This window comes from Tachypleus tridentatus, chromosome 6, assembly GCF_004210375.1.
Source record: "Tachypleus tridentatus isolate NWPU-2018 chromosome 6, ASM421037v1, whole genome shotgun sequence".
Taxonomy (NCBI): domain Eukaryota; kingdom Metazoa; phylum Arthropoda; class Merostomata; order Xiphosura; family Limulidae; genus Tachypleus; species Tachypleus tridentatus.
Genome location: NC_134830.1, coordinates 19675936 through 19820114, shown reverse-complemented (window position 1 = coordinate 19820114; position 144179 = coordinate 19675936). Strand labels below are relative to the sequence as shown.

The window sequence follows — 144179 nt, the reverse complement described above, 5'->3', positions numbered from 1 at the left end:
CGCCTTAACATGCTTGGCCATGCCGGATCTTTTTTTAGGATAAAAAGTCTGGAAATGTCTTGTTTTATGTGCCACATTTCAAAGTTCTATCTGTTCATAGGTAGAAAAGTCTTTGTTCTGGATAACATATACTGTCGGTCTCATTTCTTTATAAGAATATCGTTATTAATTTAAATAATCCCTCCAAATTTGGAATTTAAAACATACGTATTTAGATAGTAAATTATTATATGTTGATAACTAAAACAAAATATTAATTTTCTTCCCGATTTTTAGAAAGAAGATTTTCTGTTAATTTAGTTCTGAACTGACTAAAAACTGGAATAGATTGTTTACACGAAATTGTTTTGCAGCCCAATTCTAAGATGTTTCAATCATATAATATAGAAGACTGCAGTTGGAATCATCTCAACTTGGAAAAGTATATGGCAAAGAGAAAGCTTTGTAAAAATTATAGAAATTAATGATATAGTACAACAAAATGCCAATAGATGGCAAGATATTCAATGTCAAAATGCTATTATTATTAGAGTATAGTGAAGTTCAAATACTTGTTTATAAAAATGGATAAGCTTTTAAATCTTCATTGTTCTGAAACGTATGAAAATAAAATGATATATTTAAAACAACAAAATGATTTTTGTAGTTAAATAATCATTTTCCCGTTTGGAAGGAAAAATATAACGCACGAACTAGGTACTTTATCGTGGCGGAGTTCTGTTTTAAAATGTGCGTTGCTTAGTGGTGAAGAAAGATGACATTTTTTTCTGGAAATTCACGAATGTTAGATGAGAGAAAACAGAAGTAAATATAATGACTTAATTACATAACCTGGTTCATAGTTTTACCAGATTGGATAGTTTGCTAATGTTCAGCTTCTGTTAGTATAGTTTAAACTATCTATATCGTACATAACTGTAGTATTTTAAAACTTTGTGTAACTAGTATATTATTTTGTCACTGTTTATCTTGGCACCTTTCCCATAATTGTCGATTCACTTTCCAGCGTTTCTAAACGTGTGTCGTTCTATAAAACGTTCTTTTTTATCAGACTTATCTTGTAGTTTTACGATGAGCGCGGAAAATCTACACGAATACACCCCTGAAATGACTATCATACTCGTTTTTTTCCCCTTTTAACGTTTCTCTTAGATGACAAATGTATACATTTAGTATTACTTAGGTAACACTAGATAACATGTACAAAATCTGAATGGCATTAACCCTTATTCGAATTTACTTTCTCAATTTTGTGAATAATACTACTGTTTGAGTTTCACATAACAATGTTCCTATGAATTTTATATTTATTTAAAATCTAAATTTTGAAAATCATACTTTTAAAATGAAACATAAAACTAAAGTTAGACAGGCAGCCAACCTCACAGTATGTACAATTAAACACAATTCTTCGTCTGAATATCGGCCCGGCATGGTCAGGTGGTTAAGGCAGTCAACTCGAAATATGAGGTTCGCGTCACACTAAACGTGCTTCCATTTCAACCGTGGGGGCGTTATAACGTGACGTTCAATCCCACTATTCGTTGGTAAAAAAGTACCCAAAGAGTTGGAGGTGGGTGGTGATGACTAGCTGCCTTTCCTCTAGTGTTACACTGCTAAATTAGGGACGGCTAGCGCGGATAGCCCTGGCGTACCTTTGCGCCAAATTTAAAACAAACCAAATCGTCTGAATCATATTTCTCGATACTAATATTTAACGTAGAAACTCCAAACAATTAAATATAAACTAGTTTCTTTTGTTGAACTAGACTGCTGTGACATGTTAAAGTGGTCAGATGCAGCAGTGGCTAGAAGTTCATTTGAATACTAAAATGTGATAAGTAGATATAGTAATAGGTACAAGCCTAGTAGAATTCTAAGAATTTATGAATATGTTATAATGTTAAAAACTGGCAGCTACAGTAACCATGAACAAGTCTTGTAGAATGACAAAATCAGGGAGTTAGATGTAATAAAGCCGTACAAATCTTGTAAAATTATAAGAACTTATGAATATGTTATACTGAAAAAATGTAATAAATACAGTGAGAACATATTACTCTGCAAGATTGGTATAACGTGGTAGATGCAGTAATAACGTATTAGTCTGGAAGAACGAAAAATTGTAGCTACAGTAACAGAGCAGAAACCATTTTAAGGGACACCAGAAGCTACGTCAGTTTGATGGACAGCCATATTGCAATGTTAAGAGGTTTGTATCAACACTCTTTGTACTTGTTTATGCAATGCGTTTTTTTTCTTATGTTTTTTGTTACCGTCATTGAAACGTGTTTGTTATTTTACTCTGGAATTTCTCTGCTTCTTGTTTTTAAACATCATTTTATTATTACAAGTGCTTCTTAATATTATATTATTAATGAATAAAAACAAACACTTCTTTCTGTAGCTTGTTCTATCTTTTAACGTCAGCCGAACTCGCTCTTTAAAATATTGAAAAGTAATTTTTAAAAGTGCTTGGTTAAATATTAAATTATTTCTGTTTGTATGAAGCGCGATACGTAATATCCTATGAACAACTCAGCTAATTATGATCACGTTTCCCGATAGTTCAGTAGTAAGTTTAAAGAATCATAATGCTGAGATTCAGGTTTGTTACTCGTGGTAGATGCAGCGCAGTTTTACGCAAAAAACAAACGTGTTTATGATAAATAACACAAAATATGGTAAAAGGTTAATGTAAATAAATATTATAAATCAGTATACAGTACAGTTCTGCAAAACAGAGAGGACTATGGTGTTTGCACTGACGGATTGCGAACCTGGAGGTTCGAGGCTCGAGCAACTATATTTCGTCAAACACACATTACACTTTCAGCTATGGGCGTGTTATAAGCGTAACAATCAATGCTACGAGTAGATTCAGAGTAGATGTATAAGAAGCTGGTGGAACTGATTTGACTTGAAAGTTTAACTTATGTGTCGTATAATGTGCAGCTCAAGTTGTACCACAATGCACGTCTAATAACAATGTCGTATAATGTGCAGCTCAAGTTGTACCACAATGCACGTCTATTAACAATACATCATACATCAAGTATTAATGTTGGGAGATTTTAGTATTTTATATCACTTCAGTTTATTTGGTTTTCATGGGAGAATTTCTGTTAATGTAAGTTCTTACAGAACATGGATTTTGAAACTTTAAAATCTTATAATATATTTACATGTATTATTTGGCGTTTTAATGTTAAATGCTAGCGGTCATGTTCGACATTAATGTATATCCAAAACAACATAATGCATCAAGCATTTCTAAAAGTTCAGTGTTATTTTGTTGTCGTTTTATGGATTGAAGAACGAAGTGGGGGAGTTATAGAAACAAATAAGCTGGAAGACGCATAACTGAAAAGATTTGCTTCCACGTGATTTGCCCCCCTCCACTGACACAGTGGTATGCTTATGGAGTTACAACGCAGATAGCCCATTATGCAGCTTTGTGCTTGACTTCAAAACAAACAAACATATCCCAATGATTTATTGCTAAAAATACAGTTGAAGTCTACAAAATTTTGATTCATCAAGATATACTATCAATTATAATTCGTTTTCGTTTCGTTTAAAATATAATCTGTGTTGGAAAAAAACAAAGTCTTATTTCACGTCTGAATTCTATGGTTATGCAATTCAAAACCAAAAATACCTTTTCATTGTAGGTATCGTAAGGAGCTGCCAAAATCCGGTACCTTTACCATTGGAGGAACCGTAATAAGTTGCTAAAATCTGGTGTTTTTTTCACTGTAAATATCATACAAAGCTGTTGATACATACTGTTAATTTTTAACACTTCGTACAACAGTATCATTAAGTTTAACATACAAAACTCTGAGTAATTACGTAGCTACAAGTCAGTAAGTTTGAGCTTACAGCTTTTTAACGTTCTCTTGAGAAAGTAGGTTTATTAAAATTCAGTCTTAACACATAATCTTAACAAGTTTAGTTATTTTAACTAATTTTATTGAAGTTAGTCTGCTCGAGACGTTAAGAAAATGATAAATTGCTTATTACACCTCTCGACCTTAAGGAAAACTAATGCTCTTTATACTTATAAAGCGAAACTTACGGATCATATAAAGGGCCCTTACAAATGTCCATCACTACTAGTAAAGTTAACAGTCTATCTCTCAAAGCCCTTCTTAGTGTATCACACAGCTTCTGAGGATTTTCAGTATCATCAACCAGCTTATCTATATTTTATTAGGTTTTTCCAGATGTGTAGGACGGTTGTTTGAGCTCGTGCCAGTACAACAACACGCTCGAGCAGTGTAATGGAAACATTTTAATAGAAGTTAAGCTCTGTTACTCTCGAGTAATGAACAGTTGAAAAGAAATCGTTTTATTGTGAATAATTTCTGTTTCTACAAGTGTTTCAATACAGCAGCGAAAATTACGCTTATACTTCTTTCGCGATATAAAATCCAAACAGAAAAATATTTCTTTAAAATCATTACAACGTCATATGACACCATGAACAAGTAATCATAACATTGCTTTCAATAATTTCAAACCATCAATTCAGCACTGCTTCCATGAAGACAAAAACTATCACTTTCTTGACCAGTTGAAACATTTTGGTAAAATATTCCCATTGGAAACCTGTACGTTATTGGTTAAAGCTACAATGTTTTGGATATGAATTTTACCGTAACTTGTACCACACTGTTGGTAATAACACTAAAGCTTGGATACCATATAGTGGTTATTTTATAAAGTACGGTTTGAGTATTATATGACGGTCGTTTTGTAAAGTACTGGTACTGTATTGGTGGTAATGACACTACATCTTGGGTATCATATAGTGGTAATTTTATAAATTACTAGTACTTCACCAGTAGTAATGACACTACAGGTTGGGTATCACATAGTGGTCATTTTGTATATTACTGGTACTCTACCAGTAGTAATGACACTACAGGTTGGGTATCACATATTGGTCATTTTGTAAATTACTAGTACTTTACCAGTAGTAATGACACTACAGGTTGGGTATCACATAGTGGTCATTTTATAGATTACTAGTACTTCACCAGTAGTAATGACACTACATCTTGGGTATCATATAGTGGTCATTTTGTAAATTACTAGTACTTCACCAGTAGTAATGACACTACAGGTTGGGTATCATGTGGTAATCATTTTGTAAATTACTTGTAACTCACCAGTAGTAATGACACTACATCTTTGGTATCACATAGTGGTCATTTTATAAATTACTAGTACTTCACCAGTAGTAATGACACTACATCTTGGGTATCATATAGTGGTCAGTTTTAACGCAGAACTTTAAAATCCAGCCTTAAGTATTAAAACAATGATATTTTAAGTAATAAAATCACAACATTAGAAAAAGATGTTTCAAAGTCGCAAAGCTTTCTGTATTACATGTGTTCTAACACGATTCTTACCTTCTGACTAGTAAACCATCTGGATAGAAAGAGCTAATATTAGTCCAGTAATTAATATTACTCATTTAACATTGATTAATATGATAAGATTTTACTGGGTTATCAGTTGGGTAAATTTCGATTCGGATGGAGTTGGACATGGCCCATGGTACTAAGCTTCGCCTCGAAGAGTCTAAGGTTCGAGAAACAGCGTCAGAAAACAAGATCCGAATATTCATCCGTGAGTGCGTGATGCTTATTGGCTGTCCGCTCTGTAGTCAGTAGTTTCAATCATGGGCAGGTATTCTTGAATACAAGAGGTTAATGACCTGGCATTGGTTCTTCCATCACGTAATCTGGCACGCTAACCCTAAGCTACACCCAGTCCATAAACGATATATGGCTTGCAACTCAGTAGAACATTGTGTTACTTGTGTCAGAGTAACTACAAGAAAACAACAATTAATAAATTATTATTCATATGTATCATATGTATTATAGAAATTAATTTCCATTTTTAAAAGAGTTTGAGCAGCTGGCAACAATTATGGAGAAAAAGATATAAAAGTGACTAGTTCACTGACTAATTAAAAAGTAGGTCAAAATATACGAGTTTAACCAACGCGTGTTTTTTTGGGAGTTCATAGTATGATCATTAATAATTAAGACACTGTTGTAGACGATTATTATTTTATATAAAAATCGTTTCCTATTTGTTTCCTTGTGTCATCAAAATAACTTGTCGTTTAACATTTGTCGAACAAATGTTCATGTTATTGTATACTTAAGTTCTTGTTCATTTCCGTCATGGGAATGAAAGTTTTGTCATGACCCGGCATGTCCAGGTGGGTTAAGACGTTCGACTTTTAATCTGAGGGTCGCGAGTTTGAATCCCGGCCGCACCAAACATGCTCGCCCTTTCATTCGTTATAATGTGACCGTCAATCCCACTATTCGTTGATAAAAGAGTAGCCCAAGAGTTGGCGGTGGGTGGTGATGGCTAGCTGCCTTCCCTCTAGTCTTACAGTGCTAAATTAGGGACGGCTAGCGCACATAGCCCTCGTGTAGCTTTGTGCGAAATTAAAAAAAACAACTTAAGTTAGAATAACGTGCACACAAACAACGGACACACAAATATGTATGATCATGTAATCTGAATATTCGTTACTTCTTCTTCGCCTGATTCAGGATGGTTTTAATTTGTTCAATATACAAAGTAAATCAAAATAAATATTTGCAGTTAGTTTGATTTGTGAACGTATTGCGGAGCGCTTCACCTAATTCAACTCCAGCCACATTGTCATCACAGGTCTGTAGGCTTAAGATTTATTTTTATTCGTTAGTCTATGATGCCCACATAAAACGTGACGAGGAATAGGAGAAAAACAAAAGATTTAAGAAATGATTTTTATCTTTAAAAGTAAGATATTTGTATATTGTTTTTACGGTGGTTGAAGATTATCCTGTTCCACACTTTGTGAAGGAAGAGCTCTCCTTTTGCGATGTTGTTTTCCCTCAGGTACTTCCCAGTCACGAGTCCCTCGGGGATTTGTTTTTAACTCGGAATTATTCTTCTCAAAGAGTAAACGATAACGTGGAGATTGACGAGCGATTCTGAAAGTGAGAACGTGCTTCGTTATGGGAATAAAGATTGTTTGTTTTGAATTTCGCGCACAGCTACACGAGGGTTATATGCAATAGCCGTCCCTAATTTAGCAATGTATGACTAGAGGGAAGAGCCACCTTTTGGGCTGCTCTTTTAACAAGAATAGTAGGATTGACAGTCATCTTATAACGCTCCCACAGCTGAAAGAGAGAATATGTTTGGTAGGGCGGAGATCCAAACCCACGACCCTTAGATTGCGAGTCGAGCGTTCTAACCACCTCGACATGTCGTGGTGTGAAATATAAGATTTAACACTATGATATCTACATGTTTCTTTGAAATTATTCTTTCGGGGATAATGGAGTAAGCGTAATATGAACAAAACACGCATTTTGTATTAAAATAACCTCATAATAGCATTAATGTGTTTAGAGCCTTTTCGAAATAATTACGTAACAGAAAAACAAAGTACACCGTATCCAATAGATCTGTGCGCAGTCGCATCTCTGCAGTACAATAGATGAGGTTTCGTCTGGTATTTATATTTATACATTTACAGGGCCGGTATTGTGGTTAGTTTTATACATTTACAGGGCCTCTACAATACAAACTTTATGCTTGAACTGTTATCATTTTGCACTTTTTCAGTTTAATGATCATTGTTACTCTAATGTGGGTTTAATTTTTTTTTTAACCAAGTTACGAAGGATAATTAGTAAGCCTGTTTATTTATGTTTTCTAATGTAAATCATTACCAGATTTGTGGTCCTCTTTCAAAGAATTCTCGTAAAAGTGTTTTCCCAAACTACCCGGGTTCACTTAGGGGTTGAGTGAAAAGTTTTATCCCTGTGCCAACCTTGGGACATAGTAGATTTGTTTGACACCATTTTAAAGTTGGTAAGTCCAGCAGTTTAGGAGAAAAGGTTCTCAGGTTCTCCAGGGGGTGGTGTAAAAATGTTTCCTTTGTGCAAACCTCGGGATTGAGACGATTCGTTTGAACCATTTATAAGTCGTTGTTACCAGAAGGAGTTACGTGACACACAGAAGACACTGAACTTATTGACATAGAAGCTACGACATACTGCAGTTATAGTATGACTCTTTATAGTCTATTATAAATATTACATCAAGTGAGTTCAAATATACATTCGATTCTTGGATTGTACTAACTTTAGCATTACAGTTATTTTACTGTGATCTATCACAGTTTTACTTCATTACCAATACTCTCTCACTTATTTCGATAAAACACTTATTTTATCAATGAAGTAAAAACTGATAAGCTTGAGTAATTACTGAAGTATTTTATATTATAGTTAAACAGTACACGGTGACATTTCCAACTGATCTGTTTTACATCTAAAGAAAGTGTAATATTTTGCCATCGTATAAATACTTTGTTTGTTTCCTTTTGAATTTTGCTTAAAGCTATCTGCACTAGCCGTCCCTAATTCAGCAATGTAAGACAAGAGGGAAGGCAGCTAGTCATCACCACCCACCGCCAACTCTTAGGCTACTCTTTTGCCGACGAATAGTGGGATTGACCGTCACAATATAACGCCCCCAAGAGCGAGCATGTTTGGTGTAACGGGTATTCGAACCCGCAGCCCTCAGATTACGAAATTATTCACGTAACTCCCAACATTACGATATAGCTATCTGTCATCAAATGACTACAATTCTCTCTAACTTACATGTAAAAATCATTTGAGAATTCAGTTTATTTATACCTTATGAAGCTAAAACACGAAAATGTATTGCCTGAAAACGCATGGTTTTATTTGTCAATTATTATACAGTTATAGATATATTTTGCGACATAAATATTTCAAGTTAAATTTGGATTAGTTTCGACTTGTTTAAGTAAAACAAATGACCATAAAACAAATGACCATAAAAACTATCATGATTTGTTTTTGGAAACAGATTTTTTGTTCTTGTCGGTATCGTACTGTCGTTAAATCATGAAATACAAGATCCTGACTGCTATACCAGAACAACAGGCAAACATGATAATACCAACACGATAAACATGTCACTTGAGTGTAAAGTGATCCACTTTTCACACTTAGACTGATGACTCTTGTGTGTTTTGGACTTGGTACGTTGCAGAGTTATATCTATTTAGCCATCAGTTCTGGTAGATTGAGTACCTTGTGGGATATCTTGGATTTGTCTTTCTGCGTGACAGTTCTCAATACGGGAAAAACCACATACCACCTTAAATGTGGTTTTGATTATTGTCTCTCTCTTCAAAGTAACATTCAAAAACTAAAAAGATTAGTTTGATATGATACACTTCCATCACCCTCCAGACACAGTAAAGTACGATGCATTTGCATGAAAGACGAATATGACGCTTACATTCGAAATTAATATGAAACATTTCAAAACAAAGGTCAGGTTTCGTTACGAATAACTTGTTTGTCAAACACCCTAAAACTGTGTAATATCATATTGTTTTCTAAAGATTACGATTCCGAAGTGCCAAATATCATATTCTTTGGTATGACATAATTTTAATTTTTCATCAGTGGAGTTAGTTTAAATATTTCATTCACTTCGTCAAAATAATGTTTTCTTTGATCGAAAGAAACTGATCAAAATTGAATAAGTCCGTTGTACGCTAAATGTTTCGTTTGTTAAGCTGTTATGGACAAAGACAGTTGCCATTGTTACTAGTCCCCCGCTGGTACAGCGATAAGTCTACGGATTTACAACGCTAAAATAAGAGCTTCGATTCCCCTCGGATGACTGAGCAGATAGCTCTATGTGGCTTTGCTATAAGAAAACACACACACACTCGACTGTCACTAAGTGATAAGTTCCTGTAACAGAAAATCCCGTACCCTGGATTAAATGAAATAAGGAGAAACGTATAAAACGAGATCAAAGTGTACGTAAATGATTTGTTGCCCTGCTACTACCTCGAAATTATAAAACCAAAGGTAATGAAAACTAAAGGTATTTCTTAAAAAATAAATATACCATTTTCCTTTATTTTACGTAACTGTCGATAGGAGGAAGTTGTTTTGCGTAGGCCACGCATTGGTCACAGTTTATCAGCCCATTGTTTCTTTTTATATGGTATTGATCCAACAATATGTGGCATTTGCGACATTCAGTTATCCACGTTTTACTTTCACACTGTCGTCAGGACTGTGAGAGGCGCCACCGTTTTAGACGTTGTTTTTTTTTTTTAACACCCCTGACATTGACGGTGTTACTGGCGATTGTAACATTCACCAACTTAGTTAAGTTTTAGTTTTGTTTTGCGGATCTTTGGCTTTTCAAATTCTTTTTAATTTTCTGGCGTTATTTAATATTAACTTTTCTTTTTTTTTAAACTTTACTGTATTTTTTCTGGTTGTTTAGTGCAGGTATCCTAGTTGTTATGCACCAAAAAAATATAAACAAATCAAACTTTATTTCGAAGTATTAACGTCTATCAAAAACAAGTCTAGACAAAACTATTTTGTTTGATTGTATCTACTAGTGGAATCAGTTGTGTATTAAACAAGGATGAAACTTTATTTTAACTCATCAGAAACAAAAATTAAGTACAAGAACCACTATTTATCCTAAAAAAATTAAAATAACGTTCAGAAGTATTGAAAGTGTTCTGAAGGTTTTGGGTTTCTACGAGAACTTGATTCTTGGTTACCATCATGTTTTGAAGACTTTGCAAAAAATTAAAAAAGAAAGAAAATTGGTTATTACTATTGAAAACCTATATGGACCAACAGAGAGTATAGAATGTTCCTTGGAGAGAGTTGTATGTCACCTGACGACAGACGTTGATAAATTTATGTCATCCATTAGTCACGTGAGACTGGCTGTGACACACACTTTAAAACCTGTCTTTCTCTAATATCCCTGTGATGACAGAGGTAGAACAGAAATGTACATATCATCTTGGTATTTAAATACGTCAGACTAAGACATAATTTTAGACTTGAAATGTTCATTTAAGACTAATAGAAACAAACATGCAGGAAAGCTTCTGGTTCAGTTTAAAGCATTTTTGCTTGTTTCTCATATTCTAAAATTTCTTTCCCAACGTCTAAGTGAGGTAACATTTTTAAAAAAAAAAAGAAAACAGTGAACGCTTGTGAAACGCGACTTCATTTGACAAGCGAGGTAAATTAACCGTCACATCCTACTTATCATGTTAAGCGTAGAAAGATCACATGTTCTGTGTATTTTGATTATGAAATTTTAAGAATTTTCCGCTTTCATACTTTGCACATTTACACATGAATATTGCATATTCATTACATTCGCTTGAAATATAAAAATTGGACTTGTAGTGAGATTACGCCTCTCCTCGTGAAGCTAGAGTATCTCTCACAAAAAAATAACAAAAAACACGCTTATAAGTAGTGTTAGAAGCTAAGGGGTTGAGAATTGGAATATCCCATTACACGTGTATTCCACCTTATCAAGAGTTGCAATCATCATGGGTTCTGTTATTAAGAACTATTAAGCATTTTGAGGAAGCCGTCTCAGTAGTCATTTAAGATAGGTTTTTAATTATAATGATTTAAAGTATACAAATTTGATATTAGAAATAATTAATGAAATCACATTTTCTCATTGCGATACAACGTTATAACAACACGTTATATCCTTTTTAAAACAGATTTTCTATGTGAAGTTTTAATCTTGCTGATAGTTTATTACTTTTAGTTTCCAAAGTTTTCTAAAAAATTATAAGGCTGTTCTTATTGGACAACTTTGCTTTCTAATTAGGGAGTTTAGTCTTTCAACGTCATGCATAGTAAATCAATATTGCAAATTCGAGTTTATGATGAGTTTTTATCGTCTTAACGAGTGTAACGTGATACCATTGTTCGGAGGTTCACGTTATCTTTTTCATGTGATCAATTGTCCATATAAAGTCGGCCCGGCATAGCCAAATGTGTTAAGACGTTCGACTCGTAATCCGAAGGTCATAGGTTCGAATCCCGGTCGCACCAAACATGCTCGCCCTCTCAGCAGTGAGGGCGTTATAATGTTATAGTCAATTCCACTATTCGTTGGTAAAAGGTAGCCCCAGAGTTGACGGTGGGTGATGATAACTAGCTGCCTTCCCTCTAATCTTACACTGCTAAATTAGGGACGGCAAGCGCAGATAGCCCTCGAATAGCTTTGCGCGAAATTCAAAACAAACAAACATATAAAGTCAAATTGGCAGCTAACATTTGAACAGGAAAGAGTTATCTTACTTTCAGCCCTACTATTTTCTCTAAAATGGATCGAGCGTAGGTCAAGGATTATCTAATTATACTACAGACTATTATAATGTACACTCAACCACATTGTGTTCTGCGCAATGAGGCTGAGTATACATTATAATATTTGTGTATTGAAGCTAAGCATATATTATAAGGTTCACATTCAAACCTCGCTATTGGATCAGACGAGACTGTCCAGAGAGCTGCTGGTGAGTCCAGTTAACTAGCTGTTTTCCTTCTAAAGTTTATCAGTACAAAATTAGGAACATCTAGTGCAGATAGCCCCTGTATAGATGGATCAATAGGTCTCATGTCGACCCAAAACATCATGTTTTCTATTTAGTAAATGTTGACTTACTTTGGACTTGATCAGTTTACACGAAATTAAAAAGTGTGTGTGATACATCACGTGTGCCTTGATTGCATCTTTGCTTCATTTTCCCAATTCAGACAAATAAAACTTAGTTCTTTTACTTCAATAATAATAAAGAAATGATTATTTTGTTCTTTTATTGGAAATACTAATTTATATGTATCTTACATTCTCCTGTGGGTCAGTGGTAAGTTTACGGATGTACAATGCTAAAATCCAGATCCAATTTTTTGCGGGTAGAAACAGCGGGATAGCACAGCGTGGCTTTGCTCTAAAATAAAAACAACAACGAAAACCATCTACATATCACACAACTTTGTTTTTTCACTAGTTTTATTTTGCTACTCAGTTGCCCAAAAATATTTTGTCCGTTACGTTAAATAATCACATGTTACGTTTAACGACATTCATAAGTTACCTCTATAAATAATTTTGCAAAAAACAAGGTGACAAAGATTGAAAACCACATGTCATATAATGACTTGCTTCACTGTGTATAACACTCAGATTACCTAATATTAATTCATAAAACATTCTTAAAAAAACATTAGGGATAATTTTATTTAGTAATTAAACAGTCATATTTTACGAAACTTTCTAAGTGTCTGCACTTTTATTTAAATTTCCCTTGCACACATTTGAGCTTTATGGTACAGAGATATATTAATTTCGAATTTAATGACGCTGGAATTTTTTTTTATCACGAAAGGCTGAGGAAATAGTAATCCCCTCACATGATGACAACTACGCTTTCAATTGCTGTGTTGAAACATACTAATAAAACGAAACCATCATCAACACACGTCCATCTGTTAAGGAAATGCCTTAACTACAGAAGAACTAGTGTCATGTGTATTTTATTTATATCTTGCGAATCTTTGAAGACAAAAGTTATTAGATAAAGTGAAAGTAAATAATAAATATTGCTTTAATATTACTAAACCACAGCTTTAAAACATTATAGTGTGCTATATTATGCTTTTGGGGGCAATATTTAGAAGTCCATTTATTTAGATTAACATATCAAGACGTATTGTTCAAAATTATATTAGTTAAATTAAAATATCGTTTGTTTTTTTTTGGTTTTGTATATTTAGTGATGCTTTGTCGATAAAGCTATTAAATATTACCAAAAGGTATTTAATTATGATAAAATATGCATGCATTGAAACTTTACCTCTGTGAAACAGTAGCTCGTCCAGAACTTATTCTAGTCAGAGTTAAAATGACTCCATGTGGATCGAATGGGAAGCGTCCGGAACAAAGGTTAAGTGTTAGTGCTTTGTGTTATATAGAATTGTAGTCTCGAAAAACGTGCTGGTACACTGTTAAGCTCCTACCTAAAGAAAGGTCTCGGTACGGTATTAAGAGAACTGATGATAGGAAAATTCACTTCTTTTGGAAGTCCAGGTGAAGTGATACACGCGCTTCAATACCGTCGCACGTGCCCTTTTGAAATAGCGTGAGGCGGGCACATTTCGGGTCAGGCTTAAATGGACAAGATGCCAGACTCCTACTGCGTTATGGAGAGTGTGGACGATTTCTCCTATTCTTGCTGCAGGGGCTCTTGTCATTATATCGTCCAGAAAACGGTTTTATTTTCAGAAGTAGCATTCATGTCACGTATGATTGTTGGTTTAAAGATAGATGAACGTAAAGTCGAAGTTGCCACAAAAGAGCTTACTAAAGCCTATCTATCTATTTGATGCTATATTTACTTTAGTTGATGGATAATTTGAAATATAGCTCATAACATTGCGGAATAGGTCGCTTAGTGTTTCCTACATGATAGACCTATAAAAATGAGTTTATTACCATCAAACTGGAGCGAACATTAAACGAATGAGGTCCGACATGGCCAAACGTGTTAAGGCGTTCGAGTCGTAATCCGAGGGTCGCGGGTTCGAATTCCAGTTGCACCAAACATGCTCGCCCTTCCAGCTGTGGGGGCGTTATAATGTGATGGTCAATCCCACTATTCGTTGGTAAAAGAGTAGCTTAAGAGTTGGTGGTGGGTGGCGATAGCTAGATGCCTTCCCTCTAGTCTTACACTGCTAAATTAGGGACGGCTAGCACAAATATCCTTTGTGTAGCTTTGCGCGAAATTTAAAACAAACAAATAAACGAGTGAATACAGTTTTTTTTTTTTTTAACTTTTTAACAACTCCTATCAAATGTTTAGAAAGTTAAGAATTCTGAAACACATTCTGATTTACAGTTATCTTGGTTTACATATTTAACTAAAAGTTTCAAAATTTTGGAAATCGTTTCGTTTGCGTTCCTTGGCGTGTCAAACTACGTTGAATTGGAATACATGGACCCACACAAGTTGGTAGCTTTTCACATATTTTTTTGTAAGGCGAACACACGTTAGTCATTCAACTACAGTAAGGTCTGCGCAAATTAAAACGCAAGGAAACAACTGAAGTAAGTGTACTCGAGACATACGGAGCCAACTACAAACTGGCTGTAGTAAGCGATGAAACAGACACGGTTGTGTTTGTTTTCGTGATTTACGAGCCGGATACTTTAAGGGGTTTGTGTTAAGAGTTACGCTGTTGCAACTTAATATAAATCACGAGTTAAGAAAACATATTCATCAGAGTAATATAGAGTATTATCTGTGTAGCTCTCCCCATGCCGCGCTACACCTGGAGATTGAAACACTTAATAAACTGCATAATTATTCTTCAAAGGTGCCAGTTAAGAAAAGTTATTCATAGAAATAAGATTGTTTTAGTTGCCTTGAACGAGGACGTTACAACCAACCCTCTTTGAAAATCATAATAATTATTATTTTCTTAGTGTTTGTTTGTTTATAATTAAGCCCAAAGCTACAAAATGGGCTATCTGTGCTCTGCCCATCACGGGTATCGAAACCCCGATTTTAGTGTGTAAGTCCGCAGACATACCACTGTGCCACTAGGGGGCTTTTCTTAGTGAAAATGTGTACAATGGGCGACCTGCACTTAGTTCACAGGGGTAAATGTAATCTGAACACTAGCGTTGTGCGTCCGTAAACTTACTGTTGTCCTTCGTGGACATTTTTGAAAGGAATTGAATAAATCGAGAAACAAATGATAAGCAGTGGCAGAAAATAATGAAATCCTGACTTTGAAATCATTAGACAAGTGTTAAATATTTGTAGTAAGGTAAACAACTTCCCATCAAGTAAAAATATGTTGACTCATTAACGGTCAAATTACCGACTTATTTATAAACTTCTAGCTACCTGTGAGGCCTAAACATTGAACCATACTGAATAAAGATGAGTGACAAAAAATAACACAAGCTTCAGGACAGTAACAAAATGGCGGAAGTTTGAATTTTTCCTTCTGCGAGTACTGTGAATTATAAAAATATTGTGGGATATTCGGGTAAGATTATTATCAAAAACAAACATTTTAACATCTTTAATAACTCTAATAATTTTATGTAACTTTTAATGATATTTCAATATTTTGATTTTATATAGTATTAAGACGTCAAAGATGTATATATACATCAGAAGAAATATATTTAAGATATTATAAAACACGTCATAAGAAAACTCTATGACCATGTAAGTGGAACCTTTTCTGAATTAGTCTAACTTCAGTTATACAATATTTACACCATTTTGTAGGTTAGCTTCATAATGCTGAGACAGGTTACTTGACCTTTGACTCCAATTTCTAAACTCCTCTCAAGTTATATTGCTTAAACAATTTGATTTGTCAGTCATGAAATACTGTACAAACATCTTTGTTTTTGTTCAAAACTTATTTGAAAAATGAAAACAATGGATTAAGGTACACAGTAAGGAAATTATCGGGTTAGTTTTTAGTTTTATCAGTAATAGATTCTTATGAACTTATCGGGGGGACAATAACAATAAATAAATAACACTAAGGCGTTTTCTTGTAATATCCCTTCCCATTTTCCCAAGAGCTAAGTTTTAATAAAAATGATGAATTCTAAACAAAAGCTATATCTTACAAATTCCAGATAGTCAACAAATTTTTAGAAATACTATAAGCCAGAGGGTTCTCAACTTTGTGAGCTCTGCGAGTCCTTTGAGCATTAGCCTGACTTAGTCTGGCAGCTGTCCCTGCACGTGATGAAAATAACCCAGTGTTAAATCTGGTGCAAACTCTAGAGACTAGACTATATTTTAAATTATATATATATATATATACAGAAAGCATTATGTTCTGTAGGACTCTTCAAAACTTCTTGTGTATCTCAGGACGGGAACCTTTGTTACGTATGTGATGTTTGTACGTGATTCACAGCGTAATTTTAAGATCTTAGTAAAACTGAAGAATTATGCGTTATAAACCGATACTATTCACATTATGTAGCTGAAATGGAAATTGTGATAAAAGTAAACATTTTATGTTGTAGTTCGAGAGCTGAGAAATTTAAGTGTGCCTAGGCACGGCTATCTTACAGATCATTAAACATTATTAAACAATGTAATTCAGTTACTAAGGATAATAATACCAATCAGCGTATCAAATATTAACTGTAAATTTTTTACTGTGCTAAACTTAGCCAAGATGCAGGTGGTTTTATAAGACAGTGAAATGGAAATCAAAATGCATTCACAAGTCCAGCATGGACAGGTGGTTAAGGCACTAGACTTGTAATCCGAGGGTTGCAGGTTCGAATCCCCGTCACACCAAACATGTTTGCTCTTTTAGTCGTAGGGGAGTTATAATGAGACTCTCAATCCTACTATTCTCTGCAAAAGAGTAGCCCAAGAGTTGGTGATTGGTGGTGATGACTAGATGTCTTTCCTCTAATCATACACTGCTAAATTAGGGACGGCTAGCGCAGATAGCCCTCGTGTAGCTTTGCGCGAAATTCAAACCAAGCAAAATGCATTAATTGTCAGGAAAATAAGATAATTTTACTACCGTAAGATAGTATCCACTTTTGAAGTAAGGATTTTTACTGTTTTTTACATTATCAGCTTAAAATGTCAAAATTAACTGTGACTTAGCTTCGGCTGCTAGTTAAAATTATTCGACTAAGGTAAAACTAATTTAAAGAACTCACTTGACCAAGTTTTATATATCTTATATGCATGAAGGACCGTTCGTGAGTGTCCCGTGGACTTGAAAGTTGTAATTGGGTTTAGTTGTTCAACTGCTTGTCAGTTTACAGTTCATGGCAACAAGTGCAATTATTCAATTTTTCTTCCGCAACCAATAGACACAACCAGTTCAGAAATTTGAAATTAACAGGACGGTTGATTTTTCTAGCTGCTCAATACTTTTCACATTTTCGAAACCGTGATAATTCTTAGACAATGGGAGATTATATATGTTTGTTTTTTTAACATTTTCAAAATTGTCGGTTAAGAACTGGCGTTCTTACCTTAATGGTAAGATGTTCTAGCATACTGATTTGGAATACTTACCAGGAATGGTGGATGACACAGAAGACATTCAAAGTCGGCACAATGTCTTATTGGTTCAGACAGTGGCTGTTGATACTGTAGGTTTTAGAAGTCCGACGTTCATTAATTTGACTGCAGATTTATTTAGTGGTTTATACAATATATCCCTGATAGTACTCCGGGCACGTGAGTCCATGTATCTCGAGCGAGGCATTAAATGATTGTTGTTTGTCGTTAAAGATGAAGGGTTTTCTTTAACCTAGATTCTGTTTTAAAAATACATTTCAACTAAACCTGGGTAAACAGCTGTTTAATAACTTTATTAATTTTCTTCTTAACCATGTATGAAATAATGGTTTGCTTTGAATTTCGCGCAAAGCTACTCGAGGACTATACGTGCTAGCCGTCCCTAATTTATCAGTGTAAGACTAGAGGGAAGACTACTAGTCATCACCACCCACCTCCAACTCTTGGGCTACTTTTTTATCAACGAATAGTGGGATTGACCGTCACGTTATAACGCCCCCACGGCTGAAAGGGCGAGTATGTTTGGTGTGAAGGGGATTCAAACCCGCGACCCTCAGATTACTAGTCGAGTTCCTTAAAAAACTTGAAAATTAGTTAAGACTTACATAAAACAACCCTTCCTTACTTATCATATATAGAAATGTATTAAATAACATGATTTAACTTAACCATTATAAAATTCCCTTCGATGGATTCAGCAGGTAGTCTGATGTAACTTTGATATAAGAAAACATACACACACACACAAACCATTATAATTCGTCTTCACACAAATAGAACTTTGATATAGTTATGAATCTCTATAGCAACTGGTAACATCTGTTCGATGTTGACGTAGTAATGAAGACTAAGAGAGAGCTTAGTGAATGTTGGTTATTTAACTTGATAGGTTTGAAAGTGAGCATCTCATGATTGATGATGTAGTAATGAGTACATATATAACAAATTAAACTAAAATAACAATATTTTTATTTTATAACCTTCATTGATGAATGTCTCGGATTCAAACATCTGATATTTGAAAAACTAATTGAAATTGAACAGTGAGAATTAATGTCAGCTTACAACATCAGAAAGTGTCAGAATTATAAACAAAAATATACATTTAACTTTTTCAGTGGAGCTTGAACTGTTCTCGAATTAACATTCTTAACAGAGCTGTTAACATATCAATTTTGTTTGAAAACGAGTAGCTTCTCTCTGACATCAGTAACATCCAATCCACTTAATAGTTAGTTCTTTTTAAGTCTACTGGAAAATTTAAGTGCTGGTAATGTTTTCCTTCAACGCCTCTAGTTTAACCTCACATTAATATGTGTTTGTTTTTTAAACAGTTTATGCGAGTTCAAAGTTATTTCCGCCTCAGTAAACAAGGAACCAGCTGAGGTGTAAGATCAAACAAACAATACAATTACGAGATATCCGGTCATAAACAAACAATTCTGTTAAGCGTATTATATTTAATTATTTTTCTAGTTTCTGTTTACAAAGATATACCCGTTCATTTATTTATTTGAACAAGCGGCATATTTTTACACTTACTTAAAAGAAGCGGAAGAAATGAAACAGAATTCCGAGTTCTTTGGTTGGTCTGTATTTGGTTTTTCTAAACAAATTATTTCTCAGTTATGCTATTTAGTGTTTTACGGTTCAATGTGAATTTAAAAGGTATTTATTAACTGAACTGGTTATACTTTTTAAGGTACTTTTTTAAAATTATTCTGCCTCCCTTCACCGATATATACAGTGGTATATTTACATACTTAGTACGCTAAATAGGCCTGGCATGGTCAGGTAGGTTAAAGCGTTCAACTCGTAATCTGAGGGTCGCGTGCTCAGGTCCCTGTCACACCAACCCAGGCATCAAGTATTCTCTCTCTCTAAGTTGTGGGCATTATACTGTGATGGCCAACCTCATTTTTTTTTATGGTAAAGAAGAGTAGACAAAAAGTTGGTGGTGGATGGTGCTTACTAAACGCCTTCCTTCTAGTCTATCACTTCGAAATTAGGGACTGCTGGCATAGATAACCCTCGAGTAGCCGTGCACGAAATTCAAAAAAAGAAATTATTTTATAAATATCAAAATGCGCTAATCAAATCAGTTGCGATTGTTTTTCTTTTATTATGGATTTTTTGTTCTTCGTTGTGTATGAGTCGTTAATCTCCAATCCACGTTCCTTCACGATGTATTTGAAATATCTGGTTATCGTTTCCTGACAGACTTCTTACTGTGCTCCCTAAATTTAGCTCTGTTTTCTTTCCATTAAAAATATTCGTTATATAAACATGTACGTCTCTCTAAAGCTGCAACCCAAACTAAGCCAGACGTAAAGCTGTCTATCTAACCTAAGTGTATATTAACATCTTTCGCACGATGAAATAAATAATAAAAAAACATTAGTTTTTAGTTCCATATTCTAGTTTATTTGGGAAGAAAACTAAGCCTTTAATGTTTTAAAATACAATTGTGATTTTTTTGCATTTTTTCATCATATGTGGGGGTGTTATAATGTGACGGTCAATCCAACTATTCTTTGGTAAAAGAGTAGCCCAAGAGTTGGTAGTGGGTGGTGATGACTAGCTGCCTTCCCTCTTAATCTTACACTGCTAAATTAGGGACGGCTAGCGCAGATAGCCCTCGTGTAGCTTTGCGCGATATTACAAAAATAAACAAACAAACACATTCGTGAGTGCATTGTTTTAGAAATAATTTGTGTACTTAAATTGTTACAGTTGCACCTGATTATGTGAAGTCCAGTTGATTAGAACTAACATGAAATAACACTTAAATATAACAATGAGCGCAAGTGAAACAAAGACACGTAGTTCATTCTTATTCGTCAGTTTTATAAAGCGTAAATCTCTGTTTTTTGTGTTATTTTTATTCAAATCAAATTTCACAGAAACGGGCAGTTTATTCTTAGGGCTACCTTCTTTCGGGAAATGTTTTATCTGACTCATCACATGTACGTGACTGATTTGATTCGTGCTGAGAAATGTGACACGGACTAGCTCTCCGAAGTGTATATACACTATCACGCATGTCTGTACGAGGATGATAGTTAATATCCTACCTAAATGAACATGATATACTGACTTATTAATTAACGAAGATTGTTTATTATTAACGGTCTGACATAGCCTGCTGGTTAAGTACTTCCTATAAAGTTTAGATTATTTTGGAAATGAAAATAATAATAGCACTGATAGTAAAGTTTATATATTTTTTTCATTTTATGATACAAGAGAAAATTCTCCTCAAGATTCGACTATCACAAGAGCTCAAAATACGTATTTTAACGACAATTGTTTTTAGGTACTTTAACAAGCCAACTAATGTGCATTAACACGTGTTTCCTGTCTTGTACAATTAAAATTATCTTGTGGGTCTGTGGTAAGTTTACGGACTTACAATACTAAAACCCGGGGAATTAGTTCGTTAGGGTTTGGAAAATGCATGTAGCTCACTGAGTAGCTTTGTGTTATCAATAAACTTGATTTATATATAAGTTATACAAGTTAAGCACATCGTTCTTGATAAAATTTGATTATTTCTTTGTAATGTTTAAGTATTTCATCTAATAATTTTATGTATTTTTAAATTCAATAACAACGATTGTTTATTTGTTCGTTTTGAATCTCGCACAAAGCTACACGAGGGCTATCTGCGCTAGCCGCCCCTAATTTAGCAGTGTAAGACTATAAGGGAGGCAGCTAGTCATCACCACCCGCCGCCAACTCTTGGGCTACTCTTTTACCAACGAATAGTGGGACTGACCGTCACATTATAATGCCCCCACGGCTGAAAGGGCAAGCATCTTTGGTACGACCGGAATTCGAACCCGCGACCTTCATATTACGAGTCGAGCGCCTTAACAAATAACACTTGCTGGCCAGTAGGTGAACGGAAAATAAAGCGAAGGTCACAAGCAGAGAAAGAAGACATGTCTTATGAAAAGAGATAAAAGGGATTAGTCCAAGTATCTTAAACCTGTTTACTTGTTGATGTGGATGCGTATTAAGTAAATATTTGAAAAGTTCAGAATAAAAAAGTAATATTTATTTTAGAACGTTTGATTATGTAAATAGTAACAACATACTTGTTTGGCTGTGGGTTAATGTTTTCACATATCGATATGCACATAAAACACATTTGTTTTATTTATTTCTTCTCTAAGAGTGACTTCTCTTTTTTAGATGAATCAAGTTATTGTAACCAGTGGATATAAGCCTGTAAAATATACATGCAAGGTTAAAATAAAAACAACAATAATAAATGAAAACGTCCCAGTTTTCTAGACACTAACGTGTGTACAGCTTCAAAAAGTGTGAACTGTGACGCGACTGGATTTTGTTTGTTTTTTTCGTCGTGTGAAAATAATACGTTTTATTTACACGTGTGTAAATATTTGTTTAGCACATGTGGGTTTCAGAAAGGAAGTTATATTTAGATTGTGATAAACTCAAAACAACTGGAAGATACAACTTTTGCTCTTATGACTTCAAAAAAGATTTGTTTTTGAATACAACTTTATACGTGACAAGCTACTGAACGAGAGATTCTTTTAGTTTGTTTTGAGTATGTTCAACTCTGTGCATAATATTTTAACAATGATAAACTGTGTGCAAAGTGTGCTTAAGTTTCAATAAACCAGAAACTTATCTTGACGTGAAAGATGACTTGAAGTAAATAAAAGATCCAGCAAATAGTCTGAATATATATCATCTAAGTGTTTTAAGATGTCCATCTCTGCGGTCTTATTATTTCTACTTCCCTGTAGTTTTCTTATAGAAAAAATAATATGTTTCTTATATTGCATTAGAATAAATATTTGTTACGAGACACGTTGATTATAACAAGTAGGTTTTCAATATACATCCCTGGAAACTATTATGTTCCAAAAACAAATTTTGAAAATGTTTGCTTAATGTTTCATAAACTAGTTGTTCATTAGTGCTTAAACAGAATAAACATAAAGAAGAGTCGAACTGGTAGTAGTAACATGAGTGTCATTTATAAAACCTCAATAAACCATCAAAACCATAACATCTTCGACGTGCTGGTTTTTAGTGTGATTTTACTTATTTTTTATCCTGTGGTTTTTGTTTTACTGTTATTGAAGTTTTCTTGTTATTTATGTATTTTATTTAAAACACGTGTTACAAACATGTAATAATTTCTTCTTCGGTATACAAAACAAATTATTTTGTTTGTCAGTTGTTTGTCTATGATTCTTTATGCTAACTAAAATCCACCCCCCCCCACCAGTAGATCAGCGGTAGCGACTCGTAATCTGAGGGTCGCGGGTTCGCATCCCCATCGCGCCAAACATGCTCGCCCTTTCAGCCGTGGGGGCGTTATTATGTGACGGTCAATCCCACTATTCGTTGGTAAAAGATTAGCCCAAGAGTTGGCGGTGGGTGGTGATGACTAGCTGCCTTTCCCCTAGTCTTACACTGCTAAATTAGGGACGGCTAGCACAGATAGCCCTCGAGTAGCTTTGTGCGAAATTCCAAAACAAACAAACAAACAGATCAGCGGTAATTTCAGGGACTTACAATTTCAAAGTCCTGAATTCGATTCCACGTACTAAAGAGAGTTAGATAACCTGTTGTGTATCTATCTATGCTCTGGATCAACAACAACAAAGCTAACTGAAATAACTTAAATGTTTACGAAGAACAATCAATGATTATCTGCTCTAGCCGTTCCTAGTTTTTAAATGATAGAATAGGAGGATGGAAACTAGTTAACGTCCTTTACCATCAACTGTTGGGTTATTATTTGACACATCGTCACATTATAATGTTCCCACAGCTGAAGGAATGTGTGTGTCCGGAGCGTTCTAATCATCTGGCCACGCCGGGTTCACACCAAGAAGGTAATATCTCAACAAATAATTTGGCTTGATAACTATAATGAATAGCGAACGTTAATAGTTCAGCAAGTGCTTGGACTGCATCATTATAACATATAGCTGGAGTTAATGGTTTTGCAAATGCTTCGGCTTTACAATATGATATATAACTGATGTAGAAGAGATGTAACGCTAAACTGTATCAGTTACAAAAACTGGTGAAAACAAGTCCGGAATCTGTCACTTCTTCCCCAGTATTTAATATATAAGTTGTTTATTATTTAACTGGAGAGAATGTGTCTTATACTTTATTATATTGTGAAACAAAGGAAAATAAGTCAAGTTGCGACACAAGAACCATTCAGAAAAGGACTTACTACCAGTCGTGTTTGAACTGTAGTAAGAACAGTTCGGCATTTTGTAACGGGTTAACATTCACAAACACAAAGTACAGTGGCAAAAATCTTTTAGCAGCCACCTTCAGGACTGAGACAAACTGGCCTGATTAGAGGGGTTCCATTGTATATATATATATGTGTGTGTGTGTGCGTTGTATCACTAATTAACTAAACACGTATTGGTTTAGAATTTTTGTTTGCCAAGAAATGTGCTTTCATTGAGCTTTGAAATAACTGAAAAACTTTAATTATGAATTATAATAAACATGTATGATATTGAATCCTATTGAATTATCACTAAACTTGGTAGTGGTTCGTACGTAGGGATAGTCCAGGGCAAGAAATGGCAGCCGCAGGTTATGTGTTATACTCATCATAATCTATCAAATCTATCTTACAACAATTTAAGATACTTTTATGAACATTTAACTTAGGCTTTCATAAGCTGATAAGACATTCAGTTCAAACGTAATATATATCGTTAAAGTAGAAAAATATTGAGTAATATAACAGCCAAATGTTCTGTTAGTTATTTTGATTCTGGTTGAATTTGCTCCAATGATTCACATATCAAAATGCTGTGTTTTAACTTGGGTAGTGCAGAAGCAGCATAGGGTTTCACACACTTCAACACACGGTGTCCACTAATTCAACTCACACCACGCCAAACCTGCTGCCTTCAAAACAACTACCAATCATTAATATTGATCGTTTAGATAAAGAGAGAAACAAGTAATAAAATAAATTTAAAAAAGAACGATGTTGTAAGTACATAAAATCATACAACTCAAACTGAGTCAATGTTACAAGTTCATATAAAACAGCTGTTTTAACACTTTATATCATTAGTTAGTTTAAATACTTTTATTCAAACATGAATTGATACAACTGAAAATAATTCAACATTTAGTTGTAAATAAAAGTTTTTCTTGGAAAGATTTGTCTACTCATGTAGTGACTCTTGTATAGTTTTATGTATTCATTCCTACCTCCTTTCAGTAGTTTTTGGCATTGCCGGCCCGGCATGGCCAGGTGGGTTAAGACGTGCAACTCGTAATCTGAGAGCCGTGGGTTCGAATCCCCCGTTGCATCAAACATACTCGCCCTTTTGGCCGTGGGGGCGTTATAATATTACGGTCAATCCCACTATTCGTTGGTCAAAATTTAGCCCAATAACTGGTGGTGGGTGGTGATGACTAGGTGCCTTCTCTCTAGTCTTACAATGATAAATTAAGGACGGCTAACGCAGATAGCCTTTGTGTAGCTTTGTTCGAAATTCAAAAACAAACAAACATTGCCATCTGTATATCTTTCTTATTTTTCAATTATTTTATTTCTTGTTGTATCGTGTAATGATTAGCACGTCGTCAACTGTATCCAATAGTTCCCAACTGTATCCAATAGTTCCCAACTGTATCCAATAGTTCCCAATTGTATCCAATAGTTCCCAACTGTCATTGCAACAAACGTTTATGAGTTAAATTATGTCAAATTAATAAAGATTATATGGTTAGTGAAAATTTTTATTGTAATGTACATGGATTTTATGTACAGTTTTTTATTTTTATGTTATTCCTTATGTATTATTTACAAATAGGTAAAAATGGTATTACAAACATTCTCTTACCACTGACTTTACTCAAATAAGGGTTATGTAATAATAAAAGTGACTTAAAGAAAGCGTCAGTAAATAAATCGAGATGAGAAAATATTATATCCAATGCTTATTTAAAGTTATTTGGTAAAATAATCTGTTCATGTGATGTGATACTGCATTGTGTATTAGTAGCTTCCTCGGACCACGTGTACCCAAAACTGATCTCAATTCTACGTATAAATGTTATTGGTCAGTGGAAAACAAAAATAAGGCCGGTTTACCCGCAGATTTTAAGCTATACGAAATTTCTAATTTTGAAACCTTTCAGATTAATTTGATTAGATGTTTAGTTGCTGGTACATTTACATTTTTATTGGTAACTATGGTTTCTCTAAAGTCTTCCACAAGAGAGAGCTTTGTGTGATTTTGTCTATATTTTAATTTCAAACCAAAATTTGCTTAAGATTTAACTTGCAGCAGACTACATTGATTGATTTTTGTTGTAAGATTCTACCTAGAGAACAAGTGTTTCAAAACAAATTTTATCACCAACACCTGCATTGATGCCTTGAGGATTTCACAGGCTGTCAGCTTAATGTTTAAAAGGCCATTCAACAGTTGGATGACTTGACTTGTTGCATGCTAGTTCTTAAAAATAAGATGGATGACTTGACTTGTTGCATGCTAGTTCTTAAGAATAAGACAGTGATTAGCACTAAAACGTGATAAAAACAGGTTGAAGGTATTGAGTGATTGGAAATCGGATCCTAGGCAATAAACAGATAACAAATAAGGGTAATGTTATCAAATTTCCGAGATAATTGTCTGTTAATCATGTTTAAAATAGAAAGGGAAAGGTGTTGATAAAATGTGTCCTACACAATGTTTTAAAAGCTAACAATTGTAAAACGGTAAAAAGACTACATTAAGTATCTAACGATGTGTGAGTAGATTTACTAATGAAGAAAGTTGGATTTATTATGAACATTCTGTAAAAATGGGTAACAGTGAACTTAATAACGAATAAAATAATAAAAATCTATTATTTAAAGGTTGTCACACAGTATGGGATATATGCTGTTTCCAATAAGAAACACCACTGGAGCGAAATTCTTCACGTTGTTTTGTTTTTCTATTCACTTTTTCTTCTAATGATCAGAACTGTTCTGAAGTAAAACGGATTAAAGAACTTGTTTAATTAACTAGTCAAGTAGAAAAAGATACAAAGTGTTTTAAGCTATTCTCTGTGTTATGACAGTTTTAGTGGCTTAATAATAGAAAAGTCAGTTGTTTTCTATCACAAATAAAACGATGTTTTTAATCGTATTATATTTAGGAAGAATCAAAGTAACGGTGCACATCACAGAAGTTCATACATGAAATCATTAATAGTTATTCCAGAAAAAACGCCAAGTACAAAAGTTTTTACATGAATATATTTAGCTTATTGTAAGCCTCTAGGATTTCAATAATTGTTTATTCTACTGAACGTCTCACTCCAGTAACTTCAGGAATGATTATTTTTGAGATATTTTGACAACAAGTTCTGTCGACTTGCTGCCTTCTCTTTGGTCAAGTAATAACACCTATAACACTATGTAACAACATTTATATTTTTTCTTTGTTCCTGGGCAGAAAGTGTTATTTCCCAATTGCTTATGCCTAAAGTAAATGGAAAAGACCTATTTTTCTCTTCAAACTTTGCTTTTGGGACCTGGGATCGTATGACAAAAACATGATGGGAGACTGTATTTGGGGGCTGATACGTGAAAGTGATTTATATTGCAGTCACAAATCTCGAAAAACTACTCACTTCTAAACATTTTTGTTCATTTTTCTGTAACTTTAGTATAAATACATGTAAATCTTGAGTCATATGTTATTTTATTAAGACCTCACGTATATGAAAATGTGGAAATTTGCCCGTTTTTACGTAGAAAATAGGTTAATTTCTAAATTTCATTATCCAGGTCACAAAAGCTAAGTTTGAAAACAATAATGGACATTTTCTGTATTTTTACAACATAAGCAATTAAGAAATAACACATACTATCCATGAACAAAATTTGCGTTACACAGTGTTATAGTAATTGCTGATTAGCAGTTCAAAATTGATATCAGTTGCACTTCATTTCAATTACTTTCGACCTGACCTTTCAGATCTTTGTACATCAGATGTCATTCATGTCGAAATTTTCAGGTTAATTTCTAAATTAAGTTTCAATATCGGAACATGTCCAACATGACCACCAATTAGAAATAAAGCAACCACAACAGTAACCGTCTTCTACCACAAAATAAATCTTTTCTCTCATCTTGTTCAAGAAAAATCGTCGGGTTTTAGATTTTTTATATGTGACTAGTTGACTACATGTTCTTTCGTCTTACTTGTTTCTAAGATTATTTTAGAATTCTCTCCTAGAACAACATAAGTGTTACCTGCACATTACTGTCCCTATATTTGAAATGAAACTCTAAAGGTAAGACAGGTAAGTTATCAGCACTGGCCGCTAACTCTTGTGTGATTTATGTGTGAGACACCATCTCTCATTTAGCTTGACTACTGTCTCATAGTACGGATTGCATTTTTGCGGTAGCGGATTGCGAATCCTCGGTACGGACACGTTTAATTAACGAGCCACACTTATTACTTTTTTCGTTATCAGTTGTACTGAAAGTTTTTGGGCTGCTATTTGCTCACAACAGTTTATCAAAAAATAAACCCTGTAATGTATAATTGCCATACGGAACACCACCGTTTCAGCTAATGTAGGGAAATTACACCAATATTGTTTTCCATCTTTTGTAGAGTCATAAATAACAGGGTAGATATATAAAATTCCCTATAATAGATACATATTGAAATTCGCTCGTGAAGAATTACGTACTTGACACATGATTTGGCTAGGCATGCGTGAGAAAAAAATAACGCAAGGCTGGTTCTCTGATACTTTGCTGTCGAGTCTCGTGCGTGAACAACTGTGACGGAAATCGTTCACGGTACATTTTCTGATCACGAGCAGCCTCTGAAGCAGTGTCATATCATTGTATAGTGCATATTACGTTGAAAAAACAACATAGGATTAGTTTAATAGTGTATGTCAATAACAGTACATAATTACTTAAACAAACAAAGGTCTGGTATGGTTTAATAGTTAACGTGCCGGGCTGTTTATATCAGAAGACATTCTTTCCCATAACTTGGTTAAGAGCAGTCGTATAGGCGGTAGGTGGGAACTAGTTGGCCAGAGGCTCTAAGTCATAATGGTTCTACCTAAATCTTAGGGTTTTCTGATGTAATCGTTTAACACATGTGTCGCAAGAGGTGCAACATGAACTGAAAATACCAAAAACCAAATCTAGTTTCAACGAACACAAATATATCTGCCACATCCCATAATAAATAATGAAACTGATTTCTAGACTTTGTTTGATTTTGTTTTCAGTTTCTAAATGTTATTGTCCGCACAACTGTTCGGTTTTTTTTTTATTTTATTTAAGTATCTTGTCTATTGAATAAACATAATAGTATTGGTTGTTTGTTTGTTTTCTGAATTTCGTGCAAAGCAACACGATAGCTATCTGTGCTAGCCGTCTCTAATTTGGCAGTGTAAGACTAGAGGGAAGACAGCTAGTCATCACCACCCACCGCTAACACTTTGGCTACTCTTTCACCAACGAATAGTGGGATTGACCATAACTTTATAACGCTCTCACGGCTTAAAGGGCGAACATTTTTGGTGCGACGGGATTTGAACCTGCGACTTTCGGATTACGAGTCGAGTACCTTAACCACCAGGCCATGCCGAGTCGAATGTTAATACGTATGAAATTTATGATATTTACCAAGAAGATTGATACACAATTTTTTTTTTAATACAAATATATTTTAATATACAAAAACAAAATACACACAAACTCATACACAATATAACATAATATCGGCTATTACAAATAATTATTTATATACAAAAATGTTAGAAATTCATAAGCAATATTCAGTCTTATATTTGGTCTGGAACTAAATATTTTATCTACAGTCCAAATCCACGATGAGCGATTTAATTTCATGTTAATACACAGATACACTCCACTTAACGGGAATGCTAGCTAGCTCTATTCTTGTTTGGCCTAACGCGGTTTATAAGTTTTCTTATTATCACAGAGGAAGATAGATATCTAATGTCCTAATAGAAATACTAACGTCCGAAGTTCATTCTCTGAAGTTGAACAGTTCGTGATGTTTGATACCTATAAGCGTTCCTGGTCAAATATTATAGGTTTTCGAATAATAAGCGTTTGTCACAGTTATAGCTTCCGAGACTTATAGTAAACTGACTGCAGACACCAAACATTATTCTATTGTCTCTTCGCTTATTGTGTTAACTAGCTTTTACACTTATTAGTTGAAATTCTCGAAAAACCACTTGGCAACAATATTCGAAGATACGCTAGCACTTTCTTACAACATATATTGTTGATTCTGATACTCGAGAATTTTCTACAAATTTAGAGAACAGGTGGGACTTTTGCAATACGCATTTAACAAGAAACGTTATATGCATTAAGCTGGAAAAATCGTAGATATTAAAACAAATGTATAACAGTAAATCTGTTTCAATACATACAACTTTATTGGATTAAATATTTTCTATTTCATTGAGAGGAATGCGTTTCTGTTGTCATCTTTCACTTTGCTGTAGCCAAATATTTGGTACTGACATTAGTTTAAAACTCATATAGAGTGCAGCAGTTGCAATCAAGAACTTGTTCTTCATCAGTTAAGCCTAAACATGCATCTGATGGTAAAAGATTGTACTCTGAAAGATGTCGTACTCATATCAGGGTTTTATAACCACTCTTGTAGTTACCCACGGTACTTTCTCAGCTCACATTTCAAAATGGGTGGAATTGTTCTTTCTTCGAGATTCAATGTTAGCAACTCGAAAGTTGTAAATTTCAGGATTTCTATGCGTTTCTGCACATTTATTTATTGTAGCTAATGATCATTTTGGGTTTGTACTCAAATAACGTGCAGTATGTTTATCTCACAGTGATGGTTACTACACTTCTGAAATGAGAAGAGAGTCGTCCAACAAGAACCATTACTGTTAAAAACCACTGTCACGCCTCTTGTCCAAATAATAAATTGTAGGAAGATTTTGTGAAAATCAATTTAGCTTATTTTCAGTCACGGGACAGATTCATTTTTTTCTTGCTGTTAACGTACCAGAGGGATAGGTGAAAGTCAGTTGATTTAGACAAGGCAATCAACAAGAGCTAAACTAATATAAAACTTTTCTTTTTAGTTGTATCTAGCTGCAACTCATTAATATAGTGTTTTTATTGCATAAAGAAAGAAACAACTATTACTGATTTTTTTATTTTAAATATGATTATATTTTTATATATTCTCTTATTGTAAAATAACATAAAATTATATCTTTAGTTCACTGAAAGATGAATTTCTGTTTAAAGTATTAAAAGCACTTGAAAAATAAATTGGTTTGGTGGGTTTTGTTATTATTTTAATCATTCTGAGGTATCAAACTATGATTTTCCTTTTTGTTTTTTTACTATATGACGATACTCATCTATAAAGAAGTATCTTTCATATAATGATTTTTATAGATTTCTTCCATACGATAATAGTCTGTTACTGAAAAACATTTTTCTAGGTAACGTTCATCATACGATAATACTTATCTACTGAGAGATATCGTTCTGTGTAATATGTTTTTCTGGTCGAATCTTTATGATACAAGTCACCTATCAATACCTACTTTTATGCATAATACGGCGCTGTATATATTTGTAGGTTCATCCTTCCCGTTTCTTAATAGTTAAAAACTAAAAAAAAAAAAAAAATCTAACAATTATTCGGAACTTCAATTGCACGCGAAATCAAATATACTCGGTAAACATCAGTCAATTACTTCACATGATGACCATGGATAGTTTTATAGAACCATTCTCGGCACGTCACGACAAAGATGCATGACCGCGCAAAGAGTCGCCACGCTGTCGCCGCTTTGTCTTAAGATCCAGAAGAAACCGAATTCCTTGCATCTTTACGTTGTAGAGGTTTCCTCTTAGTGTCCTGGCACACAGAGCCATGTTCTGTGGGAGGTTACAAGTCCCCAGAAAATTTCACCTTACAATTTTGTGTTTGTCAGTTTAACAAGAATGGACCGATGAAACACTACATTTCTCAAAACAGTCGGTAGCATAAATATAAATAAACCCGCTCCTTAACCTGTTCCAGTATTACGTATAAAATATCATGATATAGTAAACAACACAACTCAAATACTATAACATCATATTAAAAATCTTATAAAAGGTATGGCATAAATCTTTTTAACATTATATTCAAGCAAATATATTTTGATGTGCGTTTTGTATGTGTGTGTTTTCTTACAGTAAAGCCACATCGGGCTACCTGCTGAGCTCACCGAAGAGAATCGAACCTCTGATTTTAGCGTTGGTGCATTTTGTAAATAAAAATGGTATATTATTATTAGCTATATAATGATAATTACTGAGTTAATCTTCAGTTCTGAACCCGGTAAGTAACTTGTTTTGACCAGATGTTATTAATAATATGCGTACGTCACCCAAACTGAAAATATAAAAACATTTATAACAGCTTAAAGTTTCATTGTCAATAAGTCAAGATCTACTTAATAAATTCTTTAAAATGTATTACTGCTCTTTTAATCCATGCTTTTAACATTAATGAATGAGTACACTTGGTTTTATTCTGAATTACAATTGAAGTGAGAGATATTTAGGGTTACAAAAACACTAATATTTTGTTAACAGAAACGTCGTGAACTGTAATTCAATCAATTAAGAGGTTTTTAGAGTCAGGTAATACCAATCTATGAATGAAATAGTAAGCTTGTCTTCATTTAAAGTTAATGTTTCTCACTGATATAGAGCAATGTTATAAAAATTATACACCGAAAAAAGTGCACGACACACTAATATACGTGAACATATGTTACTTTTGTAGTAACATGGTTTATTTTTTGACTTTCTAATATTAAGTTAATTTCATGAAGTACTGTCGAAATATACTTTTAAATATTCAAACTTTTAATACAGTTCGATTCGGATACTGATTTAATAAAATAAGCTTAATTCTGTTTCCAATTATTTGGTTAACCACATTTATCCACAAATATCGTCTCTTTGTTTCATGTCAAGAAGGCCCGGCATTGCCAGGTGGGTTAAGGCGTGCGATTCGTAATCAGAGGGTCGCGCGTTCGCATCCCCGTCGCGCCAAACATGCTCGCCCTTTCAACCGTGGTCTTACACTGCAAAATTAGGGACGGCTAGCGCAGATAGCCCTCGAGTAGTGCACCCCGCTAGTACAGCGGTATGTCCACGGATTTACAACGCTAAAATCAGGGGCTCGATTCCCCTCGGTGGGCTCAGCAGATAGCCTGATGTGGCTTTGGTATAAGAAAAATACACACCCTCGAGTAGCTTTGCGCGAATTTTCAAAAACAAACAAACAATCATGTCAAGATAAATATTTATTAAACAGCAATACATTTGTTTATTTTATTTTTTTAATTCGTGTTATATTTTCGTTTCTTTGACTTTATTAGTTATTAGTCAATTTCCGGAGCTTTTATTCTCATTACACGGTTGAGTATTTACCTACAGCTTTCCCATAACAAACTACCAGATCCAACAAGATACATTCAGTCCTTCCATTCATCACGTTTTCTTGTGTTTTTCATGAAGTTGAGAAACTTGTTTCTGTTCCCAATTCTCTTTCCTAGACAGAACTGCTTGTCTCTGTCAGGCTACTTCACTGATTTATGTGATAAATGGGTCACGTAGTTTTAAAGGCAGTATTAACCACCTTGATATAAATCTCCCAATTTTCTATTTAAGAATCTTTGTCGGCCAAGATTAGACCAGCAGCTAGCACTCCATACTAAATATTTGTGGATTCAGAGTACGTGTCCTGTTATCACACAAAAAATATTGATCCCACGGGTGTGTTATAAGAGTAATAGGAAAATCGTTCTATTCGAACAGACAGTAGTAGGCTTAGTATTCATGAAGGGTGCTGTTGATTGGTATATAAGTTCAAAAATAATGAAGGCTAACGTTGACATTATAAATCCAAGCAAACAAAAGTAATTTTATAAGTGGCTGACTATTTAATAATTTGCCCTTATTTCTATTCAATATTTTGTAGAATGCTATGAATGATTATCCTCAAAATTATTTCTGTAGTCTATTCCTGTAAAATTATAATCTAGTAATGTCAACATTCTATTTTTTTATCTATTACATGCATTTGCAAAGGAGCAGAAACCAAATCCTAATAACCCATAAACTTCTATATAAAGCTTTCAGAAAGCAACCAGACTTTCACTTCCACAGTTAGAAGCGCATTAATGACAGTCCGCTGCTAGTGTATCACGTGTCGTGTCTTCACTGCAGATGTGATTTTGTTTGATTCTAAACGAATATGGTTGACCTAGAGAAAACGAAATTTAAAACAGGAATCCATCGAAAAATCGCCCATATTGGACTATACATTCCTTGGGACTCAGCACATGAAGCAAAACTCAACATACTAAGAAACCAAATAAACACAGCCATAAAACTATGCTCACCAGATAAAATTAACGATGAATTAGACAAAATAAAACAATACTTCATCAACATCAATAAGTTTCCTCCATAAACCGCAGAAACAATTATACGCACACGCATAGACGAAAAGCAAAATCAACTAACAAAACTATATATATCTCGCGAATCAAAAAACCACGAAACCATATACTGCTGTGTACCATATATTCCCGACATCAGCAAACAAATAACCAACATTTGGCAAAAACAAGCAACAAAATATGACATTCCAGTTAATACCAAACTTATTCAAAAACCAGGCACAAAACTGAGGTCTATACTATGTAAAAACTACACTGACAAACACCACACCAACATTATTTATAAAATACAATGTGATAACTGCCACGACTTCTATATTGGGGAAACAAGTAGAAAAATGGAAACCAGATTCAAAGAACACAAAAAGTCATCTTTTTAAATAAACACAACATAACCATAGAAAACACCCAAATACTAAATAAAGAAACAAACTTAAAAAAAATGCAAAATTAAAGAAGTCTTACTTATACAACAACTCAAGCCCAAAATAAACTAATACAAAGGAACATTTTTATACCTATATTAATAAATATAATCAAACATCTAAGCACGCCCTTTACATTCCTACACTCAGTAACACAACCCCCTTCAAACATGTGGTCAGCTATCGGTCAGTTACCTATTTCTTTCTTTGTGAACCTGACGATGACCGAAGAAGGTCGAAACGTTGTTCACTCCTCTATTCATTCCAGCTGTTCTTAAATATATACAAAAATATAAATATATACAACGAAATTTCGTTTCTGTCTCACCTTCTTTTCTACATATAATCTTTTCTAAATTGCAATATTTTATAACAATACCTATTATCTAATTTTCTTCGCATGTCTTTTGAGACACATACGTCACATACATCATTAGTTCGTGTTTTAGGATGAGCTTACAAAATATTAACCAAAAACGTAAATCGTAATGAATGAAGTGATTATTAATCTTTACGTGGAGGCCAATAGTAAGGAATATTTGGTTTAATTGTGACGTACCGCACATTTGTATTAACATCCTTGATTTTTGAGATTTTTTACTCAAAATATCTGCATCTTATAGTATCATCATAATTGCATGATTGTTTACTTTTGTTTTATAAATCTAATGACGTTAATCCAGGCATTTGTAACAACAGGGCATTATAAAGTTTTCTTTCACGAAAATTGTTATTGTTGTTTTTTATTTTTATTTTCAGAACATTTATAAAATATCTCCCATTCTCGTAACTCTTCTGAACATTATGTAAGTATAAATTTATTGAATGAAACAGTGCACTTACCATATTTTTGCATGAATTGTCCAGTACTAATGAACTATATATGGAAAGCTCGATCAAAGTTGTATTTTCACTAATCTTTTATTTATACAAATTCATTTTATATAAGAAATCTAAAGAAACTGTTTTAGCTAATTTGTGTTTGAAACGGTTAAAATTCTAAATGTCGGTTGTATGTTTCTTTTCTCTAATAATTATAAAGGGGAGTGTTATTTCTGTAATAACAGTGTCCATATTAGACTTAAAAGATGTCTAATATAATACAAACTGGTAGTGCCAAAAGTAAGTGCACTAAATATATTTTATAATTTTCGAACCCCAAATTGATTTTAAATGGTGTATTTGAATGCAATTGATGTTAACTTATTCTTAATTTTACTTTATGTAGTGGGTATCTTAATAGATCAATAAGTTATTCTCTGTCACCTCGATAAACGTCAGGAACTCGTGTTTTGATATCAAAGTTGCTGGATGATTTAGTTTAATCTCTGTGAAGTTTTATGTCGTCCGTTACTTACATAACCATTTAAAAACAGTCAGGTTGAAAATTAAAGAATATGAAAATTACCACAATGTGCATCATACAGCGTTCTGCAACAAAACGTTTCTTAGATAAATGAAACTGTAATACACTTTAAAAATCACAACTTATCTTTAAGGATGGATTTGTTTGAGTTTTGCAAAGTGCCTTATTAGGAATATCTACCAAGTTGCTCCTCTAACTAATTCATTGGTAGTACACTGCCCTGTCAGGTTTTGGGTTCGATAGTAATTACATACACGAAGAAAAGAGTTACCATAGTAACAAGTATACTTTTAAATATCTATAAAATACTGTCTCGTCATCAAATGGTCAGATGATTAGGGCATTCAACTCTTAATCTGAGGGTTGCGGGTTCGAATCCCTATCCACCAAACATGCTCGTCCTATCAGAAGAGGATACATTATAATGTGATGGTACGTCCCACTAGTAGCTGATAAAAGAGTAGCCCAAGAGTTGGCGGTGAGTGGTGATGATGACTAGCTGCCTTCCCTGTAGTCTTTTACTGCTAAAAAGAACGGTTAGCGCAGAATGCCCTTGTGTGGCTTTGTACAAAATTTAAACCAATCTATCTTCATCTGGAGTCTTATCATTTAAGAAATAAAATATATTATCGAAATGGGTTCTCAGCCACAAAATCAATTGTTTTGATCCTATGATCATTTAAATGTAAGACCTTAAAAACCTGGTACCATTGTATCCTGGATTTTGGTCTTTGTAACATAATTTTATATACAAATTACTGTTTTATATAGGTACAAGATATAGAACACCGATGGAGGATAGAATAGGACATTTGAGAAATGAAGACGGAAAAATGTGAGGATGATATCCAATCCTCATGAAATTGGTCATGCTTACAGACTAACATCATATCATTCTGACTGCTTAGTTTTTGGTTGATTAATGTGTGCTAAGATATTCTTAATAATTTCTTTAATGGAGACTTGAGCGAATTTTGACACTTTGTGCAAACCGTCCCTAATTTAGCAGTGTAAGACTAGAGGGAAGGCAGCTAGTCATCACCACCCATCGCCAACTTTTGGGCTACTCTTTTACCAACGAATACCAACCGTCACATTATAACGCCCCCACGGCTGAAAAGGCGAGCATGTTTGGTGTGAAGTGGATTCGAACCCGCAACCCTCGGATTACGAGTCGAGTGCCTTAACCACCTGGCCCTGCGGGGCCTTACTAAAATACATCCGTTGGTGCTGTAGAAAGTAGGGCAGATACTGAAAGGGGTTAAAAGTAAAAATATATTTACGTACTTCAGTTTCAGGTCAAGCAGTTTTCCTCTGTGTAGACATATTTATTTCATATATACACATTTCATATGTATTATATATTTTTCTTGTTCCTGGGCAGAATGTGTTATTTCCCAATTGTTTATGCTAAAAGTGAATGGAAAATACCTATTTTTCTCCTCAAACTTTGCTTTTATGACCTGGAAGTGTATAACAAAAACATGATAGGTGACTATATTTGGGGGCTTATACGTGAAAGTGATTTACATTACAGTCACAAATCTCTGAAAGACTACTCACTTCTAAACATTTTTGTATAACTTATAAATACATGTAAATCTTGAGTCATATGTTGTTTTATTCAGACCTTACGTAAATGAAAATGAGCAAATTTGCCTGTTTTTACACAGAAAACAGGTTAATTTCTAAATTTCATTATTCAGGTCACAAATGCAAAGTTTGAAGGAAATAATGGCCATTTTGTGTACTTTTACAACATAAGCAATTAAGAAATAACACATACTATCCAGGAGTAAAATTTATGTTACATATTGTTATTGCTGGTATTAAAACACTTTAGTTGTGGATGAAAGAGAGTTAGTGTTTTTGTGTTAGAAAATAAAAATCACTAAACCAGTTTACGAAGAAAAAAGGAATACCTCGACATAATTCTATTGAAATCCTGATTTTTTGTACTAACGAACTTAGTACTATACTACTTGAATGACAAAATAATATTGTTCCTTACATCGAATACTCTGTTACAGTAAAATAGAAGTTCATACAGTTTTGAAACTATATCTGATCATATAATAAGCGATAAAATCATTATTGAGATGAATAAGGCTATTATGAATAGGGCTATTACTGAGGGGGGGGGGTTGTTAGACACGTTTCGCTATAACAGAAGACTTTCCACTGCTTTTACACGTGGTAATTTGAACTGGTGAGTCATCATCCTGTGATGGAGACTAGCGGTACAATGACCAATAATACCAATACTTCTTTAATTATACTTTCGAAATGAAAGAGTATATAACCCTAAGGTCGACTCAATATGATGCTTTAGCTAAAATCACAATAAAGCTGGTAATATGATTAGTTTCGATAAAATAAAATAAGGAATAAGTTGGCATGTAAAATTTAAAAAAATCTGACGTTTCAGTTCATCTCTTATTATCTTTTATCCGGATGTTTCTTTTCAAGTCTTGGGGAACGTTCAATGAGTTTAATAACCCTTTGCTTCATTCACCTAATCAAGATCGACAGCAAGAATATTTTAGTTACAATTTATTCTTGATAATGAGTTAAAACTAGTTAATATTAATAGCTTTTGAGATATCAGGTCTTGTGGAGTTTAACACGTTTGTTTTTTTGTTTTGAATTTCGAGGGCTAGCTGCCTTCCCTCTAGTTTTACACTGCTATTCGTTGGTAAAATAGTAGTCCAAGAGTTGGCGGTGGGATTGACCGTCACATTATAACACCCCCATTTGAAAAGGCGACCATATTTCATGCGACCGGGATTCGAACTTGCGTCCCTCGGATTACGAGTCGGATGCCTTAACACATTTGGCCATGCCGGGCCGGAGCTCAATACCGAAACTAGTGAAATACAATACGTAGATTAGTTAGTAATACAGGAAATATCACTTTAATAAAATATTAATAATGATTTAAGCTGGTCCAGTACCGATACTGAGGGTCTTGTGGAATATCAAACATTAATTATATAATTGTAGGTGCATTGTTAGAAACATCGTAAGTACAATAACATTGTTAGAAACATCGTAAGTACCATAACATTGTTGGAAACATCGTAAGTACCATAACATTGTTAGAAACATCGTAAGTACAATAACATTGTTAGAAACATCGTAAGTACCATAACATTGTTGGAAACATCGTAAGTACCATAACATTGTTGGAAACATCGTAAGTACAATAACATTGTTAGAAACATCGTAAGTACAATAACATTGTTAGAAACATCGTAAGTACCATAACATTGTTGGAAACATCGTAAGTACAATAACATTGTTAGAAACATCGTAAGTACCATAACATTGTTAGAAACATCGTAAGTACCATAACATTGTTGAAAACATCGTAAGTACCATAACATTGTTAGAAACATCGTAAGTACAATAACATTGTTAGAAACATCGTAAACATTCTGAGATAATAGTTCGTTATTTTATTTCACATTTCTCTATTACTTTCTTTTAATGGTGAAAAGAATGTAACTGTGTAGTTATGATTTAAGATAACCATTTCTTAAATTGGTGATAAGAATATAACACTGAATAAGATACAGTTTAATGTTATCAAGTATTAAATACTGTGCGTATTTTTAGGTGTTTTTTTTAAATGTAAAATTAAATCGTAACACAAAAAGAAAAACATTTTCCTTTATTGAAACACTTTTTCTGTTACTACGAGTCCAGTTGTAAAATTATTATCATGTTCTTCATTAGAAGATGTGTTATCAAATGTGTTTACTGATTTACTAACGTTTCTAGAATAACCATCTGTTCTCTAAGAACAATATTATTGATATAACCGTGAACAGGCAGTAAATCTGCTTAGAAAAATAATTTGAAGTTAATAATAGAGCCAACGCAAATTGTGATAAGCACCTTTTATGTACAGATCAGTTTGTTACTAGTTCTGTTATTTTCAAATAAGACCCTATGAGAAAATGAAAATGTTCCATAAACATTACAACAAAAAAAATAAGTCAAATCCTAGGACTGGTTTTTTAGATGACCGATTTTACTGCTGTCGATAATTTATCAAAGACTCACAACCTAAACAATGACCTGGTTAAAATTCTCCACCCGGGAGTTGGTTGCCTAGTTGCTACAGTCGCCAAGTTGTTACATGTGACTTCTTTCTTATTTTCCCTCAATCTGGCAGCCAGATGTGGAACCTCGTATTTTGAGCCGTGTATGAGGAAACTGGTCGTCCACGCGGCCTACCTCATCCTTCGCGTGCTCAAACGTAAGCGTTCACGTACCAAAGTCCTTAAGTCAACGCTCTAAGTATTCAACGAAGACTATGCAAGGACACGGAAAGCTACATCGTGCCGACAAAGAAGGGTTAAGACATCAGGAAAGTGCTGGTTGGTATCAGAAGTTCTTGCAATGGTTTCGTGTACCCATACACTCGCCCTTTCTCACGGCCCTGGGGTTCAGTGGGATTTGTTACCATAATCTGCCACGTCTTTAGGTAGTGACATGGGGCCTTTACCAATGTAACCTGTAAACTCTATGTCAAACATCATTATGGATAAATACTGAGAGAAGATGTCGACATGCGTTCCTGAGACTTCTCTGAGAACTGAGAAGTGGCTTTGGAAAGTAGATCTAAAGTTACAGTTTCAAATACATTCTCTGATGCACATGTATTTTTAACACATATACTGAAAAAAATCACCGATTCAGTGCACATAATACGGCACAAACTGAGCTCCTAATTAATAAAAAATTAGAACAAGCTATATTATGACTGCAAACTTCACACGAACTGGTTTATATTATTGTTCTGTTACTTCTTACAAAGGATGGTATCATAAGGAACAAAACTCCATTCAAGTTACTGTGAAACTGTTTGAGAAAAACACGTAAGAATGTTTTTATTTTAATTCAATAAGATAAAATGGTAGACTACAGTGGTACAAACATACTGTCGGTGTAAATCTGCTTTGCAGACACTATAAGAAAACCTATACACTGGATATGCGGAAAAATTGTCATGAACCACTGTTCATTTCTTCACATTATAATGTGATATATAAATATAGCCGCACAAAAACAGGTAAAACAAATAAACTTAGTCTTACGAAAATTGTTTTATCTCGAAGTCTAAATTCAAAGGAGATCCAGTTCACGTAAGACTTCGCTTGTGCTTAGTCTTCGAGATTAAAGTGTTCGGAGCATTGAGTTTGTTTATTACAGCAGTACAGTTAACATTGCTTGGATAACGATTTTAGGCTCATATTTACTTGTGGGACGAAATTATCTTATCAACGTATCGCTGGACAGGATTTTTTTTTTTTTTTTGCAGGGCAGAGTTTGGCAAAGGGTAAACAAAGTTGACAAATATTTAATTTTAACATACTATTTCGTCAGTTCATCTGGGCTACTGTGTTTTGCTCTAAATCATAAAGTTACTGATAATTTATATGACGGAGTAACGAGAATACTTCTCGAAATTTCTAAAACTTCAGTTTTGGTTTTGAGTTTCGTTCCTAATTTGGTAGTGAAAAACTAGATAGACGGCAGCTAGTCATTACTTACCACCAACTTTTAGGCTACTCTTTTATTAATGAATACTGAGATTGATCGTCACTATACAACGCTTGCACGGCTGAAAGGGTGAGCATGTTTGGTGAGATGTGTGACCCTCAGTATGCGAGTCAAGTCTCCGAAACACCTGGCCATGCCGGGTCACTGAAAATTTCAGATTCTCTCGAAAATCTGAAATATGTCACTGTGGTTATTAGTGTTTGGTCTTGCATTGTTTTCCTTATGTCGTGCAGATGTCAAAATGAGATTGTATGTTTTTTTTTTATTGTTACTATTTGTTAAAAACTACATCGGCCCGGCATGGCCAGGTGGGTTAAGATGTGCGACTCGTAATCTGAGGGTCGCGGATTCGCATCCTGGTCACACCAAACATTCTCGCCTTTTCAGCCGTGGGAGCGTTATAATGTGAAGGCCAATCCCACTATTCGTTGGTAAAAAGAGTAGCCCAAAAGTTGGCGATGGGTGGTGATGACTAGCTGCCTTTCCTCTAGTGAGTCTAGTCTAACACTGCTAAATTAGGGACGGCTAGCGCAGATAGCCCTCGAGTAGCTTTGCGCAAAATTCAAAAACAAAGCCTACACCAGAGTACCATTTAGCGTTTTTAAAATGCACCACTGTATGATGCTTTAAATTTAAAAAAAAATTAGAAGAAAAATATTAGAACTAGTTTGTTTTTAAATTTCGTGCAAAGTTCCACGATGGCATTCAGTGCTGTCCCTTGTTTAGCAGTGTAGACAGCTTGTTATAACCACCTTCCGCCAGTTCTGGGAACCATCTTTTACAGATGATTAGTGGGATTGACCGTCACATTATAAAATCCAGGGCTGAAAGGGCAAGCATGTTTGGTGCGACGGGGATTCGAAACCTCGACCCTCATATGTCGTGTGACTCGGGTGCCTTATCCACCTGGTTATGCCAGGCAAAAGTACTAGGAAACGTATCTTAAGTGTTTCCTTCATACTTTCTTACGTTTGCAACGTTATCAATACCGCAAACTGATGTAGTAATTCAGTTAGCGTTTCATTGTATTCACTGTTTTATAAGCATGAAGATATCTAAAGAAACAAACTGACTTATAAGATTTGTTTCTCTTTTATACTGAAATAAATGTATTAATTTTAATCGTAAAAGTCATAACATCTGATATTAAATTGAAAAAAACAAACTGGTGTAAGTATTTCTATTCCGTCAGGTAATAAAATGATTTACTTCATTTATCCGAACGAACTCAGATTTCCAGTCACTTATAAATTACGCTATACGTTTATATCTTACAGTAAATTTTCTAAAATAAAGCGTTTGCTAAACAACAATTTTAAGTAAGATTTATCTGTCTGTTTTCATCAATACTTCAATTTGTTCTAACATGTCAGTTCTTTAGTGACTAGGCCCAGCATGGCCAGATGATTAGGATAACAGACTCGTAATCTGAGGGTTGCGGGTTCAAATCCCTATCACAAAATGTGTTCGCCGTTTGATATGACGGTCAATACCACTATTCTTTGATAAAAGAGTAGCCAAAGAGTTGGCGATGAGTGTTGATGACTAGCTGCCTTCCCTCTAGCTTTGCACTGCTAAATTAGGACAGCTAGCACAGTTAGCTCTCGTGTAGCTTAGCGCAAAGTACAAACCAAACCAATTTAAATACGACAAGAACAGTCGGTTATTGGGAAACCAACAACAGTTTGATGCTTATGTTACTACGTAAAACCATATGAATAAGAAATACGTTGAATTCAACTTTAATTTATTATCAGGAATACTGCGTGTAAACGTAAAACATATATCCATTCATTTATTTTTTGTATACATTTTCCCGCCTTAATAAGCTCAAAACGTGCAGGAAAATCTCCGTTTTAATTATATAAAAGTCCCTGTGAGAATAAATTGGGTATTTAATATGTTTCTGTTGAAAATAACTCTATGATTAATAGTATGACACAAATTTTATTGCAAAGGACAAACAGTCAACACAGATGGTTAAAAATACATACAATAATTAATATGTGTCACAATCCTTTTACAATGATGTGTTGACAACATTCATATAACTTGTAAATGAAGTGTTCCATTGTGTTAAGTCTATTTTTTATTAACTTAAACAGTGCTGTGTTTATGAAATATAATATTAAACGTTGAATAAGTCATGACACATTTAATGCTTTTCACTCCAGCTGCTGCTACTGCATAAGAAAGAAAAATATTTTCAATTATATAAATCTATCAATTTAATTTGGCGATGAATTTGCGTATATGAGTTCAAAACAGATTTAGAACCAGAATATAATCATTCATTTCCAGAAATTATTAAAACAATTTCCAGAAATCCAGAAATGAATAAGGCATCAAAAAGTCCGGAGCGAGGCAAAGAAAAATCGTAATTTCTAAACACTCCAGATTTTAAACCTAAATAACTACCTCGACGACAGTAATACATACCTAAGTTTGACATAGATTTAGAACAAATATAACAGTACCGCTAGATGGCGCCTTATGCATATCTTGAATTGACCCAACCTATATAACAAGATTAGACGACGATATTTATCTCGCCATTCATTCCCGTACTCTGTTGACATACTAGTGTGTAGATCAGCTATCAGATCGCCCGGTTACCTGGCGGACAAAGGAAACATTCTTGGGCCGTGGGAAGCCCGTAAAAATGACACTAAAGGACTGATCAGTACGACATTTCCCTGCAGGGGGTTGACGGGCACATGCAGAAAGCTGAGGAGAGCAGAGGGTGAGTTATAAACTTCGACCTCTCTATGAGGTTTCTCCACGTGATCAGGATTGAAACCAACCCTGAAGAAAGAAAAACGCGCGCGCGTGTGTGTATGTCTCATGATGTGAAATATTTTGGACGTTTTCCTGGTTTTGGGCGTGAATATTCATTTGAGTACAGCCCTAATAAATGCTTTTCTATATAAAAGTTTCAGATTTTTCTCTTACCCGTTAGCGCAATATTAGATAACAGATAACGAAGCGGCTGAGGAAGCCATGTTAGTATTCTTTGATTAAACTTATTATTTCCGTTCAGAGTGGTTATTCTAATTTGGAGAAACTGAATAAAGAATACGACTATAGAATAGCTTTATTTTGTAAATGTTCGATTTTAGTAATTACTTGTAGATATATATATATGGATATAAAGCATGAGTATTTTCTTTTCACACCTACAGTCTTTAACTGATCTCAACCAAACCTGACATGCAACCTTATTAAGGTACATTTGGATCTGACCTCCTATGTCACACCCAAGAGCCTCCATGTATTTCTCATGCTATTTCACTGGCCTCTGCCGTACTTTGAAGGCACCATTAGGATACCTTGAGGAGTGTCATAAACAGGGCTGACCTTGGGATCTTTCCCTCTATTTCTCTCCGAAAAATCGCTATGTTACGTCTTTCCAGTGTGTTGAAAAGCTGATATCTAGATAACAAGAAAAGTATCAGAAAAAACAACAACAATAAGCACTGAAAACTGATTATAATCATAACTGTGTAGAACAATTAAAGCACTATACACGGTTATTAAATTTTCTAAAAATTGCATGTTTTGTTTCTCAGAGTTTAGATTTACCTATATCAACTGTTAGTAAGACCCTTCTGACACTTTTACGAATATTTATTTACAAGATGGGTGATGTTTATGCGCTAAAAGAGAAAGATATAACCTGAAATGTTGTTTTTGTGTTAAAGTTCTTGGCGAGACCTGAAGTCTACCACAAATGGCTTACGAAAACCTTATGTACCAACGAAGTATATTTCACCATTAATAGAAGTGTCAACACGTGCAACTGCATTATCTGGTCGGTAACTGAACCACAGGTAGCATTTTCTAAACACCTCTATCATGCTAAGATGGTGGTGTAGAAGGTCACGAATTAACCCATTCAATACTCTCCATGTTTTCCAATAGACATATCTCCTCTACATTCTTCAACTTTCTTTGTCTTTCTGACCAATGATACGGCAACTTCAGTCTCTATATTACTGATTTATTTACTTCAGTCTTAAGTGCTGATATGGTAAATGAGATTTGTTTTAGTTGCTCTGAGCAATACTTAATTAGAGAGTATTATTTGTATTCTATTAATGCTCTCTAAACCAAACCAAAAGTGTTCCCATTGTTATTTTTATGATGCAACAAGCGGATATCAAAATGCCATTATAGTAATAACTGTTACTTTTATCACCTTGATGAGGCTTATTTGCTGCTCCTTCTTGGTTGCAGCACAACTTAGAAGGGTAAAACTCTTCAATAATCTACCTTTCAGATGATCAATATGTACAAACATTGTTATTCTGCAATCCTTTAGACACCAAAATCTTGAAAAGTGTTACAGCTCCTTTGTGAAGTCTTTATGTCAGCATGAATAGTATTATAGAATAAATAGACGTTTTGATTATATAAATCGTGAGCATAAGCTTTTACTGCCTTTTTACAGACCTTCTATAACTTATATTGGTATACGTGTCATGCTTGCAACAATTATGCGAGAAATATACGCAGTTTTTTTTACGCACACTGCGCCATTCTGGATCTTTCCAGTACATTCACTACACCAGCGGTGCTGTATATATCAGGACTCAAAGGGGCAAGACAAAGCTTATTTTAAAATTCAAGTTTTCTAAGAGCTATAGAGCATTTAGTCAAAATGCTCATATAAAAGTGACTACAAATCTCTTCGAGGTTAAATAACCAAATATTGCAGCGTTGTGATGTTTGCGCGCGTTGCAGGATGCTGTGTGTGATTGTCTCGATATTTAAGGATGTGGATCTAAGTGGTTCTGCTCGTCCCACTTGGTGGGAAGACAATTTCTCTCCTAAATGTCTCATGCTTAGCATTGTACAGTCTATGTTATTTTTTTTCTATTTTACTATTGCAAAGTTAATTATTTGAACTAGCTGTACTTTCTCTTCCATGGAAAGTTTTCGTTTGTTATATAAGCACAAAGCTACATAATGAGCTGTCTGTACTTTCCCCTCCACGGGTATCGAAATCCGGAAGTTTCTACAAGTGTAAATCTGCGGACGTGGATTGTCTAGTGGCATAGTTGTGCCACTAGGAGGGTGGGGCATGGTAAGAGTTTTGTAATATATATTTACCTGTACGTAGCGTAAAATCCTTTAATTAATAAAAACAGTTCATCCAGTCTCACTCGCATTTCTGACTGCAGGTTAGTTACCTGAGGAACTTTAACATTTATTTTCAATTGTATCCATCTTAAAGAAGCCTGTATTTTTTTTTTATCTGGCTCATATAGTTCTGCAAGAAGATATTACTACTTTCTTCATGAGTTCTAAAACATTTATCATTCAACTCTTTTATCTTATGTAGTTCAAGCACACACCCATTTGATACGCTTTTCAAAATTTTTGCAAGTTTACAAACCTAGTTAGTATACTGAGGTCTAGCATATCAAATTTCTGAAAGAAATTGTCGCGTAATGCTTACCTACTTCCATTTGTATTTTGCTAGAATTCAGAGATAGCTTTTTGATGTTGTTCTCTGCACTTCTCTTTACCTGGGTACATACTTTACTGGCCTCACTCTTATCTTTTCTAACTTAATCCACATCTTCTGTCTGGGTTTATTGTGACCACAACATTTACTTTTCTGACACATTCATATATTTGTCAATATTCTGCTATATTTATTCTTGATGGCTTGGAATGTTGTTCTTTATTGGAAGCCAGTAGTCTTAATAGGTTTCTGAGATAGTTCTTTCTTGGCTATACGCATTATTATGGGTTTATGGTCACTGACCATTAAAGACAACAGCTTCCACCATTATTCAGAAAATGCGATAGGCACTACAAAGGGAAGGTCTATTGTTGAGGATAAGAGTCTATCTTTTATATTCTTCTAAAACCATTAATATTGTTTAAAATGTAGCTGACGTTTCAATGCCTCTTACAACAATCTTTCGTCCGCGTTTCGGTCAGTATCCAGTTGTATTGATGACTTTTGTATCAGTCTTCACGAAAGGACTTATGAAATTGATGCAGCTCTTTTCTTTCTCATAATGTCACTAAGATATACAACGTAACCAAGACCTTACCAATGACTGGTTGACAACAGTCTCCGCTGCAGCTGTGTTTTCTGGAGTAGGAACTTGGCAACATTTAACGTTGTCATCTACAAGAATGAGAAATGTTGTTTTGTTTTCATCTACTATCACTCGTTTAAGATATACTTTGATGTCTATAATAAATGACGGTAGCTTTATTTCTCGCGCACCGTTGTGACATCTATTCAGCCAATAGCTTTTCAGCGGTCACTCTTCTCAGCTTGTGGCTAAAAGCGTCCCAAGAAATTATCATAACATATTTCTTATTCATTCTCACCATTTTATTTAAGTTCTTGTTTTGTCCTCCCTACTGGTCCTCTTTTAAATGTGTACCTCTGAGCACGTTTGTAGGTGTTCAGTGCAGGTTGCTTGAACCTAAAGTTTAATATTCATATTGCTGTCGATGGCTCTGTCCGCAGCTAAGATCGGACAGGGAGAAATGAATTTCCCTGGTAATGTTAGGGTTGGATCGAGTGATGCTTTCCATTGGACTCACTATTCTTTCACTGTCAGCACTTGAGACTACTTTTCATTGTGAAGGTCATCAGGTTGGAGTTGTACCTAAATCGTATGAAACTCACGTAATTTAGAGCCATTCTGTTCCCTACGTATAACAATTTACATTACCATACCATAACTGAAGCCTACCAGTATTTTAGTTACTATACGCTGTATTATATGCCTTTTACGACGCAGTTTTTCTTTAAAAATACCTTGAAAAATCCTCATGCGTCTTCCAAGACAAAAGTGATTGGTTAAGACAAGAGGTTAATTTCGGGTCTACTTAAAATGGCTTCTTCTATTGATCATAATCTCATTACTTACCACTTACAAGTATTTTCAATAGCATAAAACATTTAATTTAATTAATATTGTTGATATACTGTTAAGAATATGATGTATTTGACTGTATTTACTCGGTAGGTTGAAAACAAAGTCAAGATTATATCAAAGTGTTGGTTGCTCAGTCAAATATTTTTTTCTTAGAATTGTCTTTCTTAACTTAGGGTGCGTCTTCCACGATGTTTGTTTGTTTGTTTTTGAATTTCACACAAAGCTACTCGAGGGCTATCTGTGCTAGCAGTCCCTAATTTAGCAGTGTAAGACTAGACGGAAGGCAACTAGTCATCACCACCCACCGCCAACTCTTGGGCTACTTTTTTACCAACGAATACTCAGATTGACTGTCACATTATAACGCCCCCCACGGCTGGAAGGGCGAGCATGTTTGGCGCGATCGGGATGCGAATCCTTGACACTCAGATTACGACTCGCACGCCTTAACGCGCTTGGCCATGTTGGGCTCTTCCACGATGTAGGGTCTTACGAAGCGTAAAATACGGTAATTAATTGTTTACTGTTATGTTTTACTTTATTTTTCCCTCTTCTGCAGTAAATCACTTTTTGTATTAATGTTTTAACAATTCTGATGCCCTCGCTAGTACAACGGTAAGTCTACGGACTTACAAAGCTAAAATCAAGGGTTCGATTCCCCCAGTGGGCTCAGCAGATAGGCCGATGTAACGTTGCTATAAGAAACACACAAACAATTCTGATCAGGTCTACTTATTTATCCTCTAACGTAGTGGCTAGACACTATATAAAAAGGGAAAGTAAGTCTAGTTTTGTATTTAACAGCAATTTGACACAAAATTTCACAACCTAAGTAAGCTGGTCCAACTTAACTATTTCATTTTTAAAACAATTCGAAATGAATTAAAATATTTATAAACATTTAGGAAGAGAAAAGAACACACAAAATTCCGGTTTTTATTTTCACTATCAATTCGCTCCCACCCCCAAATTGTTTAGCGTTAAATCTATAGGCTTACTTCGCTAAACATTTGGTTTCGATACCCATGGTGGACAGAGCATTAATAGTTTATTATATAGTTTTACGCTTAACAGCAACCAAACTATTCTTCATTCATTCTAGAAATCTTTGGATAATACACTTCACAGTAAATTTCAAATATTGAATAATAGAGAGTTATAAGATCTCCCACCCCAGTGGCTCAGCGGTATGTCTGAGGACGTACAACGCTAAAAACCGGGTTTCGATACCCGTGGTGAGCAGCGCACGGATAGCTCATTGTCTAGCTTTATGCTTCATTCGACAACAACAATAGTTATAAGATGTCAAATAATTAAAGTTGCCTAATAGATATTACAGTTATATCAACACTGTTTTTGTATTTATTATATAAAAGTCCGTGGTTACTTGTTGGTTCATATACCAAACAAGCATTAATATCATTAAACGTATTTTACAAGTACATAGGAAGTTCTTATGATGATGTGTTTGTTTGTTTAGGGTAATCGTGAAAGGCTACACAAAGAACGACTTGCGCATAGACTTTCATGATTTTGGAATTATAGACTAAAGAGAGAGTAGCTAGTGAACGGTGTCCACAGACAATTTCAGGGCTACGATTTTTATCTAATAAAGCTATAGCATGTGTCCGTCACTTTTATAGCACACTGATGGCTCCAAAGTGCGAAAAGTGTTTTAACAATAGTGGATTCGTAGACCGTTTACTTTAACTTTTTGTTTGTTTGTTTGTTTGTTTTGGAATTTCTCACAAAGCTACTCGAGGGCTATCTGTGCTAGCCGTCCCTAATTTAGCAGTGTAAGACTAGAGGGAAGGCAGCTAGTCATCACTACCCACCGCCAACTCTTTTACCAACGAAAAGTGGGATTGACCGTCACGTTATAACGCCCCCACGGCTGGGAGGGCGAGCATGTTTGGCGCAACGCGGGCGCGAAGCCGCGACCCTCCGATTACGAGTCGCGCTCCTTACGCGCTTGGCCATGCCTGGCCTATTTACTTTAACAACCTAGTGTCATTATTATCAAAAGGTGTAGAGAAAATGGGCAGAATAACATAATTTATGCCCTTGCATCTGAGGAAAATCAGCAGGGCGATTGTTTGTTTAGTTGTTAAATGTTAAGCACAAAGCTACACAATGGACTACTGCGTTGTGACGACAACAGGCGTTGAAACCCGATTTTTAGTGTTATAAGCCTTTAAATTTACTGTTATGAAGGAATAGGAAAAGAGCAGTGTGAGCTTGTGGATTTGCAGAATTTTCAGGCCTTGGTGTGGTCTGGTGGTTAGAGCGCAATATAAGGGTCGCGGGTTCGAATCCAGTCCCCAAACATGCTTGCCTTTTTTTTTAGATATAATTATTAAATCTACCGCACATATGTCTGTGCGTTTTATAATGTAACAACAATGCAGTAAGCGAGCAACAGGCAAAGAAGGTACAATAGAATTGGTGAATTGTCAAGCTGTAGACTAGACAAAGTAGGTAGAATAGAATTAGTTAAGTGTCAAGTTGTGAAGTACACAAAGAAGGTACAATAGAATTGGTGAATTGTCAAGCTGTAGACTAGACAAAGTAGGTAGAATAGAATTAGTTAAGTGTCAAGTTGTGAAGTACACAAAAGAAGGTACAATAGAATTGGTGAATTGTCAAGCTGTAGACTAGACAAAGTAGGTAGAATAGAATTAGTTAAGTGTCAAGTTGTGAAGTACACAAAGAAGGTACAATAGAATTGGTGAATTGTCAAGCTGTAGACTAGACAAAGTAGGTAGAATAGAATTAGTTAAGTGTCAAGTTGTGAAGTACACAAAGAAGGTACAATAGAATTGGTGAATTGCCAAGCTGTAGACTAGACAAAGTAGGTAGAATAGAATTAGTTAAGTGTCAAGTTGTGAAGTACACAAAGAAGGTACAATAGAATTGGTGAATTGCCAAGCTGTAGACTAGACAAAGTAGGTAGAATAGAATTAGTTAAGTGTCAAGTTGTGAAGTACACAAAGAAGGTACAATAGAATTGGTGAATTGCCAAGCTGTAGACTAGACAAAGTAGGTAGAATAGAATTAGTTAAGTGTCAAGTTGTGAAGTACACAAAGAAGGTACAATAGAATTGGTGAATTGCCAAGCTGTAGACTAGACAAAGTAGGTAGAATAGAATTAGTTAAGTGTCAAGTTGTGAAGTACACAAAGAAGGTACAATAGAATTGGTGAATTGTCAAGCTGTAGACTAGACAAAGTAGGTAGAATAGAATTAGTTAAGTGTCAAGTTGTGAAGTACACAAAGAAGGTACAATAGAATTGGTGAATTGCCAAGCTGTAGACTAGACAAAGTAGGTAGAATAGAATTAGTTAAGTGTCAAGTTGTGAAGTACATAAAGAAGATATAATAGAATTAGTTAAGTGTCAAGTTGTGAAGTACACAAGGCGACAATTTCAATCACCAACTTATCCCACGAGAAATCTTGAAACTGTGTTATCAGGTGGCCATGATATTGGTTGCGATCACAACGATGGGTAAATAGTTTTCTCATATGAAACACTTCATACGTTTACAAGTAAAAGAAAACAATAATTAGTAAATTACTATTTTTGTGCATACTATGTTGTATGAAAACTAGATGCTCTTAACGCAGAGTCCCTGAAAGTATTGTGTTTCTAGAGTAAACCAAAATTAAAAGTAAAGAATGTTTTTATTTCTTGCTTTAAAGTTCTTATGTCACGCCGTTTTATATCTTACAGAATGCATAATTCTCCTTGTAATCCACACCGTGTGCATATTTTACTGACGTCACGACAGTTTAACGTAATTTTAGTGTCTACTGACTGACTGAATAACAAAGGACTACTATATAGAAGTTGGAGTGGTTAAAACAGGTGACCTCTCCAGTCGGTCTTAATTCCTTTACGTGAAAATAATAACAACGTAATTTTCACTGAAAATAATTTTAAATATAGAAAACTGCGTAAGTATAGCAAAACGCTTTTAAAAATATGTTATTATTTCTTTTCTTGCTACATTTTTAGCTACTGAATTTTAACGAGTGTCTCTGTACAATATTTACATTTCTCTGTTCTGTAGTCTGAAAATACTGCGTTAATTTTCTTTATACGAACCATCTCTACTAAAACTGATAACTTTCTTTTATTTTGTTCTTGAGCGTAAGACGACCGTTACACTTTAACGTTTCAGGGTCTTTTTATTTCACGTTGAGCTACACGAGGGCTATCTGAGATAGTCGTCTCTAATTTAGCAGTGTAAGATTAGAGGGAAGGCAACTAGTCATCACCACCCACTGCCAACTCTTGGGCTACTCTATTATCAACAAATAGTGAGATTGACCGTTACATTATAACGCCCCACGGCTGAAAGGGCGATCATGTTTGGTGTTACGGGGATTTTGAATTCGGGACCCTGGAATTACGAGTCGAGCGCCTTAACCACCTGGCCATGCCGGGCCTGTGAAGGTATTTTATATCTGAAAGTTGCCTTCACCGAAATTATGATAGTTAACCCTTAAAAAGTGGGAATGTTGTGCACCAGCATCACTTGATGGTAACCACTGTTTAAGGGTAAAAGACCAGGAAATAACATGAGTAACAAATTAATTTGTTTTAATAATCAGGCGTACCTCACTGACTAGGCATGTAGACACGAAACTGTAGAAAATAACATAAATTCATTGTTATGCTTTATTTAGACCGGCGGGATGTGGCTTGGTGGTTAGAGTTAATTCAAAGGTTCAAAGTTCACGTCACGTTGCCCAAGTATAGACTTTGAAGACGTGGGTGTACTGTATGAATGATAGTCAATTAACTCTATTTGCTGAGACAAGAGTAGCCGAGGAGCTGACCAGCTTAAATTGTATTCTCTTTACTGTAGTCTGTCGGTTCAGAATTAGAGACAAATATGACGCTTTGATGCATCATTAAAACATATTTTGAACTTTGTTTTCAAAGTTGTAACACGATTTTTAAAAAAGAATAATAGTCTTGTGTAATTCAATTCATTAGAATGAAAAACAAACTGAAGACTTGGATTTAATTTTTATATTTTAATACTTGACTACATCTGTGGGGAAAGATTGTTGAATAATTAGAAAACAAATTGTTTGTTTTTGAATTTCGCGCAAAGCTACACAAGGGCTGTCTGCGCTATCCGTCCCTAAATTAGCAGTGTAAAACTAGAGGGAAGGCAGCTAGTCATCACCACCAACTGCCAACTCTTGGGCTATTCTTTTACCAACGATTAGTGGGATTGACCGTCACATTACAATGCTCCCATGGCTGAAAGGCGAGCATGATTTTGGTGCGACGGGGATTTGAACCAGCGATCCTCAGATTACGAGTCGAACGCTTTAACCCACCTGGCTAAGCCGGGCCAATTAGAAAACAAACAGTTTTTTTTTAAGTTGTCAACAAATGAGAACATTTTACAAACTATTATAAAGTATCAACTAGTTCAGTTTCAACTTAACTGGATGGTCTTCTCTATAAAATCAAATCAAATGCTTTGTGATAAATCTAGACAATCAGAGAAAAGCTTACATTTTGGTTGTTTTTCGTTAAGCACAACGCTATACAATGAGCTATCTCTGCTCTGCTCACCACGGGTGTATAAAACATGAATTAAAACTTGTAAATTCGCAGATACTCCGTTGTGTCACTGAGTGGCTTGTATTTTGTAAATTGTTTCTTTACACATGTCACATTTTATAACGTATTGAATGTTATAAGTAACGAATTATAAGATAGAAATGTATACTTATATTATTATTAATGTGCGTATTTTTAGGTTTTCTGTCCACCGATAGGAAACAATGAACAGAATTATGTTAACATCCAATACCTAAGTCGTGCTTACAAAGAAACGTGTTTGTTTTAAATTTCGCGCAAAGCTACAAGAGGACTATTTACACTAGCCGCCCTCGTTTTGCAGTGTAAGACAACAGAGGAGTCACATTTTTACGCCTCCACGGTTGAAAAGGCGAGCATCTTTAGTGTTACAAGGATTCGAACCCGCGACCCTCAGATTAAGAGTCGAGTACCACGACCACCTGGCCATGCCATGCCAAGAAACGTGTTCATGTCGGTTATTTTATATCGAATTAAACTTTCAGAACTTGCGGTCAATCCCATTATTTGTTGGTAAAAGAGTAGCCCAAGAGTTGGCGGTGGGTGGTGATGACTAGCTGCCTTCCCTCTAGTTTTACACTGCTAAATTAGGGACGGCTAGCACAGATAGCTCTCGAGTAGCTTTGTGCGAAATTCAAAAACAAACAAACAAACAAACAAACAAATCAAAACTGTAATTAGCTCTAAATTCGGCCAAGAGATGACAGAGATATGAGCTAATCATTTGTACTCGAAAAAACAAGAACAACTCAGAGACGTTCTATGAGCCGTTCAGCCGCGGCTAAAAACATAAATCTTTTATAACTGTCACCATAATTTGGATAGTTTTCAGTTTGAGTGAAGGTAGAAAGTAATATGTACTTACGCGTGCAAAAGTAGCCAGTTAAAAAACTTGGAATTAAGATACATCAGTATGTATAGAGTCAACTGCCTCAAACTCTGTGTGCAAGAACTATTGTGTAAAACCACAGAGCAACCACGACTATAATCATATAAAGCAGGCGTTAGTTTACAAGCTGAATTAACTTGGTTAATTTTCAGCCTCAGATTATGAATTGGTAACTGACTCTCTTTCATCTGAAGGCTTTGTTCATCACTGGCTCTCGTTAAAATCAGAAACAAGACTTAATTTTTTTGTCTTTGTTAATGTTTCTTTGCTTACAACAAGAAAAGGTAAACCGATAAACTGCACGTGACATAATTACTGAAGAAATACTGGCAACGGCATGTAAGTTGTACATTCTGATGCATTCTTAAATGTAAGATAAATAGTTGTTTGATAACATACAAAGAATGCTTACAGATACATGTCAAGGTTATAAAACGTCAATTTTAGAATCAAAGCTCACATTTGAAAAGTTTACTAAAGCTCCATTTGTTCATATCGTCTTTACTAAAGCTCCATTTGGTCATATAGTCACATAATACTCAATAATATAAGTAAGCAAACCATTTTGCAAAAAAAAAAAATTGGATTTTGTCAAAATCTTAAGATTTTATATGAACAACAGACTAGGTCAGATTTTGTATGAACAATAGACTAGGACTTTACTAAAGTCACTTTCAACACCGTTGGTATATAAGTTGTAAAACAACTGAAATAGAGGTTTGTAATTTGTGTATGTGTGCTTTAACCTTTACATTTAAAGTTACCATCAATCACAATTATAAACTCCTGTGTTTAGAAATATTGTTCCCTGCTAGTACAGCGGGAAGTCTACGGAATTGCAACGCTAAAATCAGGGGCTCGATTCCCCTCGGTGGACTCAACAGATAGCTCGATGTCGCTTTGCTGTAAGAAAACAAACACACTAGATATATCTCTGGTATTCAGCAATAAGTTTAATAACACTTTTACGATTCATGTAAACATACTTCAGAACGTGAACAACATCGTCGACCTATTTTAGTATTACTTGAAACTACGTATTTATTAAATATGTATTATAGTTAGAAACTTATGTGACAATTTTAAGGGCGTATGGAAGTAGTGAGTTTTACTGTCTTCCAGGTTATTACACAACCAACGTCTGTGAAGAAAAAAAGACATCATCTATTCACTAGTCAATATTGTACTATTGATTGTCGCATTCTTACTAGAGTGTACTCAGCTACGCAGATCGACAAGCAGTGGGGCACGGATTTCAAGAACTGCACGTGCTGTTGTTAACTTGAGTTTACATTGATTGTATCTTCCCTGTAAGAGCTTGAGTTAATTAGTAGAATCTTTCTGTCGGCATGAAGATCTTCCCGGAGACGCTTCTAACAATGATAAAGTCGTCGTACACAGAAATACATAATAAAAGAAAACCCTTAAATGACAGCTGTTATAGTTATGAGGAAATAGGAATGAATGAAAATGTCAAATGAGTCGAGTATGCGTGTTACTGTTGTTCTCATTAGACAGAAAGTTTAAAGAGTGTATATTTTGAGCTACTTTGTGAGAAGTGTTTGGAACGCACCGTGCTATATGTATATATGAATAAATAATAATGAATTATTTGAAAATAGCGAAACTAGTTATTTAAATAATCGAATAATGTAAAGTTACAATCTAATGAATTTGATGGTTAGAAGAAAACTACGTTATATGTTAATTGCATTGGTGTGTATACGTAGGTATGTGCGTACGGTCCTTGTCACAGTTGTTACAGGACTTAACGCCCAACACTTGTAGTTAGTGTGCTTTGGATGAACGTTCCTTTCTAAAAAAAGCAGACGCAGTCAGTCGATAATTCAGTGCAGTGTATTAAGAACTACTGTACCGCCACACAATAACAATCCTCTCGCACTAACATAACTGGAATTTTAAGAACTTACAAGTGAAAGCATAAAAGGTAAAACTTGAAAGTCAAGTGTAACATCGGCACAGCTGACAAATTGACAAACGACGATGGTCATTAATCAACACTATGTAATAAATATCACAACAGTGTCAAACTAAGGATATAAAGTGTAAACTTCGTGTTATTCAAACTATTTACTATAATCTTCCAGAAAATTCATAGACGCAACAACAAGGTAAGGAAAGTTATTGTGAAACAATTCTCACTGTCTAAATATTCAGTGGACAAATTTATAAAATCAATGAAATACTTTACAATTTTAAGTATAAGCGTATTAAAACATGGCGTTAGTTTATGGTAAAATAATTTACTATCTTAGACAGACCGTCGTTACATGCGTAGTGAGAGGAACCCGCTGTTATATCACACAACACAGTATTTGAGTTTAGAATAATCTTTGTTCAGTTACGCATTTCTGTTCATGTCAGACAAACACAAGCGTTCTCTTTGTAGATATTTTAAATAGAGTTAAAACGCGAGTTAAACGTTTTGCAATTACTTTATGAATTACAGGTTCGGTTGAAGATATACGTTCAAGAGTCGAAACTGTCTAGTTTAATGTTACGAGTCTTAAATTTACCAAGGTTGTTACAACATGCATCTGTTTATAGTTGTTGATAACTACTGCAATATGAATTGTAAGAACGAAAGTCATTAAATACTGATTACTCTCACTTCTGTTTAGTAGTCATTGTTACTAGGTGATACCTCAAGACAAATAATAAGGCAGTTAGGACCAATTACAGTTCTCCTAAGTCCCTTCAGAGTTCTAGCAATCACATAGCGAAATAAACGTAAGGATATTATTATGTTTATTTGAAGAAGAAAGTATGAATCAGTAGGGTGTAGGTAACGTACAGTTGTGAGATAGTGTAGTTAAAGTACAATTGAGATAAGAATTTGAATAATTTACAATAAATTAACCATGAACGTTAAAGTAAATAATAAAAACAGCATGAAATCTCACAAATCTCTACAATGGAATTTTGCACTCATCACTTTACATATATTAGTCTTCTAGTGCACCCTTTAATAATCTTTCTATGCGAATTTCCTTCATGTAGAAGCTGCGATATATTATTCCAACCTAAATCTAACCGTGGTGGTATTACTACGTCGGTAGAAGCTAAACATTTCGATCGTAGTAACAGACTCTTTCTTTATCTGCAGTAACAATACACTGCGCTAGTATATACATATATAAAGTGTTCAATTTTTTACCCTTAAATGCGTTGAAGTTACAACAGTGATGCTGGTTTCTTTCTTTATCTTGTGAATGTAAGCACGTTTTGGGCACGTAAAGTGTAAACCTATTTCCTTTCATTCTTTCAATCACGAGATTTTGTCAACACAAATATCAATATGGCTTGCTTATTGAGTTTTATTGAAAGGAAAAAAGTAGACGTGTTTCCTTTAAACGTTTCAACCGTTAAGCTTTGGAAGATTACATTTATTACAAGTAATTTGTTGAGCATTTATCAACTAAAATTTATTTCTTACAAGAACTTAACGCTGATTATAATTCAATCTGCCATCCACACCGATCACTATTTAATTTATATTCACGTTGGTTTAATTTGCTCTGAAAATTATATCTTAGTAAACAATTCTAGTTATCCTGATCAGAGAAAAACGTGCAGACCTAAATAACATAAGAACTGAAAACCCAAAGTCCCGTAACTGCACTCTCTTTATCTTTCATTTCAATTTCAACACTTTGTTTTTATAGACCCGATGAAAAGCTATAACCGAGTGATTAAATATCAAATACTTTATAATTAATTTAATGTTTGTTTGTTTTGAATTTCGGGCAAAGTTACACGAGGGCTATCTGTTATAGCCGTCCCTAATTTTGCAGTGCAAGACTAGAGAGAAGGCAGCTAGTCATTACCACCCGCCGTTAGCTCTTGAGCTACTCTTTTACTAACGAATAGTGGGGTTGACAGTCCTATTATAAGGCCCCAACGGCTGAAAGGCGAAGAATGTTTGGTGAGATTCGGATTCGAACCCGCGACCTTCAGATTACGAGTCGAACGTCTTAACTCACCCGGTTATGCCAGGCCCTAATTAGTTTAAATATCAGACACTTAAACACGACTATGACAACAGTAAATGATAATAATATTATAAAACAGCGAGAAAAACGAGTTTAAAATGTTCATATTAATTAGCTAAACGTAATAGAAATAGCGTGAAAGTAAACACTACAAAAAATTCAAACTTCTATAAAAATACATAAAAAGTGAGGTAGTGAAACCATTATACTTGGGAACATCCTGTTTCTAGTTTTTGACAAACATATATTAACAGTCACTACAAAAACAACAGAAGGTAATACAGGTCTGTAATTATTTTATTTCGCTGAAATTTGACCCGGCATGGAAAAGTGTGTTAAGGCGTTCGACTCGTAATCCGAGGGTCGCGGGTTCGAATCCCCGTGGCACCAAACATGGTCGCCCTTTCAGCCGTGGGGGCGATATAATGTGACGTTCAATTCCATTATTCGTTGGTAAAAGAGTAGCCCATGAGTTGGCGGTGGGTGGTGATGACTAGCTGCCTTCCCTTTAGTGTTACACTGCTAAATTAGGGACGGCTAGCGCAGATAGCCCTCGAGTAGCTTTGCGCGAAATTCAAAACAAACAAACCTTCTTTGAAATTTTTACACGTTTTAGTTAATTTCTATATGATGAATCTGAAAATGATCTCCACTTTTCTCCACCACTTCATATGTACTTTTACATAAGTGAATTATTTTCATTGAAATTGGGTTACATTTTGTTATGCTTAAAGTGTTAGAAGCTACTTGCTTTAGATTCCTTTAGACGAGTCGCGCCACCAATGATTTTAGAACCCACGAGAAGCACACCGCTAATATACAAACGATTAACAGGTCGCGAGGAGTGACGTTGCTGGATAGTATTTGTTTCTGTGTGTACTTTGATAATATTTTATTCTTTTCGATATTATTTTATCACCACTATGACAATAAGAGGTTGTATAAATGACCAAAACATATTCTGTTATATTTGTATAAATATAGTAAGAGTATCTAGTCCTTCACCGATTTGTAAAAATTTCTTACGTGGAAGAAAAAAAAGAATTTTATTTTCGAAATCTGCGTAGAAGTAAATTAAGATAAATTTTTCGTTTTCACTTTCTAACGACCTTTACTTTCCATACTTTCTAATAACCCCTACATTCCATACTAACTTTATTGAAGGTATTATTTTGTTAAATTAAAGCTTAACAAGACACCATCTACAGTGTGAACAAAACCAAAAGACCAGCAGTAAGTCACGTGACGCTCTTTAAAATTGTTATGCTACTTTCTTTCTTAATTTCTTTGCTCAAAATGTCTCAGAAATGTTCAGGTTCTTCTTTGTTCTTCTCCTTGTCCTTACAAATGCATAGTTATGGTTTGTTAAATATTCACTTTATCCTTATAAATGCTAAGATTATGGTTTATTCGTTCTTCTCCTTGTCTTTACAAATGCTCAGAATATGGTTCATTCGTTCTTCCCTTTATCATTACAAATGTTCAGGTTATGGTTTATTCTTTGTACACCTTGTCTTTATAAATGATCGGGTCACAGTTTATTTGCACTATACATCAAAATAATTTTTACTGGAATGCTCACGAATTCTCTTGTAAAGTAATAGAGCCAATCCAGTCTCTTACTAATGTTTTATTACATACATTCCAAGTCTTCTCTTCTAATATTTTCAGTTCGTCACTTTCTTTCGCAATATTTTCATAATCTCCTTTTGTTGTATTACATTCTCTAAAACAGCGTTACAGAATAACATTTAATTATGATTACGTGTAACAATGTAACTGAGTTATATCACAGTTTAACAGAATGGTGCAAATGTAATTAACGTTATGTACATATTGTAATCATTATTATAGATATATTTAAGAAAGCTCCAACTAATTTTCAAATATTATTTTAGGACTACAAACAGAAAATCTACACGTGATTGACTGAGGCAAATTGATTTTTGCGTAACATTATAATGTTTTAGGTCTGGACAAAGAATTGGTTAGTTAGATTAGTCAGCTTATATAATTAACAAGATGAGTTATTTCAAGTACCAGCTACGTAGGTATAAATTGTATTTTTATATACTTCTTATATCTAACCATCTGAGACCAAATAAGAAAATATATAACAATAAAGACGATTTTTTTCTGTATTATCAAATAATTAGAAATCACATAAATGCTTCCACAAAATACACTTAAAGAAGTTCTAATTATTTAATGGTCCTAACTATGACGAATACTAAAAACAAAGTATACTTTAAAGCCCATTGTTCTGTTTTTTTACGAGCTGAAGACAACAAGAACTTCGCTGACGCCCTTATCCTCTAGAGAGATGCTAACTAGAGATATTGTGGACCTCACAAGGTATGGGCGGCAACACAAGACACCATCACTTTGGCAATTATAATATTATGTGGACAGAACAAATGTGACGGATTAAGTATCATATGTCTGTTGTAATATCGATGTTTGTTTAAGTTAAATTTACATTTAGAAAAGTACATAACTTATACTGTTAATAATCAGTATTGCGAATTTTTAGCCTATTCAGTAAAATTGTAGAAGATTTGCGATTGTAAGAATCAACAATATATATGTGAACGTAAGTACTAGTGTATCATCTATAATCTTCTGGAGGCTGAAATTTCTAGGAATAATCCTTACATCGGGACATAATATATATTATTAGTGTGCTATAGTTGGTGTACTATAAACCTCAGCTTATTAATCGGGAACTTCGGATATTTAACCAGGAAGGTTTTTAGATCTCGAACATAATACATCACTTAACTTCAGTGGATTCACGCCGAAAATTAGTATGTTTACCAAGACTTTATACAGCTTCAGCGGTGGGCCCGGCATGGCTAAGTGTGTTAAGGCGTTCGACTCCCAGTCGTACCAAAGATGCTTGCCCTTCCAGCCGTGGGGGCGTTATAATGTGACGGTCAATCCCACTATTCGTTGGTAAAAGAGTAGCCCAAGAGTTGGCGGTGGGTGGTGATGACTAGCTGCATTCCCTCTAGTCTTACATTGCTAAATTAGGGACGGCTAGCATAGATAGCCTTCGAGTAGCTTTGTGCAAAACTCAAAACAAACAAACAAGCTTCAGCGGTGAAAAACTCGAATTGTAAGCAACGAAGAACGCAGAACTGTCTAGCTCCCTGCTAACCAAGCTGTATCTACGTCGATTCACGATTAATTTGCTCATCATAAGACACCAATGACGTCCTAGAGCAAAAAGAGACTCAATGTTGTTTGTAACTTTGTAAAACATTTGTACACAAAACATTATTTGTATTCACAATTATTGCAAATTGTGTTATAATTTGTATATTAAAATATATTTGTATTAAAAAAATAAAAGTGTGAGTATCAGTCTTGCTAGCAAGTGTCATAAATTGAATACATATCGATATTTATTTAACTTATAAATCTAAATTACGAGTTAATTCACTTTTAGTCTATTAGAAACTGTAATACGTAACACACACAAAAGATACAGTAAACAAGCGAAAAATCAAAGTTATATGTAATAAAATAAACTGTTAGTTTATATATAAATTAATTTCTTATAATGCAAGTGAATCTACTGCTTGATATATATTTAAACGTTTAATTAAACAGCTCATTCTACTTAAAATATATTTGCTGTTTGTAATACTTTCGAAATTCCATCTTCTATATTTGTGTTTCTACAACAGGCTGTAGAAGTCTATTCAACCAAATTTCGTCATGAGATATAATGTAATTCAGTTTTCAAGACGCGACTTATACATGCATTTATCTGATTGTCACAAAGAATTGGCTTATAAACTTCTACTGATCGTAGAACGAAGCCACAATGAGCTATGTGTTGTCTCTACCGCGGGGAACCGAACCCCAAATGTTAACTCTGTAAGTCCTTAGACTTAACGCTGTCCAACTGGGGGATCTGATTATATCATGTATTATATGTAAATCTATACAAATTTCTATAGTGAGAACTGATTATTTGAAATTACTCATATCATTGCATTTATCATTTCTATTCCTTACCTTATTACTCTCTGTCTCACCTCTAAATCTTTTTACTTCTTGTAACGTATACGTAAAGCATACAGTAAAACCTGTTAATCAGTTTTAGTTTCGTTCTACAACTGCGTAACGATGTTTTAGCGCCGACGACAAAGAGAGCTTTTGTCGCGTCAAGTCACATACCAGCACTGGCACGACTCATTCTGATGTTTCAAAACACAAACACACACTGAAACTTTATCTCTCCAAACCTTTTTACAACAAACATGACTTATCGAGAGAATCAGACCATTCAAACATACATCACCTCCAAGTAGGTCCTTCCCCCACTTCCAACCCACGTGGGTCTCTTGTCTCCACTCTTTTGATGACATCACGAGCTCCTCGTGGATTAGATATCCAGTTCTGATGATGTCCAGACCCAAGAATTCTTCATCATACGAGCACGTGATATAATAGAAGGAAAAGAAGGAACTAAGCTAACAGCTCTTAACTAACGTTATCGTCCGGATATCCTACGTGTATTTGGTGGTCATATAATCGTAAAGAAGGATTTGCTGTACGTTTATTTTTTGTTAGGTAAATCTTAGAATTATTAGAGTAATTAATTATTACGTTGTTTGATGATGACTATTATTTGACGATTATTCCTAACAATTCCTTTAGAAGTGTCTCTAGCTCAGATTGGTACATCTACAAAATAATTAGAAATAAAAATCAAATAGCTATTAGCTATATATATTTTTTTGCTCTTTTGATGATAAGAAGTTATTTCCCAACAACTAAGGATTTTGTTAAATTGTTTTTAAGATACGTTTTTGCAACTTCTAGAAAAAGTGTAATTTTCTCTGATAACAATCAACGAGAAACATTCGCCGACCTTCGTGTTCAGTTATTTTTAAAACTGAAGAGAAGAAAATTCTTAGAATACGATCAAGATGTTATCAGTGATATGCTTCACATGTTCGTGAACTGTCTTAACGAATAGAACTTCAAAGAGAAAACACGTGATAATTTAAATCATTCTAAAATATATATTTTTTATAACCATAGTAAAAAATAGTGAGTAGCCCGAGGAAGTTCATGAAATCCATAATATAATGTCTCATTCACTGGAATGTTCAGCCTCGTACACTGAAATTCTTGGTTTCAAACGATGCACTGAGAACCGGGAAAGCAAATGGGGAAAATAAATATCTTTTTTTTTTCACTTTACGGTGTCTGCGTCTGAGGCTATTTTTCGATTTAACTCTAAGAGTAAAATGTTATTGCCATGAAGATTAATTTTTGAAAATTGCATTAATTTATTGTTTTTCTAGAATGAATTAAACCTAAATATATCTAAATAAAAAAATCGTTTCGAAAGATGAAAGTTTTTATTTGTTAATGAATTATCTAGTAACATATATGTTCAACTCTTGAATAAACCAATGTCTAATATCACTTCATCAAAAGATCTATGAAGTACAGAATGCCGTTAGTAAAACTAATGTATCAGAGCTTCAATCAAATCATCTCTTCCACAACCTTTATCGTCAACGACTTTCCTTAAACAAGTGGAAGAGTTAGTTAGACGACGACTAGATATAGCACACGGAAACATATTAAAATGCCACATGTATTATAGTGATCACTTATTATTTTCATGGGGAGTGCTCCTAACAATATCAGAAACACCGAGTTAAATAATAATTATTTGTTTGTTTTATTTTTCTTTGTTTTAAATTTCGCGCGAAGCTAGCCGTCCAGAATTTTTCATTGTAAGACTAGAAGGAACGCAGCTAGTCATCACCAACTACCGCCAACTCTTGGGTTGCTCTTTTACCAACGAATAGTGAAGATTGGCCGTCACGTTATAACGCCCCCACGGCTGAAAGGGCGAGCATATTTGGTGCGACGGAGATTCTAACCCGTGACCCTCAGATTACGAGTCGAACGCTTTAACCCACCTGGCCATGCCAGGCCATGTTTGTTTTTGAATTTCGCGCAAAGTTACACGAGAGCTATCTGTGCTAGCCGTCCCTAAGTTACCAGTGTAAGGCTAGAGGGAAGGCAGCTAGTCATCACCGCCCATCGAACCCGAGACCTTAGGATTACGAGTAGATTGCCTTAACTACTTGGTCATGCCGAACAATTAAATAATGAAATATGTTAATTTTTGTCTTACATAAAAAGAAACAATTGGAGCATAAGTATTTAACATTCTGACAATAAATAGAAAAAACTATTCTGGATATCAGGGCTGGATTGTAAAAAAGTGTGTATCAACTTAAACTTCCTTAATTGTCTCCTTCGGTAGTACCTACTTGAACCAAATACTTAGTTCATTTTGTGAAACCTAATTCAAACTTCCTGTCGCATTACAAACTATATTTGAATACGATTTAAGCAGTACAGTAATCACTTGAGAAACCAGAATTTATAAACAAATAAACTGTTAACAGCATACAGCATAGAAAAGCGAACTAGTGTATTTAGTACTATTCAGAGTTACTATGCTAATATAAGTGAAGAAAATAACAGTAGAATAGCCAGTTAGCCTTCATGGACTCAATAGTAATTTAAATGTAAAACATCGTAGTTCTGTAGTCATAGTAACACCTTTAAATGTAAAACATCGTAGTTCTGTAGTCATAGTAACACATTTAAATGTAAAACATCGTAGTTCTGTAGTCATAGTAACACATTTAAATGTAAAACATCGTAGTTCTGTAGTCATAGTAACACATTTAAATGTAAAACATCGTAGTTCTGTAGTCAGAGTAACACCTTTAAATGTAAAACATCGTAGTTCTGTAGTCATAGTAATACATTTAAATGTAAAACATCGTAGTTCTGTAGTCATAGTAATACATTTAAATGTAAAACATCGTAGTTCTGTCGTCAGAGTAACACATTTAAATGTAAAACATTGTAGTTCTGTCGTCAGAGTAACACATTTAAATGTAAAACATCGTAGTTCTGTAGTCATAGTAACACCTTTAAATGTAAAACATCGTAGTTCTGTAGTCATAGTAACACATTTAAATGTAAAACATCGTAGTTCTGTAGTCATAGTAACACCTTTAAATGTAAAACATCGTAGTTCTATCGTCAGAGTAACACCTTTAAATGTAAAACATCGTAGTTCTGTAGTCAGAGTAACACCTTTAAATGTAAAACATCGTAGTTCTGTAGTCATGGTAATACATTTAAATGTAAAACATCGTAGTTCTGTAGTCATAGTAATACATTTAAATGTAAAACATCGTAGTTCTGTCGTCAGAGTAACACCTTTAAATGTAAAACATCGTAGTTCTGTAGTCATAGTAATACATTTAAATGTAAAACATCGTAGTTCTGTCGTCAGAGTAACACATTTAAATGTAAAACATTGTAGTTCTGTCGTCAGAGTAACACATTTAAATGTAAAACATCGTAGTTCTGTAGTCATAGTAATACATTTAAATGTAAAACATCGTAGTTCTGTAGTCATAGTAATACATTTAAATGTAAAACATCGTAGTTCTGTCGTCAGAGTAACACCTTTAAATGTAAAACATCGTAGTTCTGTAGTCAGAGTAACACCTTTAAATGTAAAACATCGTAGTTCTGTAGTCATAGTAATACATTTAAATGTAAAACATCGTAGTTCTATCGTCAGAGTAACACCTTTAAATGTAAAACATCGTAGTTCTGTAGTCATAGTAATACATTTAAATGTAAAACATCGTAGTTCTGTAGTCATAGTAATACATTTAAATGTAAAACATTGTAGTTCTGTAGTCATAGTAATACATTTAAATGTAAAACATCGTAGTTCTATCGTCAGAGTAACACCTTTAAATGTAAAACATCGTAGTTCTGTAGTCATAGTAATACATTTAAATGTAAAACATCGTAGTTCTGTTGTCAGAGTAACACCTTTAAATGTAAAACATCGTAGTTCTGTAGTCAGAGTAACACATTTAAATGTAAAACATCGTAGTTCTGTCGTCAGAGTAACACCTTTAAATGTAAAACATCGTAGTTCTGTAGTCAGAGTAACACCTTTAAATGTAAAACATCGTAGTTCTGTAGTCATAGTAATACATTTAAATGTAAAACATCGTAGTTCTATCGTCAGAGTAACACCTTTAAATGTAAAACATCGTAGTTCTGTAGTCATAGTAATACATTTAAATGTAAAACATCGTAGTTCTGTAGTCATAGTAATACATTTAAATGTAAAACATCGTAGTTCTATCGTCAGAGTAACACCTTTAAATGTAAAACATCGTAGTTCTGTAGTCATAGTAATACATTTAAATGTAAAACATCGTAGTTCTATCGTCAGAGTAACACCTTTAAATGTAAAACATCGTAGTTCTGTCGTCAGAGTAACACCTTTAAATGTAAAACATCGTAGTTCTGTAGTCATAGTAATACATTTAAATGTAAAACATCGTAGTTCTATCGTCAGAGTAACACCTTTAAATGTAAAACATCGTAGTTCTGTAGTCATAGTAATACATTTAAATGTAAAACATCGTAGTTCTGTCGTAAGAGTAACACCTTTAAATGTAAAACATCGTAGTTCTGTAGTCAGAGTAACACCTTTAAATGTAAAACATCGTAGTTCTGTAGTCATAGTAATACATTTAAATGTAAAACATTGTAGTTCTGTAGTCATAGTAATACATTTAAATGTAAAACATCGTAGTTCTATCGTCAGAGTAACACCTTTAAATGTAAAACATCGTAGTTCTGTAGTCATAGTAATACATTTAAATGTAAAACATCGTAGTTCTATCGTCAGAGTAACACCTTTAAATGTAAAACATCGTAGTTCTGTAGTCATAGTAATACATTTAAATGTAAAACATCGTAGTTATGTCGTCAGAGTAACACCTTTAAAGGTAAAACATCGTAGTTCTGTAGTCAGAGTAACACATTTAAATGTAAAACATCGTAGTTCTGTAGTCATAGTAATACATTTAAATGTAAAACATTGTAGTTCTGTAGTCATAGTAATACATTTAAATGTAAAACATCATAGTTCTATCGTCAGAGTAACACCTTTAAATGTAAAACATCGTAGTTCTGTAGTCATAGTAATACATTTAAATGTAAAACATCGTAGTTCTGTTGTCAGAGTAACACCTTTAAATGTAAAACATCGTAGTTCTGTAGTCAGAGTAACACCTTTAAATGTAAAACATCGTAGTTCTGTCGTCAGAGTAACACCTTTAAATGTAAAACATCGTAGTTCTGTAGTCAGAGTAACACCTTTAAATGTAAAACATCGTAGTTCTGTAGTCATAGTAATACATTTAAATGTAAAACATCGTAGTTCTATCGTCAGAGTAACACCTTTAAATGTAAAACATCGTAGTTCTGTAGTCATAGTAATACATTTAAATGTAAAACATCGTAGTTCTGTAGTCATAGTAACACCTTTAAATGTAAAACATCGTAGTTCTGTCGTCAGAGTAACACCTTTAAATGTAAAACATCGTAGTCTGTAGTCATAGTAATACATTTAAATGTAAAACATCGTAGTTCTGTAGTCATAGTAATACATTTAAATGTAAAACATCGTAGCTCTGTAGTCAGAGTAATACATTTAAATTTGTTTTATGTCTGAAACATTATAATGGGATAACCAGTTACTACAATCAGTATAAAACAGCAAAGTTATACCATGTAAAATTTGCCTTTTAGTTAATGACATCAGTATAAGTTCAGAACAGTACAGTTAGGTCATTATAATAGTACTCCTGACTTATTATACAAGTATGATTTAAATACAACATTGTATAGAGTGTTTTAATTTGTGTACATACATAAATAAACAGCCCTATTAAGAAAAAAGAATGAAATATGGCTTGTCATTTGGCGATTGGAAAATTCTAAAGAAACAAGCACAAGAAGTCTTTAGCCTACGAAATGAAATAACACTTAGTTATTGTCACAATAAATAAATACCCATGACACATATTTTTCTAAAACATCAACACGAAGTTTATATTCCAAAACTTTTTTTTTTCTTGCAGAGGAGCCAGGCGTGGCTACTAGTTGTAAAACTGGCAAGTTACGGTTTGAAGGGTCCAGGTTCGCATCATTACGCCATCTAGGATCGCACGCAAAGCTTTCAGTGGTGTGTGAGTTTTAAACGTGAAAGTCAACAAATATCATTTAGATAGTTTATGATAATAGTATTAATTAGGGTATTTATGTATTAATGCTCTTGTCATAAATTACTAAACGATTGTGTCGTGATATACAGAACTGATTGTCATATGTAGGACTATACATATCAGGCTAAGGAGAGAATATGACTATGTGAAATAACACGTGGTATACGAAATGTGTGTCATATGTAGGACTATACGTATCAGGCTAAGGAGAGACTATTACTATATGAAATAACATGCGGTATACAGAACTGATTGTCATATGTAGGACTATACATATGAGGCTAAGGAGAGAATATTACTATATGAAATAACACGTAGTATATATACTGTTTGCCATATGTAGGACTATACATATCAGTCTAAGGAGGGAATATTACTATATGAAATAACACGTAGTATATAAACTGTTTGCCATATGTAGGACTATACATATCAGGCTAAGGAGGGAATATTACTATATGAAATAACACGTAGTATATAAACTGTTTGCCATATGTAGGACTATACATATCAGGCTAAGGAGAGAATATTACTATATGAAATAACACGTGGTATACGAAATGTTATGGCAATGAAAGGGGTTGTCCTAACTAAAGGCTCTAGATGGTGCACAACCATCACATATAATCGTCTAGTAGTAGATGGTGCACAACCATCACATATAATCGTCTAGTAGTAGATGGTGCACAACCATCACATATAATTCGTCTAGTAACAGGCAGACACAATGATGTACTTTGTGGGTTACAACAACTGTAATCGAGTGATGAGGAGAGGTTCAAAATCACTTGACCCTCCCAGATCCCAAAGAAGGGATCTAAAGCACGAGCTTGACACGAAGAAAACCTTTGTGGTGACGCTGCTGCCAGCTAGTTGCTTTCAGTGTGGCTAGATTTTCAGTATCAGAGACGATTATACCTGAAGTCTAGCGTGTTTACTAATCTAGAGGATTTGCTAATGTATATTTATTTTAATAACTATCTACCTTTTAGTCCAGTTTAGTTCTAGTTCTATTTAGAAATGCCTCTAATTTATATTGTTAAATGTGTATTGCGAAAGTTCTGTTTGTTCTCTAAATGTGGGTCCAGCATGGTCAGGAAATTAAGGCACTCGACTCGTAATCCAAGGGTCACGGGTTCGAATCCTCGTCACCACAAACATGCTTGCCCTTTCAGCTCTGGGGGCGTTATAATGTGACGTTCAATCCTACTATTCGTTGGTAAAAAAGTAGCCCAAGAATTGGCGGTGAATGGTGATGAATAGTTGCCTTCCCTCTAGTCTTACACTGCAAAATTATGGACGGCTATTGCAGATAACCCTCGTGTAGCTTTACGTGAAATTCAAAACAAACCAAAACAATCTCTAAATTTGTATAAGATTCTCGAGGGTGAGAATAATTAATATACTACGTGTGTACTTAAATACCAGTATTGTTGCCAACTGAACACTGAGAATCTCGCCTTAGAGTTTATAAAACGACGTGGGGACACAGGTTTGAACTGTTGGTTTGCTTCAGTTAGTATACTACAAACTTCGAAAGCTATAAGTGAGATAAACGCTTATTAATCGGACATCTACTGATATTTGGCCAGAAACATTTATAGATTTCGAACATTACAAATCTTTTAACTTACGTGAGTTAACTTCAGTCAAGAGGACATTAAATATTTTCGTCGGGAAAATACTCACGTGTGAAGAAGCCAGCTGGCTTCCGTCAAGTGAGTTGTACCTGTGTATCAACAAAGAATAAATTCGCTCATCGTGAACAGTCGATAAAATATTCACTTTCAGACCAGATAGGTGACTCAGTATTATTTGTAACTTAGTGAAACTTTTGTAGATAGATTATTATTTGTAATTATCATTATTATAAATTGTATTGTAATTTGTGTATTAAAATATATTTGTGTCAAGAAAAAATTGTGTGTATCATAAATTTGATAAATACCGACATTCATTTTACTTCTAACTCCAAGTTAAAATTTAACTCAATTCAGGTTATTTGAAATCGTAATACCTAACATAATAAATTAAAGGCTCGTCCGAGATAAATTTTAATATATAACACTCTGTAGTAGCAATCTACGAGTTTCTTTCAATCTAAACAATGAGCGAATTCTGAGGTTGTGTGAGATTTTAATAACCAACAACTCAGACACTACAGAATGGTATAGTCGTAAATACAGATTTTTATTTGTGGCATAAAGTCTGTGTTCACAAGTTTATATCTTGTGTCGTCAAGTTATTGGAAGTCTGGAGAATCTGTTAAAGCACATGTTATGGAGTGCTTTGGTCATCCCAATAATGTGCAAGACAAATGATAATACAAATATATACAACACTGTTCACATCTCAACTTGCTGACCACAACAGCACAAGTTTTTGTTAGGCAACAACAGTACAAAATGAAACTCCTAGTTACATTTGCTTACAGTTATGCGATCAAAATTAAAGACTTGTAATCTGCTCGAAAAACCCAGAGAAAAAAACGTGGGAAAACTGATCACGTGATGAATTTATATTGATACTGATATGCTTATAAACTAGGTATCTAATGTTATATACGTATGGACATCCATCACGAATCATACTATGTACGTCACAACAGTGAGACTTTTCACTTTATAAAACCAATTTAAGAAAGAACTAATTGTAAATGAATGTAAAAACATATCTGAGAGCACTAAAACAATACCCAGTTTTAGATCTCATTACACGTGGTTAACTTATTAAAATAAGAAATAAATATTCCTTGACAGATTGTTCAGGCAAAGTATTCATGATGATACTTTGTAGAATGGACGGCAACTGCCTGTTGTGGAAACACAAGTACAGAGGATGACGTTTCGAAAGTCTTCCGCTTTTCGTCTTCAAGTCAGTGTGTGTGAACGCAAACGCAAAAGAACTTGGCAGGGGTTAAGTTTAGAGCGAGAGAAATCTGAGGAATTCTCTCCCCAACAGGGGTGGTCAGGAACGTTGTGGTTCCTCTTCGTCCCTGCTCATGATAGATTATTTACTTTTACGTGGAAGTTTTCTTGTAATTTTATTTGACTTGTTTAAGGTGATGAAGTGGGATGGGGCAGTATGAAAATGACGGGTGAGAAAGGGGGGCGAGATAAAGGCGGCACAAGGGAAGTAGGCCAGGCTAGAGCCCGTAGTCCAAAAAGCCGACTAGACATCAACTCAAATGACACGATTCGAGGCCTGGTAAGAATATTGCCTTGGCTGGGATCTAAAGATCCAATGCCTGAGATTTGGATGTGGGGGATCCCACTTTCACAGGACAGACGCCAAATGTTTTGCTTGTCCTGTGCCCAGAGTGTGTGTGTTTTATTATTATAAACTTGGTAGTCGTTTAGGTTTTAAATACTTTTGAGGAGGAAACCCCAAAGGCAAACCTGAGGCGCTCAGAAACTTTTGTTTCTCTTCAGCACCACACGTGTGTGAAGGCTAAAGTCATCTTGAAGAGTAGAGTAAGAGCTTGATTTCTTTATGTCTTGGTTGATTTCTGGTGGTCGACTTGGGGCTACTTTGATGTAGCTGCGATGAAGACCAGTTGATTCAGAGGAGAACAGGAAGAACAAGCTATGTTGTGATGGGGAAAAATAAGAGAGTGTGTATAGGTGCTGACGGTCTTTCATAGTGTCCTGATGAATTGTGGAAAGCGTGTTGTGATTGGTTGGATTATCATTGTTTCTGATTGGAGGGAGAGATTTCCTGTAGATTCAACCAACAGCAGCCACATGTTACTCACTCTTTGTTCTTATATTAACATATTAAACCTTTAATTAACAAGGATTCCAGATTAGAAGAGAGTAACCTGTGGCTGCTGTTGGTTGAATCTACAGGAAATCTCTCCTCCAATCAGAAACAGTGATAATCCAACCAATCAAAACACGCTCTCCACAATCCACCAGGACAATATAAAAGACCGATAACACCTACACACACACACTGACCTGAAGACGAAAGGCGGAAGACTTTCGAAACGTCATCCTCTACACTTGTGTCTCTACAACAGGCAGTTGCCGTCCATTCTGCCCTCCGCTAGTACAGCGGTATGTCTACGGATTTACAACTCTAAAATCAGGGGTTCGAATCCCCTCGGTGGGCTTAGCAGATAGCCCTATGTGGCTTTGCTATAAGACAACACACACAAACACACCGTCCATTCTACAAGGTTTCATCAAGAAATATTGTTTAAGCTTTAGAAAAATCTATTTTCAGCAATACTTTAAAAGCTAATAAAAATAATCTATTTTAGCTATTATTCAAAAAACGCATAGCTGTTTTCTATATTTGCGCTTTCATAGGAAATTCTTATAATCCAAATTATACTTTCGTAAGAGTAAGAAGAAATATTATAGAAATACATACACAAACCTTTTAAGTTTTGTAATAAGGAAATGAAATAAAAAATTGAAATGTGCCACTGAAACACATGAAGAATAGTTAAAGAAAGAAATTTTGGTTTATTAGTAGAAATATTATTTTCCTAAGATAGTGATTAGAAACCCTTATTCGATATTCTGAAAATAAATTTTATATTTAATTTAGACTAAAGCCACATTGGACTATCTGCTGTGTCCACTGTGGGAAGCTAACCCCGAATTTTAACATTCTAAATCCATCGGCTTACACCTGTCCCAAATTGTTTACGATAGGTATGAAACTTTTTAACTTCTAAAACTAAAGCATTAATGTGGTAAGTATTATCTGACTGTATCTTAAGATTCAGTTGTTACAGGTATCATCAACTGCTATTCAAATGATAAATAGTTACACAAACACACACACACGTATATATATATGAATATACAACTTCACCAATTAACCACAAAGGAAATAGCAACAAGTCATACTTATCAAATATTTTCCGTTCTATTCTTAGTTTTACATTATATTTACATAAATATGTGAATAGACTTTTTATAAAATCATATTTACACGAACAGTTTCTAGAGCATCTTTTCAGTCGTTCCTTGGATTTAGAAACAAGCAGTTACGTCCAAATTGGAAATCTCGGTTGATTTCAAGCCAATATTACTATGTCATATTACTCAAACATGTTTCCCTTTCAGAGAATTTATTTTCTTTAGAATACTACGAAAGAGATAACCAGGTTTGTTTGTTTTCTTCCGGAGGACACATAAACCTATCATTGATCTGAAGATACATTGATAAAAACGATAAGACATTTTTATTTAACAACTCTTGTAAGTGTATTAAGAACGACTGATTTAGAACAATTCTTGAAATGAGTTTAACGGAAATGAATCTCCAGAAGGCGCAGAATGATGGGAAACTGTGGGCGAGTATTCAACACAGGATAAAGGTTTTGGAATCTGGGGAGGAACACCCCCTAGTGTAGACTCTGTTCTCATCGAACCTGAGGCTGGGGGGCTAGGTTCTGAGAAAGAACTGACAGCTCCTGGACTACAGTCATTCAGATTGTGCTGTTGTTGTGGTGTGTGGTGTTGAGATTGTTGGTTCTGTTGTTTTACGTTATTTCTGCGCCATTTTGCTCTGGCATTCTGAAACCACACCTAAACACGAAGAAAACAAAGTATTATTCTGAGTTAAGCTGCAATTGAGAACCTTAATTGTATTTAGCGCTAATGTAAAGAAAAACAACTTTCATTACAATGCTGTTTATATTAAATATTCTCTTGCAAAGTTACGTTAGTAGAGTAACGTCAGCAATAATGAAAACAATAAACAATTACTTATAGAAGGTGGAATATTAAAGCATTATTTACTAAAAAAATTAATACACTTCATAAAAAAATAATGATTTTATTATACAAGTGGACACTTTAAAATAGAAATACATGAGCTCTACCTGAAGTACTCGTTTTGAAAGATCTGTCTTTTGAGCCAATTGTTTCAGGTCTTTAGCATCTGGATTCTGATTGATTGCGAAGTAGGACTTCATTGTTCTTAACTGATGGTGTTTGAATGATGTACGAATACGTTTTGACCGTAGCTGTCCGTTCGGGTGAGATAGGGCATTCTGATTGGGTACACCAGCATCAAGAGGTGGAATGTGGAGATTACAGCCCGACTGGTCAGTAAACAAAGGGCCTAAACCACAAAGTTTCGTTATTTAAATTGATGTTACATAGATAAAGCATAACTGAAATAGGATTAAATAGTACTTACTGTTTAATCGTTCTGGTTAGTATGATAGGGCTGTACATACAAGTTTTAATCGAATTCATAATCGCTTGTCAAGAAAACCAAATAAAACAACTTTCTTCTGATAATTTAATAATTCGATTACAACAGCATGAAATATTTTCACACCAAATTTTATAATTTCCGAGTTTGATTTTTTAAAACAATAACTGCTATGATAAATCGGCGAACAATGGTTACAATCTTACTTTTACTAAGCTATTAGTATTGGACCTATTTAACCATTAAACACTCATTCTTAATCTAGTCCCTTATAGATTTTCAAGAATAAGGAGAATGTATAATAAGAGTATTCCAACTACACTTTGTCTGTCATATCCATTACCAACGACACGTGTCGCTTAATTCAAAATTCTTTAAGCCGCTAGGATTAACAACAGTAGTCGGAACCCTATTTATATACGTCTTTTGTTTGTTTTTGTTTTTTGAATTTCGCGCAAAGCTACACGAGGGCTATTTGCGTTAGCCGTCCCTAATTTAGCAGTGTAAGACTAGAAGAAAGGCAGCTAATCATCACCACCCAACTCTTGGGCTACTCTTTTACCAACGAATAGTGGGATTGACCAAAACATAATAACGCCTCCACGGCTGAAAAGGCGACCATCATGTTTGGTGTGACGTGGATTAAAACCCGCGACCTTCAGATTACGAGTCGAGTATCTTACCCACCTAGCCATGCTGGCCCTGAGATTTAAGAAATGTTAATATTATATGGGTAATAAAATAATAACCAATAAATGAACATCATGTTTGGTCTACAACATTGAAGACTGGAGTGAGAAATGGTTTAGAAAGTAACGACAATCAGGAAAGTTGAGAAAGAGAAACAGTTATCATGACCACAAACAAATCAGGCAAGTTGAGGAAGAGAAACAGTTATCATGACCACAAACAAATCAGGCAAGTTGAGGAAGAGAAACAGTTATCTTGACCACAAACAAATCAGGCAAGTTGAGAAAGAGAAACAGTTATCATGATCACAAACAAATCAGGCAAGTTGAGGAAGAGAAACAGTTATCGTGACCACAAACAAATCAGGCAAGTTGAGGAAGAGAAACAGTTATCATGACCACAAACAAATCATGCAAGTTGAGGAAGAGAAACAGTTATCATGACCACAAACAAATCAGGCAAGTTGAGGAAGAGAAACAGTTATCATGACCACAAACAAATCAGGCAAGTTGAGGAAGAGAAACAGTTATCATGACCACAAACAAATCATGCAAGTTGAGGAAGAGAAACAGTTATAATGACCACAAACAAATCAGGCAAGTTGAGGAAGAGAAACAGTTATCATGACCACAAACAAATCAGGCAAGTTGAGGAAGAGAAACAGTTATCATGACCACAAACAAATCAGGGAAGTTGAGGAAGATAAACAGTTATCATGACCACAAACAAATCAGGCAAGTTGAGGAAGAGAAACAGTTATCATGACCACAAACAAATCATGCAAGTTGAGGAAGAGAAACAGTTATAATGACCACAAACAAATCAGGCAAGTTGAGGAAGAGAAACAGTTATCATGACCACAAACAAATCAGGCAAGTTGAGGAAGAGAAACAGTTATCATGACCACAAACAAATCAGGCAAGTTGAGGAAGAGAAACAGTTATCATTACCACAAACAAATCATGCAAGTTGAGGAAGAGAAACAGTTATCATGACCACAAACAAATCAGGCAAGTTGAGGAAGAGAAACAGTTATCGTGTCCACAAACAAATCAGACAAGTTGAGGAAGAGAAACAGTTATCATGACCACAAACAAATCATGCAAGTTGATTGAAGAGAAACAGTTATCATGATCACAAACAAATCAGGCAAGTTGAGGAAGAGAAACAGTTATCATGACCACAAACAAATCATGCAAGTTGATTGAAGAGAAACAGTTATCATGATCACAAACAAATCAGGCAAGTTGAGGAAGAGAAACAGTTATCATGACCACAAACACAAGATTTTCAAGCTCACTAATACTAGTTTTCATGTTCACAAACGGTAAACAGTTCTTCAGGTAAACAGATAACAAATCACCTGTTGTGTACAGACACACATTAAACGGAGCACCATTATTTGTTATTAATTTGCTGTTCGTTACGTGAACAGCAACATGAAGAGTTGTTTTTAAAACCAGTTTCTGGTCAGATGAAAACAACCCATCAAAACTGTCATTTAGTCTAGTAATGAACATAATAAATTTATTATTCAATTCGTACGTGTTTCTCTAATGATTTGGGGCCTGGCATGGCCTAGCGCGTTAAGGCGTGCGCTTCGTAATCTGAGGGTCGCGGGTTCGCGCCCGAGTCGCGACAAACATGCTCGCCCTCCCAGCCGTGGGAGCGTTATAATGTGACGGTCAATCCCACTATTCGTTGGCAAAAAGAGTAGCACAAGAGTTGGCGGTGGGTGGTGATGACTAGCTGCTTTCCCTCTAGTCTTACACTGCTAAATTAGGGACGGCTAGCACAGATAGCCCTCGAGTAGCTTTGTGCGAAATTCCAAAAAACCAAACCAAACCTCTAATGATTTGTCTGTTTCGAATTCGCGCAAAGCTACTCAAGGGCTATTGGCGTTAGCCGTCCCTAATTTAGCAGTGTAAGACTAGAGAGAAGGCAACTAGTCATCATCACCCACCTCAAGCTCTTGGGCTACTCTTTTACCAACGAGTAGTGAGATTGACCGAAACATTATAACGCCCCCACGGCTAAAAGGGCGAGCATATTTGGTGTGACGGGAATTCGAACCCGCGACCCTTAGATTATGATTTGAGCGCCTTAACCAGTTGGCAGAAATATAATTTTTCATGCGCCTAATATACCGACACAAAAAAAGTTGGATTTGCCTATTTTGAGTCTTTTTACGGAGTCAAAGTTCACTTTAAAACATAATGTTGGGTTTTCGGTTAATTACTGGGCCGTATTTTGACCATTTTACATGGGATTTGGTAAAAATATATTTTTATAGGTCCCTTACATGTATTTATAAAGATATGGGACATGCCAATTTTGGTCATATTAAGAGGTCAAAAGGTTAAATTAAACTCATAATTTTACGTGTTTTGATCAATTACTTAACTTTGTTTCGGCTCATTTACGTAGAATTTTGTATAAAAATTCTTTTTGCCGGTCCCAAACACAAATATAGACAACTTCGAACTTTTTTTTACCTTTGCTCTAAATTTTCGCCGATAACAACACAATTTAGATTTTCGTGAACTATAATTGTGTATGTCAACCAACTTACAAGGGGTCTGGTACCAATATACCTTTCTGCAGGTCCTAAGCAGTGATTTAGACAGTTTTCAGTTTTTCTGATGTCAAAATTGACCATGTCGGAATTGCTTCAAGGAGACATGTTGCATTCGCCCGCCCATCTTGGTCTCTTTAAATTTAGGTATTTCTTCCGCATGTCATAACGCAACTCTAAATACCACAAATACGTGATAACTCACTTCTGTTTTCAAACATCAAGTCCCTATCTAAGATCTTCACAGTTGTGAATTTACACCACTGTAAGATAGTGTAATACCAGATATCTGAGGGATAACCCTACATATCTCTTACATACATGATAACGAAAGACATCTTCAGTAGTGTAAAGTATTCTAGTAACAAGAGTTTATCTTGACAGGATCTAATAAAATAAACCTGTCCAAACAGGCTAGTAACACGTGTCCAGCTCAAGACAGCATGTCCCCTGCTGGTGCAACAGTAAGTCTTCGGATTTAAAACGCTAAAAGCAGGGATTTGATTCCCCTAGGTGGACACAGCAAATACTCTGATGTGGCTTTGCTACAAGAAAAAAACACAAGACAGCACAATTATGTAAATCTGCCCACATTCAGCAACACGTGTTTGTTAAGTGCAACAATATGAATCTATAAACAAACCAGTTGGTAACATATTTCTAATTCAAGATGAGATGGTTATAGTTGTATGTAAGCACATGCCTATATCGGTAAAGCATTGCAGTGCGAGCCTATCTGTATACAAGCTATTTTTTATCTCAAAATAATGTGGTATTGTAAACCTGACTGTAACTAATATAATATCATGTGTTTTAATTTAGTGTAATAATGTGAAATTATGTGTAGTTGAATTATTTGTAAACTGGTAGCACATGAAAATATCAAGAAAACGGCCTAATTCTATGTTAAACTAGTATCACGTGTTTCAATACAGAATGTCAATATAAAATTATATGGAAAATGATAAAAATTGACGATACAAAATCGATTCTGTCAAATTAAATTATGTAATTTTGTTGATTTAATAACAAAAATAATAATATCAGCAGAATAATACGTCATTACTTAACACCTAAATTAATTATTTAACATAACAAACTAGTATTCATTATTTTAATCTCAGCGATGTCTTATTCCAAACATATGTCAGGGACCCGAAGGGTTCAGCCATAGTCTTCGCTAATATAGAACTACTAGCGAGATGCGAGGAATCAGGCAGCAGCTGATTTGAATCAAATAATGGGTAATACTGTTTGTTTTTATTTTTTTATAATGCGCCTACAACTAAAAGTAGAAAGTATGTTCAGAAAACATTCAAGGCCTCTAACCGTGGAACGTATGATCCGCAGCCCATACCAAAGAACAAGCTGGTTAGATCTTTTTAAAAATATGCAAGTTTCATTTTTATGGACTCTTCGTGTTTTTATATCCAGTTCAAATACTTAAAAAAACGACACACAAGACGATGATATATTTGCAAATATATTAAGTATAGCAGTTAACATAATAAGTTAAAGGGATGAACGACTGGATAAGTATCTCATACGCCCACAAAATAATAAATATAAAGTTTATACAACAGAATGTTGTAACCTTTATCGTCTACAGTCTTATCATTAAATATTTTTACATTCCACAGAAAGCGTGCGAGTCATGCAAAATATCCAGTTTTTAAATATGCTAAGCCTGACATTCCAACAACAACAACAAAATAAACGTTGATAAGAATCACCTTGTCATTGTTCTATCACTTAATAAATACATCACGGTAAGTTTCATATTGTTGTTTCGACCACACAATATAAGTATTGTTGGGAAGTCTTATCCTGTAATGTTTTAACAACTGACTAAGATATCATTTGTTTTTTTGTTTTTAAATTTCGCGCGAAAGTATACAAGAGCCACTTGTTCTAGACTTGGTAAATTTGAGGTAATAGACTAGACGGAGGGCTACTAATCTTCTCTACTCGCCGCCAACTGTAAGGATACTCTTGACCAACGAATAGTAAGATTGACCGTCACATTATATCTCTCCCATGACGGAAGTGGTGAATGCGTTCGTAGACGGTATTCGATCCTACGACCGAACGATTGTGATTCAGGTGTCCCAAGTATAGTGTCATGCCTGGTTCTTAAGATGGTGTTCGGAGTTTTTATCCTATTGTTGTTCTACTATTTAATTGGGCCTGGCATGACCAGGTGGTGAGGGTGCTCGATTCGTAATCTGAGTGTCGCGGGTACGAATCCCCGTCGCACTAAATGTACTCACCCTTTCAGCCATAGATACGCTGTGATGTACGATCGAGCCCTTTATTCGTTCCTGAGAGAGAAGCCCAAGAGTTAGAGGTGGGTGATGATGACTAACTTTCCTCTTTCACACTAGGGACGGCTAGAATATACCTTGTGTAACTTTGCGCGAAATTCAAAACAAACTGTATAAATGAGAAAATATTTGTAAAGTTAACTTAAAGTTCTACAATTTAACTTAGTTATTGTTCGGAAATTCATTCTTGTAGTTATATCACTTAACTATGATATCGTTCAGAAGTTTAATCTTGTAGTTCTACCACTTAACTATGATATCGTTCAGAAGTTTTATCTTATAGTTCTACCACTTAACTAAGATATCGTTCAGAAGTTTTATCTTGTAGTTCTACCACTTAACTAAGATATCGTTCAGAAGTTTTATCTTGTAGTTCTACCACTTAACTAAGATATCGTTCAGAAGTTTTATCTTGTAGTTCTACCACTTAACTAAGATATCGTTCAGAAGTTTTATCTTGTAGTTCTACCACTTAACTAAGATATCGTTCAGAAGTTTTATCTTGTAGTTCTACCACTTAACTATGATATCGTTCAGAAGTTTTATCTTGTAGTTCTACCACTTAACTAAGATATCGTTCAGAAGTTTTATCTTGTAGTTCTACCACTTAACTATGATACCGTTCAGAAGTTTTATCTTGTAGTTTTACCACTTAATTAAGATATCGTTCAAAAGTTGTATCTTGCTTTTGGTTCATGTCTGGGGCCTGGGCTATGTATTACACTATGTGATATTTCTTAATTGCTTGTGTTGTAAAAGTACACAAAATGGCCATTATTTCCTTCAAACTTTGCTTTTGTGACCTGAATAATGAAGTTAGAAATTAACCTATTTTCTATGTGAAAACGGGCAAATTTGCACATTTTCGTTTACATAAAGTTTGAATAAAACAGCATATGAATCAAGATTTACATGTATTTATACTAAAGTTATACACAAATGTTTAGAAGTGAGTAGTGTTTCGAGATTTGCTATTGTGATGTAAATCACTTTCACGTATCAGCCCCCAAATATAGTCTACCATAATGTTTTCGTTATACACTTCCAGGTCACAAAAGCAAAGTTTGAGCAGAAAAATAGGTATTTTCCATTCACTTTTAGCATAAGCAATTGGGAAATAACACATTCTGCCCAGGAACAAGAAAAAGTAAAAATTTTGTTACATAGTGTTACATTTCAGTCAGTTTCTTGGAAGGGTGCCTAACATACGATCTATTTCATGAACTGCTAAACCTAAATAAAAACAAATAAAATATTTGTGTATGATAAATGTAAGCTCCAAGTATGTTCTTTTACTAACATAATTAATGTTATGATAGACAAAGTAAAACGTTTGTGAAATTATACATAAAAGTAGTTCAGAAAGACATTTTATTTAAATAATTTATTTATTTTTAACAACTATATCAGTTTACAGTCAGTAAACACAATGGTTTTAAGGACGTGAAAAATCATTCTTCATTTATCGATGTAATCACGTTAGAAACGATAGATTTCTTTAATCGTTTCGCGAACTTGATCAAATCAGTTTGGCGTGGTGTTATGAATGACTACACAAAGTTATTTCAGAATATTAGTTTTCTGTAAGTCTTACTAAATTCAATTTGTTATTATGATGCTAAAGACGGATTTCAGTCTTATTAAATTTAAACTGCTATTATGGCGTTTAAGACAAACCTCAATCTTATAACACCTAAACTGGATATCAAACCCTGAAAGAGAATTTTACTGCAGTAAAACTATGTACCTTTAATGATTTGAAATGCGAATATCATAAAGACTGAAGTAAACTGTTCAAATCAACTAATTAAAATGATACAGTTACAATTTCTAAAGAAGTTGTGAAAAGTGCTCTGGACAATTGGTATTTATCTTAAGTGAACATGACGTAATCAGAAAGCCAACCTGTCTGAGAAGTTCTAAAACTGTCTGTTTTAGCAATAGACAATGGTAAAGGGTGAATGTTTATAGAAATAAATTTCATCAGACCATACAATGTTTGTCACATCTGTATTCACATTCAAGCTACTTGTTCTAACAGCTGAACTGTCTCAACAAATGATGTTTCATTCTTCCATAAAATCGTATGCTTACCAGTGTTGTTTCTGCTGTGTCTCTCTCATATTTACCAATACTGTTTTTACTTCTATCACTCTCCTCATGTTTTACTAGTATGACTTACTTCTATCACTCTTCTCATGTTTTATCACTATCATTTACTTCTATCACTCTCCTCATGTATTACTAGTATCATTTACTTCTACCACTCTCCTCATGTTTTATCAGTATCATTTACTTCTACCACTCTCCTCATGTATTACTAGTATCATTTACTTCTACCACTCTCCTCATGTATTACTAGTATCATTTACTTCTACCACTCTCCTCATGTATTACTAGTATCATTTACTTCTACCACTCTCCTCATGTATTACCAGTGTCATTTACTTCTATCACTCTCCTCATGTATTACTGGTATCGTTTTACTTCTGCCACTCTCCTCATATTGTTACTGGTATCATTTACTTCTACCACTCTCCTCATGTATTACTAGTATCATTTACTTCTACCACTCTCCTCATGTTTTACTGGTATCGTTTACTTCTATCACTCTCCTCATGTTTTATCGGTATCATTTGCTTCTGCCACTCTCCTCGTATTGTTACTTAGTATCGTTTACTGCCTACCACTCTCCTCATGTTTTACTGGTATCATTTACTTCTACCACTCTCCTCATGTTTTATCAGTGTCATTTACTTCTGCCACTCTCCTCATGTGTTACTGGTATGGCTTACTTCTGCCACTCTCTTCATGTTTTACTGGTATCATTTACTTCTACCACTCTCTTCATGTTTTACTAGTATAACTTGCTTCTACCACTCTCTTCATGTTTTGCTAGTATCGTTTGGCTTCTACCACTCTCTTCATGTTTTGCTAGTATCATTGCTTCTGCCACTCTCCTCGTGTTTTATCGGTATCATTTACTTCTACCACTCTCCTCATGTTTTATCAGTATCATTTACTTCTACCACTCTCCTCATGTATTACTGGTGTAACTTGCTTCTACCACTCTCCTCATGTGTTACTGGTATCATTTACTTCTACCACTCTCCTCATGTATTACTGGTATCATTTACTTCTATCACTCTCCTCATGTTGTTTACTGGTATCATTTACTTCTACCACTCTCCTCATGTTATCAGTATCATTTACTTCTGCCACTCTCTTCATGTTTTACTAGTGTAACTTACTTCTACCACTCTTTCATGTTTTACTGGTATCGTTTACTTCTACCACTCTCTTCATGTTTTACTAGTGTCATTTACTTCTGCCACTCTCTCATGTTTTATCGGTGTCATTTGCTTCTACCACTCTCCTCATGTTTTATCGGTATCATTTTTTCTACCACTCTCATCATCGTATTGTATACTGGTATGGCTTGCTTCTGCCACTCTCTCTCATGTATTACTGGTATCATTTACTTCTGCCACTCTCCTCATGTATTACTACTATCATTTACTTTTTATCACTCTCCTCATGTGTTACTGGTATCGTTTTACTTCTACCACTCTCCTCGTATTGTTTATCAGTATCATTTACTTCTACCGCTCTCCTTATGTTTTATCAGTGTCGTTTACTTCTGCCATTCTCCTCATGTTTTATCGGTATCATTTGCTTCTACCACTCTCCTCATGTTTTATCAGTATCATTTACTTCTACCACTCTCCTCATGTTTTATCAGTATCATTTACTTCTACCACTCTCCTCATGTTTTATCAGTATCATTTGCTTCTGCCACTCTCCTCATGTTTTATCGGTATCATTTACTTCTACCACTCTCCTCATGTTTTATCAGTGTCGTTTTGCTTCTATCACTCTCTCCTCATGTATTGCTAGTATCATTTACTTCTACCACTCTCCTCATGTGTTATCACTATCATTTACTTCTACCACTCTCCTCATGTTTTATCAGTATCATTTTGCTTCTGCCACTCTCCTCATGTTTTATCGGTAATCATTTGCTTCTGCCATCTCTCCTTATGTTTTATCAGTATCGTTTGGCTTCTACCACTCTCCTCATGTTTTATCAGTATCATTTACTTCTACCGCTCTCCTTATGTTTTATCGGTATCATTTGCTTCTGCCACTCTCCTCATGTTTTATCGGTATCATTTACTTCTACCACTCTCCTCATGTTTTATCAGTATCATTTACTTCTATCACTCTCCTCATATTATTACTGGTATCATTTACTTCTACCACTCTCCTCATATTGAATTTATCAGTATCATTTACTTCTACCGCTCTCCTTATGTTTTATCAGTATCATTTACTTCTACCACTCTCCTCATGTTTTATCAGTATCATTTACTTCTACCACTCTCCTCATGTTTTATCAGTATCATTTACTTCTACCACTCTCCTCATGTTTTATCAGTATCATTTGCTTCTACCACTCTCCTCATGTTTTATCAGTATCATTTGCTTCTACCACTCTCCTCATGTTTTATCGGTATCATTTACTTCTACCACTCTCCTCATGTTTTACCAGTATCATTTACTTCTGCCACTCTCCTCATGTTTTACCAGTGTCGTTTACTCTACCACTCTCCTCATGTTTTACCAGTATCATTTACTTCTACCACTCTCTTCATGTTTTACCAGTATCATTTACTTCTACCACTCTCCTCATGTTTTATCAGTATCATTTACTTCTACCACTCTCCTCATGTTTTATCAGTATCATTTACTTCTATCACTCTCCTCATGTATTACTAGTATCATTTACTTCTACCACTCTCCTCATGTGTTATCAGTATCATTTACTTCTACCACTCTCCTTATGTTTTATCAGTATCATTTACTTCTACCACTCTCCTCATGTTTTATCGGTATCGTTTTACTTCTACCACTCTCCTCATGTTTTATCGGTATCATTTACTTCTGCCACTCTCCTCATGTTTTATCAGTGTCATTTGCTTCTGCCACTCTCCTCATGTTTTATCAGTATCATTTGCTTCTACCACTCTCCTCATGTATTACTAGTGTAACTTACTTCTACCACTCTCCTCATATTGTTACTGGTATCATTTACTTCTACCACTCTCCTCATGTATTACTAGTATCGTTTGCTTCTATCACTCTCCTCATGTATTACTAGGTATCGTTTTACTTCTACCACTCTCCTCATGTGTTATCAGTGTCATTTACTTCTGCCACTCTCCTCATGTTTTACCAGTATCGTTTACTTCTGCCACTCTCCTCATGTTTTACCAGTTGTCATTTACTTCTACCACTCTCCTCATGTTTTACCAGTTATCGTTTTACTTCTACCACTCTCCTTATGTTTTATCGGTATCGTTTTACTTCTACCACTCTCCTCATGTTTTATCGGTGTCATTTGGCTTCTACCACTCTCCTCGTGTTTTATCGGTATCGTTTGCTTCTATCACTCTCCTCATGTATTACTGGTATCATTTTGCTTCTGCCACTCTCCTCTCGTATTGTTGTCAGTTATCGTTTTGCTTCTGCCGCTCTCCTTATGTTTTATCGGTATCGTTTAGCTTCTGCCACTCTCCTCATGTTTTATCGGTATCATTTACTTCTACCACTCTCCTCATGTTTTATCGGTATCATTTAGCTTCTACCACTCTCCTCATGTATTACTAGTATAACTTGCTTCTACCACTCTCCTCATGTATTACTGGTATCGTTTACTTCTACCACTCTCCTCATGTATTACTGGTATCGTTTGCTTCTATCACTCTCCTCATGTGTTACTGGTATCGTTTTTCTACCACTCTCCTCGTGATGTTATCGGTATCATTTGCTTCTGCCACTCTCTTCGTGTTTTGCTGGTATAACTTGCTTCTACCACTCTCTTCATGTTTTACTAGTATCGTTTGGCTTCTACCACTCTCTTCATGTTTTGCTGGTATCATTTTACTTCTGCCACTCTCCTCATGTTTTATCGGTATCATTTACTTCTGCCACTCTCCTCATGTTTTATCGGTTATCGTTTGCTTCTGCCACTCTCCTCATGTGTTACTTGCTAGTATAACTTGCTTCTGCCACTCTCCTCATGTATTACTAGTATCGTCGTTTGCTTCTACCCGCTCTCCTCATGCCATTACTAGTGTCGTTTGCTTTTATCACTCTCCTCATGTATTACTGGTGTCGTTTTGCTTCTGCCACTCTCCTCGTATTGTTTATCGGTATCATTTACTTCTACTGCTCTCCTTATGTTTTATCAGTATCATTTACTTCTACCATTCTCCTCATGTTTTATCGGTATCATTTTGCTTCTACCACTCTCCTCATGTTTTATCAGTATCGTTTTGCTTCTGCCACTCTCTCTCATGTTTTATCAGTATCGTTTTTACTTCTACCACTCTCCTCGTGTTTTTATCAGTATCATTTGCTTCTACCACTCTCCTCATGTTTTATCAGTATCATTTTACTTCTGCCACTCTCCTCATGTTTTATCAGTATCATTTGCTTCTATCACTCTCCTCATGTGTTACTAGTATCATTTGCTTCTACCACTCTCCTCATATTGTTGTCTTTATCATTTACTTCTGCCACTCTCCTCATGTTTTATCGATGTCGTTTGCTTCTACCACTCTCCTCATGTTTTATCAGTATCATTTACTTCTGCCGCTCTCCTTATGTTTTATCGGTATCATTTGCTTCTGCCACTCTCCTCATGTTTTATCAGTATCATTTACTTCTACCGCTCTCCTTATGTTTTATCGGTATCATTTGCTTCTGCCACTCTCCTCATGTTTTATCAGTGTCATTTGCTTCTGCCACTCTCCTCATGTTTTATCAGTATCATTTACTTCTATCACTCTCCTCATGTATTACTTAGTATCATTTACTTCTACCACTCTCCTCATGTGTTTATCGGTATCATTTACTTCTACCGCTCTCCTTATGTTTTATCAGTGTATCATTTGCTTCTGCCACTCTCCTCATGTTTTATCGGTATCATTTGCTTCTACCACTCTCCTCATGTTTTATCAGTATCGTTTACTTCTACCACTCTCCTCATGTTTTATCGGTATCGTTTTGCTTCTACCACTCTCCTCATGTTTTATCAGTATCATTTACTTCTACCACTCTCCTCATGTTTTATCAGTATCATTTACTTCTACCACTCTCCTCATGTTTTACCAGTATCATTTACTTCTACCACTCTCCTCATGTTTTACCAGTGTCATTTACTTCTACCACTCTCCTCATGTTTTACCAGTTATCATTTACTTCTACCACTCTCTTCATGTTTTACCAGTGTCATTTGCTTCTACCACTCTCCTCATGTTTTATCAGTATCATTTACTTCTGCCACTCTCCTCATGTTTTATCAGTATCATTTGCTTCTATCACTCTCCTCATGTATTACTGGTATCATTTACTTCTACCACTCTCCTCTCATTGTTATCAGTATCATTTACTTCTACCACTCTCCTTATGTTTTATCGGTATCATTTGCTTCTACCACTCTCCTCATGTTTTATCAGTATCATTTGCTTCTGCCACTCTCCTCATGTTTTATCAGTATCATTTTACTTCTACCACTCTCCTCATGTTTTATCGGTATCATTTACTTCTACCACTCTCCTCATGTTTTATCGGTGTCATTTGCTTCTACCACTCTCCTCGTATTACTAGTATAACTTGCTTCTGCCACTCTCCTCATGTATTACTAGTATCATTTACTTCTACCACTCTCCTCATGTATTACTAGTATCATTTACTTCTATCACTCTCCTCATGTATTACTAGTATCATTTACTTCTACCACTCTCCTCATGTGTTATCAGTATCATTTACTTCTACCACTCTCTTCATGTTTTACTAGTATAACTTACTTCTACCACTCTCTTCATGTTTTATCAGTATCATTTACTTCTGCCACTCTCCTCATGTTTTATCGGTATCATTTGCTTCTACCACTCTCCTCATGTTTTACCAGTATCGTTTTACTTCTACCACTCTCCTCATGTTTTGCCAGTGTCATTTTACTTCTACCACTCTCCTCATGTTTTATCGGTATCATTTTGCTTCTACCACTCTCCTCATGTTTTATCGGTGTATCGTTTACTTCTACCACTCTCCTCATGTTTTACCAGTATCATTTACTTCTACCACTCTCCTCATGTTTTACCAGTGTCATTTACTTCTACCACTCTCCTCATGTTTTACCAGTATCATTTACTTCTACCACTCTCCTTATGTTTTATCAGTATCATTTACTTCTACCACTCTCCTCATGTTTTATCAGTATCATTTACTTCTACCACTCTCCTCATGTTTTATCAGTATCATTTACTTCTATCACTCTCCTCATGTATTACTAGTATCATTTACTTCTACCACTCTCCTCATGTGTTATCAGTATCATTTACTTCTACCGCTCTCCTTATGTTTTATCAGTATCATTTACTTCTACCACTCTCCTCATGTTTTATCAGTATCATTTACTTCTACCACTCTCCTCATGTTTTATCAGTATCATTTACTTCTACCACTCTCCTCATGTTTTATCAGTATCATTTACTTCTACCACTCTCCTCATGTTTTATCAGTATCATTTACTTCTACCACTCTCCTCATGTTTTATCAGTATCATTTACTTCTACCACTCTCCTCATGTTTTACCAGTATCATTTACTTCTACCACTCTCCTCATGTTTTACCAGTGTCATTTACTTCTACCACTCTCCTCATGTTTTACCAGTATCATTTACTTCTACCACTCTCTTCATGTTTTACCAGTATCATTTACTTCTACCACTCTCTTCATGTTTTACTAGTATCATTTACTTCTACCACTCTCCTCATGTTTTACCAGTATCATTTACTTCTGCCACTCTCCTCATGTTTTACCAGTGTCATTTACTTCTACCACTCTCCTCATGTTTTACCAGTATCATTTACTTCTATCACTCTCCTCATGTTTTACCAGTATCATTTACTTCTATCACTCTCCTCATGTTTTACCAGTATCATTTACTTCTACCACTCTCCTCATGTTTTACCAGTATCATTTACTTCTATCACTCTCCTCATGTTTTACCAGTATCATTTACTTCTACCACTCTCCTCATGTTTTACCAGTATCATTTACTTCTACCACTCTCCTCATGTGTTATCAGTATCATTTACTTCTACCGCTCTCCTTATGTTTTATCAGTATCATTTACTTCTACCACTCTCCTCATGTTTTATCAGTATCATTTACTTCTACCACTCTCCTCATGTTTTACTAGTATCATTTACTTCTATCACTCTCCTCATGTTTTATCAGTATCATTTACTTCTACCACTCTCCTCATGTTTTAACAGTATCATTTACTTCTACCACTCTCCTCATGTATTACTAGTATGACTTACTTCTACCACTCTCCTCATGTGTTACTAATATCATTTACTTCTACAACTCTCCTCATGTATTACTAGTATCATTTACTTCTACCACTCTCCTCATGTTTTAACAGTGTCATTTACTTCTACCACTCTCCTCATGTATTACTAGTATGACTTACTTCTACCACTCTCCTCATGTATTATTAGTATCATTTACTTCTACCACTCCCACCACGTTTTACAAGTGTTGTTTATTTATACACTTTCCTCGTGTTTTATTAGTAGTGTTTATTTCTATCACTCTCCACATGTTTTACCAGTAGTGTTTATTTATACCACTCTCTTAATGTTTTACCATTATTGTATAATTATACATCATATTGAACCTCCGTTGTTTATCTTTCTCACTCTTCTTAATTTTACTAAAGTGCAAATATTGACGGCTGAAAATACTTTCAAGGATTTACTAAGCGAATCTAGTCTTTAGATGTTCAACATAAAATCTTCTATTAATCTTGTGACATAGCATATACCCTTCTTATTGACAGTGAGTACAATAAAAAACTATTGACGGTCTATGTATTTATCGTGACTGTTTACATTTGTTTAATATTTGCAGAAAAAATCTGTTATTACACAGCTATTTACATAACATTATCTCTATTAAATGAAGTGAACAATACTATTGAACAAAAGATGTCTATCTTAAATTATGTGAACAATACTACTGTAAACTATGCATCTGAGAAACTAAACAATAATACTTGATAAACAATCTTCAATTTGTCTGGCGTTGACACAGGTTGAGATAGTAAATAATTAGTTTGACGTCATTATATACGTGATTTAATACAAAACGCAGAACCGCCCGAAGACCCAAATTATTCAGTTTCTAGTTTTCCTTAAACAGAGACACGCCAAACCCTTAGTTATATAGTTTTACTTAAACATAATAACCCAAAACCAGTCCTTACATATTAATAACTGGATTCTTTACAAAGGTGTTTGTGACTTGTTGGTGGTAAATTTTAACAATAAATATTCATAGCACAGTTCACTTCTTTTGAAATAATATATTAAAACAGGTCAAATGTATATACAAATGTTCATTACATTGTTGGTTATCACAGCTGTATTCAATTATTTATATTGTCTCTTTTTTTTTCGTCAAAGTCCACATTGACTGATTCAATTACTTTAAAACACAACTGACACGACAAATTATTTTTCTCTTTTCTGTTATTACGATATAATTTGTGATAACGTAACTTTAAAAACTGTCACAGTACGCTATTTACGGCTAACTCAAAATCACTCGGTTAAGATTTATCTACTTATATATCGAACTATATTTTTGGGCGCGTATTTATAGCCCGACAGAGAACTAGAGCTTGTCACACATTAAGAGATTTTGTGATGGAATAATACTCAATTAAAACAAAAAGAAAAAGAAACAATTAAAAAGGTTTTGTAACATGATGCAACAGTATAAGAATCACCAATTCATAACTAGCGAACTACACAACGTACGGCTCGGGAACAGTTGCATAAACAAACTTACAATAAAATATCGCTTCTCAAAGTGACTGAGTTTAACACTTGCACTATATAAACTATCTAAACCAAATCATAACACTCACATTAAACCTAAATTGAAACAGTCATGAATATTTAACATAGAACCACCCAAGACCTTAGTTATCCAGCTTATATAATTAGTAGAACAGAACTATACAAAAACTCTAATTATCAGTTTATATATTGCAACAAAACAGAACTATCCGAAGACCAAGTTACCAGATTTCTGTAGTTTTACTAAACCAGAACCATCCGAAGGCTCTACTTATCCAGTCTCTACAATTTCAACGCGGTAAAAGAAAGAATGTTTAACATAAAAGTCCGTCATTCTTCTATTATTCATTCTTACCTTACACATAACAAAGATAAACTTTCGTCGACTCGCCACCAGTCTATGATTTAAAAATGTTATTCGGTCATTTTCGGGATGCGTTAGCTTCTAAAAGTTTACTCTTTATGTTTTCACACCGTACGTGCAACATCAAACTTAGAAAATAATAATAGGTATCAGAGTCAGTCTTACTTTTATGTGAATTTTTTACGTACTTATGTATCTCAAGACGGCTGGTATGGGTATTAACACTTTTACTAATACATCAGAGAACAACGTTTCAACCTTCTTAGGTCATCTTCAGGTTAATAAGCAGTTAGCCTTTACTTGTATATGTAGCCTTTCAAAGCAAAAAAAATAATAAAGCTAAACAAAACTAATATTCAGTGAGGAGCTTACTAAACAAAACGATGAATTCAAATATCCAAGAAGAGAAACGTTTACAGAAGGCAACTTCTGAATTGAATAATTACAACGTTTCGGTCAATAGTATAGAGTCAGCATCAGATAAGAGTTACATTTAAAAGTAAAGGCTAGCCTTCCTTAGATGAAGTCACAAGACGTTCGATTAAATAATGATATGCCATAATATAGTTTTATTTTAAGTCGTTTGGAAATGCGGAAACTCTAAGATTATTTGATCGAGAGTATTTGTTTTATGTAATCAGTATCTATCAAACTAAGGTTTGTGTGTAGTAACGGTAAAAAAGTACGAATTATCGTCCATTATACTACTAAATACGTTAACTCTTAGCTTCACTGGCTCCCGAACGTATTTTTCAGCATCGTTTAAAAAATAAAAACTTTTATTTTTAGTTAATCGTTCAGGTTCAAATTTATTGCAAAAAATTTGTTTTATACACATACATACACGAGTGTGGATAAATTATATTTATAATTTAAGATACGCTAAACGATTTGCAAGTTCATAGTGATTGAGTCAATATGGCATTTAATTTTCTCTATGCATTTGAAAGCAAGTTTAACTTTGATAAAATATATTTTTATATAGTTAGTTTAATTTATTTTGTATAAAGTACATTTTCACAAATAATATTTCTTCGTTTCAGTTTGTTTGTTTGTTTTGGAATTTCGCACAAAGCTACTCGAGGGCTATCTGTGCTAGCCGTCCCTAATTTAGAAGTGTAAGACTAGAGGGAAGGCAGCTAGTCATCACCACTCACCGCCAACTCTTGGGCTACTCTTTTACCAACGAAAAGTGGGATTGACCGTAACATTATAACGCCCCCACGGCTGGGAGGGTGAGCATGTTTAGCGCGACGCGGGCGCGAACCCGCGACCCTCTGATCACGAGTCGCGTGCCTTACGCGCTTGGCCATGCCGGGCCCTTCGTTTCAGTCAACTAGTATCATATACGAAGTATCAGTAAGACAGTTGACGTATATGTACGGTAATGAAGATGAAAATTGAAAATTTAACATCCTCACGTGAACGAGAACGAAAGTCGTCAGCAACCATAAAACAACGGAGTGAAAATATTAAATGTTAAAATGAATCTAAATAAACCTAAAGACAAAGCATACAGAAATACAAGCGAATTTCAAAAACTTGTAGAGTCACAATCAGTGTATAATTGCGCGCTAACATTCAAAAAGCCGTGAAAATAGTCCATTCCTTCAATTGTACACTAACGCAAGAGCTCACTGTACAACAACAGGTAAACAAAACTGAAATCATTAGTGGACCAGGTTCAGATGTGCTTGAACCCATAAAAGACTGAACTTAAAGATACATTCACAGTCTAAAGCCAATTAAGAGAAAGTACTTGTCCCATTGGTTCTGAGTGTGAAGTTAAGTTGCATTTAGCAGAAGGACTAACAGTGAGACAAGTACTTTGTAACTACTGTAGTCTCTAGGTCGACCTAAGGTTAGGCGTAGTACGTGTTAACCTCACTTACCAGATTACAGTTGAAGCTGTTTGGAGTGCAGTACTTTGGATAATTTCCTTTATTGGAAGCCTGGTGCAACTGACATAATGACAAAGGAAACCTGCTGCAACCTAGTAACCTACTGCAGTATGTTATCAAACATAATTAATGAAATATTACAACGGCGTGAGGAGGTGTCCCTGAGAGAAATGGCAACTCGTCCAGTAAGAAAAGTTATGTGTGACTCCTGCTGTCAGCTTGCTACTGTCTGTATCCAGAAGAGAGCAGTCAAAATGGCAGTGTGGAATGTGATAATTTTACACCTAACTGGAAAACTGTTTAATGTGAAGCATGAAATGAACAGATTAAAGAACAATATTCTAGGTTAATGTGAAGTACGTTGGAAAGGTATAAAGATATTTTATTCAAAACGTCAGATGATACGAAAATGGAGTTTGGTTGACTTTGGACAAAGAAACCTTAACGTTTTTGCAAGCGTTTTGGGCAACGCCTAATACAATGACGCTTGTTAAAATAAAGGCGAAACTTTTCAACAATGTAATAATATAAATCGATCCACCGACACTTCAAAACGAGGGAGAAGACATTGAAGACCTAGATAAAGCGAAAAAATAACGTAAACCGCGAGAAGTGGTCGCAGTGATGGAAGATCTAAAGTTGTTTGTGAGCAGGGAGATAATATTGTTGGAGCACACGGGTTTGGTAGTAGTTGCTCTTGTTTTGAATTAAGCACACAACTACACAAGGGGCTATCTGTGCTCTGCCCACCACGGGTATTGAAACCCGATTTTTAGCGTTGTAAGTCCACAGACATACCGCTGAGCCACTAGGGAAAAGGGTTTGGTAAGAGAAGAATAACTAACTGATTGGTGTTTTGCAAATGGAAAAGTCATCGAGAAAACATGTTTTGAGCATCACCCGAGAAGAAAGTTACACAAGAAAGTGTTTCGGATATAATGTTTTATACCAACTTTATCATATCAACACTAATAGAACATTCAAGAATGTACTACAGAAATCTTAAGTTCACCAACTGTTGACTACAGGAGTGACCATGTCCGTGTAGTATGTACCATCAAGATAAAGTTGAGGATACTTAAAAAGTCAAAAGCGACAAAGAAGTTCGATTACACATTTAAATGAAAAAGGATCTTATTAAAAAAGGTGTTTAGTTGAAATTAAAAAAAAACTGTCTTCAAGAAATTGAAAATGAAGGAAACATATCAAAATGACTGAAACTTCAGTAGAACAAATAAAATATATGGAAGAGTTTGGTACAGAAAAGTTAACAAATATTATCAATAAGTTATAAAAGTGGCGAAATACATAAGGAATCCTATAAATCAATCTTTACTGAGATCCTCAAAAGGCCTGAAGTTTTTGAACGTGAACACCATCGAACCAGCATTTTAATGAACCAGGTGGCAAAGATTCTATTGAAAGTGTTGATGATGAAACCTAGAAGTAGAATATGACTGGACATTGCAAAAGTTTGGTGTGGTTTTACTGATGATCGTGGTACAAGAAATGTCATCTTTATGGTACGAATGCATTTGGAGAGGATACTAGAAATGAAGAAAGACCTTTTCTTGTGTTTTATTGATTGTACTGAAGCTTTTGATAGAGTCAAGTATGTGGAGTTAATGAAAATGTCAGAAGAACTGGAAACTGGTGATAAAGATTCAAGAGTTTCAAGAAACCTTTAATAGGGCCAAACAGCAGTAGTAAAGATAGAAAATTAATTAAATGATTTCAAATTAAGAGATGCGTGAGGCAAGGTTGTGTACTCCACCTGACTTGTTACTTTGTACAGTGAGAAAATCTTCAGGGAGATTGACGACTTACCAGGACTGATTATTGACAGACAGAATTTGATGGTTTATGGTGTCGGTGTTAAGCACAAAACTACATAAATGGCTATCTGTGTTCTTCCCACCGCAAATATACCGCTATACCACTGAGAGATGATACAAATTTTGAAAAAAATTGCTTTCTGTTGATGACACAATTTTAATAGCTGAATCAGAAGAGAAATTATAGAAAACCAGAATGTATGGTAATTACAAGAAATAAGATCTTTACTGTAGGTCAAAGCAGATAAGGAACAGATACGAGGGGTCAATAAAGTCAACTACCTGTGAAGATGGATAACGTAAGATGATATAACGAAAAAGATACCGACAAATAGTAAAATATCTATGGGAATGGAGTGAATAATTTTAAATTATCATGTTATAGTAATTTTCACATATGCACCAGAACGTTGAACAATATCGCAAAGTATGGAAAAGAGAACTGAAACAATTTGGTTGTGGTTCTTAAGGTGCATCTCGTGGTTCTTAAGGTGCATCTTGTGGTTCCTAAGGTGCATTTTGTGGTTCTTAAGGGGCATCTTGTGGCTCCTAAGGTGCATCTTGTGGTTCCTAAGGTGCATCTCGTGGTTCTTAAGGTGCATCTTGTGGCTCCTAAGGTGCATCTTGTGGTTCTTAAGGTGCATCTTGTGGTTCTTAAGGTGCATCTTGTGGTTCCTAAGGTGCATCTTGTGGTTCTTAAGGTGCAACTTGAAGGTACGTCGGACAAGTCATACTTCAATTGAACGTTTTTTGTCCAGAGCAACCAGTAATAAATGATTAAAGTTTCCAGGTTACGTTATGAGTAAAGACGAAACTTAAAGTCTACTCATAACCGGAAAAATGAAGACATGAGAGTCCGTGGATAACAGAGGTTGATTTATGTCGAGAGTCCATCTCAATGGATGAACGTATCAACATTGGAAATTATTTGTGTCTTAAGCAGAAGAGAGATTCTGAGTAAGACCTTAAGAAGCTCTGCTTGGAAATGGTACCTGGAGATAGTTGTCCAATAATAATATAAAAACATAAATACTTCAGAATCCACATAATAAAGGGACAGTATACAAGATATGAGTAATAAATAAAATAGATTATGTTCTCAACCACATATAATCAAAAGCATCGCATAATTTTCCCTTGAGGCCAGGCATAGCCAAGTGGTTAAGTCACTCGACTCGTGATCTGAGGTGTTGCGGGTTCGAATCCCCGTCACACCAAACTGCTCGCCCTTTCAGCCGTGGAGGCGGTATTATGTGACGATCAATTCTACTGTTCGATGGTATAATAAATCCTAAAGAGTTGGCAGTGGGTGGTGATGACTTACATTGCTAAATTAGGGACGGCTAATGCAAACAGCACCATGTAACACAAATTTTGTTCCTGGATAGTATGTGTTATTTCTTAATTGCTTATGTTGTAAAAGTACAGAAAATGACCATTATTCTCTTCAAACTTTGTTTTTGTGACCTGGATAATGAAATTTAGAAATTAACCTATTTTCTATGTACAAACGGGCAAATTTGCCCATTTTCATATACATAAGATCTGAATAAAATAACATATGACCCAAGATTTACATGTATTTATAAGTTATACAAAAATGTTTAAAAGTGAGTAGTCTTTCAGAAATTTGTAACTGTAATGTAAATCATTTTCACGTATCAGCCCCCAAATATAGTCTCCCATCATGTTTTTGTTATACGTTCCTTGGTCGCAAAAGCAAAGTTTGAAGAGAAAAATAGGTCTTTCTCCATTTACTTTAGGCATAAGCTATTGTGAAATAACACTTTCTGCCCAGGAACAAGAAAAAGTAAAAAGTTTGATACATACTATAGTCCTCGTGTAGCTTTGCACGAAATTCAAAACAAACAAACATCTTTTCCCTTAAAGGGAAAGTTAAAAATATGAGCAGAAGTTGGTTTTCCTGTATATTAGTTGCATTGGAATAGAAAAATTACAACATTAATTAATAGTACAAAAGCATAAGATAATACCTTCTTAAGACTATAGCACTGATAAAATTAACTGAAAATGAGTGTCACGTGATAGTATTTTAAAACCGTCCTTGAACGTGAACAATGCCAGTTGAAACCACACAGAACACCATCAGGTTCATGAGCAGGAAAGAACAGGTGAAAATCGTGTCTTTTAGAATGGAATTTCAAACAGTTATTTCGTGCAATGTTATATTTATTGAAAAATAGTCTGTAGGTATGGATTATGTTTGTAAAGCGATAAACATTAAATTTTAAGTTTTTCAGTTAATTATTTAACGCAGACTAAAAAGGTATTCAGTCTTGCTACGCACAAACATAAATCCTTTTTTATAATGAAGTAATAAACCTTCAAGCAAACTCTATGTGATCGCCCTATTAACAGAAGGAAAACTGTATACAGGGAGTTAGTTATAAGTTGTTGCTTTATCATAAATGTTTACGTTTAGTTTGCCACTGGTAAACGAGATATCTAGGTCAAGGATGAGACAAGAAGTTGTCGTTTCATTGGTCATATCAAGTTCCACTGAGTAAATAGAAGAGAAAGTTCATTCCAAGCCGGATTGTTAAAAGAAATTTGATCGTCTATGTAACGAGTGAAGCAGTACTCATTCAGAGTTTGTGACAGTGAGATGAGCAAGTGCTCTTAAGAGAAGAGGTGAACATTTTCCGCATTCAAAGAATAGAATCCATCAGAACTTTAATTGTTTATATATGTATATATACTGTGGTTAAACGTGATTAAATTATTAAATACAGTAACTAAAAACAATTTCTTCAGTTAAAGATCTGATCAAAAAGAAGTTTGAAGGCTGAAAAGGTGTCTTCGTTGAAAGAGTAGTAAAGTCAAAGGAAATAGGCAAATAATTATTAGTAATAGGTGAATATTTGAAGAAGTCTAGTACCTTGTTATCATTGTTAATAATCGAGTAAACTTTATTAGAAAAATAGTCAGTACTGATTTTAAGCCAATTAAGATTTGATTAATAGTAAACCAAATGGTTTATCAGTAGTTTTACCGAACAGGTAATAACTACGAATGCGTGTGTACATATGTGTAATTTTCTTACAGCAAAACCACATCGGGCTATCTGCTGTGTCCACCTACGGTCCTGATTTTAGCGCTGTAAATCCTAAGACACACCGCTGTCTAAGGGGGGAACAAATCTGAACCTTACAGGAGTTTCATGCGTTTCGAGTAGTCTAAAGAAAAACATATTTAACTATTACGAATTTTACGACAAAATGGAAATTCAGTTTTTGCTATCTTTGTTTAAACCATTTAAAATATAATTACTGTTGGTTTTTGTTTTTAGCAAAAATTGCATCTACATTTATCTACACGGGTTATCATAATGTTTTCCTGAACTAGCAAAATGGTTTGTTCAAATAGGAAGGTCAGGTTTTATTTTTTAAATAGAAATATCTAAAGCATTGATTTTATGTCTAACAGATGTGAGACTATTTTTTCACATTTTGGGAGTTGGTAAAAGTGATGTATTAATATGCATTAGTCAATATTCCTTTCTAATGATTTTGTTTTTACCAGGAAATACGAATTTAGAGTCCTCTTTCAGAATTTTTCATAAGCTTATCGTCATCTGAAACTTTAAGGTTACCTGTAATAATTGACAAAAATGATCATTCAAATTGTTATTAAGAACAATGACATGGCAAAGCAAACAATGTCTAAAACACTGACTTATTCAAATTACATTTCAAAAGTGTACATGTAATTATAAACATTCTTAGTCAGCTTGCGAAAGGCGTTCACACCATAACAACTGTTGATAAATGGTGAAACATTATTCGTTATTATCCTTCTGGAAGTGTTTGTTCTTGAATTTGGCGCAAAGCCACACGATGGCTACTTGCGCTAGCCGGCCTAATTTAGCAGTGTAAGAGTAGAGAGAAAGCAGCTAGTCATCACCACCCACAGCCAACTCTTGGGCTACTCTTTTACCAACGAATAGTGGGATTGAACGTCACATTATAACGCCCTCACGGCTGAAAGGGCGAGCATGTTTGATGCCATGAGGATTCGAACCCGCGACCCTCGGATTCTGGAAGTGAAATAATGAATGAATATTTCTTAAAATAACTTGTTTCATTTTCTTTTCCAAGTTTTACGGTTACTTAGAAAACCGGTTTCATAATTTTCAATAGTGTTCAGTTCTTATTAATTTTCTTTTAAATATAACAGAATTTGAACAGATACCCTTGTCTTTCTTGCTTCTAAATATAGAAAATCATCCCAAGTTGTTTAATTCCTGTTTAAGATAAAAAAAAAAGATATAGACTATTTTACAATAAAATATAAAACATGTAGTGCAGCTTTCTGATCTTCTTAAAATTTACAATAAACGACAACGTTAAAAACGATCAGGTTTACATCTGATATAAAATCTAATAAACTATTTACTTTACTTATTTTCACATAGGCCCGGCATGGTCAGGTGGGTTAAGGAGTTCAACTCCTAGTCTGAAGGTCGCGAGTTGAAATCCCTGTCGCACCAAACATGCTCGCCCTTTCATCCGTGGGGGCGTTATAATATGATGGTCATTGCAACTATTTGTTGGTAAAGAGTAGCTCAAAAGTTGGCGGTGGGTGGTGATGACTAGCTGCCTTCCCTCTAGTGTTACACTACTAAATTAGGGACAACAAGGGCAGATAACCCTCGAGTAGCTTTGCGCAAATTAAAAAATTAAAAATAAATAAATTTTCTTGCACCCTGGTGTATTGCACATTAAAATATTTCATAAAACTGGTGGAAAATGTTAGTTTACATGTCAATCTAAATCTATAATTTCATATTAACTATTATTCAAAGAGTCTTTTAGTGTTTTCATAAAATGCTCTTCATATTCCAAACTTATTTTATTGCTATATGACCAAAACGAATAAATTTTAAAATAAGGTCCTTTTAAACTTTCAAGTTCTATATTAAAGCACACACATAATTACTAAATTCAGTGTTACAGTGAGTTATCTTTATTTTCATGTGAACTGTAGTGTATTAAACATCAAATCTCGGTGTTTATTAATATAGAGGTGCATCAGAAAGTTGCACCTTTTTAAAACTCACCCATATTTTGTGTGGTCATACCATTAACTTCCACTCCTGTTGTCTTCCGTTTCCGCGGTCTTCCTTTCCTCACAGTACCTGTGGATGTAGTGTTCGAATTGAGAAACTGCCCGCTCGTACCAGACTGGCCTTCAATAGTTCTGTTTGTTCCTATGTCTGCTGACAGATAGGGCTCGCCCTGTACAAGTAGCTCGTAGTGGGTTCGACAATAAACTAGGTTGTCCTTTAGTCCGAAATAGTCGCCTTGGGTTAGCACTGTGTTACACCACGCGCATGTAAAACAATGGATATGGTACACCAAGTCTTTCGCTCGCATAACTAATTCATTGGCGAAGATTCCCTGTTGACAACGAGCACAGCGTTTGACATCAAACAATCTAAAGAAAAAAATGACGTTTATTGAACTACAAATATTGTCAAGCGAACAAATGTATTTCAAATCTCTAGTTTATAACTTCAATCTTTATCAAGCCCTTATCGGCAATGAAACGTAACATATTTCAACCATTTTTTAAACTCACAATCTTTAAATGATACAAAATCACCTTCTATATCATCATGCTTTTCATCTGAATGAAAATAAAGTTCGATACATAAAAATACTTGTCTGTAGAATGTTTACACATAAGCGAAGGCAGTATACTGCATCAACTTAGAGCAAAAAAATACGTATACGAAAGGAAAATTCCGTTTAGTCTCTACTGTACAACTTTCAACTTTTGAGTCTAGATATTGAGAACATCACTAAGTCAGCATCAGTGAGGAACAGTAATTAAATAAAATGTTAAACTTCGTTGTACAGCATGGTAGAAGGCCTAAAAAAGAAGTGACACCTGTGAAGTGAAAATGACACTTGAAAAGTTTCTGTATAATTTCACAACATTAGATTTTGATTAATTATACTTTTGCTTCCAATAACTAAGCATGTGGAATCAGTTATGTTTATAAGTGTAATACTATTTATTTAAGGACGGCTGGTATGGGTATTAACACTTAACCTGAAGATGACCTAAGAAGGTCAAAACGTTGTTTTCTGCTTTATAACTAAAAAGTGTTAATACCCATACCAGCCATTCTGAGATACGTTTTTTACTTCAAGTGGGTTTCTCGTCATCACAGACTGTTTATTTCTAAGCATCCGTGATATATGACACACGTGCGTGTGTTGATATGGTTTTATAAGTTCCAGAGCATGACCTTGTACATTTGTGAATTATAATAATTGTTGTTTTTCTAAATCAAAATTTAGTTAAGTATTGCTTTTATAACCTCTTCATTTTGTTTTCTCTTTTATTATTCTGAGTCAAAGGTTAATTTTGATAATTTACCTGAACGTTAACTTTGGAGAAGGAACGCATTATAAGTTTTTCTGCAAGTGTATATGACAATTCTTGACGTTTTTCTATACGTGGAGGATCCATGGGCCTATATGCAAAACTTTCATGAGATATCTATTCGTAAGATCACATTGTTCTTAAGCAATTTACTGGCCCGGCATGGCCAGGTAGTTAAGGCGCTCGATTTGTAATCCGAATGTCTTGAGTTCGAATCCCCGTTACACCAAAGATGCTCGCCCTTTCAGCCGTGGGGGCGTTATAATGTGACGGTCAATCCTACTATTCGTTGGTAAAAGCGTATCCCAAGAGTTGGCAATGGGTGGTGATCACTAGTTGTCTTCCCTCTAGTCTTACACTGCTAAATTAAGGACGGCTAGCGCAGATAGCCCTAGTGTAGCTTTGCGCGAAATTTTAAAACAAACAAACCAATTTACTAAATACAAGAAGTCATTACAAATACATCATTTTTTGCTAACTCGTTATGTCATAAGATACGTGACATTTGGAATTATTTTAAAGAAAATACAGTATTTCCCTGTAAAAACAAAAACAAAAATAGACAAAATATTATCTATAGTAACATGAATATCATCAAAGGTGAAACATTAAATTTATATAAAATTTTTATTCAAACACATATAAGTCGAAATATTGGCATTAAGAAGGCAGATAGATGAAAAAAAAATGTGCTTAATGTAATTAGAAACATATTAGTCTTAGATGCTCTCTGAAATGGTAGAAAGTGTATGTGTGGCTCGGCATGGCCGGGTGGTTAGGGCGCTCGACTCGTAATTTGAGGGTCGCGGGTTTGAATCCACGTCAGATCAAACATGCTCTCTCTTTCAGCCTTGGAGGGCCTTATAATGTGACGGTCAATCCCACTATTTGTTGGTAAAAGAGTAGACCGAAGGTTGGCGGTGAGTGGTGATGACTAGTTGTCTTCTCTCTAGTCTTACACTCCTAAACTAGGGACGACTAGTGCAGATAGCCTTCGTGTAGCTTTGCGCAAAATTCAAAACAAACAAACAATAAAGACTTTGTTGTCTGTTGTTTGTTTTCAAGGAATACCTGATATTCCTCTTTATAGGGATTGAATACTTACTGTTGAGGAAAATGTTTCTATTTTGGAGATTCCGATACTGAAAACATTTCAAATGTACCAATAAATATTGCTATAAGTTTGAAACTAATGGTAATAAATAAAAGTTGTGTTGTGTTTATACCTAAGAAAGATTAACACAACGCTACAAATCAGAATGTTCGAACTGACAATCGTTCAGACTATGCGACACTTAATAAAATTAACATTATTTTATCTTTTAGGCTTTAAGCCTAAACAAACAAGGCAGAAAATGAGAAAAAATACAGTCAAAATGATAGTTATTTTTAAAGATTTGGTTGTTGTTAAGAACAAAGCTACCCGCCCACCGAGCTATTTGTGCTGTGCCCACCACAAGTATCAAAACCTGATTTCTTAGTGTTAAAAGTGTTTAGGCTTACTGCTTAGCCACTCGGGGCAATATATGATTGTAAACGTAAACAAAGAAAGCTAACCAGAGGCAAAGTCGAACTTAAATATTTCAGACAATCAAGCTTCCAAAGGTACAATTTCTGTTTATTGTTAAGACTAAAGCTACACAATGAGTTATTTGTGCTATGACTGTACCGAATATTGAATCCAATTTTTAGCGTTATAAACCGAGAGGTGTACCACTAGTATTGAATTCAACAGAGGTACTTCTGGACAAATGTAAGGCCATGAGCAACTTCCAAGTTAGTTTGACCTTTGAAAGAACGAGATGAAAACGTATTTCAAAGTTGAACTGACCTTGAGCGCAGAATCACCATTGCAACGAACCAACCACAGCCAGATAAAGCTTATTTCTGTCTTCCAACTGACTGTCGGTTCGACAATCCCTAGAAGGCCAGTTTGATGGTCACCAAGGTCACAAATACAAATAAGAAATCACTGTTAAGGTTACCAACAATTACAGAAGTGACAAACTTCAGAGTAACATCGCAAAAAAAAAATCAGTGGAACTAGAACCAAGGGTAGTGTTAGAATATTAAGAAACAATTTCTGATCTATATTTGCCCACCAGCGGCACAACGGTAAGTATACGCACCTACCGTTAAAAACCGGGTTTCGATACCAGTAGTGGGCAGAGCACAGATTGCTCCCTGTGCAGCGTCGTGCTTAATTCCAAAAACAAACAAACAGACTAATCTACATTTATAGAAGTAAATAGTTTCTGATAGTAACGTATCGAATATGTGATAACAAAATTATAATATTTCCATTAAAAGACATATTTAGATTTTTGTTAGGTTCCGCAGCAGCTACAGGGCTTGTATAACTGATAATTGGACTTCCATTCTAACGGTAGAACAAACTCAGATAGCCCATTGTGTGTTCTGTGTTTAACATTAAACAAACAAACATTAAATCTGTATTTATACTAATACACTTGGATTGTTATAAAACCACAATACATGATTAGTTTTAGCCTTAGAAAGGTTTTTCAGTGGTCATAAATTCAATCTGATTTATATTTCAGAGTTTCGACCACTTTATAAAGTTACTTAGAAAAAAAATAGTAAAAAATAAATAGCCATTACAATCAAATGAGTTCTTTACACACAATGGTAAGTTGTAATTACAAAAATACCAGTATATTAATAACTTTATGATGTTAGAAAAACACGTAGGTTCAAGAAGTCTTTGTAGAAATGAATAAAAACCCATAGCGATTTCGAAAGACAAATCTTTCTTCTTTCCCAATTTGTCCCTGAAGATGAAGGGGCTACCTTAAGATAGAGCGCGGGCTATTCGGTTTTTATTCATTTCTATTAAGTCCTTTGATAATGAATGTTTCTAAATTGCGCGGACTTATCAACTTAAAACTTTGTTTCCCTGAGGCTAATAACAAAAATATGTTTCCTATAAATCTGCCGATCGTATTTTACATTTTTCTTCTAACCATTAATTCACCAGATAATAAAAAATTATTTAAGCCAACGATTCGTCATTTTAGTTCACTGAGACAAGTGATACGAAAACACCTTTACTTTAACTGTTTGTTTTCAAAATGTTTAACTCCCTTCAGAGCGCACTACAAATTCTGAAATGGAATATTTTATCACAACTTGCTTCTGAGTACATGACTTCTCTGGTTATAGAATTCCTAACACTAATCACTCAAAAAAAAGTAAATAAAAATACCACTAACTTGATAACTAGGAGCAGTTCCGCTAATTACTGCCACCAGGGTTTTCTATAGATTTCCTGTAGAAAATGTGTGATTTTACTTTGTTTTGTTTCTTTATTTGTTTTTGGTAAGTTTGTTTGTTTTGGAATTTTGCACAAAGCTACTCGAGGGCTGTCTGTGCTAGTCGTCCCTAATTTAGCAGTGTAAGACTAGAGGGAAGGCAGCTAGTCATCACCACCCACCGCCAACTGTTGGGCTACTCTTTTACCAACGAATAGTGGGATTGACCGTTACATTATAACTCCCTCACGGCTGAAAGGGCGAGCATGTTTGGCGCGACCGGGATGCGAACCCGCGACCCTCAGATTACGAGTCGCACGCCTTAACACGCTTGGCCATGCCGGGCGTTTTGGTAAGTTCCTTACAGTGAACCATGCATCCATCTATTATACACACATACCCACATATATAAATCCTGAAATTTAACGAAACAGTTGCTGATAAAATGTTACCTTGATCCATGTTTCCACCTTCAACTAGTCGTGAGAAAGCTTTTTGGTTTACCGAAACTTCGCTGATAGAGTAACTATAAGGATTTAGCCGAAACGAGTAAAAACAGAATATCCGATATAACAGTAGTTGCAGTTATAAGGTTTTGTAATTTATGTTTATTGCACAACGTATTACAAAATGTAAAACTGCCGAATTTGATGATCTAAAAGTGTTTCTTTTTGTTTTATGAAATATCCACATTAACCAATAGTCCACAGGAAAGATCTCACGAGCATTTGAAGAGCTATGTGAACCTGAGTTAGTTTTTATTTCTCCTTAGATCTTTACCCAATAAGAACACGTAACTTATTTGGAAAATTCTTAGGTATATAGCAGTCAATGGAGCAGTTATTTAAGCTTGCATATTATGTTGAATCTGACATCAACGTGAATCAGTTTTACTTTGACATAGATGTTGTACCAAACAGTTTATAAATTAAAGACGGGACCCAAAGTGTTACTGATCTAATGGTGTAAGTATACACATACAAATAAGGGGTAAGGTTTGTTGGTAATGAGTTAAAATGGCCAACTGACTTGGTGTAAACATCGAAATGAGACATTTTGGGTGAGAGCACAACTTTATCATTTGTAAATAATCGGATGAAAGTAAGACCCATATATAAGTTACGTCCAGATATTGCTTGCTGACAATCATAAAAACTTAATAATATTACGAACTGGTTATTTCTGTACGAACCTTTACGTTATATAGACTTAAGGATTAGCAAGCAAAAGATTATAGAAAAAACTTAAAAAAGTACTTATTTGAGTTTGTATAATAAATTACGTCATCAATACTAGAAATTGAAATTTAAAGAAGTAAGTTCATTGCCGTGGGCTCCTTAGTGGTTCAGTGGTATGTCTGCGGACTTATAACGCTAATGACAGGGTTTCGATACCCGTGGTGGGCAGAGCACAGATAGCCCATTGTATAGCTTTGTGCCTAATTAAGAAAAAACAACAACATCATTGCCGTGGTTATATTGTTTCAGCCTTCGCTCAAAGCTATTATCAATGACAGCTGTCTCTAATTTTGAACTGATGAGAATATATAGAAAATATTTACGTTTAACATCAGTCACGGGAAATCCTAGGGTTACTCTAATATATTAGTGAGTTTTAACTGTAACTCTTATAATAGCAACGGGACGCGAATCTAGAACATCAGATCCAAAGTCCAACGTTCTTATCACTAGACCACGTCCGCTTTATCTTGTTCGAATATGACAGGTCAAAGTTTTAGTTTAACGCAATGAAATCCGAGAAGGTCGTTTGAGCAAAATGTTAAGCACATTTTTCTTTCCTTCGGGAGGCATGACCAGGTGGTTAAAGCAGTGGACTCTTAATCCGATAGTTCCGGCTTCGAATCCCCGTCGCACCACACATACACCTTGTGTTGAATATTGTGTTGTTTTTATATTCACACACCTTGTGTTAAACATTGTGTTGTTATTATATTCACACACCTTGTGTTAAACATTGTGTTGTTTTGATATTCATACACCTTGTGTTAAATATTGTGTTGTTTTGATATTCATTCACCTTGTGTTAAATATTGTGTTGTTTTGATATTCATACATCTTGTGTTAAATATTGTGTTGTTTTGATATTCATACACCTTGTGTTAAACATTGTGTTGTTTTGATATTCATACACCTTTTCAGGATATTCATACGCATCTGGAAAGTAGTGTTGAAACATTGTGTTGTTTTGATATTCATACACCTTTTGTTAAACATTGTGTTGTTTTGATATTCATACACCTTTTGTTAAATATTGTGTTGTTTTGATATTCATACACCTTTTCAGGAATTAATGGTATTTATTTGACGCATCTGGAAAGTAGTGTTATGATGACACCCAGGTTAGAAAACCTGATTAAATTACAAACAATAGTTCACACATGCAATCGTTGAAACTGAGATATTCATACACCTTGTGTTAAACATTGTGTTGTTTTAATATTCATACACCTCTTGTTAAATATTATGTTGTTTTGATATTCATACACCTTGTGTTAAATATTGTGTTGTTTTGATATTCATACACCTCTTGTTAAATATTATGTTGTATTTATTTGACGCATCTGGAAAGTAGTGTTATGATGACACCAGGTTAGAAAACCTGATTAAATTACAAACAATAGTTCACACATGCAATCGTTGAAACTGAGATATTCATACACCTTGTGTTAAACATTGTGTTGTTTTAATATTCATACACCTTTTGTTAAATATTATGTTGTTTTGATATTCATACACCTTTTGTTAAACATTGTGTTGTTTTGATATTCATACACCTTTTCAGGAATTAATGGTATTTATTTGACGCATCTGGAAAGTAGTGTTATGATGACACCCAGGTTAGAAAACCTGATTAAATTACAAACAATAGTTCACACATGCTATCGTTGAAACTGAGATATTCATACACCTTGTGTTAAACATTGTGTTGTTTTAATATTCATACACCTCTTGTTAAATATTATGTTGTTTTGATATTCATACACCTTGTGTTAAACATTGTGTTGTTTTAATATTCATACACCTCTTGTTAAATATTATGTTGTTTTGATATTCATACACCTTTTGTTAAATATTGTGTTGTTTTGATATTCATACACCTTTTCAGGAATTAATGGTATTTATTTGACGCATCTGGAAAGTAGTGTTATGATGACACCCAGGTTAGAAAACCTGATTAAATTACAAACAATAGTTCACACATGCAATCGTTGAAACTGAGATATTCATACACCTTGTGTTAAACATTGTGTTGTTTTAATATTCATACACCTCTTGTTAAATATTATGTTGTTTTGATATTCATACACCTTGTGTTAAACATTGTGTTGTTTTGATATTCATACACCTTGTGTTAAACATTATGTTGTTTTGATATTCATACACCTTTTGTTAAACATTGTGTTGTTTTGATATTCAGACTGGCTTTTTAAACTACTTATCTCAGTTTCAACGATTGCATGTGTGAACTATTGTTTGTAATTTAATCAGGTTTTCTAACCTGGGTGTCATCATAACACTACTTTCCAAATGCGTCAAATAAATACCATTAATTCCTGAAAATTGGCACAGCTGGTGACTCACCAGTAGCACATACCTATTTTCCGCCTGTTTGTATGTTGGTGCCAAATTTCAAAATTAAACCGCTGTTAGAAACACAGTTGTTAACACCTTTTTAGGAACCAAGTGTGCAGAAGTAAAGTAACTTGACAGCATGCAAGTGAAAACAAGAAACGCTACCTATTTCACAACTGTGAAACAAGAAACGCTACCTATTTCACAACTGTGAAAGTATATTTATAACAAACACCTCTAACATATGTCGTTTTCACACTATATCGTAATTTAAATATAATGAATAACATCATCTTATGGAAACATTAATATAAAATAAACTGTATGGAATATCCTCACTTCTATTTCACATCCCGTTAGCCTGATACTTAGCTTATATCAAAATATGAATCAATTTTCTACATGTAATAGAGTAAAACAAGAACATACTACGTACTGAGTATATCTTTGAAATCGTGAAATAACACTCTAAAACTTATAAGAACACGCTTTTAGGATTTCGTGTCGTATTTTAAAGTTACATCATTATAAACTCTCCAAAGCTCTAAATACACATTGAAATTTTACGGAACCTACTGCCCGGCATTGTCAGGTGGTGAGAGCACTCGACTCGTAATACGAGGGTCGCAGGTTCGAATCCCCATCACACCAAACATGTTTGTCCTTTCAGCCGTGGGGGCGTTATAATGTGCGGTCAATCTCACTATTCGTTGGTAAAAGAGAAGTCCAAGAGTTGACGAGGGGTGGTGATGACTAGCTGCCTTCCCTCTAGTGTTATACTGCTAGATTAGGGACGGCTAGCGCACATAGCCCTCATGTAGCTTTGAGTGAATTTCAAAACAAACAAAACGCACTGAAACAATGTTAAAAAACATTCACTGCTATTAAAATAACACGTTTAAAATATTGTGTTTTTATTAATAAGTGGCAAATACTAATATTTTTATACAGTTTACTTCAAGTTGGCATCAGATTAAAAATTTACTTAGCATTTATGCTGATACCTGGTTTACGCGTGTTTCGTTATTAGCAATGTTTATGATTGATAAAAGTACAGTTGTCAGAGCTCACCACTATGACGTGGTCCCAAAATGTTATCTCAAAACAGAACATCCCTCAGTGAGTGGTAGTTTTTATACTTCTAATGTAATAGTTCAGCGTTATTGTACAAAGTCTGTGAAATCAAATACGAAATATGCCACTACAGTTCTTCAACAAAGACAACAATCACACGCTGTTGTGTTTGTTAAGGTCAATAGATACAAGCTCTGTGAAATACGAATAATTTTTATATTATTTTTCCTTCTTAGTACTGTTATCTTCCTTCACTTCCATCCCTATAATACCACTGGTATTAGTCCCTTATGTTCATCTTGAATAAGTTTGTACCTTGATCCAATTTAATCCTCTTAGCTCAGAATGTACTAGGCTTAGCAAAAGTAGGTTGCACTACTGGCATAAGTACTATCAGTACTGGAAAGAAAACTGGAACTACATGTAGCAAACACCTATAGTTCTTACTGACAGCAATAATAACCTCATTATTAGCAGAAATACAATTACTATTGGAAAGAAAAAACTGGGCCTACCTCTAGTAGCAAATACAGGAGTACAAGAGTTATACCACTAAGACTGGGTATTGGCTGTGTTTGCACTTTGTACAGAGTTATCAGTTTCAATTACAGGAGTAAAAATAGTACAAGAATCACGCTACAAGGACGAGATATCAGAAGTTATTACACTTTGTACAGAGTTATCAGTTTCAATTACAGGAGTAAAAATAGTACAAGAATCACGCTACTAGGACGAGATATCAGAAGTTATTACACTTTGTACAGAGTTATCAGTTTCAATTACAGGAGTAAAAATAGTACAAGAATCACGCTACAAGGACGAGACATCAGAAGTTATTACACTTTGTACAGAGTTATCAGTTTCAATTACAGGAGTAAAAATAGTACAAGAATCACGCTACAAGGACGAGACATCAGAAGTTATTATACTTTGTACAGAGTTATCAGTTTCAATTACAGGAGTAAAAATAGTACAAGAATCACGCTACAAGGACGAGACATCAGAAGTTATTACACTTTGTACAGAGTTATCAGTTTCAATTACAGGAGTAAAAATAGTACAAGAATCACGCTACAAGGACGAGACATCAGAAGTTATTACACTTTGTACAGAGTTATCAGTTTCAATTACAGGAGTAAAATAGTACAAGAATCACGCTACTAGGACGAGACATCAGTACAGAGTTATTACAATTTGTACAGAGTTATCAGTTTCAATTACAGGAGTAAAAATAGTACAAGAATCACGCTACTAGGACGATATATCAGAAGTTATTACACTTTGTACAGAGTTATCAGTTTCCGAATCGATTTTTTTTAACATTCCAAATCTAAACAAGATGTGTTGACTCATGTTGATCGCTAAGCTAGTAAGTCGACGAAAATATACAACTGAATCGATCAAAATCACGTCTCATGTGAATTTTATAACAAGCAACGTTGCGCAAGACTTGAACAGTTGACTGGGGGTTGTTGACTAGATGATTGTTATATCTATAAATAGTAAAAGCCGAAGTGCGTCAATTCTCGCTTAAAGATGGTGAACAACAATGGTCGCGCTGACGCGGAACGTATATTTTGACAGAAAACACTTTACGAGTGTGTTATTCGCTACTTTGCCAGGTAACAAAAAAAAAAACCAACCTTGAGAGACCTCCGAAGGCGCCATATGGTCAGCTGCGGTCGCAAATTGCGACAGAAAGAATGAGTACTTGCCTCCATTTGTGATACAAAATAGTTTGCCTTATGACATACACCAATAAATACTATTTGTTTGTTCGAAAAAATCGTATTAACTTCTTTCCTCGCTATCCAGATTCTAAGAGACGTCTGACAGCTTTAGGTCATAGTTAATAAAATTTGTTTTTTTCAAAATTATAAATGTCATATGTTGTGGTCATTCAAACGAAGCACTGCATGCCTAACGGATACGTCCAGACAGGTTTAATTACCTGTGAGGACTAGTTTTTATGTTTGTTTCAATTAAATAAGTCAGTTGATATTTTTAAACATTAATAGGTTTAGTATTGTGCATTTTTATTTTCATATCAAAGGTCACTCTTTGAACGAAATGCGTCATGTTCATCAAGAAACTATTAAGACAATTTTCATTGCATTTCCACAACATATTCATATCAAAGGTCACTCTTTGAACGAAATGCGTCATGTTCATCAAGAAACTATTAAGACAATGAAAGTTAAACATTTTCTTACTCCAGTTATCCAGATATTATATTTCATTGCATTTCCACAACAGATATCATTACTCCAAATACACAGGAATGAGTGAGTACATAAACAGATATCATTACTCCACATATACAGGAATGAGTGAGTACATAAACAGATATCATTACTCCACATACACAGGAATGAGTGAGTACATACAATAGATATCATTACTCCACATATACAGGAATGAGTGAGTACATACAATAGATATCATTACTCCACATACACAGGAATGAGTGAGTACATACAACAGATATCATTACTCCACATATACAGGAATGAGTGAGTACATAAACAGATATCATTACGCCACATACACAGGAATGAGTGAGTACATAAACAGATATCATTACTCCACATATACAGGAATGAGTGAGTACATAAACAGATATCATTACTCCACATATACAGGAATGAGTGAGTACATAAACAGATATCATTACTCCACATACACAGGAATGAGTGAGTACATACAATAGATATCATTACTCCACATACACAGGAATGAGTGAGTACATAAACAGATATCATTACTCCACATATACAGGAATGAGTGAGTACATAAACAGATATCATTATTCCACATACACGGGAATGAGTGAGTACATACAATAGATATCATTACTCCACATATACAGGAATGAGTGAGTACATACAACAGATATCATTACTCCACATACACAGGAATGAGTGAGTACATAAACAGATATCATTACTCCACATATACAGGAATGAGTGAGTACATAAACAGATATCATTACTCTACATATACAGGAATGAGTGAGTACATACATGGTAAAAAACAGACGAAAAAATGTATTTAATTTAGAGAACACCACTTGTTTGCTGTAGTGGCTTCAGTACACAACTTCTGAGGAATTTCTAACACCACAAATAGCGTGTGGTTCTTAATTTCAAACTTTGTAAGTTGAACCCACGTATGTGTATTTCAAATAACTACAAACAACATCAGGTACCACCAAAATAAAAATTATAAACATAGTCCCAGAATGCAGACTCTAAACTCTCTATTATAATTCTCCAGTAAATAAACATCCTTTACGGATACTTGTGTAATAATCCGTATTTTATTGTAAAGTCATTTATCTGGTATTCGTAAGGTTGTTTCTTTTTGAATTTCGCGAAAAGCTACACTGGGGCTATCTGTTCTAGCCGTGCCTAATTTCGCAGTGTAAGACTAGAGGGAAAGCAGTCTAGTCGTCATCACCCACGGCCAACTCTTGGGCTACTCTTTTACCGACGAATAGTGGGATTGACTGTTACATTACAACGCTCCCACGGCTGAAAGGGCGAGCATGTTTGGTGCGACAGGGATTCGAACCCGCGACCCTATGATTACGAATCGAAAGCCTTAACCTACCTCGCCATGGCGGGCCGTAGGTATTTGTAGGTAGATTGTACATTTTCTATTAGAATAAACATAGTAGAATTAAAAAGACGTTTTAAGCAAAATCACAAGAATAATGAAAAAAATCGTACAATTTATGCACTAAAATTATTTGACTACTTAAATATTGTTTAGTGAAAAATATTAAAAAAACAAATAGATACATAGGGGTTGTCCGTTTTTGCACTCGTATAAACATAGAAACACCATTGTACAGTTAGCCAATAGGAATTTTAGGTTTTCATTTTCCACGTGAACTAGCATACATACACGCCCAAACTAACTGACATGCATCGTTCTTTTCATTATATAGATATAATGACAACAATAAGAAATGACTAAGAAAGCGATAATGACACTTATAACCAAAACCCAAATTGAACAAATATTTTATGCCTTGTAAAGTAAATGTCACTGAAATCCTGTATTCAATCAAGAGAACGAAAGTTTCATTTAGATGAGTTAAAATATTATATTTAACGATATATTTTAACAGAGAAGAATATAACTTTGAAAAGGTTATTAACATTATTCCAGGCGTTTAAGCTCTCGTTCATAAATTTTCAGTTTGTTTACGATTAAGCACAAATGGATACACTGAGCTATCTTTGCTCTGTACCCGCAGGTATCAAAAACAGAATTTTAGTGTTGTAAGTTGTGAGGCTTATTGCTGAACTATTGCAGAGCTGTTCGTAAGTCAGCACGAGACACGTGCTTAGAGATTCGGTCTTTTTCATACTACAACAACAACTTCAAAAGAACGGCTTGGAAGATATTATTAGAATACTTTGTTGCTAAGGATTATTTTCCTTGTTATTTGTACACTTTACACGAGAGATATGCCTTGTTTTTTTTCACAATCAAACAGACCTATACTGTTTTACAGTTTTCGTATATGACTAAGAAAACAGATGTGACGTAGCACACGTAGTTATTTCAGAGAATAGCGAGCTTTGACTTTCCCTTCAGTTGGTGAGACATATGAGCTTTATCGTGAGTTTCAGTAAATAGTTTAAAAGTGGCTGACGCTAGTTACAAGTTAAAATTAGTGTTAAATCTGGTTGAGCCCATATAAAACAGTGGCTGTACATCTACAAAGTTATATAATAGGCAGAAATATGCAGTTCTGTAAACACTTCATGCATTAATATACGTCTAGAGTGGACTGCTGACCATGAACACTTGTGAAAACACAAAGGTCAAAACAATGGACAAAACCTATAAAGGCCTGGCATAGCAAGGTGGTTGAACGCTCGATTAGCACTGTGATGATTGCTGGTTCGAATCCCCGTCACATAAAAAATGATCCTCCTTTCAGCCGTGGGAGCGTTATAATATGATGACCAATCCCACTATTCATTGATTAAAGTGTAACCTTAGAGTTGGCGGGGGGTGGTGATGACTAGCTGCTATCCCTCTAGACTTACAGTGCTAATTAGGGACAGCTAGCGCAGCTAGCCCTCGTGTAGTTGTGCAAGAAATTAAAAAGAACAAAATAAAACCTACAAGCGTACAGTGTCATTATTCTTAAAATTGTTCGCATTTGGACTGCATGATAAGCTAAGCCTAAAATAAAACTAATCATTACAACTCTCTTTATTAAGACGTATTACAAAAAAAACCCTTATTAATAAAATCAGTCTTATCACATAAACTGACAAAGACCAAATCCTACTAGTCCTCGTCCTTGATTCAAGCAACACAACTACTATACGTCAGAGAGCCCACACATCAAGAGACAGTAGGGTGCACACATAAAAAGATTTTCTTGAACTCACAATTCCTAGTAAGAGATATAACGATCTTAGTTATTTAACTGAGGGTAGGGGTAAGCCAAGCATAGCCTGGGATCACCGCTTCGCTAAGTAAACGGTAACATAAGTCGACCGAACAAAGTAATCCTTGTTACTAGATGTGTTATCTGTACTGGATCGTTGAAGAGACCGTTTTGCGGCTTCAGTCCTGACTGCTGACGGCCGAGCTGGTATAAATTTGTGTCGCTGCTTCATCACGGCTGCTTGAGATCTGGCTCCAGAGGAATAGTAAAGACAATTTTAAAAGAAGTGTCTTTATACTAGCGCAAGGTTTTAATAAACATATTACGCATGAGAACGCATTTTATTTGAAGATAATGACTACAGTGTTTATTACAAACATATCTAGTCCAACACATGAACACATATTCGTGTATGATCCATAAATACATATATATCTGACCTTATCGACACATAAAACACGAATGAACATATTCGTTTCCAACCGCAAAAGATCTATATTTGGACTTCTCTGCACATAACACATGGACACACGCATTCATGTATAATCCATAAAACATACTTATTAAGTATAGAACAAACATGGTCATAATAATTCACGAAAAAGAGATTTTTAATATCATATGATATAAAAACCATGTTTTACTTTAATAAAGTAGTCGCTTAAATGTATTAGAGTTCGTTAACACAATTCGATATAATCAAATTTACAAATTGCATGAACTGTTAAAAGTAGTTACAAATTATAAGTATTAAAAGTTTGTTGTCATTTGCTCGATGATTAATGTTCCACAAAGATCACATCTATAAAGTAGAGTTAACCTGTTGGAACCAAAATAAGAAAAACAAACACTATAGGGAACATTCAACCGTAACGTTATCTTGTGCAAAACACAAACTAAACGGCCAGGTTCAAATACACCGGAGAAGGTGACCAGAGAAAGAGCAAACTGTCAGTAGCAACACGACTACTTTGAAGCCAAGAACGGAGAGTTTTCAGAGCCATAATATGGAAAGCTCATATCTTGGACCTACTGATCGGTAGTCTGGTATTCTAGCTACTAGGCCACGTTTGGCCCAAGAATACAAAAAAAGATTGCTTTCCAAGCTTGGGAACTTAAAACAAGAGTAAATTGTACCACATATCTTTAAGAGGTTTTACACTTTCCTTCGAAAACGTTAGGAGCACATTTTAGTGAACATTAACAGAACATTAATCTTATTCTCCTCCATAGCTTGTCATGGAAAGGTTTGAAATAGACAGATTGTAGGAAATGTTTCTGGTTATTTTGTAGTAGAACGTTAACAGAAACACCTTTTTTTTCAGTTTTAAGAGAGATACATAATTTCGTTCTGACTCACCTCAAAGATACTTTTTATACATATTTATTTACGAAAAATAAATCTACTTTGTCTACAGTAATAATTATGTTGTTTTCCCTAATATACTTTTCATTTTGACTCATATTACAAATACTACTTTATATTAATATTAATTTCTAAAAATAAGAATTTTTATCATCGGTTATATTTATATTTTGTAAATCAGTGGTACAGCTGTATATCTGCAGGCAACACACTGCTAGAAACTGAGTTTCGATACTCGTAGTAGGCGGAGCACAAACAGCCTATTGTGTAGCTTTGGGCTTATTCCCAAACAAACAATAAATTTACTTTAAAAAACTGAATCATTATCCAGATATCTAAAATACATCAGATTCACCGGACATATTTTCTTTTAAATCTGGAATTACAAATGGATCTCTCGGATTTTTAAAACTTTTAAATATTTCATTAAATTATGTAGGCACTAAACTGCTTGTAAACCCATGACTTTGGATTTTGGTGATACATGAGTGGCAAACTAAAGTTAAACCAAAACAACATCAGTACCGTAATTAATCTACCTATTTTATTAACAAGCACTTTACACTAGTGCTATAACAGTGGTTAACATGTACTTTATACAAGTGCTATAACAGTTGTTAACAAGCACCTTACTCTAGTGTTATAACAGTTGTTAACAAGCACCTTACTCTAGTGTTATAACAGTTGTTAACAAGCACCTTACTCTAGTGTTATAACAGTTGTTAACAAGCACCTTACTCTAGTGTTATAAAATTGTTTACAAGCACTTTACCATAGTGCTATAACAGTTGTTAACATAAAAATATTCAATATGATGAATATTGTGAACCCCACATGCACTAAACGATATAAAAACAGTCATCACTAATTTCAAAATTAAATAACATCTAATTTTCTGTTGACCCATCCCCAGTGGCACAGTGTCATGTCGGCAGACTCGTATTCGTCGAAACCGGGTTTCACTCAAATTCGAATCTAGTTTTGTAGGCCTCATTTCAAAAGTTGAATTGCGCAAAAAGTTACTAACTTACGAATAAAATACCAATAAGCTGTAAAAAAGTTAGTAAGTTATGATCAAAAAGTTAGTAAGCTGTGAAAAACATGTTAGTAAGCTATGAACAAAAATTAGCAAACCAAAAACTAAAAGTTAGTAAGTTATGAACAAAAATTAGCAAACCAAAAACAAAATGTTAGTAAGCTATGAACAAAACGTTAGTAAGCTATGAACAAAAAGTTAGTAAGCTATAAATAAAACGTCAGTAACTTGTGAACAAAATGTTAGTAATCTATGAACAAAAGATAGTAAGTTATGGAGACAAAAGTTAGTTAATTACGAATGAAACGTTAATAAGTTATAAAGAGACAATGAATCCAGCCCGAGGTACCGTGTTTCTCCGAAAATAAGACAGGGCTTATATTAATTTTCACTCCAAAATATGACACTAGGGTTTATTTTCGGGGGATGTCTTATTTTGATATATTAAAAAAAGTTACAAAGTAAAACTATTAAACTAACCATTTAAAATAAACTATTAAACTAACTGATTAATACTTAAACGAACTAATTAACTAGCTATTAAACTAATTAATAAATTAATTTTTTTTATTTCGTTCCTCTTCCTGCCACTCTTAACTAGGGCTTATTTTAAGGGTAGGGCTTATATTAAAACTATCCCCAAAAATCACACTAGGTCTTATTTTATGGGTAGGTCTTATTATCGGAGAAACACGGTACGCGTATAAAACATAACGCATGTCTCCAGAAATCACAGATGTATTAATTTATCACCATTATTGTGCCATAAGTGAAAAACGTGATCCTTCTTCTGAAACATGTGGTTTTATTGTGAAAATATATGTGAATATTCTTATCGTAGAATCTAACATTCTGCAATTTTGTCTTTGTTAAGTATATTGAATAGAGCTCACCCGTCACCGACTCTATGTCGAAACGTATGTTAATCGGGATTATTTTATAACATGCTAACCGTAGTACTAAAAGATCGCATAATTTATGGAAAGTATTTAATGATGATAAGTTATGAGAACGTCACTTCCTTATCTCGAGCTGATAACATGTATACGTATATATAAACAAAATAACACCTATAACACTCAATGGAAAGAGAACGAACGATGCGGTTTTACTTACAACTATGTTACATATATTACCTTTATTCACGTAAAAGTAAAATAGATTACAGTTTTTCCTTAATAAATCACATATAATTCAAGTATTTTATATAATTTGTCTCCATAATTACAGCTGCGACTGAAAAATAAAATAATGTTAGAATATATTGTTTACCATTAGCAAAAGGTGATCAGATTGTGATCAAGAAACAAAACCACGTGCATGTTATCGGATCACTTCTTTACATTTATCTGAGTTCAATCATTCTTTGGCTTTTCCAGTTTTTGGTCATGTTGTTCAATATTTTTATAGACAAAGCTCTATACTGCTCTATTTAATATGTCTCTATAGAAGTAGTAAATTCTATATATATATGCACATGTCACATTCAAAATCAGATATCAGGACTCGTTCCACTTTGTTAAGAATTTTCAGCCAAGTCTGCAACTAGTAATAAATTTATATACTAGAACCAGGTTACAAATGATATAATACTATGCCGTTTGAGATGGATAATGTACTGAAAACAAATATCTTATTGTGAGAAGTCTGTCAAAATTTGTACTGTCCAAATCACGAAATTAAACCCATTTCTTTCTGGTCTTTCTTCATTTTGTGTTTTTCATGTTAAAGATACGTTTACAGCATATTACTGCTCTTCTACCTTCATGTTAAAGATGTGCTTACAGCGTATTACTGCTCTTCTACCTTCATGTTAAAGATGTGCTCACAGCGTGTTACTGCTCTTCTATCTTCATGTTAAAGATGTGCTTACAGCGTGTTACTGCTCTTTTTGTCTTTGTGTTAAAGATGTGCTTACAGCGTGTTACTGTTCTTCTATTTTCATGTTAAAGATCTGCTTACAGCATGTTACTGTTCTTCTATTTTCATGTTAAAGATGTGCTTACAGCGTGTTACTGTTCTATTTTCATGTTAAAGATGTGCTTACAGCGTGTTACTGTTCTTCTATTTTCATGTTAAAGATCTGCTTACAGCATGTTACTGTTCTTCTATTTTCATGTTAAAGATGTGCTTACAGCGTGTTACTGTTCTTCTATTTTCATGTTAAAGATGTGCTTACAGCGTGTTACTGTTCTATTTTCATGTTAAAGATGTGCTTACAGCGTGTTACTGTTCTTCTATTTTCATGTTAAAGATGTGCTTACAGCGTGTTACTGTTCTATTTTCATGTTAAAGATGTGCTTACAGCGTGTTACTGTTCTTCTATTTTCATGTTAAAGATCTGCTTACAGCATGTTACTGTTCTTCTATTTTCATGTTAAAGATGTGCTTACAGCGTTTTACTGTTCTATTTTCATGTTAAAGATGTGCTTACAGCGTGTTACTGTTCTATTTTCATGTTAAAGATGTGCTTACAGCGTGTTACTGTTCTTCTATTTTCATGTTAAAGATGTGCTTACAGCGTGTTACTGTTCTTCTATTTTCATGTTAAAGATCTGCTTACAGCATGTTACTGTTCTTCTATTTTCATGTTAAAGATGTGCTTACAGCGTGTTACTGTTCTATTTTCATGTTAAAGATGTGCTTACAGCGTGTTACTGTTCTTCTATTTTCATGTTAAAGATGTGCTTACAGCGTGTTACTGTTCTTCTATTTTCATGTTAAAGATGTGCTTACAGCGTGTTACTGTTCTATTTTCATGTTAAAGATGTGCTTACAGCATGTTACTGTTCTTCTATTTTCATGTTAAAGATCTGCTTACAGCATGTTACTGTTCTTCTATTTTCATGTTAAAGATGTGCTTACAGCGTGTTACTGTTCTATTTTCATGTTAAAGATGTGCTTACAGCGTATTACTGCTCTTCTAGTTTCATGCGCCAAGTCGTCATCATCAGTCACTAACTTACATATCTTCATCTCAAAATACAAGTGCTGAGACTACGTTTTGACGGGTAAAACATGTGGCATTGAAAATTAACTTTTAAGTGACAAAAATTCAGTGATCATTACATCCAAAAATATCAGTATAGTGAGAGTAGCCACTTGGTGAATTGATGTATTCTAATCATTATCAGTAAGAACGGCATATTAAATGAGCTTAATCAAATACGGGGTTAATGTTTGTACTTGGCTGCACTGATCAGAAGTTTATGACAATAACATAGAAACGATGACAGAACATTTTTGGACTCAGTATGTCTTACCGGTTTACAACAGACTCTGCAATTCGAAGACATAGTCTTTGTTCAAAAAGTTGTGGATGTTGACTCTGTTGTTAACCTAATAAAACATTGTTTGTCAAGGACGCCATCTATTTCATTGTTATTTAGATGTTTCACGTTTACTAGCTTTAAGAAGTGACATCTATACCATATATTATTGTGAGGAAATTAAAGACATTCGTCAACCTTATTAGAAACGACTGTGTATTTTGATTTAGGTTGTGCTATTAAAACAATTTTACCAATTCGACTATAACTGAAAATGTTAGAAGTTACAAGGAAGAAGTGGCTAAGAATACGTTGTAACATGCTGTAGGCCGAAATGGAACGTTTTTTTATAATTATTATATCAATAGCATGGAAAAGTCCCTTCCTGTTCTCACGAAAAAATGAATCAAGCCAAAACGTGGATTCTATTTCTTTTAAATATTTTCGTGACCACATGCAAGGCAGCGTGATCTTAGTCGACTTTACAGTGAGAATTTTAAAAACAGAAAACCAGAACAAAAGTATCCAGCTTGAATATTGAGTGACGACTTCATTCGTTTTTAGCACACACCAATATGTATAGAACAACCGGAATACACTCGTTTTTAAATAGAACGAAACGGTGCTAGCTCGTGCCGGTCACCACTGCCACAGTGACTGCAATCGCTTCCGCTGGAAACGTTGCACCTTCAGGTACCTACTGTTTTGTGTCTCCTCCCTACCGCTTTTAACTTACGAAGAAATTGAATAATAAAAACACACACACTTTTAATGATATGTGTTATTTGTTTGATTGGAATTAACCACAACGATATATAAAACATGTCGTATGTCCTCTAGTGACACAGCGGTATGAAAAACAAACAGATCGAACCTTATTTTTAAACAGCTTAACTAAATTTATCTGAGCAATGTTATCACGTTGTTCCGTATCACAGAGAGAAGTGATACTTGATATTACTAGAATGATTTAAAAAAAATATTTATAAAAGTACCACGATCTATGTTTAGTAACCAACAGTTATGTTTATGTTCAATACATAGAGTATTTTAAGACTAATAATTTTCTAATGTCTTTCACACAAAATATAAAAATACATTGTTTTGGTACAAAATATAATAAAGATATTTAAAGTGTTTTTTTTTTTGGGGGGGGTCTAAAATAATTTCCTCTCAGTTGGTTTACCTCAGCTTTTCAACAGAAAATAGTGCAACTTGCAGAGGTTATATTACAATATCCTTGGAAAACGTTGCAGAAGAAGTTGTTCATATCAGTTATATTACAACATAGTTGTATGTTTCAGGACTGTAGAAGAATCTTTTCATACCAGTTATATTACAACATAGTTGTATGTTTCAGGACTGTAGAAGAATCTTTTCATACCAGTTATATTACAACATAGTTGTATGTTTCAGGACTGTAGAAGAATCTTTTCATACCAGTTATATTACAACATACTTGTATGTTTCAGGACTGTAGAAAAATCTTTTCATACCAGTTATATTACAACATACTTGTATGTTTCAGGACTGTAGAAGAATCTTTTCATACCAGTTATATTACAACATAGTTGCATGTTTCAGGACTGTAGAAAAATCTTTTCATACCAGTTATATTACAACATAGTTGTATGTTTCAGGACTGTAGAAAAATCTTTTCATACCAGTTATATTACAACATAGTTGTATGTTTCAGGACTGTAGGAAAATCTTTTCATACCAGTTATATTACAACATAGTTGTATGTTTCAGGACTGTAGAAGAATCTTTTCATACCAGTTATATTGCAACATAGTTGTATGTTTCAGGACTGTAGAAGAATCTTTTCATACCAGTTATATTGCAACATAGTTGTATGTTTCAGGACTGTAGAAAAATCTTTCATACCAGTTATATTACAACATAGTTGTATGTTTCAGGACTGTAGAAGAATCTTTTCATACCAGTTATATTGCAACATAGTTGTATGTTTCAGGACTGTAGAAGAATCTTTTCATACCAGTTATATTGCAACATAGTTGTATGTTTCAGGACTGTAGAAAAATCTTTTCATACCAGTTATATTACAACATAGTTGTATGTTTCAGGACTGTAGGAAAATCTTTTCATACCAGTTATATTACAACATAGTTGTATGTTTCAGGACTGTAGAAGAATCTTTTCATACCAGTTATATTGCAACATAGTTGTATGTTTCAGAACTGCAGAAGAATCTTTTCATACCAGTTATATTGCAACATAGTTGTATGTTTCAGAACTGCAGAAGAATCTTTTCATACCAGTTATATTACAACATAGTTGCATGTTTCAGAAGTACAGAAGATGCTTTTCGTTCAGTATCTGGAAATACAACTCTAACCAGACTTCATATGACACTTGATTTGTTGAAAAATGCTATTTATTTGTTACCGGCACTTGTTTGAAACAAACATAACTTATCGAATATGAAACTTGCAACTAACACTTGACACATTCATCATCTTGTTTGTTTTGTTCTCATGTGAGATCAGAACAGGACAACAAATTACGGTTTCTCGTTACCTATTAAGATGTTCCTTGTTTTTCCGTAACCCTCACACAGTAACAAATATAATCCTATGACAGACAGTTTAGCCAGAGTATTCATGATGAAACTGCTTGTTGTAGAAATACAAGTGTTGAAAACGACATTTCGTCTTCAGATTCATGAAACATAATCCTAATTTTTCTAGATTTTTCTTATCAACTTACCTAGATAATTTACCTGTTTATGTAAGTAACGTCTATTCGTTCATTTCAACAAGTATTTTGTTTTTAGCACGAGGTATGATTGCGTCTATCCATAATTTATATGTTAAGTTTTCTTTAAAAAGTATCTGACTCAGTATAGCCTGTGACGTTTTTCCCATTCTTTTAATCACATTAAATCTAGTTTATAAAACATTAGTTTTAGGGTGAAATTTTACCTTTCTAGCTTTGCAATACAAACATATGATGTTCACATACACACACAAAGTGAAACCAATTAAAAATGGGTGTGTCGATTAGTTTCCTTGTACGCTGTAAGGTGTTGCCACTAATACTAATTGAAAATAAATATTCACCTAAGAATAGTGCATAGGTTTGTCCAAGAAATGTTTATATTGTCCTTTTCTGTGGCAAAGTGGAAGGGACATGCAATGTTTCTCTAAACAATGTGATCGTTCACAAAATCCTGTTATATTTTACCATGTAATGTAAAGACATTCTGGTTAACGTGTGTTCATCAGACCTAATGCCTCACTAGTTTTGTCTCATGGGATCACTTCTACATTGTTACATTTACATTAATCTATAATTTTAAAGAACTTATCAAGTACTACAGTATCGTTCTAATGCTAACAAAACGTTTCCAGTGAAAGTATCACCAGCTAAACAAGGAAGCCTTCATAAAGACAAAGTGTATGTACCTCAGTTTTACTGACATGTACAGTAAAACATATTTAAAACGCACAGTCTCGGAATATATTATAAACATTCCAGTACAGAAAATCCTTAGTTGATAAGACTTGTATTAGATTATTATCTTATCCAACAGAAGCCGTTATATTTTACCTACTGTTGAGGGCAAGCGAAAAGCATTATTACATCAGAGAATGATTGCTTTGCCGTGATTGGCTGAAAGTGTATCACATGGTATGTAACCTTCTCAATGTTGCCTTGAAATCCAAACGACAAATCATATTACTGTTGTCAATGTTGCCAATGCCATTGCCATGCACGTGAAGTGTCATAGAAGAAATTTGCAAGTGATATACATATATATATATCGGTGCAGAGAGAAAACATGTTGATTCATTTTGACAAAGGTATACTATTAAAAGGACATATGTGTGTGCCTGACATAGTTCCAAGAGGAAAGAGCTTAGGAACTTGAAATTTTGCACACACACTAAGTGGGCCCTGAGGGTGTGAACCTGGGTACCATTCCATGTATACGTGCGATTGCGGGTGCCCGTGCCTGTCTTTTTACGATGCAAGCAAGTAAAAAAAAAACACATAGAAAAGAAGTGGTTTCTTATATTACAAATTTTGACGTATGGAGAGCTCAGTACGTTTTGGTAACAATGTGTTACAACAATAATTTTTATGCCATGTCATTTGACAACAAAAGTATATAGGTTATACTTTTATGCTAAAATACGTTGAAAACGCGCGCACTGACGTAGTAATCAAGTTATAATATACTTACCTAATAACCCAAGGGTGACCGTGTACTTTCGGCAGTTATAAATAATTTGTTCAAACCCATGATGGAACGAATGTACACATAACTTATCACATAAGATTTCAGTTACTCACAGATGTCCTTTAGACAGTAGAATTTTGCAGACGACAACTTTGTTTATATCACAGCGAAAACACACTAATTTTAAGCCTAGTTTACTCCCAGTGTCAGAAATCTTTCCAGTACTTTTGACAAATTTTATACTAGAATATAGACAGGTGCATACTTAATACATTTAAAGGTATAATCACATAATAATGGGCTATTATATTCTAAAAAAAATTAAACAATTTCTAAATTATTATTGATTTATTATTGATCATTAAAACGAAATCAAAATGTTGAATGAATTGATTTACATGTAGGCCCGAATATGTAGACTAATTAATCAGATCTTAACAACATTTGTAACAAACGAGACGAATTAGAATAATACAGTTATTGATAGGTGATTTAAGGTAACAGAGGATAAACCAGTCGATATTTGTTCCTCATTAAACAGAAGGATAGACTAGATGACGAGAAACCTACTTGAAATAAAAATGTATCTCAGAACGACTGGTATGGGTATTAACTCTTCTGAATAGAATGTTATTCATGAATTTGAACGGAGATTTGATTGTATATGTGTAACGATCTGTATGTTTAGCTAATATGGTCTGTAATCTTAAACGTAACTTGTTTCCATGTTACATCTATATGTGTGTATGTTGTTCCACTTGTATATGTGTATGTACACACGATTTAAAACTGTGATGAATTGGAGAAATGAAACTCGTGCATAAATGTCGAAAGACCGGTAATTACCTTCTAAAAATATCATTATTTCCTCTTCTGGCTCATATGCTATGACCAGTCAATTAACTATTGTAAGCGTAGTTTAGCACGCTGTGATCTTATGAAACGAACCTTCAACTGTTTATTTCAGTCACTGCTAACGTGACCATAGCGCCAACTTCACATTACGCTCTCCTGACTTCACGTTACACCCTTCTGACTTCACATTACGCTCTCCTGACTTCACATTACACTCTCCTGACTATACATTACGCGCTCCAGACTTCACATTACACTCTCCTGACTTCACATTACGCGCTCCAGACTACACAATACGCTCCTGACTTCACATTACGCTCTCCTGACTCCTGATCAAATTCCTCATTGAATTAAATTCCATTTATCTGCGTTACCGAACTTTCTGTTCTTTTCTTTTCGCTTGTTACGTTCTCTCTTAGCTTTCGTAGTGCTTGTCCTTATTATCATTTACTGAAAGTAAAAGTTACGTCGCAGGTCTGCCGTGAGCTCGTTCTTACCCCGCGAACTTGCGGTCTCCATGTACAAGTAGCATAGAACCTGCGCGAAAACGACGTCAGATAGCAGTCGTGGTTCGACATTACATTTCTGTTATTACTTGTTTACGAGAAGAGTGAGAAGAATGTAGATATATTCCGAAAAAAATAAGACACTTTATCACCTTCGGTTTATCTCTTCGGTTGTTATACTGTACGCTTTACCTAGCTTCATTAACAGTGTGCTAGCTGTATTTTAAACAAATTCAGCGTTCAAGTACGAAGCAAATATTGCAAAGTATAGGCCCGGCATGGCCAAGCGTGTTAAGGCGTGCGACTCGTAATCTGAGGGTTGCGGGTTCGCATCCCCGTCGCGCCAAACATGCTTGCCCTTTCAGCCGTGGGGGCGTTATTATGTGACGGCCAATCCCACTATTCGTTGGTAAAAGAGTAGCCCAAGAGTTGGCAGTGGGTAGTGATGACAATCTGCCTTCCCTCTAGTCTTACACTGCTAAATTAGGGACGGCTAGCACAGATAGCCCTCGAGTAGCTTTGTGCGAAATTCAAAAACAAACAAACAATTTCAAGGTATATTTTCATAACTGCAACATATTTGCATATTTCTTAGTAAATAATGATTTAAAATGTTTAAGGTATCTTAAAACCACACAGTTTACCTAGGTGGTTATATAAAATCGGAACAAGCTAGTAATATAACTTGCTATATTCATGCACAGTAAATAACTCACTGTTTTACTTTGTCCTAAAAATACCCATTAAAAATGCCTTAACCACCTAGCCATACCAGGACGATTGGTAGTTATTACCAGTTTTTCTAGAATTTAAAGTGAAGTTCTTTTTTTTTTTTTTTTTAAAGCTGCTATCAGGTTCTGTTGTTCTGTTTATTTTTTGGCTGTTCAATTTAAAGAGTGCATGAAGAAGTGCTGTTAATCTGGTGAAGGAAATGTTGGAGTTATCAAATTTGTAAAACTGGTGTTCACTTTCCAAGTGCCTGAAATATTGTAAATACTTTTGAAACAAAAACAAATATTTGATAATCTGAAAACATCTTATTGAAATGCATTTTTAGTTCACTGGCAAGTGTGATCCTCTGTACTACTTTAAATAGAGTTCTACCAGTTTCTGCTTAAAACAAAATGTTTACAACATTTAGAGAGTGTGTGTGTGTGTGTTTTTCGTATAGCAAAGCCACAAAGGGTTATTTACTAAGCCCACCGAGGGAAATCGAACCCCTGATTTTAGCGTTGTAAATCCGGAGACATACCGCTGTACTAGCGGGGGGACACATTTAGAGAGAAGTGATGGTTAATAAAAATGCGTTGCACACTTTTTGCAACAATTACCAGTATTTCCTTTAAAATACAACATTTTAAGTTTATTGTATTGTTTCAACTTTCACTTTTATTATTATACAAAATGTATTGTCGAATTATATGATATGAGAAACAACTGGAATATTAGTGTCTTCTAAAGTCATGATTGACTCTTCTATCAATATTGCCTTCAGTGTTCTTTTATATTTGTTTTGTGGACAAAAAAGTTTATGGTTTAAGGCATGATAGCAGTAGACACATTCTACACTTTCCACTAAAGGTGGGTTGTTAAAATCACATTTCATTTCAATTTAAAGTATGTAGCGGCTAGTATTTCCGGTTGACTGCCTTTCGTTCCGTTAAGTAGTTTTAAAATAAGAATAACTAAACCTGAACTCTAGAAGTCTCTGACATAGCCGTTTGGCCTATATGTCAAAAGATTCCTTCCAGACTAAATATACCAATTTGCACTGTGAAATTATAAAACAAATTTCAGCTTAAGTCGTGCGCACTTAACATTCGACCTTATGAAAAATGTATCGTATGAAATATTTATTACAATTTTCTGAAAATTATATCTTAATAATTATTTTATTAAGATAGAGAAAAAAAAGTTTATTTAGCAGAATAAAGTTATTTTAGTGTTGTTATGGTTTCTCGGAGTGTCCCTATTCGAAAGAAAAACAAACTGGTAATTTAAACACAAACAATAAAAAGTACAATGGCACAAGTATTAACTGGCCAGACTGACTGAAGACCACCAAAGGAAGCAATGTATTAGTTTTTAAACTGATTCCATTTAATTATCAGAAAACCAAGAAAGTATGGTTATAAAGGAACTTTGTGACAGTAAGTTTAAGACCATTTAAGCTACATTGTATCGTGTTCCAACGGTAAGAACAATGTTTAAGGTTTTATGTGTGCACAATACAACAATACATGCTGTGTAATATGTTTAACTAAAGTAAACTTAATTAGTCTGTTTATTAATAGAATGTTTATTACCTTATCTTACTCAATATTTACCTTTTATAAAACTATTATATTGCTTCCTTTGGTTGTCTTCAGTCAGTCTGGCTAGTTAATGTTTGTGTCATTGTACTTTTTATGGTTTGTGTTTAAATTACTAGTTTGTTTTTGTTATGAGCAAAAGTAAAAGAGGATATGTTATTATATGTCAACCATGTCATATCTGCTATGTTCATATATTAAAAAACGCATAAAAAATTCAAGATACAATATTGTGACATCCATGTAAACCAGATCTGTGCATATTATGATTACCAAAGTTATAGTAACAAAAACAGCTAAGATATTTAATATTTACAAATAAATCAGTTTATGGTCTCTTGTCGTATTATCATTTATTTTGATACACTTGTTGTCCCCAGTGTCTCTGCGGTATGTCTGCGGACTTCCAACGCTAAAAACCGGGTTTTGATACCCGTGGTGGGCAGAGCACAGATAGCCCATTGTGTAGCTTTGGGCTTAATTCAAAACAACAATACACTTGTTATTGTAATGTCCAAGTTACTACAATCTGTAATAATGTAAATATTTTTTCAGTCTCAGAATAACTATTATCATAATATAATGTTTTTTTGATATAGTTGATAGCTTCCAGATATTTGATTTTGCCCTGCAGGGTGTCTGTCCCGTTAGTTTCCAGATATTTGATTTTGCCCTGCAAGGTGTCTGTCCCGTTAGTTTCCAGATATTTGATTTTGCCCTGCAAGGTTTCTGTCCCGTTAGTTTCCAGATATTTGATTTTGCCCTGCAGGGTGTCTGTCCCGTTAGTTTCCAGATATTTGATTTTGCCCTGCAAGGTGTCTGTCCCGTTAGTTTCCAGATATTTGATTTTGCTCTGCAGGGTGTCTGTCCCGTTTATTTCACGTAATTTTGAAAATTATCTTTTCTATAAATTAAATACACACTTAATACGCTGCAAATCGTTGTGAACTTTTCCAAAATTTTCAGACTTACTGCCTTAGGAAAACACATGTACTACAGGTATCCCTAATTTAGAGAGATCCAGACTTACTGCCTTAGGAAAACACATGTACTACAGGTATCCCTAATTTAGAGAGATCCAGACTTACTGCCTTTGGAAAACACATGTACTACAGGTATCCCTAATTTAGAGAGATCCAGACTTACTGCCTTAGGAAAACACATGTACTACAGGTATCCCTAATTTAGAGAGATCCAGACTTACTGCCTTTGGAAAACACATGTACTACAGGTATCCATAATTTAGAGAGATCCAGACTTACTGCCTTTGGAAAACACATGTACTACAGGTATCCCTAATTTAGAGAGATACAGACTTACTGCCTTTGGAAAACACATGTACTACAGGTATCCATAATTTAGAGAGATCCAGACTTACTGCCTTTGGAAAACACATGTACTACAGGTATCCCTAATTTAGAGAGATCCAGACTTACTGCCTTTGGAAAACACATGTACTACAGGTATCCATAATTTAGAGAGATCCAGACTTACTGCCTTTAGAAAACACATGTACTACAGGTATCCCTAATTATGAGAGATTGTAAATTTCACATCGTTAAAAAATCTTTCATTTTGGAAAATATAACACAACAATAAGAGTTTTTAGTGGCGTTTTATCAACAGATAGAACACAATATGTATTTGCTATATAAATGATAACAGGTTAATTGCAACCAAAATATCTAATGGTAGATGTGTTAAACGTCGAACTGTTGTTGGCTAAACACTTAAATTGTAAATGGAGGAATGAAAACATTAAAATATTTGATTTTCATTGCATTTTAAAGGGGGAAACATTTTTAAAATAAAAAACTATGAAAGAATGGTTTTAGTATTAGTCAGGCCTATGTACAGAGTTGAGATTCTAACATTTTCATCTTCCCCAGAGTAGATCCAAGTGCTTAACTCGTTGCATTGGGTTATCCGTTTTTTCTCGCGGCCAGCAAGTTCTGAACGTTTCGTGAGAGCTGGATTATTGTAACAGATACAGTTATGATACATTGTTTAACGGATTGCAGTGTTATTCTGATCCTCATTTACGGCACCTCACTGCCTATGTAACAACACATTTACCCTACAAGTTCAGACGCAAGTTGCTGTTAAGAGAAAGTTAACATCTGCTGAAACTTTTGTTAATATTGTAAGTTTTACAACTCGGTAAAACTTCAGTTTCATACAACATTAAATCCTAGGTTCCCTCTCATTAAAGTAAGTCGCGCATTTCTAACGATTTATCTCCCATTAAAAGTTTCTAAACTCCAAAGAGAGATGCACTGATCAGTTTTTGTCTTTTTACGTGTTACTTATCTTGTACTTTGTGAGTTTTGGAAGAGAAATTGGCAATAACAAAGATAAGACATCTCTCCTTCCTGGGGTACCACTCAGTTATAAGTTATTACTCGAAGTTTGACTTCACTATGAATACATGAGCTGAGAAACCCGCACTTGTTACCCAGGCTCAGGGCTTTTGGAAAAAGCAATTAGTATATAATGCCTATCTTGTTACCGCATACTTTTAGCCGCCCATATGTACATTTGTAAAATACTTGAATAAAGCCATTTTAAATTGTTTCGTTATGAGTCTATATATGCATGTAAGTAAAACGAGAGAACTTACGTAGGTTATGCCAAGCTTTATACATACCAATATAATTATTTTTACCTGTTAATCAGCGTCGAGCGAATATAGAGGCTAAAACTCAAAAAATATATAGTTGTACATATTATCTTCAAAGGCTTATGACGTGATGATCAGATGGGTTACTTAGAGGTAACATATTTCACGTACTTTGCAAATACCTAAGCGTAAGAAGTCCAGGATAAAAAAAAACCGTAAAAGTGGTTCTTTATTGTAACGTTTTCCTAACCTTCTTTGAGATTGGAGCAAATGCTTCCCCCACGCCGTGTTTGATGTATAAAATCACAATATATACTTAATGTGTAAATATATATGTCACTTTAGATAACTAAATCTTTCAAGTACAGGGATAACTTCTGACTACAGAATAACATCTATCACCAATATATTCCAACATAGTTACAAACCGTAGATAAACATATGTGTCCCTCTTATAACTGATGTTCTGGAAACGTGAATAACACTTTGTTATACGCTGATAACCTGATGGCATGACGATCTGCGAAGTAAAATAGACAACTTGGATTCATTATCGGTCTTTTCTCACTTTCTGACATCAAATATGAATATGAATTTTAGGAGAGCCTTAGAAACTTTTATCTTTCTATATCTCGTCATTATTGTACCAAGCCCTAACTCAGTAGGTTTTTATTTCTCTATTTCTCATCATTATTGTACCAAGCTCCAGCTCAGTAGATTTTCATCTTTCTATTTCTCGTCATTATTGTACCAAGCCCTAACTCAGTAGGTTTTTATTTCTCTATTTCTCATCATTATTGTACCAAGCTCCAGCTCAGTAGATTTTCATCTTTCTATTTCTCGTCATTATTGTACCAAGCTCTAACTCAGTAGGTTTCATCTTTCTATTTCTCGTCATTATTGTACCAAGCTCCAGCTCAGTAGATTTTCATCTTTCTATTTCTCGTCATTATTGTACCAAGCCCTAACTCAGTAGGTTTTTATTTCTCTATTTCTCATCATTATTGTACCAAGCTCCAGCTCAGTAGATTTTCATCTTTCTATTTCTCGTCATTATTGTACCAAGCCCTAACTCAGTAGGTTTTTATTTCTCTATTTCTCATCATTATTGTACCAAGCTCCAGCTCAGTAGATTTTCATCTTTCTATTTCTCGTCATTATTGTACCAAGCCCTAACTCAGTAGGTTTTTATTTCTCTATTTCTCATCATTATTGTACCAAGCTCTAACTCAGTAGGTTTTATCTTTCTATTTCTCGTCATTTCTGATCATAATGATCAGTGTCATATTACTCTATAACTCAATATTATTATGACTCAATTTAAGTGTTATGAAAATTATTAATAAATAGAATAAATTATCAGTAAATAGAATCTAACAAACTCAGTCTTACGTATTTGTGACAAAACTAAAATTTATTGGAGAGTAAAGTCTTACATAAAACCCAATTAAATTATTAATGTTAAGAACAAAATTATAACACAGAATATACGCAGATGCAAAATTTAAGTTTTGTATGCAACAACTGATTTTCAACAATCCCCTGAGCTTGAGAGAAGCATTTGATAGGCCAGCTTCCACAGTATACCATATATAACATGTATTTCAAACACTAGTTCAGTATCTTAAGATTATGAGAAATATTTATGGTTTTCCTAAAAAAACTTCCCTAGAATTATTTTCTAATGATATATAGATAGAAGAATGATGCTCCTATAGAAAACATCACTAACTTTAATCACACACACACACAAAAAAAAAACATGACGTTAACACTTCCACATCTTATAGTTTACACAGTGCTAAGTCATTACCTGAACAGGCCTCGAACAACATAGGAAGTAGACTTGGACTGTAAGGCTTAACTATGATTGAATAAACTTCACATAGATATGGTGGCAACATTTAACTCTCTCGTTGCTCAACAGTAAGTTTGGGGTTTATAATGCTAAAATGCAAGGTTTTAACTCAGCATTTGACACAGCTTCGATATTTTCTTTTGGGATGTATGTTTAAAAACAAAAATAAACATCTATGTAGAATTAAGCTGAGCATTAAATTCTACTTTCAAGCCTTTTGTATTGCACCATCCCAACATCATAAGTTATTCTCTTTTTAGTATTGTATTATAAAGTGATTACGTTCATTATGTTTTTGTTTGAGTGTGTGTTTTTCAATAGTAAAGGCACATTGGGCAGTCGACTGTGTCCACCTAGTTTTATCATTGGAAATCCGAAGACCTCTATCCCACCAGGGAATAATATTTATTTAAAATAAAGCATAAAGATAAACAATGTGTTATCTGTGCTGTGGCCACCATAAGTATCGAACACAGGATTTTAGCGTTATATGTCCTCAGATTAACCGCCGTGTAACTGGGGGCATTTATCACACTTTTATATTATTCGTATTTCTTCTAACAGCAAATTAAAGTTTCAGTTTTGTGCAGTTTCTTACTGGAAATAACAGTAAAATTACGTATGTTTAATCTCACATATAATCAACGCAAAAACAAATGAAAATGTAAAAAAAAAAGCAAATTATTGTCAAAAATGTTGTAAATTAGCGCTTTATATACAACGAAAACTATTTTTAATCGCTTATGAGTTCCAATATTATAAAATGTTTTATATTATCTAGTACTCCAGTTGGCCGTGTATTTTATTCTGACTCCAGTCAGTCGAGTATTTTATTCTGACTCCAGTCAGTCGAGTATTTTATTCTGACTCCAGTCAGTCGAGTATTTTATTCTGACTCTAGTCGGCTGTGTATTTTATTCTGACTCTAGTCGGCCGTGTATTTTATTCTGACTCCAGTCGGCCGAGTATTTTAATCTGACTCCACTCGGCTGTGTATTTTATTCTGATTCCAGTCGGCCGAGTATTTTATTCTGACTCCAGTCGGCCGAGTATTTTATTCTGACTCCAGTCGGCCGAGTATTTTATTCTGACTCTAGTCGGCTGTGTATTTTATTCTGACTCCAGTCGGCCGAGTATTTTATTCTGACTCCAGTCGGCCAAGTATTTTATTCTGACTCCAGTCGGCCGAGTATTTTATTTTGACTCCAGTCTTGGTGTATTAGATTCGCCTGCTTTTGTATGATTAAATTTTTTGTGTGTTTTTCTTGTAGCAAAGCCACATCAGGCTATCTGCTAACTCCACCGACGGGAATCGAGCCCCTGATATTGGCGTTGTAAATCCGTAGACTTACTGCTGTACCAGCGGGAGACAATTAAATAGTGAAACTCACTGATTATGCTGCAACTATGTTATGATAAATTAATGAATACACAGTAATTAACATTACAGATATTCCCTGCAAAATGAAGTTCTTTCAATTGTCTTTCAACATGGTTTATACAGAACCACCGGCGAGTTTAGTACGTGAAGCTAGTCGGTGTTGAGACGTTCGTTCACGTATCACCGTATCAACAACGAACGAATACGCTTGAAGAATCACTAACCTGCGAGACAAATGCTCTGTAACTTGCTTATGGTACAGTTTGCTTGAGTGTTTGATAAATCAGTGAGCCCTGTGGCAGTTATTTTATTATAAAATATGAATAAGAGATATATGTGGAGTTTCAAGTATTTAGTGACGAGCGATTTAAGTTAAGGCCTTAAGTATCATCTTTATATTATCGAGTCCGTTAACTCGTTAAAAAAACAAATCTTCACTTTAATTTTTACTTATACTGATGGATTGTAGACGTAACACCTCTAAGTTGTAGTTAAAATATGATACATAACTTTCGAGAGCCACAGGATTTTAAAAATAAATTTAAACGGATAAAAATATTTGCATTAATCTTAGACAAGTAAGTTGAGACATTGGAATTAACATATCTACGTTTCCATTTGAAAAGATTATATTGTCATAAGTTGTTGTTATTCAACTCGTTTTTGTATTCGTGGGCTTCTTTGCTTATATATAAACACTTTTCTCAATGTAAAGTAAATTTAGTTTTCCAATACAACGATATATTAAGCGTTGAAATCTTTTGAGTTTCAGACGTTTCTAAATCAACTGAATCATCGATTTTACCTTAGGGTAATTTATTAATCACAATACGAAAAAAACAAACTTAGGTGACTCGAGTGTATTAAATTTGCTTGCTTTATTTAGGTGTGAGTAATACGGAACTGGTCAGGTATTCATATAGACGTATCTGCTGGTTTCTTTTATAACTATTTTGTATAACGCAAGTGTTATTAAATCCCCGTGACTGAGAATACAAACCAGAGAAGTAAAAGACTGCTTGAAATTTACCTGTAATAGTCCTTCTTGCAGTAAATGTTGCCATCCCGGGCAAAGCACGTAAGTTCGGCGTCCAGAGTAAGTTTACACTCGCAACACTTGAGACAACGGACATGCCACTGTCGGTCTACGGCTAGAAGGTAATAGCGATCCGCGATCTTCCCTCCGCAGCCTGCACACAGGGAAGGAGCCGATAGTTCGTATTTCCCCGGGCTAATCACTGGCATCCTCTGTACCAAGAGTTTTTGTGGAGGAATATCCCCTTTCCCTCTTCAACAAGGCCTAACAGTCGAAACACGCAACTATTTTTCACACTCCTGCAAGCAATAAAGCGCCACTCACGGTCTGTCAAGAGCTTCTACAGCGAGCGAGGTCAGTGTTATGATCACACTTGTATTTGACTCAGTTCTCAAATATTCTTTTGCACACCTGTTTACTTCCACACTGTCATGTAGAACACAACGTATATCTGGCCGACCTGAAGGCAGACTGCAAGCGGCGACCAGCCATGCGAAGGAACCAAACAATGTCTTACCCACCCTGAAGCACGAGCAGTTTCTCCGCCTTCGACCCACTTGGCCAATCCCTATTTATCACGGTACGTGAGGTGGGACTTTTTGAGCGCGTGCGCTGCTTTATCAAGAGAAACGTGTTTGAGTCGTTGTAAAGTTTTTAAACTTGCGTAGCCTAAAACTTGCAAAGTTTATGCCTAAGTAAACACGTCAAGATTAGTATTATTGTTTCTCACACACTGTTTCTTTACCAAATAAACAGATTCAAAACGTATTTCCTGGTAAGTCAATAACTTTAGAATGTTAATCAGTTTAATCTGAGGGAAGTTATAAAGTTGAAATAAATTTACTCTTGTCACCCTGTAAATACTGACCACAGGTTGTATTTGATAAAGCCTTACATACACTAATCTGTAAATACAGCATATGCTAGAACAAGTCCACGTTAGCGAAATTATAATAAACATAGAGCACTTGCGTTGCCGAACTTCCACATACTTTTAACTGGCACGATCAAACTGTCTTTGAATTTTTATGTTTCAGTATAGTTTTATATGCAAATGAAAAACAAATTAAAATTGGATGAAACGTGTCTTTTTCATAAGTTACTAGTGATTTGAACTCGAAATACCAATTAAAATACGCCCTCCTCTGATAAAACGGGAAGACAGTAGGTGTTTCTGTTTCCTAGAACACTTGTGACGCCTTCCATATGGCGTTCCTTCAGGGACGCCAATTATAGGGAAAGGGAAGAGCATATGCCTGAACCACAAAGAAGGTGAGAAAAACGTAACAGTAAAGAACCACTTTTTTAAATCACGAAATTACCCATCAGGGTATTTAACTGTCTGCATTCTGTCCAACATTGGGTATCAAACCTTGGATTTTAGCGTTGAAAGTCCGTAAACTTACTGCTGACCCGTACGAAAATTAACGCTTTTATTGTATGTAATGCTTAACAACAACACAGTGCAATGTGAGACTACATACAATTGTATTCTCAGTTCAAAAAATCCCGGATTTACCAAGGGTCTCCCCCATTTTCAAATTATATTGTTGCATTCTTTAGAGCACTTTTGCAAAGGGACAGATTACACTTAGAAATAACGTGTGGTCATATGTAGAAACTTGATATCTTGTAATATCACTCTCATGATAATCAAAAACTGACAAACATTATGCTACAGTTTTCAACAATCAAGGATAAATAGATTCTTGAACAAATATGTGACAGAATAAATATTATCATATAAAGTTGACACCTGCAACACAGTTATCGTGCCTTAAAGTTATCGGATAAATGTCCAAACTTTAAAATAGTTTTCAGTGTTAATCCTCTGTCTAGTTTGTTGATTACGTAATAAAAACGTTTTTGAAACTAAGATGTGCTGTTAGCTCGATATATGAATCGATCATGTAATAATTTTTCTGGCAAAACTATAGCTCACGGTTTATTCTGATGCTAAATATTACTGTTGAATAGAAATGAAATTATTTATAGCAATTACTATTATTATATATAAGACCAAAAATAAATAAATTTCTCCATAGCATCAAGGTAGTTATTTTCATTTTAACACGCTGAAAACGACAAGAAATAACGTGTTATTTTAGAATATGTTAATATATGTTAATGTAATTCACATTTATGGTTTATTTTTAAATCGTTTCGTTCTGTGGGTTTATTTTTTACAGATAGTACGGATATTGAAATAAGTACAATTATTTGCCATGTTTGGTGACAAACAAACATACACGAACCATATTGAACTACAGTAGAGTGGGTTGTTAAAGTACAGTGAAATGTGCTGTTAAAGCACAGTGCTATTTATTCTGGTGACTTGAGGAAATGAGACACATAACACTTTATAAAAATAATACTCCTGTCTGTACAAACGGTGACACACTTTATATAAATCGTGTTCATATCTCTACAACCCGAAACACCCTGTATACAAATCATACTCCTGTTTGTATAACCCGTGACACACTGTATACAAATCATACTCCTGTTTGTATAACCCGTGACACACTGTATACAAATCATACTCCAGTTCATATAACCCGTGACACACGTTATACAAATCATACTCCTGTTTGTATAACCCGTGACACACTGTATACAAATCATACTCCTGTTTGTATAACCCGTGACACACTGTATACAAATCATACTCCTGTTTATATAACCCGTGACACACTGTATACAAATCATACTCCTGTTCATATAACCCGTGACACACGTTATACAAATCATACTCCTGTTCTATAACCTGTGACACACTTTGTACAAATCGGATTTCTGTTTTTATAACCCGTGATATACTTTATACAAATCATACTCCTGTTTATATAACCCGTGGCACACTGTATACAAATCATACTCCTGTTTATATAACCCGTGACACACTGTATACAAATCATACTCCTGTTCATATAACCCGTGACACACGTTATACAAATCATACTCCTGTTCTATAACCTGTGACACACTTTGTACAAATCGGATTACTGTTTTTATAACCCGTGATATACTTTATACAAATCATATTCCTGTTTATATAACCCGTGGCACACTGTATAAAAATCATACTCCTGTTCATATAACCCGTGACACACTGTATGCAAATCATACTCCTGTTCTATAACCTGTGACACACTTTGTACAAATCGGATTTCTGTTTTATAACCCGTGATATACTTTATACAAATCATACTCCTGTTCTATAACCCGTGACACACTGTATACAAATCATACTCCTGTTCTATAACCTGTGACACACTTTGTACAAATCATTTCTGTTTTATAACCCGTGATATACTTTATACAAATCATACTCCTGTTTATATAACCCGTGGCACACTGTATACAAATCATACTCCTGTTCATATAACCCGTGACACACTGTATACAAATCATACTCCTGTTCATATAACCCGTGACACACTGTATACAAATCATACTCCTGTTTGTATAACCCGTGACACACTGTATACAAATCATACTCCTGTTTATATAACCCGTGACACACTGTATACAAATCATACTCCTGTTCATATAACCCGTGACACACGTTATACAAATCATACTCCTGTTCTATAACCTGTGACACACTTTGTACAAATCGGATTTCTGTTTTATAACCCGTGATATACTTTGTACAAATCATATTCCTGTTTATATAACCCGTGGCACACTGTATAAAATCATACTCCTGTTCATATAACCCGTGACACACTGTATACAAATCATACTCCTGTTCTATAACCTGTGACACACTTTGTACAAATCAGTTTCTGTTTTATAACCCGTGATATACTTTATACAAATCATACTCCTGTTCTATAACCCGTGACACACTGTATACAAATCATACTCCTGTTCTATAACCTGTGACACACTTTGTACAAATCGGATTTCTGTTTTTATAACCCGTGATATACTTTATACAAATCATACTCCTGTTTATATAACCCGTGGCACACTGTATACAAATCATACTCCTGTTCATATAACCCGTGACACACTGTATACAAATCATACTCCTGTTCTATAACCTGTGACACACTTTGTACAAATCGGATTTCTGTTTTATAACCCGTGATATACTTTATACAAATCATACTCCTGTTCTATAACCCGTGACACACTGTATACAAATCATACTCCTGTTCTATAACCTGTGACACACTTTGTACAAATCGGATTTCTGTTTTTATAACCCGTGATATACTTTATACAAATCATACTCCTGTTTCTATAACCCGTGGCACACTTTATACAAGTCATATTCTTGTTTATATAATCCTTGATATATTTCATACAAGTCATACTCTCATCTCTATAACCCGTGTCACACTTTATACAAAATACACACTTGTTTTTGCAATTTGTGACAGTAGGTATAAAAAGATAGAATCTACAAATTACCTAAACCGTGAGACACCACAACAGAGTTTATTGTACAATATTATTACTTCGTACCATTCTCTTTCTGTACAAATAAAGAATACAACTGACGGAAAGCAGTTCAAACTACGAAAGTGGAACAACTATATTAAAATACCACGTGAAAAACACGAGCACAGATCACAGTATAAACATAAACACAAATCACATCATACAATTAACATGAATACAGGTCACAGTATAAACATTAATACAAATCACAATGTGGAATAAATATGAAAACAAGTCACAATAAACATTAACACAAGTCACAATACACAATAAACATTAACACAAGTCACAATATAGGGTAAATATGCACACAAGTCACAGTGTAGAATAAATACATAAATACTAACCGCATTCTAGTTTTGTTTGCACTTAATCCTGAAACTTTGAAAATGGTTATACAACTACCTGAAAGGTGTTAATGTTGGTTTTCTGTTTATCTTTCAAACTAGTACCAGTTTGTTTTTTACGCTAGAGTTAAGGACATTACTGTAGATTTTTTAAGTGACTTTTTTTCTCTAACGTTACCATCGCTACAAGCTTCTGCCCCATTGCATCTAACAATGAATATTTCAAAGTTAGGCGATTTGCTTTATAATAATGATTTTGCCATGTTTTTTTAGAGGGGGATTAATCTATATCTGTTCTCAAAATCCATAGCTTTAAAACCTTTCATGTGGGCAGAAATTTGGGTTTCAAGGTCTAATCACAAGTAATTATATATGTGCCAAGATAGGAAGTGTAATATTAAAATGTTATGTGATAATAAACAGTCTCCCAGTGGCACAGCGACATATCTGCGACCTTATACTGTCAGAAACCAGGTTTCGATACACGTGGTGGGCAAAGCACAGATAGCCCGCTGTGTAACTTTGAGCTTAAATATAAAATAAACATAAAATAAAGTTTTATTTTGGAGCCCTTCGTGATTAATCCCAAAACTGATGATTAGATCCATATCTAAATCAATATTGTTGGTCATTTCTTCACATTGGCTGTTGTTACCGGCAGTTTTCCAAGACCGTGCAAAATGTGAACTCCACTGTAAGTAAGCTACAAAACAACAAGTCGTAATTTGAAGGCCAAAGTTTGCTATATTCGAAACTCATAAATCAAATAGTTTTAATAATATTATAGACTTGGTAAAAAACCAAAATCAGATCATTTTACGAGAAAATTACATGTGTGTGAAATGGATTAGGTATATAGTTTGTTTGTTCACTGTGTGAAATTGGTGGTTATAGTTTGTTCACGGTTTTACCCCTGCACCTCATGGAAACTGGTGTCATCTATGGATGCCTTTAAGTACTACACCTGAACCCATTTACCAACACGAATGACAACGTTGTTATGTAACTAGGTGTTGTATGATTTATCCGTCGTATACATTTTAAGAAGAATCAATTACAAACTCTAACGTTTGCAAACATCATAAGCATAAGGCTTCTGAGTAACGTTGAACTATATTTTTCTCAAGCAAAACTTGATGCTCTTGTCTTGTGATTTCCGAAGAACAATATAAAGGAGCATGCCTTTAACCTGTCCTTTCGTTAGCTGCATTTTTATATTTTTTATGCATATACCATAATAAGTCAGTAAAAGCTCTGTATGAGTTACTTGTATATTACATTGTGCTCATTGTGAATACAAATATTTTATTACTAGTTGGATTCAATGATGATAGCATGAATTTGGTTAAGATTAAATTGAAATCAAAATTGGTTAGTTTCCAGAGTTCAGCGTCTTTTTCTGTATCAGTGTGCTTATATAAAAAGTTTAGTTATCCAAAATCCTTATAATCTAAACTTAATATCTTTATATAGGGAATATATTTTTTATTTTATTTGTCGAATTTCATTCTCTAGCGTCATATGCATTAACCATCCCTAATTTTGAGGTGATAGACCAGAAGAAAGGTCGCTTATCAACATTACAAACAAATAAGGGGATTGGCCGTCATATCATAACACCCTTGCAACTAAACGGGTAAGCGTGTTACGTGAGGGGATTCGATCTCACGATCTACAAATCGAGCATTTTAACCATAGGCCATACCAGGACTCACGTTTGTATTGACACCTGCTTATGAAAGAATAGTTTCATTATCAATTATGCTATTTTTCACAACCTTCTTCTAGAGAATTTATCGGTCAGTTTAGGCTTAAGATTCTTTACCAGCTGATTCAGGAGTGTACTGACAATAAATAATTGGGACGTATAACAAACTAATTCCTGGTGGTATGGAATGAATTATCATAGGGCTTCGCATTCACAAGAATCACTGAAATAAACTTCAAGATTATACTCTAAGAAACATGTGCTAATATGCACTATACACCATAAATATTATTTGTTTTAGTTTGTTTTGTTTTCAATTTTGCGCAAAGCTACACCTGGTTTATCTGCGCTAGCCGTCCCAGATTTAACAGTGTAAGACTAGAAGTAAGGCAGCCAGTCATCACCACCCACTGCAAACTCTTGGGCTACTCTTTTACCAACGAATAGTGGGATTGACCATCACATTATAACGCCCCAAGTCTAAAAGTGGCGAGCATGTTTGCTGTGACAGGGATTCGAACCCGCGACCCTCAGATTACGAGTCGAGTGCCTTAAGTACCTGAACATGTTGGGCCAAAAATCATTTGAAAACGTGAAAACTAAAAAAAATAAAAATTAAGTACAATATTACTGAATTCGTTTCACAATAACAATACTTACAGACATAAATACAGTATTCTAACACAGTATTCAAATTACGATACATTTACTGTGGAAATAACTTTTCATTAATAACGTTATTTATTCATTGAATATTGGATATAAGAATGTCCAAAAACAAGACATAACAATAACAACACGAATATCATAAGATTATAGAATGAAAATACATTCAAGCTATGCCTAAAACTTTCAGCTTGGTATTATTTTTTATTACAAAATATCTGCTTGACTTTTTGCGCCTTTTGGGCACGTTCTCAGTTTCACGCTGCACGAACTAACAGTAATATCCCATCATCAGAGGATCCAATAGTCCTTGATATCGCTGTTCCTTTGTAAAAATATCTTAGTGTAGGTAACTCACCATATTCATTGCTCAGTGCACGTAGATCATTGTGAAAGAAGTCTAAACGCTAAATGGGATTGTACGA

General features: G+C 34.5%; 1 protein-coding gene and 1 long non-coding RNA gene across 2 annotated transcripts; both read right to left on the bottom strand.

Annotated features, from left to right (window-relative positions):
- Positions 1-43878: 43878 nt before the first annotated feature.
- Positions 43879-63776, bottom strand: LOC143252048 (uncharacterized). Its single transcript, XR_013028801.1, has 2 exons — positions 63414-63776; positions 43879-45383 (listed from the first exon to the last, which is right to left on the bottom strand). It is a non-coding gene; the product is annotated as an uncharacterized LOC143252048 (long non-coding RNA).
- A 7945-nt stretch (positions 63777-71721) lies between these two features.
- On the bottom strand, positions 71722-137125 carry LOC143252047 (LIM/homeobox protein Lhx9-like). Its single transcript, XM_076503621.1, has 4 exons — positions 136573-137125; positions 101444-101820; positions 75393-75634; positions 71722-75096 (listed from the first exon to the last, which is right to left on the bottom strand). Exons 1-4 carry the CDS (start codon positions 136785-136787, stop codon positions 74791-74793), a joined length of 1140 nt encoding a protein of 379 aa, XP_076359736.1. The 5' UTR covers positions 136788-137125; the 3' UTR covers positions 71722-74790.
- Positions 137126-144179: the final 7054 nt, after the last annotated feature.

Excerpts from the sequence above, each read along its gene's own strand:
- LOC143252047 (XM_076503621.1), bottom strand. The coding sequence starts at position 136,787 with ATGCCAGTGATTAGCCCGGGGAAATACGAACTATCGGCTCCTTCCCTG. Across the intron at positions 101,821-136,572 it reads TGCAAGAAGGACTATTACAG|ATTGTTTGATGTCAAACGCT; the intron begins GTAAATTTCAAG and ends TTTTTTCTTTAG. Across the intron at positions 75,635-101,443 it reads TATGACCACACAAAATATGG|GCCCTTTGTTTACTGACCAG; the intron begins GTGAGTTTTAAA and ends TTTGTGGTTTAG.